General features: G+C 37.9%; 1 protein-coding gene, 2 long non-coding RNA genes and 1 pseudogene across 4 annotated transcripts; 2 read left to right on the top strand and 2 right to left on the bottom strand.

Moving 5' to 3' along the window:
* The first annotated feature begins 52390 nt into the window (after positions 1-52390).
* LOC129059179 (uncharacterized) lies at positions 52391-57663 on the top strand (annotated as a pseudogene).
* Positions 57664-57701: 38 nt separating this feature from the next.
* On the top strand, positions 57702-123496 carry LOC129059003 (uncharacterized). 2 transcript variants are annotated; one of them, XR_010139724.1, is made up of 6 exons: positions 57702-57868; positions 59494-59712; positions 72086-72142; positions 101517-101670; positions 102974-103125; positions 123032-123228. It is a non-coding gene; the product is annotated as an uncharacterized LOC129059003 (long non-coding RNA). The 2 variants fall into 2 exon arrangements; XR_010139723.1 differs by lacking the exon at positions 72086-72142 and having other exon boundaries at positions 57745-57868; positions 123032-123496.
* On the bottom strand, positions 85766-88946 carry CXCL8 (C-X-C motif chemokine ligand 8). Its single transcript, XM_009240074.4, has 4 exons — positions 88768-88946; positions 87813-87948; positions 87458-87541; positions 85766-87043 (listed from the first exon to the last, which is right to left on the bottom strand). Exons 1-4 carry the CDS (start codon positions 88829-88831, stop codon positions 87022-87024), a joined length of 306 nt encoding a protein of 101 aa, XP_009238349.1. The 5' UTR covers positions 88832-88946; the 3' UTR covers positions 85766-87021.
* On the bottom strand, positions 115010-119204 carry LOC134761351 (uncharacterized). Its single transcript, XR_010139874.1, has 3 exons — positions 119156-119204; positions 116082-116200; positions 115010-115371 (listed from the first exon to the last, which is right to left on the bottom strand). It is a non-coding gene; the product is annotated as an uncharacterized LOC134761351 (long non-coding RNA).
* Positions 123497-144179: the final 20683 nt, after the last annotated feature.

Genomic DNA, 144179 nt, shown 5'->3' with positions numbered 1-144179 from the left:
TGCTGCTACAGTTACCCATCTAGGTGGGTCTCACCATAAACCACCTTTTTCATTTTGTGTTGAAACCTATCAGAGACTTCTGATACATCTCCTGAGACACTTATTTAAAGGCATGAGAAACTGCACTGAGAAAAGATGGAGTTTTCCTATTCCTCTTCATCTATCTGGTGATATCATCTTAACTATAAAACACTAATTTTGTAACAAGCAAACAAATTCATCCTGATTGATATGGAGGTCAAAGCTACTGCTTTTATAACCAGCCTTAAATAGACAATTAAGAGTATTGTAATCAATAGACATTTACATGCTGTTTTTCAGAATTCTTTTTGAATTGGTGATATATTTGGATAATGGGAGCTTGTAATAACTTTCTTGCCCACTATTTACCAATAGTCCTATTATGCAACAGATGTCCTAATGTCACTAATCTCTAATAAAGCAATCTCCAAGACTTATTCTAACTCTTCCATGAATCACTGATTAATTTAATAATTTGTCTTGTGAATAGCCAACATTCACTTTATATAGAGAAAGTACAATAATCCTATCCATGAATGACCCTTCAATATATCCTGCTAATACATATGCAATGAAACTTTCCTCAATTAACAGCTATTTGTATTCGACTCATGAGGTCTTCTAAGAGGATATGCAAGAGGAAAAGAGATTATTATGTTATTTTTGTCCCCACCTCTAGGTTCTGGTAGCCAAGTTGATTAATTTTTCCTAGCTTACTCTTGGAATAATGTGCCAAGACCTTGGACTAGACCCACCACTGCTATTGCTGCTGTAGTTCATGTTGGGTCTCTATGAAATAGAAGACCCATATCCCTCTGTTTCTTCAATGTAACAATTTCTGCAAAGAATTTCAATCTCTTCATAATATACCCTCAGTTGAAAGGCACTAAAACTCAAATCATAAAGGTTTATTTCTGTTAATTAATCTATTAATGCATTTGTTACAAAGACATTATTGATCTCTGACTCTGTATGAGGAACAAGGATGTTCTCTCATAACATTAAGTGATGGGAGAGACAGAAAAGATCTTCAAAATTGTCCTTCCTTCTATCTTCACTTGATTTCCTAATAAAGGCTTGTCTGTTAAAAAATAAACTTTGATACTTCTGAGTCTGGTTTGTCATTAAGAGACTAAAGTCCTCTACCATTTGTGTTCCTATGTTTCTTCTCCAGTTCATAGAGGCCATTTTTCTCTTTGTTCTCATTTAAAATTTAATTTTTTAATTATTATGGGTCCATAATAGGTGTAAAGATTTATAGGGTACCTGTGATGTTTTGACACAGGCATACAATGTGTAATAATCACATCAGGATAATCAATCTATTCATCACCTCAAGCATTTTTCATTTCTTTATGTTAGTAACATTCCAATTCTACTCTTTTAATTATTTTTAAAGGTACAATAAATTATTGTTGGTTATAGTAACCTTTTTGTGTCATTAAACACTAAATCTTATTCATTTTATCTAGCTATATATTTTTACCCATAAACTACACAATTTCCCCCGACCCCTGCTACCCTTTCCACCTTCTAGTAACCATCATTCAACTATCTATCACCATGAGTTCAATCGTTTTCATTTTTAGCTCCCAAACGTAAATGAGAACATGTAAAATTTACCTTTCTGTGTCTGGTTTATTTCAGTTAACATAATGCACTCCAGTTCCATCTATGTTGCTGCAAATGGCAGGATTTCATTTTAGAGGCCATTTTCTTAGTTCCAAATGGTTGTTCCTTTGGTGAGTAACTGAATTGTTTCATGATGGTAACAGAGACCTAAGTATGTCACTGGGATGTTTGTTTTATATGGGGTAAGGATATGTGGACTCTACTTAGGAAAAGAACTCTGGCTACCCAAAACCCTCAAAGCTTTTAATGTGAGAGCCATGACCTCACCATGGTATTACAGCCACATCAGTGCCTATAGACAAGGCATGAGCTGAGGTCCCAGGGCTGACTTTTTGGTCTTCTCTTCTCCTTAAGCCTTGAATATAGTTTCCCTTTTTTTAATTGACAAAATTCCAACTGCTAACACCAAAAATTAGGGTCATGGGGTGATCTCTTAGCACTCACATAGTCCTTCATAGAAACATTTGATTGCAGCTATCATCTGTTCTCACATTTTCTAAATGAACCTCATCTGCCAGAATCTGCTCTATTATTCCTCTCTCCACTGTCCTCAGAAATAGCATTTTCAGAGTCAACACATAAGTTTTTATTTTCCCCCGTATTTTCATGGATATTTAAGAATTTAACATATGCATCCCTTTTCCTATTCATTTCCTTTCCCTTCTCTTTCCTTTTCTGCTCTTTTCTACATTGAAATGGCCATTCAATAGACTTTAATAGTAAGATCACAGTTCTAAGGTATTAAGAGTCTTTGATCATTGAACAACCTCCTGAGCAAGAATGTATCAACAGATGTTTATCAATCTCCTTTCCTTTCAACTGATCATTTCTGCTCCACTTCTCTAGCATCTTCCAAGAAAGATGTAGTCATTGAGCAACAGCTTGGTTTTTGATGCTTCAGGCATTTTATACACATTGAGATCTATCCAATCACCAGTCCTACAGGTACAGCCTGACCTTCAGAGAAGTCTTCCTTGGAAGCTAAGAAAAGCCTGAGACTTCTTGCTAGAGAAAAATTCCTCTTTTTGGTTTGTCTTTAAAATTGGTTGTGATAGGTGCTGACTTATCTATTAGTTCTCAAGTATCTTCTTCCCCTGTCACCTTGGACAGTTCCCACAACCTTCTAGGCTTTACTCTCTTTCAAGTGTTATGTATTCATCTGAGTGCTCTGTGCAAGAAGAAAGGTGTTTTAACAGCTGCCCCATCATCTCTATGTGTTATTGTGAAGACCAGCTGATATAGGAGGGGTCAATATAAATCCTTTAGTCTTTGTAGTTTGTAGAACCCCTTAGCTCACAGTTTTGTGGCAATGGGAGAAGTGCCCCTCCTGATTCTGTCTAGAAATAGTGATGTCTGAAGTGGATAAATGTTTGACTCTTCTTGTCTCCTCAATGTCTTAAAAATTAGTATCATATGACCTGGAGATCACAATGTTTAAAACACTAAACATAGCACCATTTCCCCAGGCTATATGATGTTAGGTGGACATTTGGTATGTGAGATGTTATTAAGTTAAAAAGTTAGTTATTTCCTAGAAATGACACATAAATTTATATTCTCTCACCCCTAAACAATTTTTAAGTGCTTTAATTTCCTGGTGGTTGAAACCAAGTTTCCCCAGTTATGTCTGACTCATCAGAACACAGGGCTGCACTGCCTGGAGATCACCCACTGCAGTAATGTGTTGCATGTTTGCCTCCGTCCCATCCTTTCATCACCATTCCTTGCCTCAGTGTCTAGGTCAACACTGTCTTGTGTTTAATATTAAATAGCACCAGAGACTCATATTCCTCATTTGTTCTCAGAGAAACCTCATTCATTTCATTTTTTCTCCTCTTTTTATCAATTAAAGACCTACCAGGGGAGTGGATCCACTCAGCTGCAAGTCAGGGGCTGGACCTCATCCTGCTACAGGCCTAGCTGATTGCTTGATGTTTGTATTAGTCCATTTTCATGCTGCTGATAAAGACATACCCAAGACTGGGCAATTTGCAAAAGAAAGAGGTTTAATTAGACTCACAGTTTTACATGGCTAGGGAGGCCTCACAATCATGGCGGAAGGCAAAGTGGAGCAAGTCACGTCTTATGTGGATGGTGGCAGGCAAAGAGAGCTTGTGTAGGACAACTCCCATTTTTAAAACCATCAGGTCTCATGAGACCCATTCACTATCATGAGAACAGCACAGGAAAGACCCACCCCCATAATTCAGTCATCTTCCACTGGGTCCCTCCCACAACACGTGGGAATTATGGGAGCTACAAGATGAGATGAGATTTGAGAGCCAAACCATGTAAATGGTACAAGCAACCAGCTAGGGCTGTGGCAGAAAAATGTCTGGCCCCAGACTTTTGTGTACACCACAGTTGCCCACCATAACAGGAAGTTGGATTAGGGCTTTTTCTCTGTGATGGACAAGGCGTAGAGGAGGTCTTTCTAATATAGTCACTCTACCCATTTTTTTTTCTCTTTCTGAGCAGATACTTTTCCCTAGAGTCTGGTAGCAGGTGTGATTTAAAACTTGAATTTTACAAAGAAATGTTTGCTTCATGTTCAACCATGACATTTTTGCTTCAGTGTCTGATTTAAAGATTAATTTGTTACTGGTCAACTTATCCAAAATTGAGGCTTACAAAAATCCCCTGATACTTAATGACAGAAGCAAGGATGGGCTGCATGTTGATTTAGCAGTATGAGATGTCAGAGTGCCAAATCAGAGATCTCTAGTGAAAACAATATTAATGCCAAACCACATTTTCGTGACTGAGATCAATAATTTCTAAGAGAGGTTTCACCAACCTGGTACTTTAAGCATGTTGATACCTGTGACATAAATCTTGATGTTTAACATCTTGGTAAATATTAAAATTGTAAATTGGCTCCAAATTTATTTAAACATGCTTATGAATCATAGAAACTCTAAATAATATGATTGGATGAGAGCTAATATTTAGGAGATTTACTAATCTATGTATATATATTGGGGAGGTGAGGAAAAATATAAATAACAGAAAATATATTAAAATATTTTCTAACAGTTTTTGATCTCTTCACTCTAAATATTGTGATTGGGTGTAAAAATATAATTGTATATGTACAAAATGCTATAATTCATCTATTGTGTTTCCAAATGCTTGGATTATAAAGAGACAGATTTCTCACTTGTGCTTTTCTTCATCATTTAATGGCCATGTCGACTAAAGTGGGAATTGATTGCCTCTGGCAATTATTGCTGATGTTGAATATTGTTGTTCTGAACCATCCTTATGCTGCTGAAACACACAACACTGGATGATGGCTTTAAAAGATAACAGGATGTGGTGTAACATGACACAGTAAATCCCCTGCTGAATCAGGCTTTTTGTTTTTCTCAACTGTCTTCCTCTTTTTATCTGGTACTTGATCCTCTATTCACAAAATATAAAGGTATAACTAGGTCAACACCAGAAAGATTGTGACTGTTGGTATTCTACTTACCTCTTATTGTAAATAAGCATTTTAACAGTCAAAAAAGATCTTCCTTATCTATACATTTGTGGTAGAGTAAGCCCAATGTCTTGGCTTTTCTGAACCTCTTATTTTGTCTTTATTTCATAATCTCACCCTAGCCAGCTCTACCCTATCACATAATAATAAATAACAGCTAATATTTTATGATAACTACCTTGTACCAAATGGTTTTTAATGAATTCTCTTCATTTAATCTTTTCAACAATTTTGTTTTCCATTTTTGGTAACAAAGGCTGAGAGAGGTTGAGTGACTTGGCTGAAGCCACACAGGAAAGTGAGGGAGGTGAAGTTCAAAACTGTGCCATCTGACAGCAGTGCCAATACAGTTTACCATGGCCCGCTATTCTTCCTTGCTTCTCCTAAGGTCCACTTCACATATGTACAGCTTTGCCTACCAAGAAGAGGAATGAGGAATTTGTCTTTTTCCAATGGGAAGCAGGCATGTCAGAGATCGCATTGTGCACTTTCCAGGATCATACCACCTACCTCATTCTCTTTGCCACCCCTGTTTCACCATCTCTATATGCCATTCATTTATTCATCCCTCAAATATTTATTGAGCTTCTACTAAATACCAAGCAACGCTAAAGGCACTGAGGATATAGCAATAAGCCAAGCCAAGTTTCTCTCTAAGTAGTAGTCATTTTATTATGGTTACAGTTGACAGGTAAGAAAACAAAGATAGGTGTGCCTGTGTATGTGTACATATTTATTTTATACAGGGTGATTGAAGGACTCCTACAATGATATCAGAGAAAAAATCTGAAACAAGTGAAGCAAAAATCATGCAACTCCAGGAAAAAATTATTGTCTTTAAATATTCCAAGGTAAGTAAGTAAGTCTTCAGTATTCCAAGGTAAGAGTTTTGTTGCTATATTGAAGGAGAGTGTGACTGAGCAGTATTAACAAGAAGTAGTCGGGGGTTGTAAGATTGGAAGGTTTTGTCTATAAGAACTTGGGTTTCTTTTAGGTGACCTACAAAGCCATTTGGAGAATTTTTAACAAAAGAGCAAAATAATCTCCTTTTCTTTTTAAAACTTTTTTCATATGCTGTGTCAAAAATAGAATAAAAGGAGGCAAAGAATGATGAAGTGAACTTAGTGTGAAGGCTGTTACAATAGTTCAAGTGCAAGACGATGATGCCTCAGTCTAGAATGAAAGCCATGGAACTGGAGAGAAGTTGCAGGGTTAAGGGTGTCTTTGAAAGGTATAGCTGACAGGACTCACTGGGAAACTGGATGTAAAGCATGACATAGATGGTGTAGTAAGGATGGTTCTGAGATTAGCCTGAGTAAGTGGAAGCATGAATTTGCCATCATTGAGATAGAAAACTCAAGGAAAAGAAGATTAGGTGGGAAATGGCTGGGTATTTTAAGTTTAATTTTGTTCATGTTAAGGTTAAAAATTTTTGTTACATCATCCAAGTAAATATGTAAACAGATGGATATAGGCATGTGTAATTCAAGAGAGTTTTGGGCTTGTATTATATAAATTTGAGAGTCACTATCACATGGATAGAATTTACACAAAAGAATTGGATTATGTCACTTGGGAAATAAGAATAGTAAAAAGGAAGAAAATCATCTTCTTAATAATTTCCTATTCCTCTTGCATATCAGAATCCCTATGGAGCTTTAAAATACATACATATACCAGAGCTCCACCACAGACCCATTGTATCAAAATCTTTGAGATTAGGGCCCGGGAATCAATTTCAATCAGCTTCCCTAGGTGATTACTTGTGTAGAAACTGACATGTATTTGCTAATCAACATTATAAGCCATTCTTTTGTGTTATAATAGGAATTAACTTTTAACGTTGAGAAAACACTTCTTTCCATAGCCACTGGCATATACCCAAAACTAGGGTATGGTTTTCCATTTCCTGGATTAACTCAGCAGTTTCCTACCTGTTCTACCCACATCTATCCTTACCCCTATCTTTTGCATAATTGGCTCATATCATCTTCAATGTAATCCCATTGTTTTCAAAGGCAACTCTCCTTAACATATCCAGACCCTGCCTGGCTTTAGCCATCCTGTCTCTCCATCCTCATCAGGCACGAGGCTCCTCCTTTTTCTCTGCACTGCCTCCACACACTGGCCTTCCTTCAGTCCCAAGGACACATCTTCCTCCTGTTCCCGGGTTTTGCACTTGCTGTATCCTCTAGTTTCATGTCTCTTTGTCCATTTTCTGCCTTCTTTCGCCTAATTAACCCTTACTCATCTTTTACCTCAACCCAATCATCACTTCCTTAGAGAAGTCTTCTCTCTGACTAAGGCAAATCCTCCCATGGTAATAGATTATGAAATAAATTTAGAAATTTATGACCAGAATTTTTTAAGGAAATAGAATGGAATAAAAAATGTCAGAATAGGTTACGCCTAATAAGAATAAGCATTATCTCATAAACTTTTCTTTCTGTGTGGACTAATAGGACAATGTACTCATCTTGCAATATTTTTACAGGTGCACTATTGAGTGTGTGTGTGTATGTGTGTGTGTGATTATTAGCTATTGTCTGACTCTCATTAGACTGGAAGCCCCGTGAGGACAAAGGACTGTGTCTGCTTGCTCTTCATTTGATCCATAGTTCCTGATCAAATGGCTGACCCTCATTTAAGCACACAAAGCATAGTTTGTGGAAAGGAAGAAAGAAAGAATACAGTTATAAGAATTAATATTTGGAGCAGGGTACTCCTGTACTATCCCATTATGTAGCATGACCGTAACTAGTTTGCCAATACAAAATCTGTGAACTTGTCAATCTCATATTTGAAACAATTAGATTTCTCGTGCTTATTTATTTTTAATAATTTGTAAATAAACAATTAAATGACTATTTACAAATTTTAAGTGAAATGCTAGGCTAAGGAAATCTGATATTACTCTAGATGGCATTATTTCATAAGAAGAGCTTCAGAAATCCAAGCCTTCGTGAAGACCACAGTAGAAAGAACACTTTTTTTCCCCCAGAAATTTATGAAAAATTTAGAAATAATTTTAGAACTAAAACATTGGCATTCCGTCTCTACTTGGGTGTACTTTTTTCTCCCCCTATGAAACTCTTTTACTCATTCTTATAGTTACTCTTTTCAGCCTTTCTGCTCTGTCATTATTTTTCTGATTCAAGTGTCAGAAAATCTAACCTTAACTTTGTAAGAAAGGAAATTAAATGGCTATTTAACTGATTATTGCAGTTTTAGAATTTGTTTCAAGTGGAACTGAACCCAGGACCCAATCATTGTCAATCACCAAACCCTGTTTTTTTTGGCTCACTCTCTTGACACTGGCTCCATTCTCAAGTTCCATATGCCTGCAGGATAGTGGCTGTGATCTCAGTCCCTATATTCTCTTGAGTTCATGCCAGTGATTTACCAACAAAACTCTTCTTTTGTTCCATGAAAGTCCAAATCTGTCCCTGAGTCAGCCATTGTCATCAGAGGAATGTGCTAGTGTGATTGGCTAGACCCAAGTCACGTGCCTAGAGTGAACTCAACTTTTCAGAAAGTGCATGGACTGAGAGTGGGGTCAACACGCCTCCTCACAGGTATGGCCATCAGAAGCAAAGTGCATCAAAGGCAATAGCCACAGTAACTTCTCATATGCTATACCTTTTTTAAATTATGTTCCTGCATCCATTTAGGATAATTTTATAGCTATATAAATTCTACTTTCCATACTAAGTTTTTATTACCTGGTTTTACTAAAAGTTTTGTGTGTAATCTGCCATGTCAAGTATATTCTAAGTGAACACGAGGTTATCAATTCAGTTATACTTCTAACTAGGAAGAAATTCTGATTTCACTGGTATTGGAATAAGACCTTTTGTTCAATACCCACTTTATACCTCTTTTCTTGGGAGTTGTACGGTATTTTCAATTTTAAATAAAATGTAGTTGCCTTGAACATGGGATCAAAAGGTATTTCTGGGAAGAGGGAGAATACTTAGCCCTAGAGGAGGAAGCAAGGAAAAAGTCATAAGAATAATAAGAGGAAGGAGATCTTAAATTCCCAGCAAAGATAAGTAACTCAAGTTATAGGCTCCTGTTATTATCAAAATATAATTTTCAAAACAATTTAAATTCATGGTTTTGATATATAACCTAGAGGGATGATAAAAAGCTACCTCCAGGGAAGAGACAGAGAGAGAGAGAGAGAGTGTGTGTGTGTGTGTGTGTGTGTGTGTGTTTTCATGCCCACATAAGATAGACATATATAATCAGTGGACAAAAAGAATACTGGAACAAAATTGCAATACTAGATAAAAATTGATTAGTATCCTACAGGAAAATAATTGTAACATTTGAAGTTGTCTTATCTATGGGACAGAAACAATTTGCATCACTAATAGACAAAAACAATTTGCAGTTATCAATCCTCTGCAACTTAACATCTAACTTTATAGAAGCTGGACATAAGCAATATTAAACAGAAAATTTGGATTAACCAAATTGAAAGTATAACAGCAGTGGGCCAGTTGATGTGGAAAAGAGTAGGAGTGGAGTCCTCTTAGGAGGCTGACTTTAAAACTGTATGCCTCGCCAATTGAGTGGCCTATTACTGGGGGATTGCTAAAGGTTTTCAATCCATAAACAGACATTTTAAAGAAGATGTTTCACGTACATTCTGTGGGCTACCTAGCAAATCAATTTATATTAATAAAATATACCTCTGAATGTGTCATCCACTTTCCAGGAACTTCCAAACTGAAGGTGCGATGAATCAGTAACAGGTGAATAGAAGAAAATATTCAAGATCAGGGAGAGGGGTGGAAGTTCCAGTAATTTTTAAGTTGCATGGCCAGGACACCTACTATTGCATCCATAGAGAACATCAATCTATTCTTTGTATGTCATGATTTAATAGCTTAGAAACTTTGGCACCTGTTTCTAATTGAAAAAAGAGTTATGTTCTCACTCTATCTGAGGCAGTATCAACATTCTGTCTTGGTACTTTCCATTGTCCTTTCTATTACTGCTTAAGCCTTGCCTAACTCCCTCACAAGGTTGAGAATTTCCTCCGGGCCTTATAATGATTCGACAGCAGATACAAGACTCTTTGTGTTATGGCTGGCAGTTATGGTAACCATAGCCACAGCTCAGTTGCAAAAATCACCCCTATAACCTCCATTCTCACAATACATTTCCAAAAGCATAAAAAATCTATTTAGGGCATAAAAAATCTATTATATTTGATAATATAATATATTAAATCTGATGTTCAATTAAATGTACTTTGAGTTGGGAAATTCTAATGAAAGTCTTCAGTACTTCTGGGAATATGGTAAATGCAGAACTAGCTCTTCTGTGTATCATATTGATAGTCTTCCCAGAGGAATAAATTTGGCCCTGAAATTGTGCAAATGTTCAATTTTTGTTAATTTTGTTAAAAAATAATCCAGTGTTTTTAAGCAATAGAATACTATAGACCGAAATATAAATAAGGGAACACACAAAAATGTAAGTTTCTCTAGCAAGTCTGGCATCCTGGAGTATGAGGATCTTTTCTTATTAATTCTTCTAATCTACGAGGATATCTTTTCATTTAGTCATTCTTCTTCAATTTCTTTCATCACTGTGTTATAGTTTTCCAGGTACAAATCTTACTCATTTTTGATTAAATTTATTCCCAAGTATCCTATTATTTTTGATGCTATTGTAAAAGGGTTTGTTTCCACTTTTTGTTGATAAGGTATAGAAATGCAACTAACTTCTGCGCATTGATTTTTGTATCTTGCAACTTTATTGAATTCATTTATTAATTCTAACAATTTTTGGTGGAGTATTTAGGGTTTTCTGTATAGAAGATCTTGTCTTCTGCAAGCAGAGATAAGTAAAATCTTTCCTGATTTGGATGCATTTTATTTCCACCTCCTATCTGCTTGCTCTGGATAGGATTTTGATTACTATGTTGAATAGTAGTGGCAAGAATGGTCATTGTTGTCTTAGTCCTGATCTTAGAGCTTCAGCTTTTTACTGTTGAGAATATGTTAGCTGTAAGCTTGCCATACATAGAATTTTCTATGTTGTAGTATATTTCTTCTGTACTTAACCTGAGAGTTTTTAATCATGAAGAAATGTTGAATTTTTCTTAAACACATTTTATGCATCTATTAAGATGATCATGTGACTTTTATGTTTCATTCTGTTAACATGGGGAAACACATTTATTGATTTACACATGTTGAACTATCCTTGCATCTTATGGATAAATCCCACTTGATCACAGAATATGATTCTTTTAATGTGCTGTTGAATTCAGTTTGCTAGTATCTTATTAAGGTTTTTGCACTTATGTTTATCAGGGATACTGGCTTATAATTTTCCTTTCTTATACTGTTCTTTTCTGGCTGTAGTATCAAGGTAACTCTGTCCTTATAAAATAAATTTGCAATTAGTTCTTCCCTTTCAGTTTTTTGGAAAGTTTTGAGAAGAATTGGTTTTATTCTCCTCAAAATGTTGGTACAATTCAACAATGAAGTCATGAGGTCCTGGGCTTTTCTCTGTTGAGAGATTTTTGCTTAGTGATTCATTCTCCTTACTTGTTATTTGCCCTTTCAGATTTTCTATTTCTTTATAATTCACTCTCAGTAGGTTGTATGTTTCTAGGAATTTATTTATTTATTCTAGGTTATTTAATTTGTTTGCGTATAATTGTTCATAGTAGTCTTTTGTGATTCTTTTTTTTTGTGATATCAGTGTATTGCCTCCTTCACTTACAATTTTATTTGAGCCCTCTCTCTTTTCTCCTCTTTTTTTTTCTAGATTCTCTATTTTATTTCATTTTTCTTTCCAACTTTTAGGTTCAAGGGGTACATAAGATGGTTTGTCACATGGGTAAATTGTGTGTTATGGGGGTTTTATGTAAAGATATTTTTGTCTCCCAGATTTCAGCATAATACCTAATAGGTAGTTTTTCAATCCTTACCTTCTTCCCACCCTCCACCTTAAAGAAGGCTCCGATGTCTATTGTTCCCTTCTTTGTGTCCATGTATACTCAATGTTTAGCTCCCACTTATAAGGAAGAATATGCAGTATTTAGTTTTATGTTTCTGTGTTAATTTGCTTAGGATAATGGCCTCCATCTCCACCTATGTGGCTGCAAAAGACATAATTTTGTTCTTTCTTATGGCTACATAGTATTCTATGGTGTATATGTGCCACATTTTCTTTACTCAGTCCACTCTTGAACATTTAGATTGACTCCATGTCTTTATTATTGTGAGTGGTACTGTGATGAACATACACATGCATGTGTCTTTATAGTTTTTATAGTAGAATACTTTGCAATTCCTTTGGCATATGCCCAGTAATGGGATTGCTGGGTAGAATAGTAGGTCTATTTTAAGTTCTTTGAGAAATCTTCAGACTGCTTTACACAGTGGCTGAACTAATTTAAATACCCCTAGCAGGGAATGAGTGTTCCCTTTTCCCTGCAGCTTCATCAGCATCTATTATTTTTTGGATTTTTAAAATTAGCCACTCTGACTGGTCTGAGATGGTCTCTCATTGTGGTTTTGATTTGTATTTCCCTAATGATTAATGATATTGAGCATTTCTAATATGCTTGTTTTCCACATGCATGTCTTCTTTTGTGAGGTGTCTGTTCATGTCCTTCGCCCATTTTCTTAATGGCATTGTTTATTGCTTGTTGATTTGTTTAAGTTCCTCATACATTCTGGATATTAGACCTTTGTTGGATACATTGGTTGCAAATATTTTCTTCCATTCTGTGAGTTGTCTGTTTACTCTGTTTATAGTTTCTTTTGTTGAGCAGAAGCTCCTTAGTATAAGTAGGTCCCACTTGTCAATTTTTTGTTTTTGTTGAAATTGCTTTTGGAGTCTTCATCATGAAGTCTTTGCTATGGCCAATACCCAGAATAGTATTTCTTTGGTTTTCTTCTAGGGTTTTTTAAAAATAATTTTCAGCTTTAGATTTAAGTCTTTAATCCATCTTGAGTTGATTCTTTTATATGGTAAAAGGAAGGGGTACAATTCCAATCTTATCCATATGACTAAGCCAGTTATCCCAGCACCACTTACTGAATTGGGTATTCTTTCCCCATTGATTGTTATTGGTAGCTTTGTCAAAGATCAGATGGTTGTAGGTGTGTAGCTTTATTTCTGGGTTCTCTAACCTATTCCATTGGTGTATGTGTCTGTTTTTCTACTAGAATCATGCTGTTGTAGTTATTCCAGCCTTGCAGTATAGTTTGAAGTTGGGTAGATGCTTCTGGCTTTGCTCTTTTTTTCTTAGAATTGCTTTGGCTATTTGGGTTCTGTATTGGGTCCCAAGGTATTTTAGAGTAGTTTTTTTTCCTCTATTTGAATGCCTTTTATTTTTTTTCTCTTGCCTGATTGCTCTGGCTAGGGCTTCCAGTATTATACTGAATAGGAGTGGTGAGTGTGGGGGTTCTTGTTTTGTTTCACTTCCCAAGGGGAATGCTTCCAGCTTTTGCCTGTTCAGTCTGACGTTGGCTGTGGGTTTACCCTAGATGGCTCCTATTATTTTGAGGTATGTTTCTTCAATATCTAATTTGTTGATGATTTTATTGTAAAGGGATGTTGAATTTTGTTGAAAGTCTTTATTGTGTCTATTGGAGTGATCATGTGGTTTTTGTTTTTAGTTCTGTTTATGTGATAAATCACATTTATTGATTTGTGTATGCAGAACCAATCTTGCATCCTGAAAACACAGACTACTTGATTATAATGGATTAGCTTTTTATATACTTCTGGATTTGATTTGAAAGTATTTTGTGAAGATTTTTGCATCTATGTTCCCCAGGGATATTGACCCAACATTCTCTTTTTTTTTTTCTCTTGTGTTTTGTTTTTTTTTCTTTTTCTTATTTTTGCTTGTGTCTCTATCAGGTTTTCATTTCAGACTGAGGCTGTCCTCATAGAATGAGATGGGGAGGAGCCCCTCCTGCTCAATTTTTTGGAATAGTTTCAGGAGCATTGGTACCAGCTCTTCTTTATACATCTGATTGAATTCAGCTCTAAATCCTTCTGGTCCAGGGCTTTTTCTGGTTGGTAGGTTTTTAATTATTGATTCAATTTTGGAATGCAATACTGGTCTCTTCAAGGTTCCAATTTCTTCCTGATTCAATCTTGGGAGGTTGTATGCTCCCAGAAATTTATCCATTTCTTCTAGCTTTTCTAGTTTATGTGCACAAATGTGTTCATAATAGTCTCTGAGGATTTTTGTATTTTTACTTTGTCCATGGTAATGTCCTGTTGGTCATTTTGGATTGTTTATTTAGATCTTCTCTCTTTGTTTTCATGTTAGTCTAGCTAGTGGTCTATCAATCTCATTTATTCTTTCAGTGGAACCACTTTTGGTTTTGTTGATCTTTTGCATAGTTCTACTCATCTCCATTTCATTCAGTTCAGCTCTGATTCTGTTTATTTCTTTTCTTCTGCTAACTTTGGTGTTGATTTACTCTTGTTTTTCTAGTTTCTCTAGGTATGATATTCAGTTGGTAATTTGATATCTTTCTATGTTTTTGATGTAAGCATTTAGCACTATAAACTTTCCTCTTATCACTGCTTTAGCTGTGTCCCAGAGATTCTGATGTGTTGTATTTTTGTTTACATTTGTTTCAAATAATTTCTTGATTTCTACCTTAATTTCTTTGTTTACCCAAAAATCATTCAGGAACAGATTGCTTAATTTTCATTTAATTCTATGATTTCAAATGATTTTCTTGGTATTGATTTCTATTTTTACTGTGCTGTGGACTGAGAGTGTGGTTGGTGTGATTTCAGTTTTTTTGAATTTGTTGAGAATTGCTTTATGGCCAAACATACAATCAATTTTAAAGTATGTGCCATATGAAGAGGATAAGAATGTATATTTTGTTGTTTTGGGGTGGAGAGTTCTGTAGATGTCTGTTAGGTCCACTTGATCAATATTGAGTTCAGGTCCTGAATATCTTTTTTAATTTTCTGCCTCAATGATCCATCTAATATTGTCAGTGGGGTGTTGAATTCTCCCACTATTATTGTGTAGCTACCCAAGTCTCTTCATAAGTCTCTAAGAACTTGTTTTACAAATCTTGGTGCTGCAGTGTTAGGTGTACATATACTTAGTACAGTTAAATCTGCTTGTTGAATTGAATATCATTATGCAATGCCCTACTTTGCCCTTTTTCAAAGTTGTTAGGTTAAAGTATGTTTTGTCTGAAACAAGAATGGCAACCCCTGCTCTTTTTTATTTTATTTTTGCTTGGTAGATCTTTCTCCATCCCTTTACTTTGAGCTGAAGCCTGTCCTCGCATGAGATGGGTTCCTTGAAGACAGCATACTATTGGGTCTTGTTTTTTTTTTTTTTTTCTGAGACAGAGTCTTGCTCTGTTGCCAGGCTGGAGTGCAGTGGCACGATCTCAGCTCATTGCAACCTCTGCCTCTGGGGTTCAAGCGATTCTCTTGCCCCAGCCTCCCAAGCAGCTGGGACTACAGGCGCACACCACCACACCCAGCTAATTTTTGTATTTTCAGTAGATACAAGGTTTCACCATGTTGTCCAGGATGGTCTTAATCTCTTGACCTCATGATCTGCCCACCTTGGCCTCCCAAAGTGCTAGGATCACAGGTGTGAGCCACTGCGCCCAGCCAGGTCTTGCTTTTTTACCCAACTCACTATTCTATGCCTTTTAAGTGGGGCATTTAGCTAGTTTACATTAAGGTTAATAGTGACATATGCAAATTTTGTTTTTAGCTGATTGTTACGTAGACTTGATTGTGTAGTTGCTTCACAGTGTCAATGATCTATGTACTTAAGTGTGTTTTTTTGGTGGCCAGTAACATTCTTTCCTTTCCATGTTTAGTACTCCCTTAAGGACCTCTTGTAAGGTAGATCCTGTGGTGATGAATTGCCTTAGCATTTGCTTATCTGAAAATAATTTCATTTCACCTTTACTTATAAAGTTTAGCTTGGCTGGATATGAAATTCTTAGTTGAATTTCTTTTTTTTTTTTTTGAAGATGCTGAATGTATGCTCCCAATCTCTTCTGGCTTGTAAGGTTTATGTTGAAAGTTCCACTCTTGGCCTAATGAGGTTCCCTTTGTAGATTATCTTCCTCTTTCTCTCTAGTTGCCTTTAATATTTTTTCTTTCACATTGATCTTGGGGAATCTAATGACTATGCATCTTGAGGATGGTACTATTTTATAGCATCTTGCAGGGGCTCCCAATTTTCTGAATTTGAATGTCAAACTTTCTAGTGAAGTTAGGAAAATGTTCATGGATAATAGTCTCAAACATATTTCCCAAGTTGCTTGTTCTCTCTCCCTCTCTTTCAGGGATACCAATGAGTCATAGGTTAGGTCCCTTTACATAATTCCATATTTCTCAGAGATTCTTTTTTAATTTTTAAATTATTTTTCCTTTATTTTTGTTTTACTGCATTAATTAAAATAACTTGTCTTTGAGCTCTGAGGTTCTTTCCTTAGCTTGGTCTATTTTGCTGTTAGTACTTCTGATTATGTTATGAAATTCTTGTAAAGAGTTTTTCACCTCTGTTAGACAAGTTTGACTATTTCTTTAGATGGCTATTTTGTCTTTCATCTCTTGAATTATTTTACTGGATTCCTTAGATTCCTTGGAATAGGTTTCAACTTTTTCTTGAATCTCTGTGATCTTTGTTGCCATCAGATTCTGAATTCTATGTCTGTCATTTCGGCTATTTCATTCAGGTTAAAAACCGTTGCTGGGGAGCTAGTGCAGTCATTTGAAGGTAAGGAGACACTCTGTCTTTTATAGGTGCCAGAGTTCTTGAGCTGGTTCTTTCTCATCTGTATGTGCTGATTTTCATTTAACTATGGTATAATTTGAGTATAGTCAGTTGGCTTCATTTTTGGATTTTTTTAGGTGGCTGAGGCTTTGTGTAGGGTCTTTATTTGTGGCTAAATTGTTGTCCTTTCTTTAACATGGGGATATATTAGCAAAGTATTTTTGGTGTTGAAGTTTGGCCTGTGATCCAGTAGATGGTGCCTAAGTGTAATGACTGGGATAAGCTCTTACTTAGCCACGTCACTGTTATGTATTTTCTTGTATTTGCAGCTATGCTCCCTCTCAGTGCTCTGAGAGTGTGAGCTCCTCTTCCACTCAAGTGCTGGTCTCAGATCGTGGGTTGGCATTCCCAGGCTGCACACCACAACCCTGGGGTCAGCTAAAACTTTTTGTTCTATTCTCATCTTGGGGACGGCAGGAGCAGAGACCTTGGCAATAGCATTGGTAGATAGCCATTCACTTGTCTCTCAGGGATTCACCCAAGAGAAACACAATGCCACTGCCAATCAAAACGATCAGCCAGGGGTGTAGAAGCTGCACTGTGGGCCCAAGCCAGGGGGTGCCCTGTCTGGTTACAAACAGGGGTTCTTACAGGGAAGACAGTTTGCCCTTTTCTCTGTAGGGTGGCTGTAGCATGTTGGAGGTGAAAGTGAAGCACTCAGGCTCTTTGTTTCTTCCCCAGTCTTGTGGCAGCAAGGGTGGGTACTGCTGTAGCAGCAGTGGAAAAGGGGTTGTCAGTTGCTTCTGCAAGCTGCATCCCAACAGACATAAAGCTACAGCAAAGGGAAATGTTCAGTAGGGGGTAGGGCAGCTGCACTGCCATCCCAAGACAGTGGCCTTGCCTAGTGAAGAGCAGAGGATCAGGGGCTCAAAGTGAAGAGAGGGCTCCACTCTATATGGTGTTGCATCATGCTGGAGGTGCCAGCAAAGTAATCATGGTATTTGTTCCTTAGACTAAGGGCCACAAAGGTGGTACTATTGCAGTGGCAATGGCAGAGAGCTTGTGAATTGTCTCTGAGAACTTTACCCCAGAGAAACCAGAGCCACCACTGACTGACATAATCAGGTAAGGGTAGGACAGCTATGCTGGGGGCCCAGGTCAGGAAGCCCTGCCTAGTGATGAGTAGCAGGGGCAGAAACCTATATGGAAAACAGTCTGACTGCTTTTCCATAAGGGAGGCGCAGTGTGCTGGAAGACCGCAGTTGTTCTTGGGCTCCTCACTCTCTCCCCAGCCTGAAGGCAGTAAGGTTGGGGGCTGCAACAATGGCATAAGCTATAGGCCTGTGAGTTACCTCTGGAAGCTCTGTCCCAGAGAATTGCAGAGCTGCAACCAGCCCAAATGCTAAGGCAGGAGTTGGATGGTTGCACTAGGGTCCCAGGCCAGTGGGCTTTTCCTCATGAGGTATAGTGGAGGCAAGGCCTGTGGTCTGCCCACTCCTTAGCACTATGGATGCAGCTCTTCCTTGAGGTATGTGAGAGATCCTGGCCTACCTTGTTGGTGGAGCTACATCAGCTGGTGCCAGGGTGCTCACGGGTCTAATGCCCTTGGGGCTTCATGTGGGCCTCTGTGGCAGCTCTGCCCAGACTCCATGCAGCTTTGCATATCTGGAGGCCGCAGGGATAGGGGGTCAGTGGGGATCTCCTGTGCCCAGTATTGTAAAGATCTCTGGCCAAAACGAGTCCCTGGGGCCTCTTGATCATTCATCATTTCCCCATGGTTAGGAGCCTCTTTTGGCTTTGTGCCAATCCCAGGTGGGTGGCTGTCCTGTCTCATTCCTCTCTGAGCTCCATGGGTCATATTGCTTCCTTGATGAATCCCGATATGTCCTACTGGGTGATCCAATTGAAGACCTAATGTTTACTGGCTACTCTATTTAATCTCCCTCTTTTTTTCTTAGTCTAGCTAAAAATTCGTCAATTTTGTTTATCTTTCCAAAACTCAATTCTTAATTTTATTTATTTTTCCTATTGTTTTTCTAGTCTCCAATATATTTATTTCTGCTCTAATTTTAATTCATTTTATCTGCTTTTCTTCAGCTTAGTTTGTTTTCTTTTTATAATTTCTTGAGGTATAAATTTAAATTGTTCATTTTTTTTTTCTCGAGATGGAGTTTCACTCTTGTAGCCCAGGCTGGAGTGCATTGGCATGATCTCGGCTCACTACAACCTCCGGCTCCAGGGTTCAAGTGATCCTCCTGCCTCAGGCTCCTGAGTAGCTGGGATTACAGGCCCCTGCCACTGTGCCCAGCTAATTTTTTTATTTATAGTAGAGATGGGTTTTCACCAAGTTGACCAGGCTGGTCTCAAACTCCTGACCTCAGGTGATCCACCTGCCTCGGCCTCCCAGAGTGCTGGGATTATAGGGGTGAGTCACTGCGCCCAGCCTATTTTTTTATTTTTTCCTTAATGCAGGTGTTTGTACTGTAAACTTCCTTTTTTTTTTTTTTTTTTGACAGTGTCTCACTGTGGCGCCCAGGCTGGAGTGCGATGATGTGATCTCGACTCACCACAACCTCCGCCTCCCAGGTTCAAGCAATTCTCTTGCCTCAGCCTCCAAAGTAGCTGGGATTACAGACGCCTGCAACCACACCCAGCTAATTTTTGTATTTTTAGTAGAGACGAGGTTTCACATGTTGGCTGTGCTGGTCTCGAACTCCTGACCTCAGCTGATCCACCTGCCTTGGCCTCCCAAAGTGCTGAGATTATAGGTGTGAGCCACCATGCTCAGCCTAAACGTCCCTCTTAAAACTGTTTTTGCTGCGTATTGTAAGTTTCCATTTTCATTTACTTCAAAATATTTTTTATTTCCCTTTTGATTCTTTTTTTCACCCATTTGTTGCCCAGGGCTTTAATTTTTACATATTTGTTCATGTTTTGAATTTTTTATGTTATTGATTTCTAGTTTCATTCCATTGTGGTAGAAAAGATACTTAATATTATTTAAGTCTTCTCAAATTTTTTAAAACTTATTTTTGTCTATTTTGTAATTGTTTGGTTTACTTGATGTCATACCAAAAGTCCTATAGGCTTTCTTCTTATTATTTATTTATTGTTCTTCTGATTGTAATTTCAAATGATCTGTTTTCCAGCAAAATGATTCTTTCTTCTGCTTTATCAAATCTGCTGTTAAAACTCTGTATGATATTTTTCAGTTCAGTTATTGTATTCTTTAGCTCCTGAATTTCTGTTTGGTTCTGCTTTAGTGTTTCTTTCTCTTTGTTGAGCTTTCAATGTTGTTCAAATATTGTTTTCCTGATTATGTTTAATTGTACATCTGTGTTCTCTTGTAGATCACTGAACTTGCATAAGATGATTATTTTGAATTCTTTGTTAGACGATTCATAGATCTTGATTTTTAACTTCAGTTACTTATGCTTTACCTCATTCCTATTGGTGTCATGTTTCCCTGATTATTTGTGATCATTATGGGCTTGTGTTTGTGCTTGCACATTTGAAGAAGTAGATACAACTTCCAGCTTTTATACATTGGCTCGAAAAGAAACAGCTCTTCACCAATCACTCCCACCAGATATTCTAGATAGGCCAGTTGGTGGAGTTCACAGGCAGGCATTCTGCCGTAGTCTATTGGTTGGCTTGCTAGGGTTTGGGTCCATGAGAATGAACAAGATCTTAGATTCATTCACATGGTCAATCTGGAATCTGAGCTATGAGAGTTTACCTGGTGCTGGGGCAAGTCTGAAGCTTAAGTCTTTCAGGGGAGTCTGGAGCTTGGGGCCATAGGTGGTTGTGATAGCATCAGGGTTCACTGGGATAGACCTGGTACTAGCGTCCAGGGTGAAGTAGGATACTTAGCCCACTCTCATTCCCCACACAGAGGATGTTTCTCCTGGCTCTGTGCTGCATAGGCTTAGGAGAGAGTGTCACAGGCAATATAAAACTGTCCTTTCCACCTTCTTCAATTCATTCTTTCTCATTTATGTCCAACACTCAGATGCTATAATCTCTTACCTGAAATTAAGAGCTCTTGTGAAGGATTTTTTCATGCGTGGATGATTGTTTATATTAGTGTTTCTATGAGGAGATGAGGGCTCCACCATATTGCTGATGTAATTTTCTCAATTTATGCTTTTACTTTCCAACTGGTATTTTTTTTGTCCTTCTCATAGAAAAACAGAGTAAAGTTTTAATTCTAAAGTCTCAATTTTTTCTTACCATTACAAACAGGCTTTCTATTCTCAGCTCTAAAGTAGGATTATTTGACAATTACTCTTTTTCTCTACTACCACCTCCAAAATAATTAATTTTTATTCTACTGTATCTGTACCTCTCTCTGTCTTTCTATGATGGTATATTATCCAGCTGCCTTATTTTCCCCTGAAATTTGGTATCATTTGTGGGTTACATCATTTACTTGGTGGTTGTGCATTCTTCACCAAAGGGCCATTTTTAGTTTATCTTTTATTTGTCTTATGCCTCATTTTATTATAAGCTCCTTTTGAAAAAGAACAATAGATCATCTCTGCAGTCTAAGTAACTTGTACTCTGAAGTTTTCATTGTAGTTGCCCAGTGTATCATTGTTGAATTTGAGTTAAAAAGCAATCAAGGTTATATATCTTATAAAAGACTTGTATTCAAAATATACAAGAACTCTTAAAACTTATTAGTAAAAAATTAATCTAATAAGAAGTGGGCTAAAAATCTGAATAGACACTCTAGGAAATATGCAAATGGAGAATAAGCTTATGAAAAGATGCTTAACATAATTTTTCATTAAGTAATTAAAAATTAAAACAATAATGCTATATTGCTACATATCTATTAGAATTATCATTTTTTGAACCTCTGGCTAAATGGCAAAAATCCAAAACATTGACAACCCCCAATGCTGATGAGAATATGGAATAATAAGAACTCGTGGCTGGGCATGGTGGCTCATGCCTGTAATCCCAGCATTTCGGGAGGCCGAGGCAGGTGGATCACGAGGTCAGGAGATCGAGACCATCCTGGCTAACATGGTGAAACCCTGTCTCTACTAAAAAATACAAAAAAAAATTAGCCAGGCATGGTGGTGGGCATCTGTAGTCCCAGCTACTTGGGAGGCTGAGGCAGGAGAATGGCATGAACCTGGGAGGTGGAGCTTGAAGTGAGCCAAGATCACACCACTGCACTCCAGCCTGGGCAACAGAGAGAGACTCCATCTCAAAAAAAAAAAAAAAAAAAGAACTCTCATTCATTGGAGTTGGGAATCAAAAATGGTACAGGCACTCAAGCAGTTTCTTAGAAAGTTAAACATAGTCTTATCATACTATCCAGCAATAATGCTGTGAGGTATTTACCAAAACTACAGAAAAAACTGAACAAGGATGTTTATAATACTTTATTCTTAAATGCAAAAATGGAAGCAAACCATGATGTCTCTCAATAGGTGAATAGATAAAAAAACTGGTTTACTCATAAAATGAATTAGTATTCAGCAATAAAAATAAATGAACAATTGAGGCATAAAATGACATAGATGGATTTTAAATGCATATTGCTAAGTGAAAGAAACCAGTCTGAAAAGGCTACATACTGTATTATTTCAATTATGTGATTAGTGGTTGCTAAGACTTTTGTGGGAGGTTTGAATAGGTGAAACACAAGGAATCTTTCAGGGTAATAAAACTATTCTATATGATATTGTATTGGTATATGCAGGACACTATGCATTTGTAAAAACTAACTCATTGAATTTTATAGTGTAAAGGCAGAAGAAACAGTACGTAAGATTGTTTTCTGGTTGATAATGTTGATTACCATGGAGGTACAGGATAACAAATCTAAAACCACTATATATAGAATTGAACAATTAAGTAAAAAGATAGCTGATAGTGGGAGCTAGGTTTCTCATTGTTGAAGTGAGTGGTTACATACAGAATAATTTATAGATATATGTATAAACTTTGGTTAGTATTCACACATATATTTCTTTGCATTGCCAGCTGAATATATCTAAAAGCAACAGTGTCTCAGTAGTAATGAATATATTTACTATCCAGAACTTGTTTTCTAATACCACTCCCTAGTAATAGAAACCAGGGATCCTTGAGAAAATGGTTGATTCTAAGACTATAGCATAAAACATACTACATAAGCCAGAAGTACCTTGTAGTTCCAGAAAGCATGAGCCACAGCACCGGGTGGGTGTTCAAGATTAACGTCAATTGCAATAAATCATATTGACATGATAAAGTTGACATAATATCTTTGATGTGATGTAATGAGTGTATGACTTCTTATCTCTATGTGTTTCTTCCCAAAACCCAAAAATTCTAGCCTAATTATGAGAAAAATATCAGATAAATCTTTTTTTTAACTTTAGGGAGAAAATTTTGTATTTTTAAAACTTGCATAAAGGTTATGCAAGTTTTGCCGGGAGCGGTGGCTCACGCCTGTAATCCCAGCACTTAGGGAGGCAGAAGGGGGTGGATCACGAGGTCAGGAGATCGAGACCATCCTGGATAACATGGTGAAACCCCGTTTCTACCAAAAATACAAAAAATTAGCTGGGCTTGGTGACGGGCGCCTGTAGTCCCAGCTACTCGGAAGGCTGAGGCAGGAGAATGGCGTGAACCCGGGAGGCGGAGCTTGCAGTGAGCGGAGATCGCCACTGCACTCCAGCCTGGGCGACAGAGCAAGACTGCGTCTCAAAAAAAAAAAAAAAAAAAAAAGTTATGCAAGTTTTTTTTTATTATACTTTAAGTTCTGGGATACATGTGCAGAACGTGCAGGTTTGTTACACAAGTATATAAGTGCCATGGTGGTTTGCTGCACCCATCAACCCATCATATACATTAGGTATTTTTCCTAATGCTAGCCCTCCCCTAGCTCCCCAGCCCCTCACAGGCCCTGGTGTGTGATGTTCCCCTCCCTGTGTCCATGTGTTCTCGTTATTCAACTCCCACTTATGAGTGAGAACACGCGGTGTTTGGTATTCTGTTCCTGTGTTAGTTTGCTGAGACTTATGGTTTCCAGCTTCGTCCATGTCCCTGCAAAGGACATGAACTCATCCTTTATATGGCTAAATAGTATTCCGTGGTGTATATGTGCCACATTTTCTCTATCCAGTCTATAATTGATGGGCATTTTTGTTGGTTCCAAGTCTTTGCTATTGTGAATAGTGTTTCAATAAACATATGGGTGCGTGTGTATTTATAGTAGAATGATTTATAATTCTTTGGTTATATACCTTGCTGGGTCAAATGGTATTTCTGGTTCTAGGTCCTTGAGGAATCGCCACACTGTCTTCTGCAATGGTTGAACTAATTTACACTTCCACCAACATTGTAAAAGCATTCCTATTTCTCCACATCCTCCCCAGCATCCGTTGTTTCCTGACTTTTTAATAATCACCATTCTAACTGGCATGAGTTGGTATCTCATTGCGGTTTTAATTTGCATTTCTCTAATGACCAGTGATAATGAGCTTTTTTTCATGTTTGTTGGCTGCATAAATGTCTTCTTTTGAGATGTGTCTGTTCATATCCTTCACTCACTTTTTGATGGGCTGTTTGTTTTTTTCTTGTAAGCTTGTTTAAGTTTTTGTAGATTGTGGATATTAGCCCTTTATCAGATAGATAAATTGCAAAATTTTTCTCCCATTCTGTAGGTTGCCCATTCACTCTGATGATAGTTTTTTTGCTGTGCAGAAGCTCTTTAGTTTAATTAGATCCCATTTGTCAATTTTGGCTTTTGTTGCCATTGCTTTTGTTGTTTTAGTCATGAAGTTTTTGCCCATGCCTATGTCCTGAATGGTATTGCCTAGGTTTTCTTCAAGGGTTTTTATAGTTTTAGGTCTTGCATTTAAATTTTTAATCCATCTTGAATTAATTTTTGTATAAGGTGTAAGGAAGGGGTCCAGTTTCAGTTTTCTGCCTATGGCTAGCCAGTTGTCCCAACACCATTTATAAAATAGGGAATCCTTTCCCCATTTCTTGTTTTTGTCAGGTTTGTCAAAGATCAGATGGTTGTGGATGTGTGGCATTATTTCTGAGGCCTCTGTTCTGTTTCATTGGTCTATATATATGTTTTGGTACCAGTACCATGCTGTTTTGGTTACGGTAGCCTTGTAATATAGTTTGAAGTCAGGTAGTGTGAAGCCTTCAGCTTTGTTCTTTTTTCTTAGGATTGTCATGGCTATACCGCTGCATTTTTGGTTCCGTATGAAATTTAAAGTAGTTTTTTTTTTTTTCTAATTCTGTGAAGAAAGTCAATGGCAGCTTGATGGGGATAGTACTGAATCTATAAATTACTTTGGGCAGTATGGCCATTTTCATGAGATTGATTCTTCCCATCCATGAGCATGGAATGTTTTTGAATTTTTTTGTCTTCTCTTTTATTTCCTTGAGCAGTGGTTTGTAATTCTTTTTGAAGAGGTCTTTTACATCCCTTGTAAGTTGTATACTTAGATATTTTATTCTCTTTTTAGCAATTGTGAATGGGCCTTCACTCATGATTTGGTTCTCTGTTTATCTATTATTTGTGTGTAGGAATGCTTGTGAGTTTTGCACATTGATTTTGTATCCTGAGACTTTGCTGAAGTTGCTTATCAGGTTAAGGAGATTTTAGGCTGAGATGATGGGGTTTTCTAAATATACAAGCATGTCATCTGCAAACAGAGACAATTTGACTTCCTCTCTTCCTGTTTGAATACCATTTATTTCTTTCTCTTGCCTGATTGCCCTGGCCAGAACTTCCAATACTATGTTGAATAGGAATGGTGAGAGAGGGCATCCTTGTCTTGTGTGGTTTCAAAGGGAATGCTTCCAGCTTTTGCCCATTAAGAATTATATTAGCTGTGGGTTTGTCATATATAGCTCTTATTATTTTGAGATATGTTCCATCAATACCTAGTTTATTGAGAGATTTTAGCATGAAGTGGTGTAGAATTTTATCTAAGGCATTTTCTGCATCTATTGAGATAATCATGTGGTTTTTGTCATTGGTTCTGTTTATGTGATGGATTATGTTTATTGATTTGTGTATGTTGAACCAGCCTTACATCCCAGGAATGAAGCTGACTTGATCATGGTGGATAAGTTTTTTTAATGTGCTGCTGGATTCAGTTTGCCAGGATTTTATTGAGGATTTTCACATCAATGTTCATCAAGAATGTTGGCCTGAAATTTTCTTTTCTTGTTGTCGTTGTGTCGCTGCCAAGTTTTGGTATTGGGATTATGCTGGCCTCATAAGATGAGTTAGGGAGGAGTCCTTCTATTTCTATTGTTTGGATAGTTTCACAAGGAATAGTACCAGCTCCTCTTTGTACTTTTGGAAGAATTCAGCTGTGAATCTGTCTGGTCCTGGGCTTTTTTTGGTTGGTAGGCTATTAATTACTGCCTCAATTTCAGAACTCATTATTGGTCTACTCAGGGATTTGATTTCTTTCTGGTTTAGTCTTCGGAGGGTGTATGTGTCCAGGAATTCATCCATTTCTTCTAGATTTTCTAGTTTATTTGCATAGAGGTGTTTATAGTATGCTCTGATGGTAGTTTGCATTTCTGTGGAATCAGTGGTGATATCCCCTTTATCATTTTTTATTGTGTCTGTTTGATTCTTCTCTATTTCTTCTTTATTAGTCTGGATAGCAGTCTATCTATTTTGTTAATCTTTTCAAAAAACCCACTCTTGGATTCATTGATTTTTTGAGGGGTTTTTTGTGTCTCTGTCTCCTTCAGTTCTGCTCTGATCTTAGTTATTTCTTGTCTTCTGCTAGCTTTTGAATTTGTTTGCTCTTGCTTTATTAGTTCTTTTGTGATATTAGGGTGTCAATTTTAGATCTTTCCTGCTTTCTCCTGTGGGCATTTAGTGCTATAAATTTCCATCTTAACACCACTTTAGCTGTATCCCAGAGAGTCTGGTACATTGTGTCTTTGTTCTAATTGGTTTCAAATAACTTCTTTATTTCTGCCTTAATTTCATTATTTACCCAGTAGTCACTCAGGAGCAGACTGTTTAGTTTCCATGTAGTTGAGTGAGTTTCTTAATCCTGAGTTCTAATTTGATTGCACTGTGGTCTGAGAGACTGTTTGTTGTGATTTTCATTCTTTTGCATTTGCTGAGGAGTGTTTTGCTTCCAATTACGTGGTCAATTTTAGAATAAGTGCGACGTGGCGCTGAGAAGAATGTATATTCTGTTGATTTGGGGTGGAGAGTTCTGTAGATATCTATTAGGTCTGCTTGGTCCAGAGCTGAGTTCAAGTCCTGAATATCGTTGTTAATTTTCTGTCTTGTTGGTCTGTCTAACGTTGACAGTGGGGTGTTAAAATATCCCACTATTACTGTGTGGAAGTCTACATCTCTTTGTAGATCTCAACATTCTTAAAGAAAATTATTTTCAACCCAGAATTTCATATCCAGCCAAACTAAGCTTCATAAGCGAAGGAGAAATAAAATCCTTTACAGACAAGCAAATGCTGAGAGATTTCGTCACCACCAAGCCTGCCTTACAAGAGCTCCTAAAGGAAGCACTAAATATGGAAAGGGAAAACCGGTACCAGCCACTGAAAAAACATACCAAATTGTAAACATATTCAACACTATGAAGAAACTGCATCAACTAAGGGGCAAAATAATCAGCTAGCATCATAAGGAGAGGATCAAATTCATACATAACAATATTCACCTTAAATTTAAATGGGCTAAATGCCCCAATTAAGAGACACAGAGTGGCAAATTAGATAAAGAATCAAGACCCATTGGTGTGCTGTGTTCAGGAGACCCATCTCATGTGCAAAGACACACATAGGCTTAAAATAAAGGAATGGAGGAATATTTACCAAGCATATGGAAAGCAAAAAAAAAAAAAAGCAGGGGTTGCAATCTCAGTCTCTGATAAAACAGACTTTAAACCAACAAAGATCAAAAAAGACAAAGAAGGGCATTACATAATGGTAAAGGGATCAATGCAACAAGAAGAGCTAACTATCCTAAATATATATGCACCCAATACAGAAGCACCCAGATTCATAAAGCAATTTCTCAGATAAATCTTAATTGAGATAAATGCTACAAAATGCATGACCAGTACTTTGATTTAGGGACTTTAGTTAGTCATAGTTATCAATATTGTCCTATTAATTGTGACTAAATACACCATGCCAATGTAAAATATTCTTTTAATAGGGGAAAATCAGAGGTCAGGTATATGAAAATACCCTGTATCATCTTCACAATTTTCCATAAACCTAAAACTGTTTTAAAATCAAAGCTTATAACATATTTCAAAAGGAAGAGAACTTTAAAAACCTAGTATTCTTAAAGAGATTAAGGAAGATATTTTATAATAAAAAAAGGAATGCTGTGAGGAAGGATCAACTAGGGGACAAAAATAAGTTCTTAGGAATTTTAAATATGGTAAGTGAAGTAGTGAATTTAATACAAAGTTTGAAACATAAAATAAAACAAATATCTGAGAAAGTAGAAATAAGTATAACAGATGAATAATATAAGAAAAATGAAAATAAACATGGAAAATGACACCAATTACTAATATGTTACAGAAAAAAAAATAATAGAGAAAAATAGAAAGCAAGAAATTCTCGAAGAAATAATAGAGAATTTTCCTGATTTGAAGGTTGAATTTTCAATCTGAAGCAGTTCTGCAAGTGTTCTGTAAAATCACACACACACACCCCCACACAGCTGAGTACATCATTAGAAAATTAAGAAAGTCTAGTTAAAAGTTTCCTATTGTAAAAACCAAATCACTATGAAGAATAATCATCAGACTGGGACCATCTTTGTCATCAGCAACACTTAAAAGGCAGAGGAAGCTCTGAAGTAATATAATTTTTAACCTAGAATTCTATATCCAGAAAAACTACCAATCGTGTGTTAGGGTAGAAGACAAAACCACTTTCAGATATGTAAAAGCTCAGAAAATTCTCCTTTACAATCTTCCTTAGGAAGTTCTCTGAAGATATGCATCAACAAAACAAGTGAATAAACCTATAATGAGGGAAGACACATGTTCCAGCAAATAAAAAGTTCAACCAGGGAATAAAATAGACAGAGAAAAACCTGAGTTGAGGGTCCTAGATCACTGGTCTTTGGGAAAATATAATAGTTAAATTAAAAAAAAGAAGGATAAAATAAAGTTATAATTGGAAAATTAAATTAAAACTCTAAGTAAGCCAAAACCTGTAAAAGAAGAAATATTAATATCATATAATACTCTGTCTTCAGTAAACAGTATTTTCATAGGTTAAGTAAATACAGTTAATTATTTACAAATATTTCATATCAACAAGTCCATATGACTTAATTATGATTATAGAACAGAAGTGGTAGACGAGTATAAGGGGACTGGTTTATCAGTCATTGTAGAGAAATTCTGTAGGGTTTAATTCCATATGTATGAATAATTTTTTAAAAACTTGGTTCAAACACAATATTTAGAGACATGGCATTCTCTACCAGAACAAAATAGCTAAAACCTTTAAAAATAGTTGTTGTTGAGGGACTGAATGTGGAAAGAAGTGATATGCTTTCATTATAAGATCTTCTTTAGTCTCAGTTTTTTAAATAATGTGTTTTCATGACATTAATAACATTTTAACATATTTTGATTAAAAATAAATTATATGTCAAGTTCAATTTAAATATTTCCAGATATTCCCTTTTTGCTTTCCCTAAGAATGCTATTATCTGTTTGTAAGTATTGAAGTGGTTTAAGTGTCAGCTGTAAAGGAGACCACTAATTTTACACTTAACTATTTAAAGAAATGCAGGAATCACTAAAAATCTGTGAAAGAAGTTTATTGCCAGATTTTTAAAAATCAATCAATTAATTTTATTGACACATAATAGCTGTACATATTTTTGCTGTACATATTTTTGCCATACATGTGATAATTTGATACACTCATTTAATCAATTCAGAGTAATTAGAATATCCATCACTTTAAACATTTATTTTTCTTTGCAATAGGAACATTTGAATTATTCTCTTCTAGCTATTTTGAAATGTACAATCAATTAATGTTAATCATATCATTCTACTGGTCTAAGAAACACTGGGTCTTATGTCTCCTATAAACAAGCATTCAAATAAATATAGTTCCTGAACTATTAAAACTTTGACTTCTGCACAACCATGTTCATAGCAGCATCATTCACAATAGTCAAAAGGTGGAAGCAACACAAGTGTCCATGAATAGATGAATAAATAAACAAAATGTAATATAGACATACAATGAAATATTATTTAACTGTAAAATGCAAGGAAATTCACATGCACGCTACAACATGGATAAACTTTGAGTACCTTATGCCAAATGAAATAAGTCAGTCATAAAAAGATAAATATTGTATGATCCCCCTTATATTAGGTACCTAAATTAGTCAAAATTTTAGAAACAAACGGTAAAATGGTTGTTGCCAAAGGCTGGAAGAATGGAGAATTATTGTTTAATGCACGCAAAGTTTTACTTTGGAAAGATAAAAATGTTCTGAGTGTGAGTGATGGTGATGGTTATAATAATACAACGATGTGAATGTACACAATGGCACTGAACTATACATGTGAAAATTGTTAGACTGGTAAATTTTATTTTATGCATATTTTACCACAATAAGAAAATTTTTAAACTTTGAGTTCTAAAAAAGAAGTGAAATCCATTCGTAGGTATTTAAAGAATATTACTTTAAATATCATATAGTTTTTGCCTTAAATAAAATTTAGCATGTAAAGAACCTAGTATACTGCTTGGCACATAATAGGAGCTTCATAAATGACAGTTATATGATTTGGCTACCTATTGTTGGGAGTTTTTGACATGATTATGTTGTTGCTGTATGTGTGGCTATGTGGAGGTTAATTGCTGTCTAGGGTGGGCCTACATAAAGCTACAATCTCTGTTGGTACCCATTGTCTCCTCTTATTTCTCAAACTGAGTGACAGATAACTTTGCGAGCTACTGACTGGGAAACTGTGTCTCTGCTTTTAACTATATGAAGCTGAAGTGCTTCAGAAGAAACTCCCAGATGTCAGGTGACAGGTGATACTCTTTGCCTAGAGGTGAATGTATTTTAGGAAGTACAAGATTCAAGCAAAGAGAAAGTTTTATCAGACTTTGCAAACTAAGCCGTTTCTACAACACTATTTCTTGGGTATGTCTGTTCTCTTCTTTTTATTAGATATTTTTTTAAAATATCACATGATATTTCAATTACATTAAGAAAAACCTGAGGTAGGGGGTTTTCCATGCACTTTTTATCTTCCCAAAGTAAAACTCTGTGCCCATTAAACAGCAACTCTCTATTCTTCCAGCCTTTGGCAACAACCACTTTACCTTTTGTTGCTAAAAATTGGACTAACTAGGTACTTAATTTGAAGAAGATCATACAACATTTGTCCTTTTGTGACTGACTTATTTCATTTAACATAAGATCCTCAAGGATCATCCGTGTTGTAGCATGCATCTGAATTTTCTTGTGTTTTATGGTTTTAATTTCCATGGGATCCAAACTAAAATGAAGTCCAAGAACCAATGAAGTCAGCATGACAATATGAATCAGGGCCCCAGTGAGAAAGACCTGAGAAGGGGAAACTCAGGCAGATCAGAATCAAACACTTAGAATTAGATAACCACTTTTTCATATTACCTCCTCAAATCTCTAGACTGGCCACAGAGGTTCTGTGTTCTGCTGTGTTAAGGGAAGCAAAGTTCTCCTATATGACACTTTATCTTTGCAAGAGAGAAGTTTTCAAAATGTATTGGACTCTTGTTTAAATTTTTGAGCCCATGTTTTTCAAAGAAAAAAGTAGATACTTCAAATGTCAAAAAAAGTTGTGCTGTGGCCTCTTACATACTTTGCCAAACCAAGTTTGCTTAGAGTACAGTTTCATTCTCACAGCATACACACTCTTGTCACAAGTTCAACTTTCCACTTGGCTTCAATGAAGTCCTTTGTAAAATTAGAAGTAAAACTTCCAGAATGAAAGAGAGAAATCCTAGCGTGAAAGGGACTCTGACCCTGTTGTCTCTTCTCCTTCTTCTCCTCTTCCTCCCCCTCCTTCTCCTCTTCTTCCTCCTCTTCTTCCTTCTTCTCCTCCTTCTCCTCCTCCTCCTTCTTCTTTTCCTCTTTCTCCTCCTCCTCCTTCTCCTCTTCCTCCTCCTTCTCCTCTTCCTCCTCCTTCTTCTCCTCCTTCTCCTTCTCCTCCTTCTCCTCCTCCTTTTCCTTCTTCTCCTCCTCCTTCTCCTCCTCCTCCTTCTCCTCCTCCTCCTTCTCCTCCTCCTTCTCCTCCTCCTTCTCCTCCTCATCCTCCTTCTCCTCTTCATCCTCCTTCTCCTCTTCATCCTCCTTCTTCTCTTCCTTCTCCTCCTCCTCCTTCTCCTCCTCCTTCTCCTCTTCCTCCTCCTTCTCCTCTTCGTCCTCCTTCTCCTCTTCATCCTCCTTCTTCTCTTCCTTCTCCTTCTCCTCTTTCTCCTCCTCCTCCTCTTCCTTCTCCTTCTCCTCCTTCTCTTCCTCCTCCTTCTCCTTCTCCTCCTCCTCCTCCTTCTCCTCCTCCTTCTCCTCCTCCTCATCCTCCTCCTCCTCCTTCTCATCCTCCTACTTCTCCTTCTCCTCCTTCTCCTTCTCCTCCTTCTCCTCATCCTACTCCTTCTCCTCATCCTCCTCCTTCTCCTCATCCTCCTCCTTCTCCTCATCCTCCTCCTCCACATACTCCTCCTCCACCTTCTCCTCTTCCTCCTCCTTCTCCTTCTCCTCCTCCTCCTTCTCCTCCTTCTCTTCCTCCTTCTTCTCCTTCTCCTCCTCCTCCTTCTCCTCCTCCTTCTCCTCCTCCTTCTTCTCCTCCTTCTCCTCCTCCTCATCTTCCTCCTTCTCCTCCTCCTCCTTCTTCTCCTCCTTCTCCTCCTCCTCCTTCTTCTCCTCCTCCTCCTTCTCCTTCTCCTTCTCTTCCTCCTCCTCTCCTCCTTCTCCTTCTCCTCCTCCTCCTTCTCCTCCTCCTTCTCCTCCTCCTCCTTCTCCTCATCCTCCTCCTTCTCCTCCTCCTCCTTCTTCTCCTCCTCCTTCTTCTCCTCCTTCTCCTGCTCCTCCTTCTTCTCCTCCTCCTTCTCCTTCTCTTCCTCCTCCTCCTTCTCCTCCTCCTCCTTCTCCTCCTCCTTCTCCTCCTCCTCCTTCTCCTCCTCCTCCTTCTCTTCCTCCTCCTTCTCCTCCTCCTCCTTTTCCTCCTCCTTCTCCTCCTCCTCCTTCTCCTCATCCTCCTCCTTCTCCTCCTTCTTCTTCTCCTCCTTCTCCTCCTCCTCATCTTCCTCCTTCTCCTCCTCCTCCTTCTTCTCCTCCTTCTCCTCCTCCTCCTTCTTCTCCTCCTCCTCCTTCTCCTTCTCCTTCTCTTCCTCCTCCTCTCCTCCTTCTACTTCTCCTCCTCCTCCTTCTCCTCCTCCTTCTCCTCCTCCTCCTTCTCCTCATCCTCCTCCTTCTCCTCCTCCTCCTTCTTCTCCTCCTCCTTCTTCTCCTCCTTCTCCTGCTCCTCCTTCTTCTCCTCCTCCTTCTCCTTCTCTTCCTCCTCCTCCTTCTCCTCCTCGTCCTTCTCCTCCTCCTCCTTCTCCTCCTCCTCCTTCTCTTCCTCCTCCTTCTCCTCCTTCTCCTCCTCCTCCTTTTCCTCCTCCTTCTCCTCCTCCTCCTTCTCCTCCTCCTCCTCCTTCTCCTCCTCCTTCTTCTCCTCCTTCTCCTCCTCCTCATCTTCCTCCTTCTCCTCCTCCTCCTTCTTCTCCTCCTTCTCCTCCTCCTCCTTCTTCTCCTCCTCCTCCTTCTCCTTCTCCTTCTCTTCCTCCTCCTCTCCTCCTTCTCCTTCTCCTCCTCCTCCTTCTCCTCCTCCTTCTCCTCCTCCTCCTTCTCCTCATCCTCCTCCTTCTCCTCCTCCTCCTTCTTCTCCTCCTCCTTCTTCTCCTCCTTCTCCTGCTCCTCCTTCTTCTCCTCCTCCTTCTCCTTCTCTTCCTCCTCCTCTTTCTCCTCCTCCTCCTTCTCCTCCTCCTCCTTCTCCTCCTCCTCCTTCTCCTCCTCCTCCTTCTCTTCCTCCTCCTTCTCCTCCTTCTCCTCCTCCTCCTTTTCCTCCTCCTTCTCCTCCTCCTCCTTCTCCTCATCCTCCTCCTTCTCCTCCTCCTCCTTCTACTCATCCTCCTCCTTCTCCTCATCCTCCTCCTTCTCCTCCTCCTTTTCCTCCTCCTTCTCATCCTCCTCCTTCTCCTCCTCCTTTTCCTCTTCCTCCTTCTCCTCCTTCTCCTCCTCCTCCTCCTTCTCCTCCTCCTCCTTCTCCTCCTCCTCCTCCTTCTTCTCCTCCTTCTCCTCCTCCTCCTCCTTCTCCTCCTCCTCCTTCTCCTCATCCTCCTCCTTCTTCTCCTCCTCCTCCTTCTCCTCCTCCTTCTCCTCCTCCTTCTTCTCCTCCTTCTCCTCCTCCTCATCTTCCTCCTTCTCCTCCTCCTCCTTCTTCTCCTCCTTCTCCTCCTCCTCCTTCTTCTCCTCCTCCTCCTTCTCCTTCTCCTTCTCTTCCTCCTCCTCTCCTCCTTCTCCTTCTCCTCCTCCTCCTTCTCCTCCTCCTTCTCCTCCTCCTCCTTCTCCTCATCCTCCTCCTTCTCCTCCTCCTCCTTCTTCTCCTCCTCCTTCTTCTCCTCCTTCTCCTGCTCCTCCTTCTTCTCCTCCTCCTTCTCCTTCTCTTCCTCCTCCTCCTTCTCCTCCTCCTCCTTCTCCTCCTCCTTCTCCTCCTCCTCCTTCTCCTCCTCCTCCTTCTCTTCCTCCTCCTTCTCCTCCTCCTCCTTTTCCTCCTCCTTCTCCTCCTCCTCCTTCTCCTCATCCTCCTCCTTCTCCTCCTTCTTCTTCTCCTCCTTCTCCTCCTCCTCATCTTCCTCCTTCTCCTCCTCCTCCTTCTTCTCCTCCTTCTCCTCCTCCTCCTTCTTCTCCTCCTCCTCCTTCTCCTTCTCCTTCTCTTCCTCCTCCTCTCCTCCTTCTACTTCTCCTCCTCCTCCTTCTCCTCCTCCTTCTCCTCCTCCTCCTTCTCCTCATCCTCCTCCTTCTCCTCCTCCTCCTTCTTCTCCTCCTCCTTCTTCTCCTCCTTCTCCTGCTCCTCCTTCTTCTCCTCCTCCTTCTCCTTCTCTTCCTCCTCCTCCTTCTCCTCCTCGTCCTTCTCCTCCTCCTCCTTCTCCTCCTCCTCCTTCTCTTCCTCCTCCTTCTCCTCCTTCTCCTCCTCCTCCTTTTCCTCCTCCTTCTCCTCCTCCTCCTTCTCCTCCTCCTCCTCCTTCTCCTCCTCCTTCTTCTCCTCCTTCTCCTCCTCCTCATCTTCCTCCTTCTCCTCCTCCTCCTTCTTCTCCTCCTTCTCCTCCTCCTCCTTCTTCTCCTCCTCCTCCTTCTCCTTCTCCTTCTCTTCCTCCTCCTCTCCTCCTTCTCCTTCTCCTCCTCCTCCTTCTCCTCCTCCTTCTCCTCCTCCTCCTTCTCCTCATCCTCCTCCTTCTCCTCCTCCTCCTTCTTCTCCTCCTCCTTCTTCTCCTCCTTCTCCTGCTCCTCCTTCTTCTCCTCCTCCTTCTCCTTCTCTTCCTCCTCCTCTTTCTCCTCCTCCTCCTTCTCCTCCTCCTCCTTCTCCTCCTCCTCCTTCTCCTCCTCCTCCTTCTCTTCCTCCTCCTTCTCCTCCTTCTCCTCCTCCTCCTTTTCCTCCTCCTTCTCCTCCTCCTCCTTCTCCTCATCCTCCTCCTTCTCCTCCTCCTCCTTCTACTCATCCTCCTCCTTCTCCTCATCCTCCTCCTTCTCCTCCTCCTTTTCCTCCTCCTTCTCATCCTCCTCCTTCTCCTCCTCCTTTTCCTCTTCCTCCTTCTCCTCCTTCTCCTCCTCCTCCTCCTTCTCCTCCTCCTCCTTCTCCTCATCCTCCTCCTTCTTCTCCTCCTTCTCCTCCTCCTCCTCCTTCTCCTCCTCCTCCTTCTCCTCATCCTCCTCCTTCTTCTCCTCCTCCTCCTTCTCCTCCTCCTCCTTCTCCTCATCCTCCTCCTTCTTCTCCTCCTCCTCCTTCTCCTTCTCCTCCTCCTCCTTCTCCTTCTCCTTCTCTTCCTCCTCCTCCTCCTTCTCCTTCTCCTCCTCCTCCTTCTCCTCCTCCTCCTCCTTCTCCTCCTCCTTCTCCTCCTCCTCCTTCTTCTCCTTCTCCTTCTCTTCCTCCTCCTCCTCCTTCTCCTCCTCCCCCTCCTTCTCCTCCTCCCCCTCCTTCTCCTCCTCCTTCTCCTCATCCTCCTCCTGCTTCTCCTCCTCCTTCTCCTCTTCCTCCTCCTTCTCCCCTTCCTCCTCCTTCTCCCCTTCCTCCTCATTCTCCTTCTCCTCCTCCTCCTTCTCCTCCTCCTCCTTCTCCTCCTCCTCCTTCTTCTCCTCCTCCTCCTTCTTCTCCTTCTCCTTCTCTTCCTCCTCCTCCTCTTCCTCCCCCTCCCCCTCCTTCTCCCCCTCCCCCTCCTTCTCCTCCTCCCCCTCCTTCTCCTCCTCCTTCTCCTCGTCTTCCTCCTTCGTCTCCTCCTCCTTTTCCTCTTCCTCCTCCTCCTTCTCCCCTTCCTCCTCCTCCTCTTTCTCCTCCTCCTCCTTGTCCTCCTCCTTCTTTCTTTTTTTCATGAAATTCTCTGGGATTATTTGACACTCCAGGCTTTTAGCTTTTATTTAGAAGCTCACAATCCTGAATTTAGAGGTGAGTTATCTTTATCCAAAGAATTTTAAAGTCCATACTACTTCCAAAGTAACAATAGCTATTTGCATCAATTATTAATCAATTTTATTTATTTGTTTGGAATACTTGCATATCTGAATCTACTTGGAGCTTGTTATCTTAAGCTACTAGATAATGATAACACAAAAAAAAACAGAAGAGATACATGAAATGAGTAATCAAAAATAAGTATTATATTCTGGAAATCCTAAGTGAATATTTTGAGCTTAAAATTCTTCTGCAGAAATTACAAAGAGTAGGATTTTATTCCCAAGAAGAGGTAAATAGCTTGCTTTTTTCACATGTAAGTGTATGAAAAGTCAACTCGAGGAAGTGTAAGCATTTTTCCAAAGTTGTGAAAAGGATTTGAAAGAATCATTTAAAAAATGCAGTGTACTAAGTTCCAATTAGTTATAAACAGAAAGTCAAATGACTTGGGCTCAAATCCCAGTTCTTCTACAAACCTAGATTTGTAGATTTAGAGAAGTCATATTACTGAGGGCCTTTTAACATTAGCTCTTCCCCCTTATTTCTGCATGGAATAAAATGAGTAAACTGAGGCTGGGTCACTATCCTATAAGTGGTTGAAACAGGATTTAAACTCAGATAATCAAATTCCAGTGGCTGAGTTCTTAACCAGTAACCTTTAGTACACACATAAATAGCCAATTGATCTTTTTACAAAGGTGCAAAAATAGTTCTACGTGAAAAAGACAGCCTTTCCATAGATGGTGCTGAAGCCACCAAATATCCACATGGAATAAAGTGAACCTTGATCTTTGCTTCATACCAACCACAAAATTAACTTAAAATGCATCATACACCTAAATATAAAAATTAAAATTATCAAAATTCTAAAAGAAAATAGAGAAGAAAAATTGTTGTGACTTGGATAGGTAAAGGTTATATTTAGATAAGATAGTAAAAGCACCAACTATAAATTAAAAAATTGATAATTTGTATTTTATCGAAATTGAAATCTGCTACTTTTCAAACAATGCTGTTAAGAAAATGAAAAACCAAGCCACAGACTGGGAGAAAATATGTGCAATACATTTCTCTGAGAAAATTCATAATGAATATATTTGATAATTCATGTAGCTCAATAAATTAGAAGGCAAATCAATTAAAAAATTGGGGAAAGTTTTGAGCAGCTTTCTTTATTGAAGAAAAAAATAAGTCGCCAAACAGTACATGGAAATATGCTCAACATCTTTAGTTCTAAGGGAGATGCAAATGGAAACTTTAATGAGATACCACAGGACAATAGCTAAATTTAACATATGGACAATACCAAGCACTGGAGAGGATGTAGAACAACAGAACTCTCATTCATCATTGGGGGAGGGTAAAATTTTACAAATGTTTCAGAAAAGTTTGTCATTTTTTTATATTTTAAATTTTTAGTTGATACATAATAATTGTACATGTTTATAAGATACATGTGATATTTTGATACATACATACAGTGTGTAATAATCAAATCACGGTAATTGGGATATCCATTATCTCAATCATTTATCTTTTTTCATGTTGGGACTATTCAGAATTTTCTCTTCTAGTTATTTTGAAATGTACAAAAAATTATTATTAACTCTAGCCACCTTACTGTGCTACAGAACACTATAACTTATTTCTATCTAACTGTAATTTTGTACCCATTAACCAATCCCTCCCTATCTTTGCCTCCCCTATTCTTCTTCCCAGCCTCTGGTAACCACTATTCTGCTCTCTACTTCTACGATATCAATTTTCTTAGCTTCTACATATAAGTGAGTATATGTGGTATTTGTTTTACTGTGTCTGGCTTATTTAAATTAACATACTTTTTTCCAGGCACACTTATGTTGCCGCAAGTTACAGGATTCTACTATTTTTAATGCTGAAAAATATTCCATTGTGTATATATATTACATTTTATTTAACTGTGCATCTATTGGTCAACACTAAGGTTGATTCCATATCTCAGCTATTGTGAATAGTGCTGCAATAAACATGGGAGTGCAAATATCTCTTTGACGCACTGATTTTCTTTCCTTTGGATACACACCCAGTAGTGAGATTACTGGATCATATAACATTTCTACTTCTGAGTTTTTGAGGAACCTCCATTCTGTTTTCTATGATGGCTATACTCATTTACATTCCCACCAACGGTGTATAAGGGTTCCCCTTTCTTTGCAACCCAACCTCACCAGTATTTTTTTTTTTTGGTCTTTTTTATAGTAGCCATTTTAACTGGGGTAAGATGATACCCTGTGGTTTTGATTTGCATTTTTCTCATAATTAGTGATGTTGAACATTTTTTTCATATGCTTTTGGCCATTTGTGTGTCTTCTTTTGAGAAATGGCTACTCAGGTCATTTGCTCTATTTTTTTTTTTTTTTTTTTGAGACGGAGTCACGCTCTGTCTCCCAGGCTGGAGGGCAGTAGCGCGATCTCGGCTCACTGCAAGCTCCGCCTCCCGGGTTCACACCATTCTCCTGCCTCAGCCTCCCAAGTAGCTGGGACTACAGGCACCTGCCACCAAGCCCAGCTAATTTTTTTTGTATTTTTAGTAGAGACAGGGTTTCACTGTGTTAGCCAGGATGGTCTTGAACTCCTGACCTCGTGATCTGCCTGCCTCGGCCTCCCAAAGTGCTGGGATTACAGGAGTGAGCCACCGCACCTGGCCCATTTGCTCATTTTTTAATCAGATTATTTGGTTTTCACTATTGAGTTGTTTGAGTTTCTCATATTTTCTAGATATTAATCCCTTGTCTGATGGATAGTTTGCAAATATTTTCTCCCATTCTGAAGGCTGTCTCTATGCTCTGTTGCAATCAACAGAGCTTCCTTTACAGTGTAGAAGCTTTTCAGTTTGATGTATTTCATTTGTCTATTTTTCCTTCTGCTATCTATATTTTTCAGGTCTTACCCAAAAATATTTGCCCAGACCAATGTTCTAAAGAGTTTACCATTCATTTTCTTTTAGTAGTTTTATAGTTCTTGGCCCTACATTTAAGTTTTAATCCATTTTGATCTGATTTTTATGTATGGTGAAAGATGGGGTTTAGATTCATTCTTCTGTGTTCATATAGACATTGTTTTCCCAGCACCATTTATTGAAGAGACTGTCCTTTTTCCAATGTATGTTATTGGTGCCTTTGTCAAAAATTAGTTGGCTACAAATGTGTGGATTTATTTCTAGCTCCTCTATTCTGTTCTCTGATTTCTGGGTCCTCTATTGACCTTATGTATCTATTTTTAGGACAGTATCATGCTGCTTTGGTTACTATAGCTTTGTATTATATTTTCAAGTCAGGTAATGTGATGCCTCCAGCTTTGTTCTTTGTATTCAAGATTGCTTTGGCTATTAGGGGTCTTTTCAGTTTTACATGAATTTTAGGATTTTTTTTTCTATTTTTTGGGGGAAGATTGTCATGTTATTTTGGTAGAGATTACATTCAATCTGTAGATTGTTTTGGAAACTATAGACATTTTAACAATATTAATTCTTCCAATTCATGTCCTCTTAAGTTTCTTCCATTAGTGTTTTACTGTAGATATCTTTTATCTCTTCTGGTTAAGTTTATTCTTAGGGCTTTTTATAGCTATTGCAAATAGGATTGTTTTCTTGATTTCTTTTTCAGAATGTTTGCTATTAATGTATAGAAATACCACTAAGTTTTGTATGTTGATTTTGTCCCTTGAAACTTTATTGAATTTATTTCAATTCTATTTTTTTGTCAACATCTTTAGAATTTTCTAAATATAAGATTATAACATTTCCAAATAAGGACAATTTGACTTCTTCCTTTCCCATTTGGATGCCCTTTATTTCTTTCTCTTGACTAACTGTTCTGGTTAGGACTTTTGGTACTATGTTGTTGAATAAAAGTAGTGAAAGTGGGCATTCTTGTCTTAGAGTAAAGGCTTTCAACTTTTTCTTATTCTGTATGGTAGCTGTGGGTTTGTCACATATGGCCAAAAGAATACACGTTTTGAGGTACATTCCTAATTGTTGAGAGTTTTTATTATGAAGAGATGTTGAATTCCATCAAATGCTCTTTCTGCATCTGTTAATGACCATATGATTTTTGTCCTTGATTCTGTTGATGTGATGTATCATATTTATTGATTTGCATATGTTGAATCACCTTTGCATCCCTGGAATAAATCCCACTTGATCATGGCATATAATCTTCTTGATGTGCTGTTGGAGTTGGTTTGCTAGTGTTGTGTTGAGAATTTTTGCATCTGTGTTCATCAGAAATATAGGCATATAATTTTATTTTGTGTTGCCTTCTTGTCTAGTGTTTGTAACAGAATAATGCTGGTTTCATCTAATAAGTTTGGAAGAATTCTCTTCCCTTCAGTTTTTTAGAAGAGTTTGAGAAGAATTGGTATTAATTTTTCTTTAAAAGTTTAATAAAGTTTAGCAGTGAAGTCTTTTAGTCCTGGACTTTTCTTGGTTGGAAATTTTTTTTAGTACCGATTCAATCTTGTTTCTGATTATTGGTGTTTTCAGATTTTTTATTTCTTCATTATTCAGTCTGTGTAGGTTTTATGTGCCCAGGAATGTATCCATTTTATTTAGCTGTTTCAATTTGTTGGCATATAGTTGTTCACAGTTGTCACTAAGGATCCTCTGTATTTCTGTCATATCAGCTGTAATGTTTCCTTTTTCATCTCCGATTTTATTTATTTGTATCTTCTTTTGTCTTTTGTAGTCTAGCTAAAGATTTGTTGATTTTTCTTTTCAAAAAATGAACTTTTTATTATGTTGACCTTTTCTATTATTTTAGTTTCAATTTTATTTATTTCTGTTTGGATCTTTATTATTCCTTCTCTGCTAATAATTTTTAGTTTGGTTTGTTCTTGCTTTTCTAATTCCTTGAGGTGCATTCATGAGGTTGCTTACTCAAAATTTTTCTATTTTTCTGATGAAGGCATTTGTTGCTATAAACTTCCCTCTTAGTACTAGTTTTTTCCCCAGGCTTTAAAAATAATCTTTATTTTTTAAAAGTTAACATGTACGTAATAGGAAACTAAAAAACACAAGAAGTAAAGAACAAAGCCATCCACAATCAGAAGCAGTTTACAGCTTGATATGTCCTTCTAGGTCCTGTGTGTGTATAGACACAACATCCAATTTTATGGGATTGAGATTGTACGGTATGTATCATGGTTTTTCACGATATATGCTAAATACTTACAATGAATATCATGAATATTTACCAATCAAAAGTCCCAAAGCTATAGGAGTATTTTGATAATCAAGAATACACCACACCATTCCCAGGCTCAGTGGCTCACGCCTGTAATCCCAGCACTTTGGGAGGCCGGGCAGATCACCTGAGGTCAGGAGTTTGAGAGCAGCCTGGTAAACATGGAGAAACCCCATCTCTCCTAGATATACAAAATTAGCCTGGTGTAGTTTTGGACATCTGTAATCCCAGCTACTTGGGAGACTGAGGCAGGAGAATTGCTTGAATCCAGGAGGCAGAGGCCGCAGTGAGTCGAGATTGTGCCACTGCACTTCAGCCTGGGAGACAGAGTGAGACTCCAACTCAAACAAACAAAAATAAAATACACCACACCAACTTAATCTGTCGGAAAAAAGAAAACAAAAACATAATTCTGCCTTTCTTGGGGTAAAAATTTCATAGAAGACAAAAATGACAACATGCTTATAGATAAAAGCATTGAAAGAGTTCAAATTAAAATACTGTATTCTCTTAATGCTCAATTTAAAATGAAACATAATGCAACAGAATATACTAAATATGTTTCTAAAAGAATTCATTAGCAGATCTGTACCATTAAAATATTAATAAGAATGTATGTTTCCACTGAATTAATTAATGTATTCCTATGGTACAACCACAAGAGATGCACATACCTCAATGGCTATTGTCAAAATGTAAATATGAAAACATCTGCATACATCTTTCCCTTTGTATTTGCTTCTGCCCTTCTGATGCCAACCTAATGAACAAATCCTTATACACACTACTCAGAGGCAGTTTAATAATTCTATGTCCAAGACGTATCTTTTCTATCAATTATAACAAAAAAATATATTTACAAATTGGTTAATTCACTAGCTCTACTTTTTTATCATACATTGTTACCCCAAGACGTTTATAAAGCTTAGATGTTGCAAAATAATTACATTTGTTCACAATAAACATAGGTGCTTTACTAACAATGCTCATATAGATCTACGGTTATCATCTGATATGGTTTGGCTCTGTGCCCCACCAAAATCTTACCTTGAATTGCAATCCGCATAATCTCCACATGTCAAGTGCAGGACCAGGTGGGGGTAATTGAATCATGGAGGCTGTTTCCCCCATGCTGTTCTCCTGATAATGAATGAGTCTCACAAGATCTGATGGTTTTATAATTGTCTGGCATTCCCCCTCCTTGCACTTCTTGCTGCTGCCCTGTGAAGTAAGTGCCTTGCTTCCCCTTCACCTTCCACCACGATTGTAAATTTCCTGAAGCTTTCCCAGCCATGCTGAACTGTGAGTCAATTAAACCTCTTTCCTTTATAAATTACACAGTCGTCGGTATGTTTTTATTAGCAGCATGAGAATGGACTAATACATCATCTAAAACCCTCTTCTATATGTAGAGATACTAACAAAGAGCCCTTCCCTTCACTTTTCCTCTTTTCCCTTTTCCACTATCCCGGTGACTAAGTATAGGACTACATCTAGTTCCAAGAGTTGGATTAACAAAAGTCACTCCCAGAAGACAGGCCTTCCCAAAAACCAATGAGAGGACATTTATATAGGAACTGTTTTACTACCTCTACTTTTAACATACTTTGGGGATTAGGACTTATTTATCCTTTAATACACAACAACACTAACTAAAAGGCACATATAGAGCAATGGTTAGAACACTCGACCTAATCAAACTTACAGGCACGGAACACTTCTGCATTCATACTTTTTCCTCCCCTGACTTGCTGCCACCCAATAAACACTCAGCATACTCTCCAAACATCAAGTTTAACAATTGCATTCCCAAGCACAACCACTCCTAGGAATTAACCAAAAAACTACCTCGGGGTGTTACGTTAGCCCTCTAGTTTTAACCTATGTTGTGCACTTTTAAGCATGTGAAAAGACTAGATGTTTCAAATAGGACTTAAGTTTTCCACCATAGACAGAGTAGCGTTAAATAAATGGTGCACATAACACAGGTTATAATTTGAAAGTGTCTTCTAAATAAGAACATTCTGGCCTAGAACCCTTCCCCTTCCTACCTCTGTAAACACAGTTGACAGGTATAAGCATTCGTAATGCTTAGACAAGATTTAACAATTTCACTTCTGTAAGTGTTTTTAAGAATAGTCTTTCTTATGAATTTTAAAATGAAATGTTCTCAATTTATTAGTTTGCTAACCTCTACTTTTGTCATACACTGGCAAACTCTTTAAAATTTAGAAAGACTAGACGTTGTAAATTAGGATACGTTTGCCCATTTATATATACTGTATACACAGCAAAATAAAAGAAAATGTAGATACAAGGAACAGTGGTCAATTGTGCCTCACCATAAACACACTGGTGTAAAGGCCTTTGCACTTTCTTCTCCTCCTTCCTCCCTATACCAGCACAAATAATGTGTACTGCTCAGAGGAGTGGTTTGATCACTTTCCAAGGGACAATATTTTATATAAAAAGGCTATCTATAAAATGTGTAATTTACTACCTCTACTTTTAACATATTTATGTACTTTATGTAGAAAGACTAGCTGTTTCAAATAAAGACTTAAGTTTGTTTACTATATACACAGTATTGTTGAATAAACTACACACGTGAAACAACTGTTATATCTGAAAGTATTTTCTAAATAGGAACGTTCTGGTCTAGAATCCTTTATTTCTTTCAACTCCTCTCTACGAATAACCTGGTAAATATGGGCATATGTGTCAAAGCTGAAGCTATCATTTCACTTCCTGAAGTCCTTTTCAAAATACAATCTTTTTATACATCTTAACATAAAGTGTACAAAATGTGTTAGTTTACTAACTCTCCTTTTGTCATACATTGACAATCTCTAATATCTAGTGACTAGATATTATAAAATTAGGATTCATTTGTCCAATATATACAGTATATACAGTATAGTTAAGTTAAATAAAATGCACTGTCAAGGGCATTTGGGCATAAAGGACAATGGATAAGCTGACATTTTCTAGTACACACTAGCAAAATACCTTTCGCAATTTGTTCCCTCCCATCTCCCTCAACCCAATGAACAAGTATAGAAAGTACACTGTTCACTGTTCAGAGGTGGATTAACAATTCTACTTCCAAGCACAGTATTTCTCATCAGTTTTTTGGTTTTTTTTTTTTTTTTTGGTGGGATTTCACTCTTGTTGCCCAGGCTGGAGTATAATGACGCGATCTTGGCTCACTGCAACCTCCATTTCCTGGGTTCAAGAGATTCTCTTGCCTAAGCCTCCTGAGTAGCTGGGATTACAGGCATGCACCACCACAATGGGCTAATTTTGTATTTTTAGTAGAGACAGGGTTTCTCCATGTTGGTCAGACTGGTCTCAAACTCTCAACCTCCTGACCTTAGGTGATCCGCCCACCTTGGCCTCCCAAAACGCTGGGATTACAGGCATGAGCCACCGCGCCCGGCCTCCCGTCAGTTTTTAATAGCTATTTATAAGAAGTGTTATTCTGCTACTTCTGCGTTTAAATGCATCAAGCACTTCTAAATATATAGAAAGACTAGAAATTTCATATAACTTTTCTACTATGTTAAAATTTCACATATATAATAACGGTTATAATCTGAGGTATCTTCTAAATATGACCATTTTGGCCTTGAACCATTCTCTCCTCACTTCCTTCTCTCTGCCTTCAATCCAGTGGACCAGTACAGGCACGTGTAATGTTAGAGATGTCTGAACAAATCTGTATTCAAAAGTCATTTACAGAAGACAGCTTTCCTGTGAATTTCAACACAGTATATAAAATGTGCTAATTTGGCTGGGCACAGTGGTTCACGCCTGTAATCCCACCATTTTGGGATGGTGAGGTGGGTGGGTCACCTGAGGTCAGGAGTTAGAGACGAGCCTGACCAACGTGGTGAAACCCTGTCTCTACTAAACACACACACACACACACACACACACACACAGAAATCAAATTAGCTGGGCATGGTGGCAGGTGCCTGTAATCCCAATTACTTGGGAGGCTGAGACAGGAGAAACCCTTGAACCCAGAAAGCGAAGGTTGCAGTGAGCTGAGATTGAGCCATTGCACTCCAGCCTGGGTGACAGAGAGAGACTCTGTCTCAAAAAAAAAAAAAAAAGTGCTAATTTCACTAAGTTTAGTACTTTTTAAATGTATTCCATATGTTTTGATAAATTGCATTTCCATTTTCATGTGTTTCAAAAAAAACTTTTATTTCTTTCTCAATTTCTTAACTCAATTTGTCAGTTTCTTTTAAAATTATCTATACAGGTTCATGACCCAGTAATATCAATTCTAGGTATTTAATCCAAGATAAATAAAAGCATATATGTCCAAAAAAGTATTGGACATAAGTATTCATAGCAACTTCAGTCAACAAAATAAAAAACTAAGGACAATGAATGTAGGAAAGATTGTGGTATAACCCCATAGTATGAAATACTACTCAGAGACTAAAAAGAATGAGCTGCTGCAAAAACATGAATAAATTTCACAAATATTATGCCGAGTGAAAGTCAGACAATGAGAATGCATAGTGCATTATTCTATTTCTATAAAATTCTATAGTGATAAAATTAGATCAGTGGTTATCTGGGACTGGTAGGGGGCAGAGTGACCGACTAAAAATGGGCAAGAGGAAACTTTGGGAGCATAACGTAAATATTCTATGTCTTGGTTGTGGCAGTGGCTACATGAGTTGATATCTTTAACAAAACTCATCAAACATGACACTTTAAAAGGATATGTTTTTACTTAGTAGAAGGTATACTTGGATCTTTCTTATATCCTTATTCAGATAGAATACCAGTATAGCAGCTCCTGGGATTTGTCACAAATGGAAAATGACATGTCATCTTCATTTCAAAATTACAGTTCTTAAATCTGGGGAGGAAAGCCAACACCCTTTTGGACCATGAATACTGCCCAGAGTCCATCAGCTACTCCGTTTGGAATTTCAGCGGTTTCACAGACACAGACTTCTACAGGCAATGCTGCGGCGTTCTGAGTTGATTCATTCACTCAGTAAGCCATAAAATATGAGACAATTTCTCACACTTTGCTTCATCATTTGCTGTTTTTGAGGCCAAGATGACAACAAACCCAGCTGAAGCTGTCATCCCAGCAAATGGCATGACAAATTGCAAAGATGACTAACCCACAGCCTACTCTTTTGGAAAATACAATTTAAATAAAATAATTTTAAGTGATTTTTAACCTGTTATATTTTAAAAGTACATGATACAGTTTATAAGCATTAAATTAAAAAAAGACTAACTTTAAAAAGTACTTAGTGACTTTTCATCATAATTGAAATAAAATTTTATAAATTTAAAATATGGATAAATGAAAAATATGTTAATTATTTTATGGCTTTTTCCCCTTAATCTTAAAATACGATTCAGAGGTAAAGCTGTATTTTTTTGGCTCAGCATGCATTATTTACTTCAAATTAAGTATATCCAAAAAGCAAAAGTGCATGCTTTTAATATTTCTCTAGTAACTTAAAACAGATTGTCAAAATTACTGTATTTATAATCTTTTGTTTATTTTACAATGATTTATGAGATTAATTAACTTAAAATCAACTGTATCCACCTTCTGGAGGCTTTATGTAAAACAAATTAAATAGACGTTTTAGGTATTGGACCATAATTTTCAGTAAGCATTTCTTTGGTTTACTAATGTTTAAAATAATACAGATTATACTTTTTTTAACCTCTGAAAAAAATCATACATTTTTGTGTTTAATAAAACTGCCATGGTAAGTGCTAAGGAACATTTATTCAGTACCAGTAAAGGTATTGAAGATAAGCACATAAGATAAGATCCATCATCTTTATATACGGAGACAAAGCTTTTGCTTCTCCACCCAAAAGTGCACACTTTGACACAATTATACCTTCAAAAAATATCCATTTTATAAAATATAAACGTATTAGGTAAGCCAAAAATAATAAATTAACATGCAGTGTACCATCAGTAAGCAATAGGTAGCTGACTTTCTTTGGCTTATAAACATTGAGATAGCCACACAAAGTAAGTTTAAGAACAATTTTGAGACCAAGGAAAAGCAGTGCATTAAGTATTAAGCATTTATCCAGGGACAGCAACATGCATATTTTCAGAATGTTTCTACTCAGCTCCAAAGACACCTGCACCATGTGGTAAGCACGACTGGGATCATTGCAAAGCCCACATTGTGGACACCATGAAGGATCACAGACTCAGTGACCTTTTTGGCATTTCTCCAGAAGCTGTGTCAACGTCAAAATATTTTGGCTTTTCCCTTCATCTCTGCCAGAGAAAATAATAACTTCCTTTTAGAACCTTTAGTTCAGAATCTAGGTTAATGGAATGCTTTATCTAAACCAGCCAAATTTTCTCTTTTCAGAATGAAACCGCAGGAGTAAATATGGTTTGGAGTTACTAATCTTCATAACAAGGAAGAAGGAAGTTTGGCAAATAAAAGTTTGAAGGGATTTTTGATGAAGAAACGATTTAAATCCCCTTATTTTTCCCTGCCAAAAAAAAAAGTTCCACACATATTACCCTTTTAGACCTCAATTATAAAACATTTTATTCAAAAAAGTAAAATATATGTGCATATAACCATTACCTATCTACCCACCTCTGAGATTAGCTCTATTAATATTTGATTATAAGTGATTCCAATCTTTTTTAACTAAAAAATACATAGACTCTAAAGTCCCATTTGCCAGTTCTTTTCTCTCTTCACTATTCAAATCCTGTGATGATAGTATCATTCTCTTTAGTGTTCTGAACTTTTACCGTATACATGTTTCTCTATATAATATTTAGTGCCTAACATCTACATGAATGACATTGTACTGAATAAGCATTTTGTATTCTTTTTTACTCAGAAGTATGTTTAAAGGTTTACCCTTGTTTAACCAGTAGATTGAGTAGTTTCATTTTAACTCTATATCATTGCACTGTTTATGAATTTTACTCCTGAGGGTCAATAGTTTTTGCTATTACCAACAGTGCTTCACGAACATCCTTATAGCGACTTCCTATGTACATGGTTGAAGATTTCTCTAGTGCAGACACAGAAGGGATAATGCTGGGATAAGTTCTGCATATCTTCAGCTTTCACTAGGTATTGACAGTTTCCAAAGTTATGTGCATTTATATTTACCCCGGCCATGTCTGAATTTCCATTTTCCCATATCCTCACCAAAATACAGTGTTACCAGATTTACCAGTTGTTGACCATCTGATGGATATGCGATGCTATCTCGTAGTGGTTTAAGTTTGATTTTCTTTGATAACTAATGAAACTAAGTGTCTATTAAGCTTCTGTGAATTGCCTATTCATATTCTTGTCCATTTTTCTATTGGAGTCTGAGGTTTTTTAACTGATGAGTAACGGTCATATTCTAGATACCTGTATATTCTAAATACCTATATATTCTAAATACCTACTGCAGATGAATGAAATTTTCACTGTGTTAAGATGGATGTTAGACTGTTTAGATGTGACACTTTGAATTCCACTGAATCTCAACAGAAATGTTTTACAATTTATTTTACATCTATCCTGAGTGTCAAGCCTTACTGCTCAATATTATATACATGTTCTCTTATTTCAGTATACTTTCATGTATCTTTTTACTTATTTATCTCATAGAAAGGCAAGGTAGCATAATGTTTGACAGGGAAAATCAGACTTTGTACCAGACTGACACTTTCTAGGTTTGAGTCCCAGCTCTGTAGCTTCCTGGCCATAAAATAATGAGTACATTATATAAGTTCTCTTCACTTCACCTTGTTTATCTAATATAAAAAATAATAGTAATTACCTCATAGAGTTACAATAAAGGTAGAACACTTAGAACAATGCCTGGCATAGAATAAGCACCCAGTGTTAGCTATGACGATTTGTCTATAAAATTGCAATATAATTTAGAACTTTTAAAAACTGTAGTTTTAATACAAATTATATTTAATAAAAGTATTAAAAGTAAATGCCACTAGCCTCAAAGTATTTTCTTTAAAATATTTGTTAATTATTGTTTTGATTTGAACACGTGATCACATATTCTTTAAGGTGGAACTTAATTTCCAACCCCTTGAGTGTGGAATAGACTTAGTGACTCCTTTCTAACACAGAGTATAGAAAGCCAATATAGTAACATTACAGTGAAGAAACTTGCCTGACAGCACTTTAACCACATGATCAACGTTTACATCACCAGTTAAAACATAATGTTGTTATCATGTGCACTGAGAAGGGCACTTTACCTCTGTGATAATTTTTCCTAAAATCCGTAACTGGGGGGTCAGACAAACCCAAATTGAGAGATGTTCTAGAAAATACCTGACCAATGCTCATAAAAAGTGTCAAGGTCACAATAGACTAAGGAATGAGAAATAAGCCAGGCATGGTGGGCCACACCTGTAATCCCAGTGCTTTGGGAGGCTCAGGTGGGAGGATTGCTTGAGGGCCAGGGGTTCAAGACAAGCCTGGGCAACATAATGAGACTCTATTTCACAAAAAATAAAAAATTAGCCAGGCATGGTAGTGTGCACCTGTAGTCTTATCATCCCCCAGGCAGGAGGATTGTTTTAGCCCAGGAGTTTGAGGCTGCAGTGAACAGAATCATGCCACTGCACTCCAGCCTGAGCAACGAGAGTCACCCCGTTTCTTAAAAAAAAAGAAGAGAGAAAGACAGAGAGATGATATGATATTAGTTTTGATAAATATACCATGATTATAAAAGATGTTAACATTAAACGTTAAGTGAAATGTGTATAAGTGAAGTCTGTACAATTTTTACAACTCTTCTTTAAATCTAATATTATTTTAAAATCAAAATTTAAAAAAACAAATGCCTATAATACATTATTTTACTATTGTCATAATGAAGCAAGAAATTTTATAAATAGATAAAAATACATAGATAACACACACTTAGGGAGGTTATATATCTTTATTTCCTGTATATTTGGGGGCCCAGCATATTAGGAATTAAATTTACTTGGGTATATATAATAATCCTTAACACAACATGAATTATCCAGAAAGATTTATCTACTTAAAATATATTTAGCATTTAGTTAGACTTATTCCAAGTGAAAAGATAGAAAATATAGACAATCTTAAATGCGTTCTTAACTTTTTCTATATTCTTGCTACAACCCCAATGACCCAGACACATTAAAATTACTTAATTATTGTTTATTCCTGGATGTTAGGGCACTGAAACTTCTTTCAAGTTCTCAACAAATCTCCACATAAATGCATGTGATATGTTACTTTGTGACTACGTTAGTACAAAGTCACAAAAATGAATTTAGGAACTCAGAAAATCTATCCAAATTAACAAAGTATAGACAATTCACAGTGATACAACAATAATTTTTTAAAGCCTGCATAGAAAATTCAAGTGGAATATTTTTAGAGGACCATAACATTTGCAATATTGTCTGAGATTCATTCTGAGGCACGGAGTTGAAGACTTTAACACACAAATTTAGGAATAGGGGAAAAGTTTAGCCCCCAGCATAGTCCTTGTAGTAAATTGGTGCTATTTTGAAGCTTTCTAAAAATAACATAAATTTGTAAAGTTGTACTAACTATATATATTTCCAAAGTGGAAGATGATTTTGACAAATTAGCAATAAATGCATAAGTCACTGGGGGAAAGTTTTAACAGTGTTTTACAACTGTTTCATGAAGAGTCACTCATGTGACTGTTATTCACTGAGTGATGTGTGTGGAACCAGTGAAGTCTCCTGAGTCAAAGGTCAGAGCTCTCCTCTCTGTGTTCCTGTCATACTGCTTTATTTTTATTTATCCTGAAAGAGCATGGACAACAATGATCCTACACCTTTGTAATATAGCACTTAGCACAGTGTTTAGTGTTGGTGTTCAACAAATAGCACTTCTTTACTCTCACCAGGAGTCCCTAAGAAGAATGCATGAATTAATTTGAGGCACATTAACATCAGCTATTCAGACTCCTTCTTATCACGTGGACATGTGAGGTGGTAGAGACAATAATAGCTTGCACTACTGAATTAGATAAAATATATTTTATCAACAAAATGGTACGTGCTCACCATTGTTTCTGAACATTTATTGACACACTTCTTTTTTGAGAGGAGTGGGTTCAAGATAAATTTTTTATTCTTGAAAGATAGATGATAGATAGATAATAGATCAACATAGTCAATACATATATCTCAGATACAATATATAATATTTATTATATATCTTGTCCTCTCTATGGCCATACATCCTGAACACACCCAGTCTCATCTGATCTCCAAATGTTTAAAAAGTATTGCATGCCATCATTTTGAGCAACATCCAGGTGATCTTACTGTGTCAAAAAGGGAAGAAAAGGAAATCATAATAAGGAACAGTGCAGACCTGGATTCACTAAGGTGGAGATGGCTAATGCAAGGACACAGAGAATCCATCTCATGTATATGCCACAAGTAGCAAGGATTCCCAGAAAACGCACGAAGAAATAAAACTATCCTCCCTAATAGTTCTGTCAGCCTACTCAAGAAAGCATGTCTTTTGGTAGTGAAGCAGAATATTTCCCTGACCCTTTCACAGGACTCACAACAGAGGTGCCTCATTTACTCAGTCAGCAGTTTTCAACTCTTGTGGGAGGGAGCACGCTATCAAATGAGACAGGAACTGGATTGCATGAGCCCTGGAACAAGCTGGCTGTTTTGGTGCCAGCAGGAGCAAATGCCACTCACTTGCACCTGCTGTGTTCCACCCCTTTCAGGAGGGAGTGCACAGGTGAGCGAGTGCAAGAGCTAGGGCAAGCGCTTTTAGGCACTGGCAGGAGCAAACTCCATGTGGGCTTTGCAGCAGCATCAATGGGATGGTGCCTGTGACCCCTGAAGCCCCAGAGGACATGTTACAGTACTCTTTTAGCTCTCCCATCCACAGACAGCTAAAGTGTTAACAGTTCAGTTGGCCTTCTTTCTTTTCATGTGAGGTGGCTGCCTTCTGCCAGCAAGGGAAAAGAGTCAGTATGAAGCCTTTTGTATTCACACTTGTGGCTCCCAAGCTGTTGTCAGGTGTCCACGGAAAATGATGTCGCATGAATGATTTAAAGGATGGTAAATGTGGGAGATTTTATTGCTAATGAAAGTGTCTCTCAGTGGGAAAGAGAGCTGAAAAGGGGAAGTAATCTTCCCCTGAAGTCCAGCTATGTTCAGCAGGATTCTTCTCCAAAGTTATGTGGTCAAGCCGTCTCTCTGAAGTCAAGCCACTTCTCTCCAATGTCTAGCTGTAGTCCCCAAGGTCCAGCTCTTCTCCCTCTGCTGGCTGAGTGTGGAGTCGTTATAGGCACAGGATGGGGTGGCGCAGGGTCATGGGTGACTTAGGAAAAGGCAAAGTTCGCATGGGAAAACAGTTCTCACTTTGGCCATGGTCTCAGGCTTTTCAGCTCGAGGATGGGGCTTCACCAGGGACCTGCCCTTTTTTATCTAGAATTTCTCTGCCTCCTTTCCCCATCATTTCCCCTTTCAAAGCGGAACATCTAACTGCCATTAGAATACAGACAGTAGCTACTTCCTGCTTACTGGGGACATTGTTTTGAAGAAAACAGCAGTCAGATTTCCCTCAGAGGTTTACCTAAGGGCCTCTGGTAAAAGGGAGCCATTGTCCGAGGCTCCAGTTACATGCCCCTTTGGAATTTGATCGCCTTTAGGTGAGAAGAAACAAGTTTTACAGGGATAAGTTTGCGTGGATCAAATATATGTATTATACAAAATGGGGTTAAAAGGAGATAATCTAATGACAAAGTTTACAGAAATAAGAAGTAAAATATACCATTCCCTCTGGACACAATATTGTATCCTGCGGTATAGAACAGAATAAAGGTAAAAACATCAAACATAGGCAAGACTATAAAGAGGATATCCATGGAAGTTTAAGTATTAACACTTATCTTTTGTAATTTTTAGCTTGAGATCCCCAACCTCTTCATATTGGTACTTTGAGTACTCTTTGGGTTCATCAGCTTCCCAGGCATTTACATGGGTGTAACAAATTCAAGAATCTATTCCAGTGACCTATTGTAAAACACAGGTGGCTGCTTTCAGGAGGTTGTCTAAAGTTCCCAGGGCCTGTTTCTGCAGCTTCCTCCTGATCTCAGGGGCTGCCTGAGTAATAAATTTATCCTTTAGGATTAGTTGTCCTTTAACTAAATCGGGAAGTAGAGAGTTGTGCTTTACCACGACCTCTTTTAACCTTTCCAGGAGAGCAGTGGGATTCTCATCAAATCCCTGGTCTATCATGGATAACTTAGAATAATTGAGAAGCTTAGTTCTAGTCCTACATAATCCCTCCATTATGCACACCTGAGAGTGTCTCCTCTTCCATTCTCCCATCTTGTCAGTGAGATCCCATTTAGGGTTATCCAATGGTACTGCTTCTCTTCTAGTTGGATAAAGTTTGACCCCTTCCCTGACACTGTATGTGATAGAAAGCTCATTCCCCAAATCTCTCTGTCACTTTCAGAGCAGCCTGCTTCTCAGTGTTAGTCAGGGTTTGATTCAAAAGTAACATAACATCTTTCCAGGAGAGTTCAAATACTTGAGTTAAATTCTGGAAAGCCTCTATACATTTGTCAGCATCATGTGAAAACTTGCCAAGATCCCCCTTAATTGGCCTTACGTCCTGTAGAGGGAAGGGGACCTGGATCTTACTGGGGCCAAATTCACCAGGCATCTGTTGGAGGGGCAAGAGTGGGACTGGGGCTTATCTAGGGTGAGGATTTCTAGGAGGGAGCAAACAAGAGAGATAAACTGGATAGGGAGGATGGGGTGGACCAAGAGGAGCAGGCAAGAGGGAGCTGGCTCCATTACTAGAGGGGCCTCTGGGGTTCACCTCTTGTAGCCTTTCTGTGCATTACAGAAAGGAAAATGATCAGATTATTTGGGGAATAGTGGTCACTGGCTCTTAGCTGACTTTCATTCCAGGGAACCCAAAATGCCATTGTGGTCCTCCAGTTAAAGTAGGGGCTTATGTAGGTCAGGTAATGAATGGAGTTTTAGCTAATGTCTCACTTCCAGTCAGTCCAATGGGTACCCAGACTCATCCTGTGGTCATTTCCCCAGTGCCAGAATGCATAATTCACATAGACATACTTAGCAGCTGGTAGAATCCCCACATTGGCTCCCTACTGGTAGGGTGAGGGTTATTATGGTGGAAAATGAAAGGCAGCTCAAATGGAAGCCATTGGAGCTGCCTCTACCTAAAAAAATAGTAAGTCAAAAACAATATTTCATCCCTGAAGAGATTGCAGAGATCAGTGCCACCATGAAGGATTTGAAAGACGCAGATCCCTGTTCAACTCTCCTGTTTGGCCCATACAGAAGATAGATGGATCTTGGAGAATGACAGCGGATTACTGTAATCTTAATCAAATGGTGACTTCAATTTCAGCTGCTGTACCAGATGTGGTTTCATTGCTTGAACAAATTAACACACCTCCTGGTACCTGGTATGCAACCACTGATTTGGCAAATGCCTTTTCCTCCATTCTTGTCCACAAGGACCACCAGAAGCAAATTGCCTTCAGCTTGCAAATCACCTTCAGCTGCCCTACCTCAGGGGTATATTACTCTCCAGCTTTGCGTCATAATCTTGTTTGCAGATATCTTAATCCCTTTTCCCTTCCACAAGATATCACACTGGTCCATTACATTGATGACATTAGGATGACTGGATCCAGTAGGTGATAAGTAGCAAACACACTGGACTTATTGGTGAGATATTTGCATGCCAGGGGATGGGAAATAAATCTGACTGAAATTCAGGGAACTTCTACCTCAGCAAAATTTCCAGGGGTCCAGTGGTGTGAGACCTGTTGAGATATTCCTCCTAAAGTGAAGGATAAGTTGCTGCATTTGGCCGCCCCTACAACCAATAAAGAGGCATAATGCCAGTAGGCCTATTTGGATTTTGGAGGCAACACATTCCTCATTTGAGTGTCTTACTCCAGCCATTCATTGAGTGACCTGGAAGGCTCCTAGAATTGAATGGGGTCCATAACGAGAGAAGGCTCTGCAACAAGTCTAGGCTGCTGTGCAAGCTGCTCTGCCACTTGGGCCATATGACCCAGCAGACCCAATGGTGCTTGAGGTGTCAGTGGCAGATAGGGATGCTGTTTGGAGCTTTGGCAGGCCCCTATAGGTGAATCATAGCAAAGGCCTCTAAGATTTTGGAGCAAGGACCTGCCATCTTCTGCAGATAACTACTCTTCTTTTGAGAGACAGCTTTTGGCCTGTTACTGGGCTTTGGTAGAAACTGAACATTTGACTATAGGTTATCAAGTCACCATGCGACCTGAAATGCCTATCATAAACTGGGTGCTTCCTGATCCATTTAGCCACAAAGTGAGGTATGCACAGAAGCATTCCATCATTAAATGGAAGTGGTGTATATGTGATCGGGCTTGAGCAAGTCCTGAGGTCACAAGCAAGTTACATGAAAGAGTGGCTCCAATGACCATGGTCCCCACTCCTGTCACCCTCCCTTCTGTCCTCCAGCCTTCAGCGATGGCCTCATGGGGAGTTCCCTATGATCAATTGATAGAGGAAGAGAAGACAATGTCCCTGTTTGCAGATAGCTCTCCATGATATGCAGGCACCACCTGAATGTGGACAGCTGCAGCACTACAGCCCCTTTCCAGGACATTCCTAAAGGACAATGGCAAAGGGAAATCTTCCCAGTGAGCAGAACTTCAAGCAGTGTACCTGGGTGTGCACTTTGCTTGGAAGAAGAAATGGCCAGATGTGCAAGTATATATTGGTTTATGGGCTGTAGCCAATGGTTGAGCCAGATGGTCAAGGACTTGGAAGAAGCATGATTGGAAAATTGGTGACAAAGAAATTTGGGGAAGACATATGTGTGTGGACCTCTCTGAGTGGTCAAACACTGTAAAGATATTTGTATCTCATGTGAGTGTTCACTGAAGGGTGACCTTAGCAGAGGAGCATTTTAATAATCAGGTGGCTAGGATGACTTGTTCTGTGGATACCACTCAGCCTCTTTCCCAAGCCACCCTGTCATTGCCCAATGGGCCCATGAGCAAAGTGGCCATGGTGGCAGGGATGAAGGTTACACGTGGGCTCAGTAACATAGACTTCCACTCACTAAGGCTGACACAGCTACGACTACTGTTGAGTGCCCAACTTGCCGGCATCAGAGATCAACTATGAGCCCTCAATATGGCACCATTTCTTGGGGTGTTCAGCAAGCTACTTGGTGGCAAGTTGATTATACTGGACCTCTTCCATCATGGAAAGAGCAGCAGTTTGTCCTCACTGGAATAGACACTTACTTGGGATATGGGTTTCCTATCCTACACTAATGTTTCTGCCAAGACCACCATCTGTGGACTCGCAAAATATTTTATCCACCATCATGGTATTATACACAGCATTGCCTCTGACCAAGGCACTCACTTTACAGCTAAAGAAGTGTGACAGTGGGTTCACGCTCATGGAATTCACTGGTTTTACCATGTTATCCATCATCCTGAAGCAGCTGGATTGATAGAACAGTAGAATGGCCTTTTGAAGTCACAATTACAATGCCAACTAGGTGACAATACTTTGCATGGCTGAGGCAAAGTTCTTCAGAAGGTTGTGTATGCTCTGATTTAGTGTCCAATATATGGTACAGTTTCTCCCATAGCCAGGATTCACAGGTCCAGAAATCAAGGGATGGAAGTGGAAATGGCACCACTCATCATCACCCCTAGTGACCCACTAGCAAAATTTTGCTTCCTGTTCCCATGACATTATGTTTTGCCGGCCTAGAGGTCTTAGTTCTAGAGGGAGGAATGCTGTTGCCAGGAGACACAACTATGATTTCATTAAACTGGAAGTTAAGATTGTCACCTGGCCACCTTGGGCTCCTCCTACCTCTAAGTCAACAGGCTAAGAAAAGAGTTACACTGTTGGCTGGGGTGACTGACCCAGACTATCAAGATGAAATCAGCCTACTACTCCACAATGGAGGTAAGGAAGAGTACTCATGGAATATAGGAGATCCCTTAGGGTGTCTGTTAGTATTACTATGCCCTATGATAAAGGTCAATGAGAAACTACAACAGACCAACCCAGACAGGACTACAAATGGCCCAGATCCTTCAAGAATAAAGGTTTGGGTCACTCTGCCAGGTAAAAAACCACAACCTGCTGAAGTGCTTGCTGAAGACAAAGGGAATATAGAATGGGTAGTAGAAGAAGGTAGTCATCAATACCAGATATGAACGCATGACTAGATGCAGAAATGAGGACTGTAATTGTCATAAGTATTTTCTCCTTATTTTGTTAAGAACATGTTTGTGCACGTATACACTTGTACTAAGAAAACATTTTCATTTTCTTTTTTTCTTTATCATGTGACATAAGGTTTATTGACGTCATATCTGCATCTAAGTGTTATTAACTTTATGTAATAGCATTTAGATTGGGGATTGGTGTGTTTCTGGTTGTACAAAGGATAGCTCTATTATGTAAGGCATAATTATGACCTTATTATTGTCTTTATTTGAAGATTATGTATAATTTCAGGAGATGTATATAGGTTCAAGTTGACAAGAGGTGGACTTGTGATGGTTAATATCGAGTATCAAATTTTGATTGGATTAAAGGATGTAAAGTATTGTTCCAGGGTGTGTCTGTGAGGGTGTTGCCAAACAAGATTAACATTTGAGTCAGTGGACTGGGAGAGGCAGACCAACCTTCAGTCTGGGTGGGCACTATTTAATCAGCTGCCAGCATGGCTAGGATAAAAGTTGGCAGATGAATATGGAGGGATGAGATTGGCTAAGTCTTCTGGCCTCCATCTTTCTCTCATGCTGTTTGCTTCCTGCCCTTGGACATTGGACTCTCAGCTTTTCAGCTTTTGGACTCTTGGGCTTACAACAGTGGTTTGCTGGGGGCTCTCAGGCCTTTGGCCACAGGCTGAAAATTGTACTGTTGGTTTCCTTACTTTTGAGGTTTTCAGACTTGGACTGGCTTGCAGATGGCCTACTGTGGGACTCCACCTTGTGATCGTGTGAGTCAATACTACTTAATAAACTTGGTTTCATATACACAATGTATCATATTAGTCCTGTCTCTCAGAGAACCCTGACTAGTACAGATGGAAATCACATTGTTCTGAATTGCATATCTGATGGCTGGGCCAAAAGCTCATTCTATCTAGTAAAATGTCTGCAGTTTGCAGTAAAACTCTTATTATTACGAAAATAGAGATAGGAGTCATGTCAAACTGTGAAAGAAGAAAAGGAAAGATACCATAGAAAAGTCTAGGGTCTTGGTTAATATCCTAATGGGCAGTTGGGGACTGGAGCCCCTCTAGGGGCCTTCTGACAACACTGAGTAGTGACCTTGGCCAGATGCCTACAGTTGCCCCAGGACTTTATTCTGGTCTGACACGAAGGCCAGACCCCCATGAAGGTAAACAGAGCCAACATTCCTTGCACCAGAAAGAGAGAGGTAACAGGGTTGCATCCTGTCCCCTGCAAATGGCATAGCTCAGAGGAAAGTCTGAGGACAAGAAATCTTGGAAAAGAAGTGAAGAGACAGATCCAGCTAATCCGCATTTACTCACTCTTCTTATGTATCCTGTACAGGCCCCCACATGAAGCAGGATATTTCGCTGACCCCTTCGCAGGATTCACAACAGGGGTGCCTCATTTACTCAGCCAGCAGCTCTTAACTCCTTGCAGAAGGGTGTGCATGAGTGATGAGGCGAGAACTGGATTGCAGGAGTGCTGGAAACAGCTGTCCACTTCAGTGCTGGCATGAGTGAACTCCACTTACTCAGACTTACTGCAGGAGGGAGCACACAGGTGAGCGGGCAGGATTTGGGGTGAGCACTTTTGGGTACCGACAGGGGCAAACTCTGTGCAGGCCCCACAGCAGCAGCATCTACAGGGGGGTGCCTGTGACCCTTGAAGCTTCAGAAAGCATGTTACCGTGCTCTTTTAGCTCTGCTGTCCACAGACCGCTTAAGTGTTAACAGCTCAGTGGGTCCTCTGCCTTAGACAGCCTTTTGTATCCACACTTATGGCTCCCAAGCTCTTCTTCAGCATCCAGGAAAAATGAGGTTGCACAAACGAATTGAAGGATGTTAAATGTGTGTGATTTTATTGCTGATGAAAGTGGCCTTCAGTGGGAAGAGGAGCTGAAAAGGGAACAGGGCAGGAAGATAATCTTCCTCTGAAGTCCAGCTGTCTCAGGCAGGATTCTTCTCCAAAGTTATGCCATCAAGCTGTCCCTTTGAAGTCCAGCCACTTCGCTCTGACATTTAGCCATAGTCCTCAATATCCAGCTGCTTCTCTGCTTTGCTTGCTGAGTCCAGGGTCTTTATAGGTACATGATGGGGTGGAGCAGGGCCATGGGTGGCTTAGGAAAAGGCAACATTTGAGTGGGAAAATAGGGTTATAAGTTCTCACTTTGGGCTGTGGTCTCAGGGTTTTAGGCTTGAGGTTGAAGCTTCACCAGGGATCTGCCCTTTTCTGCCCAGAATTTCTCTGCCTCCTGTCCCCATCAGTAGCTTTTAGACAATCATTTTACTTTAGGAAAAAGTAAAACATAAGACTTTCTATTGTGAACACTTTCTAAAGTTTTTGCTGTGATAAACATTGGCTTTTGTTTTGCCTGTAGAGTCAAACTTTACAAGGAGTGGTATGCTGGAGCTGGCTGATACTATGTCATGAGAGTGGATTATCAGACATTCAGAAATTTTACCAACCATTTGCAAAACCATTTTTAACTTGAAAAACAGTGTAGTGAAAATATTTACACCAAGGAAATTGTCAAATACTAAAAATCAAAGCTTTTAGTTTAGAGAGGCTTTTTACCAGCAGGCCATTGTCACAGGCTTTGTCTTCTTGTTGTGGCAGTCAAGAAAATGTACCTCTGGATCCCTGACTACAAGGAGCATAATTGACTGGTGGCTCTTACGTTATGCTTTAAAATTCATCATTACTTTTGTCCCAAGACTAAGCTTCCCAAGCATTGTTCCTAACTGATAAAGAAGCACAGCGGAATACTAACATAGACCCCCTTCCTGGGAGACGCAGGTTTCCTCTAACAGGTGACTTGGACGCTGGGATTCCCCAGTGACCTTACTGAACTTTCCCTTGACTTGGAAAAGTTCCCTTGACTTGGACTGCACTGCAGTCCAAGATGTTCCACCCAACCTACATTCACTTCCCCCTTCACTCAAGGTCAATCCCGCATCATGGTCTGATGTCTTCGTCAGCCTCTCCCAGCTGCCTGCCCATTTCCTCTCACATACACTTACTTTAATAAACTTCTTGCATGCCCAATCCTATCTTGATGTCTGCTTCTCGGAGAATCTGGACCAACTCCCACACATATGTTTTCAGCTGCACCTTAGCTTAGTGTCTCTAAATTGTGACACTGCCCTGTATTTTGTAATCCCAATGTTTTTCCACACACATTCACCCTCAATCCTATCCCCAGGTCCATGTTCCATGAAGAACTGTCTTTCCTATTTCTGCACATTCTATGCTATACCTCAGAGAATGTTTACTCATTATTTTTAAAAGATTTTTATTGAATGTAACATATAACTTAAAAGTGCACATATTTCAATCTCAGGAAGAGTTTTTACAAACTGAACTAGCTCCCATATCAAGGAACAGAATATTACCAGTACATCCTGTGTCTCTAGAGTTACCATGATTCTGATTTTTAAAAGCATACATTGTTTTTACCTGTTTTTGTTTGTTAAGAAATTGAATCATACAGTATGTGGGTTTTTGTGCCTGGCTCTTTAAACTCAACAATATGCTTGTAAGATTCATTAATATTTTTGTGTATAATTATAAATAGCTTATTCTCAATGTTTCCGCAATGCTATATAGTATTCCTTTATATGATATATCATATTTGATTTATATTTTTTATTGTTGGCAGACTTTTGGGTAATTTTCTAATCTAGGACCACCACAGAGAGTACTGCTATTAACATTCTACTATGTGTGTTTTTAGGAATATATGCGCACATTTTCTGTCGAGTTTACATAAGGGACTTACTGGGTCAAAGGTAATGTGTATGTCTGCTTTGGTAGATGCAGCCAGTTTTCCAAACTGTATTATTTACACTCCTATCAGCAAAGTCTGAGAGTTCCAGTTGCTTCACATCTTCACCAATAGTTGGAATTGTCTGGTTTTTTATTTCAGCTATTCCGATGAGTGTGCTCATTGTTCACCTGCACAGTTGAGTTGGTATTTAGGTGGTGTCTTAATTTATTTTCTGTTGATTTATAAAAACTGGGTAATTTATAAAGAAAATAAGTGAATACTTATAGTTATGAAGGCTGAGAACTCCAAGGTTGAGGGGCTGCATCTGATAAGGGCTTTGTTGCTGGTGTGGACTCCCTGCAGAGTTCCAAAGCAGCACCGGACATTACGTGGCAAGAGGGCTGAGCATGCCAGCTCTAGTCCCTCTTGCTTACCTTCTAAAGCCACCAGTCCCAGTCCTATAATAATCAATTAATCCATTAACACATTCATCAATCAATTAATTCATGAGTGGATTCATCCATTCATGAGGGCAGAACTCTCGTTACCCAATCACTTCTTTTTTTTTTTTTTTTTTTTTGAGATGGAGTCTCACTTTGTCTCCAGGCTGGAGTGCAGTGGCTTGAGTTCAGCTCACTACAACCTCCACCTCCCAGGTTCCAGCGATTCTCCTGCCTCAGACTCCCAAGTAGCTGGGACTACAGGCACGTGCCACCATGCTCGGCTAATTTTTTATTATTAGTAGAGACAGGGTTTCACCATGTTGGCCAGGCTGGTCTTGAACTCCTGACCTCAGGTGATCCTCTTGCCTCGGCTGCCCAAAGGGCTGGGATTACAGGAGTGAGCTACTGCGCCCAGCCATGTTACCCAATCACTTCTTAAAAGTCCCACTTTTCAGTATTGCCACATTGGGGATTACATTTCAACATAAGTTTCTTTTTTTTTTTTTTTTTAAAGAAGCGGTTTTGCTGTTTGTTGCCCAGGCTGGAGGCTGGAGTGCAGTGGCATGATCTCAGCTCACTGCATCCTCTGCCTCCCAGATTCAAGCAATTCTCCTGTCTCAGCCTCCCAAGTAGCTAGGATTACAGGCGCCTGCCACCATGCCTGGCTAATTTTTGTATTTTTAGTAGAGGCAGGGTTTCACCATGTTGGCCAGGCTGGTCTCAAACTCCTGACCTGAGGTGTTCCTCCCTCCTCAGCCTCCCAAAGTGCTGGGATTACAGGCATGAGCCACCATGCCTGGCCCAACATAAGTTTTAGAGAGGACAATTATTCAAACCATTGCAGATGGATTTCTAATGCCTCTGTTTCTGAACCATTATACCTTGGAAAGTGATTGTTATTGATGCTAATTTTTCTCTTTAATTAAGTTCTACCCTTTCTTTGAGTCACAAATATTATAATAGGATAAATAAATAAAGATAATAATAGTTTAGCTACCAAACACAGGGTAGCAGAAATGCTGTATTTATCCTACTCTTTTGCCCTCAGGCTTACTAAGACAAGAGAATCATCCAGGTGGTTTCCAATACTGTTGGTTTTACAAATGGTTTCTCTTTTCAATCAAGCTGCTTGAGTATTTTGCTATCAGAGTGTAAAATTAGCCAGTAAATGCATCCAGCTTTGTTTCCAAAAGGACTTAAATTCACTTTAATTTCTTAAATTGGATAGCAATAGAACCTGGAATCATGAATACTATCATCCCTTGCACTGAAATTTTATCTACAGAATTTAAAGACTTTCAGATATCAGTCTTTGATATCTCATAAAGTGTCCCAGTTCTGCTTTTTCTCAACATCCAACTGGTTTCTAATTATATATGATTTGATTTCAGATTGGCAAATGCAAATTCTGCATTTTGGCCAGAAACAGCCAAGAAAGAAAGGAAGGAAGGAAGGAAGGAATTTTTAAAAAATTTTAAAAATTGGGGAAGTGTAGGTGTTTCTCATGGCAGTACAACTTAGTTTCAAGACCCAGGGCTATAAGATATGCAATCAGTCAAATTATTACAGACTAAGCTCTGCCTTGGTCTCAACAGGTTTTTCCAAACAATTAGCTTTACTACTGGAGTAGATGCAGACTACGTGCTTGGAGAGAATTTTCACAACCATGTAGGAAGAACTATGCTATCAGTCTAACACATGTCACTCTTCCCAAGTGAGACACAAATGATTTGTAACTTTTTCAGTTCCAACTCTGTATTTTCATGATTCAGTGCTTGGCAAAATCCCAAAAAGATGCATTTGCCTGAAGTTTCCAGCAGAGAGATTAATAGATGTTTGTTGATGAATTCCTACGAAATTGATTTGAATGATTCTGGCAAGATTCTGTGGTGTAATAGAGAGGGGGCTGATTTTGGAACCAGACTTGGTGACAAAGGCATTACTACCTTTTAGAAGAGTAAATACTTACATGTACGAAAACAAGAAAAATTTATATGTAAAGCATCTTTGTCACTAGCTCTTTTCATTAATTCAGTGTTTGCATATGGTATCTGGCATTATTTACTCACTATTTTTACAGGAAAATAAAAAATAAAAAATAACTCTTGTTGCTATGAGCAGCATATACCCCCAGTGGCTGTGGCCTCCTTAGACTTTTAGAGAAATTTCCATCCTTTTAGAAGGACGAAAACCGGTCAGCAATACAGAATCTTGGGAGAATTTAAAGGTCTCATGCTGACTGGCACCGTGGAGTTAGGAAATGATACATTCCAAGCTCACTCGGAATGATAATATTTTTGAATTTTTATATAACATAAAATACTTTTTATAGCAATATTTTTAACCATACTATCCTTCTTTCCGTAACAATCCATATCCAATAATTCCTAGCAGGGGAATTTCAGGAGAGATAGGGAACTTTGCATTTCCTCGGAGGGCTTATTTAGTAACTGTGTCTTTTTCTTATGAGCTACTGGTACTTGAATCATATAACAAGCACCTATGAGCAAGGGAACAATCCCCAGATGGATCCTGGAACTCCTTGCATTTTGTTTCTCAATATTTTAATCCTCATAAAAATACATTTTCCTTAAAGTCTAGAACATAAGATAGTATAAATTCTGCAGATCATATTGGAGAAAGATCTAATATTACAAAAGTTTTAACACATATGGCACCAAAATCACACACAACAAAAAAGAAAAAAAGGGTAAATTGGACTGTATCAAAATTAAACACTTTTGTGCATCAAAGAACACTATCAACAGAGTAAATTTATATAATACTTTTGTGCATCAAAGGACACCGTCACAGCAACCTATGGAATAGAAGAAAATATTTTCAAATCATGCATCTGATAAGTGGTTATTATCCAGAATACATTAAAACTCCTACAACTTAACAACAATGAAAGCAACCCAATTTTTTAAATGGGCAAAAGACGTGGATAGATATTTCTCCAAAGAAGATATACAGATGACCAATACAAACAGTAAAGTTGTCCCAACATCATTAAACACTATGGAAATTCAAATTAAGACTACCTTGAGATAACACTTCAATATCCTTAGGAAGCCTGTTAGAAAACAAAGTAATAAACAAAACAAACAAATACAAATCCAGAAAATAACAAGTGTTGGTGACAATGTGGAGGGAGAAATTGGAACTCTTGTGCATTGCTGGTGGGAATATAAAATAATGCAGCATCTGTGGAAAAGTATGATAGTTCCTCAAAAAAAAAGAATTACCATATGAAATAGTAATTTCACTTCTAGGTGTACACCCAACATAATTGAAAGCAGAGACTCAGACATCTGGACACCAATGATCATAACAGCATTATTCACAATAGCCAAAAGGTGAAAACAACCCAAATGTTCATCGATGGATAGTTAGACAACATATGGTGTGTATATATAGATATATGTGTGTGTGTGTGTATATGTACACCATATATATGGCATATATATGTGTGTGTGTGTATATATATACATACCATATATATGGTGTATATATATATGGTGTGTGTGTGTGTATATATGGTATATATATATGGTATACCATATTTATATACACACACACACACCATATGTTGTCTAACTATTTATCCATCAATGAACATTTGGGTTGTATATATATATACACATACGGTGCAATATATACGTATATATACACACACAGTATATGTGTGTGTGCATATATGTATATGCATATATATGCATATATATATATATACAGTGCAATATTATTCAGCCTTAATAAGGCAGGAAATTCAGACACAAACTACAATATGAATAAACCTTGAAGACATTATGCAAGGTGAAATATGCCAGTCACAAAAGGACAAATATTATATGATTCCACTTTATTAAGTATCTAAAGTAGTCAAATTCATACCTACAGAGAAACAGAATGGTGGTTGTCCGGGGCTGGGAAAGAAGGGAGTAAACAGTTATTGTCTAATGGGTACAGAGTTTCAATTTGGGAAGATATAAAGGTTCTAGAGATGGTTAGTGGTGATAGTTGCACAACAACGTGAATATACTTAATGCCCACTAAACTATAAACCTAAAAATCATTAAAATCATAAATGCTGTTATGTATATTTTACTATAGTATTTTTAGAAAGTTTTAAAACAATAGGGAATGCAGGCGATGACAGATAGATAGAAAGATAGACAGATAGAGAACTTTAAAATTATATAAAAATTTTCTAACCTAGATAAAAAAGGGTAAAAACATGGATAGGGTAGGCTTGAGTTCAGGCTTTGCTCCTCAAGTTGGGAATCCACTTTAGCTTATCCAGCTTGCCTTCAATATACCTCTCCTATGTCTATTCAACATATAACCCTTCCAGAATATCTGCGACTCAGTATGCCAAGTTTCTTGTTTTTAGCGCTGAATAGAAGATCTTGAGGTTATTTTAGAAACAGACTAGAGGTCATTCTGAATAGTCAGAGGCAGACACAGTGCAAGGGACAAGTACAGCTAATAGTCAAGGAGGGGAGCCAAGGGTCAAAACCAGAAACCCAAGCCCAGTTATCACATCTAAAGAATACATCAGGGCATGTAGTTAGGAGGAAACAAGAAATAGTGAGAAGCTTGGGTTGCCAAAACAGAGTGCAAGGCAAGAAAATGTTGTAAGGTTCCAGAAGCTCAGCAGGCCACTGACTGGGTTGGTGGAACCTGGTTCTGAGGGAGTCTGATTTAGTGTTTGTCGTTTTATTTATCCTGCCGCTGTTACCTCAAGAACTTCATCAGACTCTTTTAGTTTAATTAGATCCCATTTGTCAATTTTGGCTTTTGTTGCCATTGCTTTTGGTGTTTTAGTCATGAAGTCCTTGCCCATGCCTATGTCCTGAATGGTAATGCCTAGGTTTTCTTCTAGGGTTTTTATGGTTTTAGGTCTAACGTTTAAGTCTTTAATTCATCTTGAATTAATTTTTGTATAAGGTGTAAGGAAGGGATCCAGTTTCAGCTTTCTACATATGCAAAGCAAAAGAAACTACCATCAGAGTGAACAGGCAACCTACAAAATGGGAGAAAATTTTCGCAACCTACTCATCTGACAAAGGGCTAATATCCAGAATCTACAATTAACTCAAACAAATTTACAAGAAAAAAACAAACAACCCCATCAAAAAGTGGGTGAAGGATATGAACAGACACTGCTCAAAAGAAGACATTTATGCAGCCAAAAGACACATGAAAAAATGCTCATCATCACTGGCCATCAGAGAAATGCAAATCAAAACCACAATGAGATACCATCTCATACCAGTTAGAATGGCAATCATTAAAAAGTCAGGAAACAACAGGTGCTGGAGAGGATGTAGAGAAATAGGAACACTTTTACACTGTTGGTGGGACTGTAAACTAGTTCAACCATTGTGGAAGTCAGTGTGGCGATTCCTCAGGGATCTAGAACTAGAAATACCATTTGATCCAGCCATCCCATTACTGGGTATATAAATCCAAAGGACTATAAATCGTGCTGCTATAAAGACACATGCACACATATGTTTCTTGAGGCACTATTCACAATAGCAAAGACTTGGAACCAACCCAAATGTCCAACAATGATAGACTGGATTAAGAAAATGAGGCACATATACACCATGGAATACTATGCAGCCATAAAAAACGATGAGTTCATGTCCTTTGTAGGGACATGGATGAAATTGGAAATTATCATTCTCAGTAAACTATCGCAAGGACAAGAAGCCAAACACCGCATGTTCTCACTCATAGATGGGAATTGAACAATGAGAACACATGGACACAGGAAGGGGAACATCACACTCTGGGGCCTGTTGTGGGGTTGGGGGAGTGGGGAGGGATAGCATTAGGAGATATACCTAATGCTAAATGGCGAGTTAATGGGTGCAGCACACCAGCATGGCACATGTATACATATGTAACTAACCTGCACATTGTGCACGTGTACCCTAAAACTTAAAGTATAATAATAATAATAAAAAAAAAAGAACTTCGTCAGACTCAAGCTCAGGCTTAGCCCACCTATTAAGCCAATTACAGGTAGCTGGAGGAATGTAGTAGAAATGAGGCAGTGACTAACAATTTACTCCCTTAATTTCTTTTAGTCTCTGTTTTGTTGCATTTCTTTTCAATTGGGCGTAATGTAAAATTGAAGAACAATTTAGCTTTTGAATCATATTTATTGAATAGCATTGTTGTATTTCCCAACTCTCCACCATCCCAGATATAAGAAAGCTAAAACGTGGCATATGATCATATGGTCCAACATTGATTATCCAACCCTAATTGAAGGAAAGTAGCCACAGATGGAGCAATGAACTTAATTAAAAGTCGAATACCTGTGGTGTCAGAGTTTACTATAGCAGATAAAACAAAATTCCTCTTAGGAGGATGGTGGTCCAAACTGGCATTCCACAGAATTTGGCTTGCCAAGTTCTGTGTCATAAGATATTCTGAATTATTAGGAGACAAAGCAGACCATGTGTTGTCCAGTTCACCACAATCTCTACCACCTTCTGCTGATGGTCCTGAGCTGCTACGTATTTTTTTCTAATATGCTTAGTTCCTGAATATGATTATTTATTATGGTGGATGGACCTTTGACATTTTTTAAAAAATAGATCCAGAGATTGGACAAGTTCTCAAAGACCAGCATACTCTAGTAGCAGATCTCAAGGAAGGCAAGACAAAGCTGTACCAATGTATGTGGTGATAAGTTTGGCACTGTCATTACCTAGGGCACATGCTTTCCCCACATCATCTTCATAGCCCATGTACCAGTGTTATCGTTATGGCAGAAACTTGCAAATTACTACACACTGTGATTTTTTTGTCTCATATGCCCACATAAAAAATAGACTTTTTAAAAGAACAGTTTTAGATTTACAGAAAAATTGAGAAATTATTACAGTTTCTATATATCCCCACCCAGTTTCTACTGTTAGTCACATTTACATTAGTAGGGTAAATTTGTTACAACTAATGAATCAATATTGATAAGTTATTATTAATTAAAGTCCCTACATAGATTTTCATAGTTTTACCGAATGTCTTTTTTATGGTCTATCCAGGATCAATCCAGGATGCCACATTACATTAAGTTGTCATGTCTCCTTAGGCTCCTCTTAGTTGTAACAGTTTCTCAGAATTTCCTTGTATTAGATGACCTTGACAGTTTTCAGGAGCACTACTCAGGTATTTTGTAAAATACCTCCCCATTGAAATTTATCTGTACGTACTATCAACATGGTTTATCATTTATGATGTTGACTTTGATCACATGGTCAGGCAGTATTTTTCAGGTTTCTCTACTATAAAACTAGTCTTCCTCCTTCCCTTTCCATACCATAGTCATTGGAATTAAGTCACTAGGCTCAGCCCATACTTCTGCAGTGCATAGTTATACTCTACCTCCTAAAGGGAGCATATCACAGAAATTATTTGGAATTATTTTGCATGGTAAATGAGACTGCAAATTTTAGTCTTTTCATAACAATTTATTTATTTATTCAATCATTTATTTAGATCCATTTGGACTCATGAATATTCACTTTATATTTTGGGTTATAATACTACTTCATTTTGTTCTCAAGTTGTTCCAGCTTTGGCCATCATTCTAGCTTCAGTTAGCTCCTGGTCCTCTTTGACATACCATCATCAATTTTTTAATGGGGATGGGGACACTCCCTTATTTTCTGGCACTAGAAGATGCTCATGGATCATCTTGTAGATTTCTTGCCTCAGTCCTACACTCAACTACACTCATTTCTTCAAAGGCACCACATTCATTCATTTCATTGGAAAATGATTTTAGAAACCAAGATTTGGGTTCTAGTTGTTCTTGTTGCTACTGGAGTGCTATTACTTCTAAGCCCTCTCAGATAACAAAGGAAAGAAATATATGTGTGCATACTAACCCAATTATATACACGTATCTATAAATATTTATATATGTATCCATCTGTATCTATATTAAGCTAACCATGAATTCATACTGATGTCTTCAACTCTAATTCATTACTCGAATCATTTTATCTTCCCCTCCTTGCTTATCTGAAAATGCTTAGAGTAACAATGAGAAACCTGGCTCTTACCATTAGCCATCAATTGTTCAATTAAAATGTTTAGAATACATGTATAGCAGCATCAGAATTGTGAACCCATAATACCTTTACATGCCATAGATTTTTCAGGAGTCAAATATTCAAAAGTTAAATCTTTAAAAGCTAATGTACTATGTTACATGGAAATCAAGTGCAAAAATGGCATTTATTCTATTCCAAATACATACCACATGGAGTACACCACATTTAAAATCGGAGTCATGTAGTTTTTCTCACTGTAAAGTGAGGGGTCAAAAAACCTATCACACTGTGCATGGTAAATACAACGATTTTATATATCAATTAAAAATATATGAATAAACACAAGGTTTTAAAAGATTTAGATAATAGGAAGGATATAGATGGAAACACATACAAACAGTTTGGATAGAATCTATGTGACATTACGTGTGAAAGATATAACAAATTTTACTTAGTACATATTACTACTAACGCTTCTCTCCATTTTGAGATAAGGAAAAATGAGACAATTTTAGTTCACTAGGAAATTAGAAAGATTATTTTGGGAAGAAGTTTAGTGCTAGAAAAGGGACTTAGAAGTAGAAGTCATAGTCCTTTTCATAGCTGCAAAGAAGCCTCTAAAACTAACCCACAACATAAGATGGATAAGATGGTTCAGGAAGATAGAAAAAGAAAGAAAATGCTAAGATTTTCCTCTCTCTTCAGAATAAAGCATTATATTTTACAAATGTCCTTCACCAACTCTAAGGCTCATTTAAGATTTACAAAAGGATCTTGAAATATGATATTTTTTAATATTCAGAAATTTTTCAATGAGCTCAATAATAACAAAATATTTCTTGTTTCCTGAACAAGAAAGTTTAGGAATGAGTTTTTCACAAAACATGACTAGCACATACTAAGGAAAATAAAACAATTTGGGGAGGAGGATGATTCACCTACGTCATAGCAGAGCTGCTGGAGACCTGCAGAGAGATGACTAGAAATGAGTTGTCTCTTTAATAACATGTTTCAAAATGGGATTCCTGTAAGAGGCATGGTGGATACCTTTGGAAGCATATAGAAAAAATAAATCTAGGCAGAAGTATCTACTTATAGAATACTTTCCCTACAAATGCTTCATTTGGAGGAACACTAAAAATGTAAGTGTAAAGGCAAAGTAGCGTGCAGTGAGTGGCAGATTAAATTAGGATCTGATTAGTTATCCTAATTTAGGATCGATTTAGATAGTGGACTCATATCACAACATGATTAAAATGTAAGGTAACTATCCCCTATGAAATAGAATTCCTTGATACCTTAAGTTTATTCTCACCTCTTGCACTATAATCTTTTACAAAGTTATTGGAATATTCATCCAGATACGTCTGAAACAAACTTTGGGTGGAAACTTCTGTGAATGTTTTCATATCTTTGTTTTTCATCAAGAGATACCTTGGCGTAGCTATTTAATTTAACTTTTATGGAATGCAAAGTACATAGAAATCCCTCTGTCTCCATTCATTGTAAGAGCTGGATTCTTTGACTTAAGTAATCATTTAGAGGATTCTTGATTTTCTGTTTTGAAAATCTTGTGAGATGGAATTGTCGATTTACTCTGATGCATTGGAAAAGTTTCTATTTGTTGTCTGTGTTTTCAGCAAACTCAGCTGATGGTTACCAAACATGAGACAATTGCTATCTGGACGTCTTTTAAAGTGAGTAATGGAGAAATGGCTTGTTTCTTAGACTTTTTATTGTTATTGCAGAGTTAGTACATTCTTAAGGAATTTTCACTTGCTGTATTATTATCACAAGCCAAAAGCCAAATAATTTTTTATCCTTCTCAAGTTTTGAAATATAAACTGAATGTAAAAATAGATGTATTGTAATAAAAAATAATTACTTATTTAACAAAATCTTGAAAATAAAATATTTTTGCTTAGGTACTTCAACTGATGAATCTATTTCTGGATGCATTTCTAGCAAAAAAATGGCATTTATGAAAATTCTTGATTTTGTATGTTGTATGTACAACATATGTATTATGGTATTTTTCATGTAATGCAATTTTAGGGTGAACACTTTATTAGCTTTATATATCTTTTATTTTGTGTATTTCTGTATATTTAAATTCATGCTTCTATTCAGTAAAATTAGACAAGTAATTTGAAGATCACACAAATGGATCAAAGGTATGTGATAATATCTTTCATGTAGTTTGTTTCTAAGGCTGGGTCTATACAAATAAATACATATTTGTATACATAAATATACATATACAACTCTCTATATACATCTATATACATTACTATGATCATTGAAGAAAAATAAAGCAAAAATATTAATTCAGCAAATTGCTTGACTTTTCTTTCTCTCTCACTCACATGCTCACATTCTCCCTCTCTCTTTTTCATTTTTCCTTTTTTTGGCTTATTTACATGATGGCACATTTTCAATTTGACCTACTTGATTGCCTTTTAGACGGAATACTTCACTGTCTTGTAGACAGTGACAATATAGATGAGAGAGTAAAGAAATAATCTGGCATATTTTAAAGGTGATAAAGATGGAATTGAGAGGTAGTGCTTAAAAGTATTCATTATTAAGATACACTGAATTGGTACAGATATTCCCATTTTGCTTGTAGGGTTGGATACTGATGATATTAATATGATGTTAAAACCTAACATTAAGAGGTTTTGTTTAGAGTCAGAAGAAGTTAGTTCTTTGATTCAATCTCCAAATGGTACCAAGAAGTTTCTAAGATTAAACACTTTAGGTTGCTTTTGTGGCCTCCCACTTCCATTTGGAAACACCTCGGAGGAAGAATGGCATGTAGTGTTCACAACTCAAAATGAGGCAAATTGAAACGCACTAGAAGTTTTCCATTCTAACTCTAAGCCCTTTAGAGCAATGTATTGTCTATTGTCTTAGCTTTAGCTGTTAGCACGTGTTCTGTTTCATGCCAAACTCTAGTCATACTGATATTCTTTCACTTCTTAAATCATGTCAAGCTCTTGCCTACAGATTACTTTTTCTCACTGTCTAGATTCCTTTCCTACACATCCTTCTTCCCTTTGTGTGGCTAACTCCTACTCATGCGTCAGACTCTAAACGTTCTCATGGAAGTCTAGGCTAGTTAGATTAGATAACCCCTGCTTGCCTGCTTCCGAATCTTAACCAAAGACCATGAGATCTGTAGAGGGAAAGGAGTAGAGCTTTATTTTTTATTATTTTTTCTAAATCTACAGATTGGGGAGGCATGCTTTTTAGGACAAGTGAAAGTGTGCTTTCTGGATAACAAGGAGAAGTTTCAAGATTTTATGAAATGGGAAAATGTTACATATTGCTCTTTGAGAAATTTCATTAGCACTAGTAAGATTTAAGGTTCTAGCAAACTCTGATAGGTAAGTGACAGCAGTGGGCAAAACTAGTCAGAGAGTTTCAGCAGGTTTCAGCAATTGTTAGATCAAACTGGTTTCAGGTTATAGCAGGCAGCTTTAGCTGCCCAGCTTGCAGAGAATTACATCTTTTGAGCAATGTTTTGTGCTGAGTGCTTTTACCCCACCCCGCCCCCTCCTCGGCCTCCCGACTCTGTTTTACTTGAGTGACAAAAATGATCCAATTCATATGATCAACTTTCATGGAAAGAACTTTGGTACATCTCCTAGCAATATTTTATTAAACTTACTTATTTCTACCTGTTTTATTTACTAATCAATGAGATACACAAGATGAGAAACTGAAAAATGGGAGTGGGACAAGGGATCTTGAATTTGAAGAGGAGAATATGGAAATGAAGTTTAGGCAGAACTCTGAAGAAAAAGAAGCCCACAACATAGCGAGAGAAGAAATATAGGCAGGAAAAAGTCAATTTCTAAAAGGAAACAACGAAGTTGTTTCTAAACAGTGAATACCAGGTAGAATTTTCAGTTGGTTCCTGCTGGTGGGTCACTTTTAAATCTTGCATTGATTCTATTATGCTGAATACCTATGTGTTAATATGCACTGGGAGTTATAAAAGAGACCAGAGAGATAATAGGAACTATAGGTACCCAGAGCAATTGTTAAGAAGCTAAATTACATAGGAAAAGCAGATTGCAATGTGAACTAACTAGTGAGAAAATAAGAGAAGACTTTCTTCCTCACTCTAAATGTCCTATAGCATATTTTCTAAACATGAAAGAAAGAGGGAACCCTTTGTGACTTCAGATCATCTGGAATATGCAAACCTGATTAATGAAAGTATCCCAGCCTATGTCTTCCTTGCAGTCTTTAGATGTCTTACTAATACCAGTGTTTTCACATAGATTGATTGGCTTTGAATCAATTCAATAAGCCACTTAGTCTAACTCTTTCTGTCAAGGCTAACAGCTATAATTTTCTCTAAAGGCTACTGGGAATGAGACCCCAATGCTTTAATAAGCGTGTGTCTCAACTTGTTCTTCTTCAAAGATGTCTCAGATGTTTTTGAACCTTTCACTTCAAGACAAATTTTAAAATCGTCTTGATAAGTTACATACATAGATTTTGGAAATTATATTAGAACTGCATTGGATCTGTAAATTAATTGGGAAATAAGTGACATCTGTTTTATAAGATTTATTTCCAATTCATGCAACATGTTATATTTACCTTATTTTTAGGTTTCCTTTGATGACTTTTTTGTAACTTTTATTTTAGGTTCCAGGGGACGTGGGCAGGTTTGTTACATAGGTGAACTCCTGTCACGGGGGTTTGTTATACAGATTATTTCATCACCCAGGTATTAAGCCTGGTACCTAATAATTACCTTTTCTGCTCCTCTCACTCCTCCCACCCTCCACCCTCAAGTAGACCCCATATCTGTTGTTCCCTTCGTGTTCATGGGTTCTCATAATTCAGCTTCCACGTATAAGTAAGAACCTGCAGTGTTTAGTTTCCTGTTTCTTCCTTAGTTTGCTGAGGATAATAGTTTCCAGCTCCATCCACATTCCTGCAAAAGACATAATCTTGTTCTATTTTATGGGTGCATAGTATTTTGTGGTGTACATGCATGTACCATATTTTCTTTATCAGTCTATCTTTGATGGGCATTTAGGTTGATTCCATGTCTTTGCTCTTGTGAATAGTGCTGCAATGAATATATACATGCAAGTGTCTTTATGGTAGAATGATTTATATTACTCTGGGTATATATGCAGTAATGAGATTTCTGGGTCAAATGGTAGTTCTGCTTTTATCTCTTCAAGGAATCGCCATACTGCTTTTCACAATGATTGAACTAAGCTACAGTCCCACCAACAGGATATAAGCATCATTTTTTCTCCACAATGTCATCAGCATCTGTTTTTTGATTTTTTAATAATAGCCATTCTGACTGATGTGAGATGGTATCTCATTTTGTTTGTGATTTGCATTTCTCTAATGATCAGTGATGTTGATCTTCTTTTCGTATGCTCCTTGGCCACAAGTATGTCTTCTTTTGAAAAGAATCTGTTCATGTCCTTTGCCCATTTTTTAATGGTTTTTTTTTCTCATAAATTTGTTTAAGCTCCTTATGGATACTGGATATTAGACCTTTATCAGATGCATATTTTGCAAATATTTTCTCTCATCCTGTAGGTTATCTGTGTACTCTGTTGATAATTTCTCTTGCTGCACAGAAGCTCTTAAGTTTAATTAGATATCGTTTGTCAACATTTGCTTTCGTTGAGATTGCTTTTGTTATCTTTGTCATGAAATCTTTGCCCACTCCTACGTCCAGGATGGTATTGCCTAAGTTGTCTTCTAGGGTTTTTATAGGGTGATCTCCAATCTTGGGGGTTTAATAAAGTATAATAATATTCTTTACACATTTCTTACACAGCTTTGTTAGATTTATTTCCTGTTGATTTAAATGATGATGCTAGTTTATACAGTATGCTTTAAGCTGCCTTTTCTAATTGTTCCTGGTGTACAGAGAAGCAATTTGTTTTTATAAATTGTTTTCATACCCAGCAAAATTTTTTAAAGTTAATCAATTATCTTTATATAGTCCTTTGAGTTGTACCTTTTATTTTTTTCTTTCCCAATTGTTACTTTTTAATATCTTTGTTCCTATCTTCCTGCATTGCCCAGGACTTTCAATAAAAAATTGAATGGAAGTGGTGATAATGGAAACCTGTTTTGCTTCAATTGCATATATTACTATTTTTAAATTAACTCTTAAGTCTTGAGTATGCTGTGATTTTTGTTTGTTTTATTGTAACTTTTATAGGTTTAAAGTAGTTTCCTCTCATTCCTAGAGGATTTATTTTTTTTCTTTAAAATGATTGGATGTTAAGTCATATCCCAGGTTACTTCTGAATCCATTGAGATGATCGAGTTTTTTCTCCTTTACTACCTTAATATCATTTGTCAATGTTTGTGAATTTCATTAATTGATCTTCAGTTATTTAAGTTGTATTCAGTTATTAAGTTGTATTAAGTTTGTTATGATGTATTAAAATCTTTAAATGCTTTTGTCTTAATACTGTGTTGTTTAAAAATTTTTGTAATGTGTTTTTATGAATGAGTTCTGATAAAATTGTGTGGCTTACTTATTTTTTTCTTAGTAGAAATATTTTAAAATATTGATTAATATGTCCTTGTTATTGAATTCTATAGATGTTTTTTAAAATTCTTTTATTTATTATTTTTATTATTATTATTATTATACTTTAGGCTCTATGGTACATGTGCGCAACGTGCAGGTAAGTTACATATGTATACATGTGCCACGCTGGTGCACTGCACCCACCAACTCGTCATCTAGCATTAGGTATATCTCCCAATGCTATCCCTCCCCCCTCCCCCCACCCCACAACAGTCCCCGAAGTGTGATGTTCCCCTTCCTGTGTCCATGTGTTCTCATTGTTCAATTCCCACCTATGAGTGAGAATATGTGGTGTTTGGTTTTTTGTTCTTGCGATAGTTTACTGAGAATGATGATTTCCAATTTCATCCATGTCCCTACAAAGGACATGAACTCATCATTTTTTATGGCTGCATAGTATTCCATGGTGTATATGTGCCACATTTTCTTAATCCAGTCTATTATTGTTGGACATTTGGGTTGGTTCCAAGTCTTTGCTATTGTGAATAATGCTGCAATAAACATACGTGTGCATGTGTCTTTATACCAGCATGATTTATAGTCCTTTGGGTATATACCCAGTAATGGGATGGCTGGGTCAAATGGAATTTCTAGTTCTAGATCCCTGAGGAATCGCCACACTGACTTCCACAAGGTTTGAACTAGTTTACAGTCCCACCAACAGTGTAAAAGTGTTCCTATTTCTCCACATCCTCTCCAGCACCTGTTGTTTCCTGACTTTTTAATGATTGCCATTCTAACTGGTGTGAGATGGTATCTCATTGTGGTTTTGATTTGCATTTCTCTGATGGCCAGTGATGGTGAGCATTTTTTCATGTGTTTTTTGGCTGCATAAATGTCTTCTTTTGAGAAGTGTCTGTTCATGTCCTTCGCCCACTTTTTGATGGGGTTGTTTGTTTTTTTCTTGTAAATTTGTTGGAGTTCATTGTAGATTCTGGATATTAGCCCTTTGTCAGATGAGTAGGTTGCGAAAATTTTCTCCCATTTTGTAGGTTGCCTGTTCACTCTGATGGTAGTTTCCTTTGCTGTGCAGAAGCTCTTTAGTTTAATTAGATCGCATTTGTCAATTTTGGCTTTTGTTGCCATTGCTTTTGGTGTTTTAGACATGAAGTCCTTGCCCGTGCCTATGTCCTGAATGGTAATGCCTAGATTTTCTTCTAGGGTTTGTATGGTTTTAGGTCTAACATTTAAGTCTTTAATCCATCTTGAATTGATTTTTGTATAAGGTGTAAGGAAGGGATCCAGTTTCAGGTTTCTCCATATGGCTAGCCAGTTTTCCCAGCACCATTTATTAAATAGGGAATCCTTTCCCCATTTCTTGTTTTTGTCAGGTTTGTCAAAGATCAGATAGTTGTAGATATGTGGCATTATTTCTGACGGCTCTGTTCTGTTCCATTGATCTATATCTCTGTTTTGGTACCAGTACCATGCTGTTTTGGTTACTGTAGCCTTGTAGTATAGTTTGAAGTCAGGTAGTGTGATGCCTCCAGCTTTGTTCTTTTGGCTTAGGATTGACTTGGCGATGCGGGCTCTTTTTTGGTTCCATATGAACTTTAAAGTAGTTTTTTCCAATTCTGTGAAGAAAGTCATTGGTAACTTGATGGGGATGGCATTGAATCTGTAAATTACCTTGGGAAGGATGGCCATTTTCATGATATTGATTCTTCCTACCCATGAGCATGGAATGTTCTTCCATTTGTTTGTATCCTCTTTTATTTCCTTGAGCAGTGGTTTGTAGTTCTCCTTGAAGAGGTCCTTCACATCCCTTGTAAGTTGGATTCCTAGGTATTTTATTCTCTTTGAAGCAATTGTGAATGGGAATTCACTCATGATTTAGCTCTCTGTTTGTCTGTTATTGATGTATAAGAATGCTTGTGATTTTTGTACATTGATTTTGTAACCTGAGACTTTGCTGAAGTTGCTTATCAGCTTAAGGAGATTTTGGGCTGAGACAATGGGGTTTTCTAGATATACTATCATGTCATCTGCAAACAGGGACAATTTGACTTCCTCTTTTCCTAATTGAATACCCTTGATTTCCTTCTCTTGCCTGATTGCCCTGGCCAGAACTTCCAACACTATGTTGAATAGAAGTGGTGAGAGAGGGCATCCCTGTCTTGTGCCAGTTTTCAAAGGGAATGCTTCCAGTTTTTGCCCATTCAGTATGATATTGGCTGTGGGTTTGTCATAAATAGCTCTTATTATTTTGAGATACATCCCATCAATACCTAATTTATTGAGAGATTTTAGCATGAAGGGTTGTTGAATTTTGTCAAAGGCCTGTTCTGCATCTATTGAGATAATCATGTGGTTTTTGTCTTTAGTTCTGTTTATATGCTGGATTACATTTATTGATTTGCGTATATTGAACCAGCCTTGCATCCCAGGGATGAAGCCCACTTGATCATGGTGGATAAGCTTTTTGATGTGCTGCTGGATTCTGTTTGCCAGTATTTTATTGAGGATTTTTGCATCAATGTTCATCAAGGATATTGGTCTAAAATTCTCTTTTTTTGTTGTGTCTGTGCCCGGCTTTGGTATCAGGATGACGCTGGCCTCATAAAATGAGTTAGGGAGGATTCCCTCTTTTTCTATTGATTGGAATAGTTTCAGAAAGAATGGTACCAGCTCCTCCTTGTACCTCTGGTAGAATTCGGCTGTGAACCCATCTGGTCCTGGACTTTTTTTGGTTGGTAAGCTATTGATTGTTGCCACAATTTCAGCTCCTGTTATTGGTCTATTCAGAGATTCAACTTCTTCCTGGTTTAGTCTTGGGAGGGTGTATGTGTTGAGGAATTTATCCATTTCTTCTAGATTTTCTAGTTTATTTGCGTAGAGGTGTTTGTAATATTCTCCGATGGTAGTTTGTATTTCTGTCGGATTGGTGGTGATATCCCCTTTATCATTTTTTATTGCATCTATTTGATTCTTCCCTCTTTTTTTCTTTATTAATCTTGCTAGCGGTCTATCAATTTTGTTGATCCTTTCAAAAAACCAGCTCCTGGATTCATTTATTTTTTGAAGGGTTTTTTGTGTCTCTATTTCCTTCAGTTCTGCTCTGATTTTAGTTATTTCTTGCCTTCTGCTAGCTTTTGAATGTGTTTGCTCTTGCTTTTCTAGTTCTTTTAATTGTGATGTTAGGGTGTCAATTTTGGATCTTTCCTGCTTTCTCTTGTGGGCATTTAGTGCTATAAATTTCCCTCTACACACTGCTTTGAATGCATCCCAGAGATTCTGGTATGTTGTGTCTTGGTTCTCATTGGTTTCAAAGAACATCTTCATTTCTGCCTTCATTTCATTATGTACCCAGTAGTCATTCAGGAGCAAGTTGTTCAGTTTCCATGTAGATGAGTGGTTTTGAGTGAGGTTCTTAATCCTGAGTTCTAGCTTGATTGCACTGTGATCTGAGAGATAGTTTGTTATAATTTCTGTTCTTTTACATTTATTGAGGAGAGCTTTACTTCCAAGTATATGGTCAATTTTGGAATAGGTGTGGTGTGGTGCTGAAAAAAATGTATATTCTGTTGATTTGGGGTGGAGAGTTCTGCAGATGTCTATTAGGTCCGCTTGGCGCAGAGCTGAGTTCAATTCCTGGGTATCCTTGTTGACTTTCTGTCTCGTTGATCTGTCTAATGTTGACAGTGGGGTGTTAAAGTCTCCCATTATTAATGTGTGAGAGTCTAAGTGTCATTGTAGGTCACTCAGGACTTGCTTTATGAATCTGGGTGCTCCTGTATTGGGTGCATATATATTTAGGATAGTTAGCTGTTCTTGTTGAATTAATCCCTTTACCATTATGTAATGGCCTTGTTTGTCTCTTTTGATCTTTTTTGGTTTAAAGTCTGTTTTATCAGAGACTAGGATTGCAACCCCTGCCTTTTTTTGTTTTCCATTTGCTTGGTAGATCTTCCTCCATCCTTTTATTTTGAGCCTATATGTGTCTCTGCATGTCAGATGGGTTTCCTGAATACAGCACACTGATGGGTCTTGAGTCTTTATCCAATTTGCCAGTCTGTGTCTTTTAATTGGAGCATTTAGTCCATTTACATTTAAAGTTAATATTGTTATGTGTGAATCTGATCCTGTCATTATGATGTTAGCTGGTTATTTTGCTCGTTAGTTGATGCAGTCTCTTCCTAGTCTTGATGGTCTTTACATTTCGGTATGATTTTGCAGTGGCTGGTACCGGTTGTGCCTTTCCATGTTTAGCGCTTCCTTCAGGAGCTCTTTTAGGGCAGGCCTGGTGGTGAAAAAATCTCTCAGCATTTGCTTGTCTGTAAAGGATTTTATTTCTCCTTCACTTATGAAGCTTAGTTTGGCAGGATATGAAATTCTGGGTTGAAAATTCTTCTCTTTAAGAATGTTGAATATTGGCCCCCACTCTCTTCTGGCTTGTAGGGTTTCTGCCGAGAGATCCGCTGTTAGTCTGATGGGCTTCCCTTTGATGGTAACCCGACCTTTCTCTCTGGCTGCCCTTAACATTTTTTCCTTCATTTCAACTTTGGTGAATCTGACAATTATGTGTCTTGGAGTTGCTCTTCTCAAGGAGTATCTTTGTGGCGTTCTCTGTATTTCCTAGATCTGAATGTTGGCCTGCCTTGCTAGATTGGGGACGTTCTCCTGGATAATATCCTGCAGAGTGTTTTCCAACTTGGTTCCATTCTCCCCGTCACTTTCAGGTACACCAATCAGACGTAGATTTGGTCTTTTCACATAGTCCCACATTTCTTGGAGGCTTTGCTCGTTTCTTTTTATACTTTTTTCTCTAAACTTCCCTTCTCGCTTCATTTCATTCATTTCATCTTCCAGGGCTGATACCCTTTCTTCCATTTGATCGCATCAGCTCCTGAGGCTTCTGCATTCTTCACGTAGTTCTCAAGCCTTGGTTTTCAGCTCCATCAGCTCCTTTAAGCACTTCTCTGTATTGGTTATTCTAGTTATACATTCTTCTAAATGTTTTTCAAAGTTTTCAACTTCTTTGCCTTTGGTTTGAATATCCTCCCGTAGCTCAGAGTAATTTGATCATCTGAAGCCTTCTTCTCTCAGCTCGTCAAAGTCATTCTCCGTCCAGCTTTGTTCCGTTGCTGGTGACGAACTGCGTTCCTTTGGAGGAGGAGAGGTACTCTGCTTTTTAGAGTTTCCAGTTTTTCTGCTCTGTTTTTTCCCCATCTTTGTGGTTTTATCTACTTTTGGTCTTTGATGATGGTGATGTACAGATGGGTTTTTGGTGTGGATGTCCTTTCTGTTAGTTTTCCTTCTAACAGACAGGACCCTCAGCTGCAGGTCTGTTGCAGTACCTGGCCGGCCATGTGAGGTGTCAGTCTGCCCCTGCTGGGGGGTGCCTCCCAGTTACACTGCTCGGGGGTCAGGGGTCAGGGACCCACTTGAGGAGGCAGTCAGCCCGTTCTCAGATCTCCAGTTGCGTGCTGGGAGAACCACTGCTCTCCTCAAAGCTGTCAGACAGGGACATTTAAGTCTGCAGAGGATACTGCTGTCTTTTTGTTTGTCTGTGCCCTGTCCCCAGAGGTGGAGCCTACAGAGGCAGGCAGGCCTCCTTGAGCTGTGGTGGGCTCCACCCAGTTCAAGCTTCCAGGCTGCTTTGTTTACCTAAGCGAGCCTGGGCAATGGCGGGCGCCCCTCCCCCAGCCTTGCTGCCAACTTGCTGTTTGATCTCAGACTGCTGTGCTAGCAATCAGCGAGACTCCGTGGGCGTAGGATCCTCTGAGCCAGGTGTGGGCTATACTGTCCTGGGGCACCGTTTCCTAAGCCCGTCGGAAAAGCACAGTATTCGGGTGGGAGTGGCCCGATTTTCCAGGTGCTGTCTGTCACCCCTGGAAAGGGAACTCCCTGACCCCTTGTGCTTCCCCAGTGAGGCAATGCGTCGCCCCTGCTTTGGCTGGCGCACGGTGCACTCACCCACTGACCTGCGCCCACTGTCTGGCACTCCCTAGTGAGATGAACACGGTACCTCAGATGGAAATGCAGAAATCACCCGTCTTCTGCATCACTCGCGCTGGGAGCTGTAGACCGGAGCTGTTCCTATTCGGCCATCTTGGCTCCGCCCCTTAAAATTCTTGAGTTAGATTTGGAAATACGATATTGTAGAAATATGTCCATTAATCTCTTTTCAAATTTAGTGCCGTTAATCATAGTTTGTTTTATTTGCAATTCAATTTTATCAATTTTATTAATCTTTCAAAACAACCAACTTGTGTAAATCCTCTGTTGATTTATTAATGGTTTGCTCATTTCTTTATTACTTTACTATTTTTATTATTTTACTATCCTTATTCTTTTATTCTAATATAATCATTACAGTTGTAAGTATAAAATACTTACTAGTAATATTAAATTAATTTCATTAAACAGTTTATGTTTTCTATTGCTGCTAAAGAAAGTTACCATAAACTTTGTGGCATAAAACACCACCAATTTATTATTATAAACCTTAGGATTCTGAAGGTCAGAAGTTCTCAATCCAAAGTGTAGCTATGTTATGTTCTTTCTGGTGCCTCTAGGAGAGAATCCATTTCCTTGCCTTTCCAGCTTCTAAAGGCACCTGTATTCCTTGACTCCTGGGCTTTTCCCTGTAACACTTCTTTTCCTTCCGTGATCGCATCTCTTTCTCTGTATCTGACCATCCTGCCTTCCTCTTATGAAGAACCTTGTGATTATATCAATTACATCAGGCCCACACAAATACTCCTGGATAATTTCCAATCTTGAAATCTTTAACATAATCACAGCTGCAAAGTCTCTGGCTGTGTAAGGTAACATATTCAAAGATTTCACGGGTTAGAGCATGAACATCTCTTGGAATGCCATTACTCTATCAACTGCACACACGTTTTGATATGCAGTATTTATATAATTGTATTCTAAAATTTTTGGAATTTTCATTCTGATTTTCTTTACACAGACAATGTATTTAGAAGTGTTTATTGTTTTCCAAACATACGGGCTTTTTAGTACTTATATTTTTGTGGTTGAATTCTAAATTAATTGAAAAATATTTGGATGATGTGGTCTATATAACATCAATTCTTTGAAATTTGTTGAGACTTGCTTTATGCCTCAGAATGTGATAAATTTCATAAATATTCTATGGGCAGGGTCTGCTTCATGGGTGTGTGACCTGTATACTTGTACAGGGCTCATGTTCAGAAGGGTTCCATGCATGTGTTATTGATTTGCTATCACAACTGTTACGATTACATTTTTAATAACTTTTGAACACAAGTTCCTACATTTTTATTTTCCATTACACTCTTTAAATTATGAAGCTGGTCCTGTCAATGGGGACTTACACAACAATGTATATCCTAAAGTTGTTATCCACCATGTCTTATACATATCTCTTAGGTCAGGCTTGATAATGTGCTGTTAAAATTTGCTAAGCCCATGTTGCTTTCTGTCTTCTTGGACAATCAGTTACTAAGAGTTTATTGGAAGTCTCCTATTGCGATGGTTTGTTTATGTGTTGCCTGTTCCTTCTAGTTATAAGAATGTATACCTTATATATTTTTGATATTCTTTTATTAAGTGCACAAAAGTTTACAATTGACAAATATTCTGACAAATTGAACATATGCCAGCAACAATACCTCTCAAGAACAAACTTGGAATTAAGCTTCCTTTGGACAACCAATGAGAAAACTTGTCTTCAGCAGACCATTACTAAACTAAATTCTAAGGATGTCTTTGTGGCAGAAAGAAACTGGTATAAAAGGCCTGAGACATAACATGGGAAAGAATGGAAAACAAATGAATTGATAAATATTCAGGTAAATCTACATACCTACATACAAGCAGACTTGTGGAGCTCTTAAAAAGAAGTGAATTTGAAATACCCAGCAACAATAGCATATGAGCTAGAAGGTGGATAAATGTAAAAGTTCTAAAATCCTTGTTTTTTGAGTAGGAATATAAAGGTAAATGTTGGTACACTGGATTTTTTGAAACATCGATTGTTATTTTTCATCATTTCCAGAAAGATTTTTGCCATTGTCATTTCAAATGTTGTCTCTGACCCTTTCCTCTCTCTTTTGCTTGTGACAATCCAATTAGACATCTATAAGAGCTTACACCTGTATCCTCCACGCCTTTCCACTTCTTTCTCCAAATTTCTACCTCTTTGTCTCTAAGAATTCCAAAAGTTCTTTGGTTCTGTTTTCTAGTTTTCTAATTTTATTTTCAACTGTGTTTAATTTGTTATAAAATTTATCCACTGAAATATTTTAATTAAATAATTATATTTTTACTTCTCAGAGTATTGTTTGATTTGTTTGCAAATATGCTTAGGCTTTAACCATATTTTAAACTTCTTTGCCTCACACGTATCAGTTTTACTCCTCAGTTACTGATAAGCAACTTATAATATGTACTCTCTTTCCTCTTTAAATGTCCAGCTATGCTAAAGCACACAGACATATAAATTGGTTAATCGAAATCTGAAGACAGACTTATTAGCAAGATAGTATACACTGGGGAGTTGAAAACATTTCCAACATTCTGTGGAGGACACTACTGTTTGTAACCCATTTCTGGAAAGGAGTTCTGTTTTCTAAAAATAAAAGTTTGTAATTTTCCATAAACAAAATGCTAAGGGTATAAACATAAACATAAACATAAGCATTTATGTTTTCTAAATCAAAGTATAATTTTAAATATAAACAAAGAGAATCCCAATAAGCTAAAACTAAAAAAAAAGACAAACACTTGATTACTTTGATAACAAATTATATTTTAAATGTTTCATATTTACTTTTATATTTCCTTACAATCAGAAACAGTAAAAAAAAATTTGGGGAACACATAAAAACATCTTAAAGTTAAAAATATAAAGCCTTGTATTACAAAATGCAATCATTTAAATAATATTATAAGAATGTATTTGTACATAATAAACAAGTTTCAACCAGCGAGAAATTACTAATACTGACTGTGGAGTTTTGGCTGTTTTAATAGTTCTAACTCATTATTCCGTAATTCCACACAGCACTGCCAACACAGCTGGCAATGACAAGACTGGGAGTATCAAACTAGGATTGTTAGTTCAATTAAAATTTCAGATAAACAATAATGTACTTATACTAAAAAATTATTTGTTGTTTATCTGAAATGAAAATTTAACTGGGTACCCAATTGTTTGTTTGTTTAATCTAAAAACCCTGATCGAAATTTATCTAATAAAACATCATTTAATATCTAAAATAAAATAAATTTACTGTAACATCTTTATAACTATTCAATCAATGATTCTTCATCTTCTATTTTTCCAAATTCTTGCACAAATATTTCATGCTTAAATAAATACATAAATAATAAATAGGTAAATAAGTTACACTTGAAAATAATTTATGTTATGATGAAAAAACTTAAAGTGCTTCCACATGTCCTCACAACATCACTGTGAGGTAAGATGGTGGCTAATACTTTTTCCACTTAGAAATAAAGGAGAAACCAAGGCACAGTGGAACAAGGACTTGTGGATCCTGGCTAGCAGACTAGGGTTGCCAGATTTAACAGAAAAAAATCCAGGATTTCCAGCTAAATTTGACTTTATGGGAAAATTTATTGTCCCATCATTTTTATGTGATGCTTCAAATATCACATTCTAGCAAACCCATTCAATTCCTGAAATTAAGGTTCAGATATTCTCTTGGCCCTTAGCCTCAATTTTGCTATTTGTATATTCTCCCGTGCAATATCTAGGAAAAAGCTTATATTTAAAAATTATTTGTTGTTTTTTGTAGATTCAAATAAATAATATTTTACATATAAGTATGTTCTGGATATTGCATGGTACAATGAAAAACTATTCATTGTTTACTGAAATTCAAATTTACCCAGGAATCTTGTATCGCATCTGGCAACCCTACAACAGACCCACACAATGCATGAAGTGTTGAAGTAGATTTGCTTGAAGTTTCACTGGCATCTTCACTGATTCTTGGATACCATAGAGAATGAATTTTTTTATGAATTTTGATTCTCGGCCCTAAAATAAAATTAAAAATATAAAGATGAGCTATGTTTAATAAGAAGGAAAGTAGGGTTCTTGAAAACTCAATATAGTCTTTGACATTCATGTGTTAGAAATGCTCTATATTCTCAACTATAAATAGGGAGACCAAAGAAGTTATCATCTAAAATAGGACACTACTGGGAGTGACAAGGAACTTTACTAAGAGTATAGGACACAAGCTTAAACCCAGAATTTCCTGGGCAAACTATGTATGGTCTTTCTGGTCATGAGTACAACAAACTCACTATTGATGCCATTTTTTTTTTTTAACCAAAAAGGCAGATACCTAATGATGATTTTTAGCAGCAGAAAGAAATTTATAGCCTGACTTTGGATTATATGTCTCAGGATAAATGAAGAATTTAAATTAAAAAATATATAACTTACCTCTTCAAAAACTTCTCCACAACCCTCTGCACCCAGTTTTCCTTGGGGTCCAGACAGAGCTCTCTTCCATCGGAAAGCTTTACACTGAAATAAGAAAGAAATGGTTCACATTAATATTTAGTTTTTCCATTCAAATCATGATTCCTTAAGTCAGGCATAAAGTCTAAGTCCAAAATAACATTTATAGTAGTTGCGGAAGCTACCATATTTAAATGTCATGTAGACAAATATTTTTATTTTGTTTTGTTTCATTTACTACTGTAATCCTAACACCCGGAACTTTCCTAAATATTTCCACCTTCCTTAATTTTAAGTTTGCTAAAACAAAATATCTAATCTTTTTTAAAGTACTTACATAATTTCTGTATTGGCGCAGTGTGGTCCACTCTCAATCACTCTCAGTTCTTTGATAAATTTGGGATGGAAAGGTTTGGAGTACATCTTTATGCACTGACATCTAAGTTCTTTAGCACTCCTTGGCAAAACTGCACCTGTTGGGGGAAAAAGTGATTAAGGATTGACTTTATCAACATGCATGGCTCTGCCAGCTACTTCCTTTCTAATTCCAATATGATTATTTGGAGACTGTGGAAAGCATCATATTTCTAGTAAACTCATTCCTGAATATTCTTCTAGCCCTTGACATCAGTTAGTTCTTTGTTTTAAAAAACAGTCATAACTGACAACATTGAATGACTTTCTATATAAAGAGTTAGAGTTCCTTTTGTACAATATCTGCATCTTCATGGTATTTTTATCTGGTCAATATTGCATAATCCTCTGTGATACCACATTGTCATTTATAGTAGGCAAGCTAAGACTCTCCAACATAGAAATTGCCTTCAGAAAGAATTAACAGAAATACATAAATAAGTTGTACATGCCTGGTCTATAATCAGGGTGTCTTTAAACCAGACAGGAATTAATGACAAGTCTGAGGCTTGTCAATGAAATACTACAAGGAGTAGAATTGTCTGAGTTACCTTGCTCAACTCAATATTAATACATAACAGAGGTAACCGTGGTTCTCAATAGGGCATACTGTAAATTACTTACTTATGTTAAATATATGCATGCTACATGGTATAAATTATAAAAGCAGAATGTCTATATTGATCAAACTTTATACTTTCCTAAGTGTTATATGTAGTTTTTTTTAAATCTTCAATTTAACATTAATTGACTGCTAAGATTATATTCTGTTTCTGAATAAAAAGGATGTTTGTTATCAAAGCATCAAGAATAGCTTTGCTGTCTGAGGATCACATTTAGACACAGGAAAACTCTGTAGGTCAGAAAGATGTGCTCACCTTCACACAGAGCTGCAGAAATCAGGAAGGCTGCCAAGAGAGCCACGGCCAGCTTGGAAGTCATGTTTGCACACAGTGAGATGGTTCCTTCCAGTGGTTTCTTCCTGGCTCTTGTCCTAGAAGCTTGTGCGCTCTGCTGTCTCTGAAAGTTTATGCCTTATGGAGTGCTCCGGTGGCTTTTTATATCATCGCCCCACTAGAGAACTTATGCACCCTCATCTTTTCATTATGTCAGAGGAAATTCCACGATTTGCAACTGATGGCCCATCCCCTCAGGGCAAACCTGAGTCATCACACTTCCTATTTGTTCCTTATCAAATACGCAGTATGATGAAAGTTTTCTTTGATCTTTAAAATAATTTAATTTTAATATACATCTTTTAAAATACTGAAGCTCCACAATTTGGTGAATTATCAATTGTATCCTTTTTTATTTCTAGATAACTTTATCATAGTACCACGTGACAGATATAGTACTAGAGTGGCAGGAGTTAGAACAAGATCATGGATGATTTTCTTTTAATGGCATAATTATTTTTTTTCAGTTAATTACAGATGCTATCATGATGGTGAAGATAAGCCAGCCAATCATTTTATTGGGGAGATAATTTATAATAAATCTTTTTCTAAGCATTTTAGAGAGTTTCTAGGAACTGTTACTGCTCTTAGGGGGCATACTACAACTTTTCGAAAGATTTAGTTTTCTAATGCATGTTAACAGAGTGAAGGGGCACAGGTGCTTCACATAGAAATCAGTTCCACAAACATTTATGGAGTAACTTTCTGAGTAATGTGGGGGATCTAGAAATAGATAAGACTAAGTACTTGTTCTTAAAGAGTTTGGTCTATCAGAAGAAGAAAGCAATGTAAGGACTGACTATATAGCAGAATAGACAAGTGGTACTAAGACATTAATTCCAGTGGGGGCATAACAGCAGAATCTTCCAAAGGCAGTTGGAGCAGGGCATTGAGGAATAGGAGGGCTTCAATAGAGGAAGGTGAAAGAGAACAGCACATTCCAGGTAGGAACACTATTCAAGGCCACTCAAGTTGTAAAGTTAAGGGATGTTTATGCTCCAGAAAGTGGTGCACTGGAGCTGCTTGGTTGGGGTGGGAGGGAGGTGTTATCTAATGGAAAGTTGTGTGCTTAGTGGAAAGAGCATCTGGGTTCAAACTCTGGTTCAACCACCCTTGCTTCATGCTCTTTATCCAAGGACACCAAGACTGACCTCTGAGGACCCATGATCTCTAGCAAAAGAGATGGAGTGAGAAATTTCAACGAATCATGAAAAGGTGGCTTTATGTCCTAGTGTCCTGAAGAAAAGAATCCAAGACCTTTCTTGAAAGGTCTTGGATTCCGTAGATAAACAGCACCAACGAAGGGTTCTTATGATAGTAAAAGTCTGTTCGCTTCTGGGCAAGTACACGATTTATAAATAATTCACTTTGGTGTAACAGTTCTTCATTTTCAGAAAGTACAACAGAGCAGTGAATTTGCACACACTGTGAACACACTGTGGAGGGGGAATGCCATTTTCAAATGCTTTCCAAAAAGGTTTGTCTGTTTCTGCACAATCATGTTTCTTTTTGTTGTCTTTCTCCAACCAGTCTAAGACTTGAGGATAAAGTAGTGCCTGGGTTACACTGAATTCTATAGCAAAGTAAGTGTTTATTCTATATAATGTAGCTCCTATAGTTTTCAACTCTAGTATTTCAGAAACTCCATTATTCATTTAATATGTGTTGTTTATCTGCTAATGTCACTTATTGTAGGAGATGTGAATGCTATGTAAATAGATATAGTACCTGACTTAAGGGAGTTTATTGTCTAGTGCAGAATATGGACAATTAGTTATACAAGTAAGTAAAATACAGTGATGAGTGTTACAATACAGGTAATTACAGGAAGTCCTGGAATCAAACAAACATGATCTTTGAGGCAGTTTTGATGAATGAAGGTTTTCTGAAGAAACAACTTCAAAAGTGTTACCTATATTGTTAATGAGGAGAAGAAAGACCAATGGGACTGCTTTGCTAGTACAGGACAGGAAGTACAGGACAATGAAATGTAGGCGAACATGGCCCATTTGGGTTCCTCAAACTATTTAGCATATGGAACACAGTGCGTGGAGTGACAAGAAGAGAAAGCTTGGGCCGGATATGTAAAAAAGACCTATATCTTAAAGAAAACTCCAAGTTTCTTTGCTTCAGTGATGTTGGCATGTTTAGCAAAGACACATTCTCACATGGACACAACCTGGCGTGACTGATTCAGTTCACTGTCATTAAGACTCACTCATACAGCATCACTAGGCCATTCAGAGTTCTGAGGCAGAACATGCAGAATTCAAAGAAGCAAAGACTTCTTTGCTTTTCCCTAAGGGTTGCCTTTGTTTTGTGGTGAGCCCCACTTACATAGACACCTCGTTTTCCTCCTTATTTTCATGTCACTGTATCTCCCTCTCATTCTCTTCTCATGGGCCCACCTTTATCCTGATATCATCCTTAAAGGTTGAGCTAATGAGTTCTACTTAACCTTGATGCTCACATTTTTTTTTAAGAATGAAGTCTTTCCAAGGCAAAAAGACCTCTTTTGCAACTGTTGTTCATCTCTCACAATGTAACCTTCAGTGCATTATGTCCTAGGACCCTCTCCATCAGAAGTGGGGATGGACAAAGATGAAGTGACTACAGGAGCATTGGTTCTATCTTGTCTCACTTTTGTAAAGATAACGATTTGAGGCCTTGCATAATGAGTAGAAGGACTAAATGGGCTTAGGTGGAAAAAAGCAGGACTAAGTATCCTTTTTAAGGATATTCTGCTTTAAAATAGAGTAAAGTGGGGTACAAAGTTTAACTAAAGTGCCACGCTACACATAAATACAAATGTTTTGTCATCTTCTAGAGATGAATGCAGAGTGAGTTCATGAGACTTAACTGTTTATTTACGTCCCATTCGGCTCCTGAGCCATAAGAATCATTTGATGAGCAGAGAATAGCACCTAGAAATCCTCATTAGACGTTGACGAAGTCTATCACCCAAGAAAGGGAAGAGTTCAAGAAAGAACAAAGATGGCCGGGCGTGGTGGCTCACGCCTGTAATCCCAGCACTTTGGCAGGCCGAGGCGGGCAGATCACGAGTTCAGGAGATCCGGAGATCCAGACCGTCTTGGCTAACACGGCGAAACCCCGTCTCTACTGAAAATACAAAAAATTAGCCGGGCGCGGTGGCGGGCGCCTGGAGTCCCAGCTACTCGGGAGGCGGACGCAGGAGAATGGCGTGAACCCAGGAGGCGGAGCTTGCAGTGAGCCGAGATAGCGTCACTGCAGTCCAGCCTGGGTGAAAGAGCGAGACTCCGACTCAAAACAGAAAGAACAAAGACAAAGATGGCCTCTACTTTTCCCATACTGGTACATAACTCTTCCATCATACTCCATGAAACTGGGTGTTTCTTAGCTATGCAAAATCATCTAAATCCCCTCCGACCCACGCCATGGGAATGTTAGAATTAGGACTTTTTTGTAAGCCTGAACAAAGTTGTATTCATATAACAAAGCAAAATGTGGTGGGCAAAATGTGGTATGAGCTTTGATGTGAAATGAACTTGGGTTTAAATCTTGTTCCATGGTTTATTAATCAGGAGATCTTGGGCAAGCTGATTCTATGCCCATTGTTCAACTCCTGCTGCTAAAATCTGAGATCCCTTGAGAGCTGCATTTCTCAGTCTCAGGAGACGTCTCAGCTCTCACCTGGGTTTTTTTCCCCTTTGAGGAAATTAGTCCCAGCTCAGCAATCCTCTAGGTTAAAAGAATCATAAACAGAATGCTTAACATATATTAGTGAGTTTGACTTACGATGTTGTTAGTGTTAAGAGTCATAAACATAAACATACTGCCCACCAAAATTTTAGTCAATAAAAGTCAGAGTTAGTGGAAAGATTTAAAACTTGCTCTTAGCCCTGTACTTTGTGTATGTGATAACTTGATCTTCTCTAGTACCTCAAGACCATTTCAATTCCATCTCCAAATTCAAATGTCTCCAGTTAACAGTTTGTAACAATACTGAGCAAAGTTGGTTCGTGTTGCTAAAAGTGTCCTATCTTTTAAAGAAAAATCTTGGTAATTGGAGAAGCCAAACAGCTGAACACATTGGATTTGAGCAACATCAAGTCAGAATAACTTAAATTTAAGGGTATGTATGGGTGTTGGAATAAGACAAACCTGCCTTCAAGCCCCACCCCTCCACTTATTATTAGCCAAACAATCATAGGCAGTTCTTTAATCTGACTGTGTCTCAGTTACCTCATCTGTAAAAATGAGAATAACACAGTTCCAAAGGATCACCATGAGAATTAAATGAGGAAACATAATGAAAATGCCCAGAATGGCACCTGGCACATTGGAGGTACTCAATAAATGTCTGCATCTTTTTCCTCTAGACTATCACTTCAGTCACCCTTATCTTTTCCTGGAGTTAGAGGACTACATTTCTTTTTAAAAGCTTACCACTCAAAAAGTAAAGCTGTATTAACACAATAGATCTCTTAAAGCTTATGTCTAGATGCTTTATTTTCTTCCACTATATAAGCTTTCTTTTTTAATGCCTAATAATTCCATTCGCATTCACATGTAAAAAAAAAATGTACTATAATATAACCATTAATATGAATGCCATTTCTAATACTATCCAAATCGGTGGAGTTTGGAGTTTGAAGTTTGAAGTTTAGGTTTAGGGGAAGACACCAGTTGTGTAAACAGGCATTTATTAAGGACTTAGAAAAGCTAAGATCAGCCAATCTTCAATATGAAAAAAAAAATCAAATGTAAATATTTACTTGTAGCTATTCCTTTTCTTTGTTAAATTTATTAAAAAAAAAAAAAAAAAAAAAGGGCTCGCTGTAGTGGCTATGCCTGTAATTTGGAAGGCAATTCAGGTGGAGCACTTGAGCCCAGGAGTTCAAGACCAGCCTGGGCAACATGATGAAACTCTGTCTCTACAAAAATATACAAATATTAGCCGGGCGTGGTGGTGCATGCCTGTAGTCCCAGCTACTCAGGAGGCTGAGGTGGGAAGATCACTTGAGCCAGGGAGGTCGAGGCTGCAGGGAGCTGTCATCATGCCACTGTACTCCAGCCTGGATGACAGAGAGCCTGTCTCAAGAAAAAAATAAAAGTAAAACAAAATTATGCGTAGACCTAATTTCTTAATTAGATTTATTCTAAAACATTTAGGCATTATTTACTCCAATGTTTACACAAAAAAAGGTATCTTTGACACGACAGTGATCACATTAGGTGTTACTAGGATTTCTTTCCAAAAAGATAGGATATGAGATCACTTGGCAAAAAGGGAAGTTGCTATTTTAGAAATGAGTGAACTGATGCGTGCATTTAATTGTGTCTTGTGGTAAACAAGACTCACACCAAGCAATAAGTCAAATGACTAGGGGAAAAAAGAAAAGTTTTCATGCTGGTTCAAAGGTGGTTATGATTCTATAGTGATATGTAGTGATATTTTTCTTATTTTCTCAAAAGTTTCTTTATTATTTTGATCTATTATTTTTATAAATGTAAAATTTTTAAAAGCTCAGTTGCGATAAAACTCTTAGCAACTTGAAGAAAGTGACTTAGGGAAAAAAAGCAGTTATTATGCTATAATTTCTATATTTTGTTTCTCACAACTCTCTTAAAACTTTTATTTTTAAAGTTTTTGTTTCACAGTGTGAGCTTCATCTTAACTGCATCTTTCTCCTCACTTTGGCCTTGGAGTGACTGAAGTATTTAAGACAAAGTTTAACCCACATAGACATTCCACATTGATGGATTCCATTGAAATGATGAGCTCTCCACCCATTTGTGTAACCATTTATTGATATTTGTCTCACCCACTTGACTGGAAATTCCACAAAATCAGAGACTACAGCTGCTTTGTTTAGACTGTGTTCCAGCTTCCAGATTAGTGCCTGCATGTAACAATGTTCCACAAACATTTCTTGAACGAAAGCAGAAATTTCCCAGTTCTTACAACCTATCCAAACAAGAACAATGTCAACGAAAGAAAACGAAAATGCTTATCTTTGTTTTTGTTCTCCCTTGGGGACACTTATTTTATTTTCATGAACAGAGAAGAACTTAGCACGGAAAATACAGTTTTAGTTAGTGCTCTAATTTAGCAGTGGTGGATAGATAAAGCAGTAAACCGTGCAGCCAAACAGCAGTTTCATTCTACTGGTGAATTAACCATCTGATCTCTTCTAGGCTCCTTGAAGGCAAAGGTAAGAAATAACAGGTTAGGAAACAGTAGCATAAAGGATGGTGAGCAGCATGCAGGAAGTCCTGGCAACTGAAGCCCACCACTGGGGAGGGGCTCTGCTGCTTCCTCTTTCCCATCAACTGCATTTCACAGAACTATGGAGAGTTCAGAGAGTGTTTCTGGAGGCCAGAGAGTGAATATAAATGGTGTTCCATAGGTTTTGTCTAATTAACCTTGACTGTGCTGAGACTAAACAGTTTAGCTTCCATTTTAAGTATTATCTCAATGGTTCTTAATCTTTCTTATTTTAACCATTTAAGTCTTTGAAAATATAATGAGAGTTTTATACCTTCCGCTCAGCCTCAAGGATGAATGCTGGGCATAAAGTTTCAGGGAGTTTACTGAACTCCCTTATAAACCCCTAAGGGCTAAAATCAGTAAAGGGTAAGGTGGAGGCATTACATTTGACAATAATGAGCTAATCCTATGTATACTACCTTTAAGTCACATCAGTTGAAAGAGAAGTGGCATTTTCTGACTGGTCCTTGCTCTTTCTGGATATGTCCTGGACAGAATTCAGAAAACGTTTTTTGAAGTTTTCAAAAGAGGAAATGGAGATGGATAAGGAGCAGAATGAGGAGGAGGAGAACCCTCATGGTATATAAAGTCCAGATATGAGAGACCTTTCATATTCTTGTCATCTGTAGGAGTAAGACTCAAATCCACCTAGAAAAAGATCAAAACTCAGTACTACTTTCACCTGAGGCAGCCTCCTTCACAAATCTACTGAAAAGCAGTGTCAATGGCAAAAGGAGGCTGAAGAGAAGGGTTACATTTTAGTTCTTCCATAATTCTCTTCATTTCCCCAAAATAGATATATAATTTCAAGAAAAGCTACATAATTATTTCATATAAAAAGAAAACAAAATTAAAAAATAATTCAGATTGTGTATGAGTTTTGAGATACTGGCCAATCTCTCAGCATTCCTCAAATTTATGGCAAAATAAGGACATAAAATTTCTTTATATCTTTCAGTATAATCTGGTGCCCCCAAATTATCTGATTTCCAGATTTGAGCCCTTTTCATTTTTAGGTGGCTTATTCTCTCATCTAGCATTTATCTCAAAACTCATTTAGAATGTTTTTTGACTGCATCACCTTACTTGTCTATATTAAATCACTCCATGGGGTCCCTAAACCAGGAAGGAGGAAATCACCACTCACAGATGCTACTGGAGTTTTGAAACAAAGGAAAAGCTGTCTTCTCCAAACTTGCTGGATGAACTTTTTATGCACTTCCTTTCCCCCAAGAGTGGGAGGTGGACCTGGAAAACACGACTGGCACCATCTCCTACAAAGCTGGATATAAAAGCAAAATGGGAAGGGTGGGTGGGGGAGGTAGGTAAGAAATAACACACCCAGCCAGAAAAACAGGACCATGAAAGCACATCATCAAGAGACCCAGAGATAAATGAAGCAGGTACTAGAAAGCCAAGGTTAATGAGAAAAGTTAAAAATAGCACATTTCTTTTCTACGTTTGACTTGCTTGGGCTTCAGCAATGGGTATACAAAATTCTCACTCAAGAATAATTGTACTTACAGAATCTTATTACTGAGTACTTCATGTTTTCTTTTTGTAATATTCACAATAACCCTATATTTTAGCATTAAATATCCCCATTTAAAAGAGGAGAAAACAAACTTAGGTTAAGTATTTAATAACTTGCAGAAGGTCATCCAGCAAGTAGGAAACAGAGTTAGGATTAGAACCTAAGCAGAGAGTCCAGAATTCTGTGCTGTCTCAGGGGGTTTCTCTCATGTGTCTGTAAGTCTTACAGACTTTCCTCTGAGCACATTTATCTTCTTTCTCCCCTCCTTTCCTGCCGGATTAGACTTAGAAGACTGGAGAAGAGAATCCTGATTCAGTGAGGGGAGAGGGATATCATAATCCAGTAGAAGGACCAGTCCCTCCTATCAAGACCCCAGGTTTTTCATTTGTAAAATGATGGGGTTTGCCTATACAGCTCTTCTGACTGTTTTATTATCCTGTAAGCTAAGGTATGTGAAATGGAGAACTTCCTCTGGGAAACTTGCCCACTTGTAGCAGAAGAGGACACTTACCCAACTCTCAGATTTAGCAAAACTGTAAGAGAATATGTACTCGTCCTTCAATGTGGCTAACTAAACATTGCCATTTGCAAATTTCTCTTCAACCAAGAGGAGAAGGGCATGGGTTCAATGAAGTAAGGAGCTGTAATTGGAGGCCATGGGGATGGTGTGCATTACCATCAGACTCCTATTCCCTGCCCCCAAGAACAGAAGGAAATGCTTCCTGCGCTCTTCTCTTGCCGACACCGTTTCCTCTTGCTCGATTTCCTCATGACTCTCAGACAAGTTGCAACCGTTTGACCCGTTTTGTGAAACAAGTAATGTGGTTGGAGTTGGAAAAATAACTAAGAAAAAAAAGTAAGAAAGAAGGAAATAAACCCAACTGATTTGCTCTGAAGCAAAAGCATCAAACTTAGTGAATATTGCTTGAAAATATATGTAGAGAGGCTTAACTTTCCCGTCACTCATCCATTTAACAGATATTTACAGAACACTTTCTATATCCCAAACACTTTTCTAGGCGCTTGGGAAAGGTTAATGAATATCACAAATAGAAATGCCTACCGTTAGGAAGTACCTTCGGTGAATAAATGTTATGGAAAAATAAACATAAAGCAGATGGGGGAATTAGGGGGGTCAGGTGTGTGAGGAGTGAGCAGACTGCAGCATTGGAGAGTCAGAGGAAGCCTCCTTGAGAGATTGATGCCGAGCTACAAATGGAAGAAAGTAGGAGTTGGCCCTGACTATGTGGGCGAGCATTCCAGTCAAAGGGACAGTGAGAGTTAACAGTCAGTTGGGAGCATGCCTGGCGTGTATGAGGAGCAGTAAGGAGGCCAGTGTGTCTGGAGCAGGGAGAGCTGGTGAATGGGAAAGGAGGACAGACAGCAGGTGGCCACAACAGATAAGCCTTGTGGGTCATCGCAAGGATTCCAGCTTTCACTCTGTGGGGAGAACCATTGTAGTGCCTTTGGAAAATCAGTGACATGATCTGACACTCTGACAGCTAGGGTAAAAAGGAGTATGTCAGGAGGAAGGGGAGCAAAGCAGGATAACCAGTTAGAGGGCATGATGGAAATCCAGGAGAGAGATGACAATTGTTTATATTAGACAAGCGTGGTGACTAGTGGTCAAATTCTGGATAATTTAAGGTAGAGACAGCACAAAACCCTGAAGGATTAGGTATAGGACATGAGAAAAAGACAAAAGTCACAGATGATGAGGACTTCAGGTGTAAGCATTTGGAAGGATGGAGCAACTAAACTAAAGTTGCAGAATTATTTGAATATGGGGCAACTCTTGCTTGATAGAGCTCTTCTGACCACATCCTCCGTGGATATCCTCAATTGGGCAATTAGGCCCATAGCTGTGTGACCCAGTGGCTCTGGCTGGTGGTGGAAATAATGAGGAGGCACGGAGGCAGATAGAGGGGTGGGGGCAGGGTGATATTCATTGTCTTCCAGTTCCTGTACTGGGTTCTTTATAAAAGTTAATTCATTGAATTCTCATCACAAATTTATGTGTTTGGTGCTATTATCTCCATTTTTATGTTTAAGAAAACAGGCTCGGGGAGTTAAAATTGTACACACATAGCAAGCAAGCAGCTGGACCCAAACCTGAATTTAAATCAGCACCCAGGTCTCTGGCCCCAAAGCTTGAGCTCTCTTCCCTCTGCAGAATAAAGTCCAGCCTGGGTAGAGCTCTGGCAGCCCACTTAGTGTTCATGTCCCAGTGGGCCAAGTCTTGAAAACTAATTTGACAAAACTCTTTTAAGCTTAGTAAATAAGGTTGCAAGAGCAACAGGAAAAGTTTCTGATGGGTCTGAATTTTGTGCTTAAAAGAGTGAAACATGCCCAGTGACCTCACCTCCATTAAATCTATTCAGTGACATCTGTGGTTTGTAAACAGTTCATCAAATGGGTGGGGTGGGAGGAGTATATTTGTCCAGGGCTTTGCATTCACAAAAACCCTTAAAGCTGATCTTCAGTGTTATTAACAAATAAGGTCAAGCTGCCAGCCAGAGATATTTTGATAAGATTGAAAACAGAAGACACATAATACTTAACTTTAAAATCTTATCCTGTCCTGAACATAGAATCTGAATGTACTACGAAGTGCTTATGCTTTTAATACCACAAATACATTGCAATATATTTGTGCAATCTAAACATGTTAATTTATTAAATATAGGCAGTTAATGTATTTGTAAAAGTTTTATAATTTTGTTGTGACATCTCTTCTTTCTCTTTAAAATATTGATATTATTTAAAAAGAAGAATAAGAAGAGAAAGGCGATGACTCAGGCCCATCTTGACCTTCACAGGGGCTCTGTAGTAGAAACTTAAAACACAGCAAGCCACCATCTACCTTAATAAATATACCACAGTGAGGGAAAAAGAAATTCAGAAAGAGAAAAATGACACATTTTTCTCTTTTCTGTGGTAAGTAAGTGTCCAAGTACAGGTCTTAAGCTCTGCACAAATTCCAACTTGGATGTTTTTGGAATCTTGGAGCTTGGTAAGGTAACGTGTAGTAAGCCCTTAATCATATCTAGTTGTCAATATAGAAAGATTTCTAAAAGGAAAAGGCTCAAACAAGAAATCCTTCTGATAGTCAGTATATCCCAGTATAAGCCCCACCTTGTGGTCAGAAGGCAGCACTGTCACACTCCCATCCACAGAAGAACTGCTGAAAGGTAAGGCTGGGAGAGTTTCAGGAAATGCAGCCAGAATCTTAGGCAAGCACGTTGTCCTCTATTCCTCAGTTTCTCTCATTTCTGTGGAATGGTACCAGTTCACTTGCTCATTTCCTCTGTGTATGTGTGTGTGTGTGCTTTTGTTGGATTTAAACACTGGAGCTTGTCATTTTCTGCATCCACCTCCTCCCAGTTTCATCTTCATTGGAACTTCCACGTCTCTGAAATTAGGCCTCCCAGCAGGGCCCAGTAGCTCACACCTATAATCCCAGCACTTTGGGAGGCCGAGATGGGTGGATCACCTGAGGTCATGAGTTCAAGGCCAGCTTGGCCAACTTGGCAAAATCCCATCTCTACTAAAAATACAACAATTATCTGAGCGTGGTGGCAGGCACCTGGAATCCCAGCTACTCAGGAGGCTGAGGCAGGAGAATCACTTGAACCCAGGAGCCAGAGGCTGCATTGAGCCAAGATTGCACCACTGCACTCTAGCTTGGATATCAGAGTAAGACTCCATCTCAAAGAAAAGAAAAAGACAAAAAAAAAAGAAAGAAAGAAATTAGGCCTCCCAGGTTAAAACAAACCTGTTTCTTCTTCCATTTATAGTGTTAGGATCAAGAGGACTTGATCAGAATCCCCTTAGTTTGTGAACACCATGAAGATTGAGGTGCAGCCTCAGCAACACTGGCTGGTCAGAGACACTTGTGGCTGTGGACTCCGTGTGTGTGTGTGTGCGCGTGTGTGTGTGTGTGTGTTGGGAAGGAAGGCAGTCTATCCATCTGTTCAGGGTGAGGAAAGGTGAAAGAAGGATGTGAGAAGGGACAGAAGGAGAATAATTTTTTAAAAGGTGGAGAGGGGAAGAAAAGAGACAGAAAGGAAACCTATGCTGAGGTTCCTTGAGCCACTTTACGGAGGGTATTAGGACCCTGTTTTCTTTCCCTTTAAGGGAAAGCAGGCATTTCCTTAATGTGGGGTCTATCAAAATAGTAACATCAAAATATCTTTGGAATATGTAGCAATGTAGTGTACAATGTATAGACTTTCTTTTTTAATTGTAGTGAAATATGTGCAACATAAAATTTATAATCTCATTCATTTTTGAATGTATAGTTCAGTAATATTAAGTATTCACATTGTTGTGCAACCGTCACCATCATCTGCCTCCAGAACTCTTAGTACCGAATAAAAGTCTTTATTCAAATTGAGGCTCTGACACTTATAATCACTTAGTGTTTGAGGCCCCAGTTTATCTCATGTGTAAATGCTGACTTTAATGAAAAAAACAATGGAAATGAGTTGTCGTGAGCATTAATAACAATATTTGTAAAATGCTTAGTATAGTGATAAATGATAGTAGCCATTTTATTATGATGATTTCCTGGAACTCTTTTTTTTATTATGATGATTTCCTGGAATTCTCGCTGCTTGTTTCCTCTTCATGAATAACATGATCCTAAACCTTCCCATAATCACCTAGTGAAGCTACTTCCCTCCCCATTAGATCAAACATACCCTATTACCCCATAGATTTCTTACATTATTTTTGTGTATTGTTTTTTAGAGCTGTGTATTATATCCTATGGCAGGGAAATGGGACCAGAAAAAAAAATAAGTAACTACCAAGGTAACCAAAGAGTATGTCTTTAGCACAACTGTGTTCCAACCTATGCAAATTATCAACTCATTTTCACAGCTAGAACACTGAACGCTCAGAGACTGGAGGAGGGCAGGGTCAGGGAAGCCAGTCACCGGCACAGCTTTCGTCTGACAGCCTCCAAGAAGTTAGATTCACAAGACCTTCTTCCTTGTGTACACATCCCCTTCTTGTGAAAGGAGTGGCTGGACAGGTGGGTAGTCCCTCCCTTCCGACTGCCCCAGCTCAGGCTCCTCGCATGTCCAGTGCCCCTCCTGCTACCCGCTAAATACCTCAGCTCTCTGTCACAGCCTGTCAGGCTGGATTTGTAGGAAATTTTTAAGGCAGGTTAAGTTTAAAAGGCTCCTGCAGGAATTGTAATTTCCGTCTATTTATGGAACCATTCTGACTTCCCATACATTATCCCATTCAGCTCTCAAATATAACCCTTCCTTCCTTCCTTCCTTCCTCCCTCCCTCCCTCCCTTCCTTCTTTCCTTCCTCCCTCCCTCCTTCTTTAACACTTGCAGTTCCTTATTATAATATGGTTCTCTTTTAGTGTAGCAAATTTGGAAAATAAAATATAAAGAAGGAAATAAAAATTGGCTGTAATCTCACTACCCAGAGATAAAAATTTTAATATACATCTTTCAGTATTACATGTGTATTCATGTACATACATTTTTAAATTGGCATTATATGGGGCATACCATTTTATGTTCTCTGCCTGTCTCACTTTCCAATCTCATCGGCATTTGCTGCCAGTCAGTATTCTACCTCGTGATTTTTAGCTTCTGTGATGTATTATAACATGAGGTTCTACCAACTCCCTTTTCTCAACTGTTCTCCTGTTTGGGACCCTTCCCCTTCCTAGCCCCCTGTGCTAGGTGAGTCCTGCTTTCCCTGGCCCAAGATCACCATAGAAATCTCCTAACTGCTTCAACTTTGAGCTTCCTCCCCTCCACTTTTCACTCACTTCTGCCAAGTGAGCTTTTTAAAATCTGAAATTTTTATAGATTTTCTACAAATCTGAGTGTGTCTTTCCCAGACTTTAGCCTTCAGCGTTTACCCCAGTGCCATGGTCTTCATAATACAGTTTATACTCCTGGCCCTGATAAAATTCTCTCCCCACTTGGCCCCTTCTGGCCTCTCCAGACTCCTCTCTGGGTCTATCTTCCTCCCTGTCACCCTCAGCTTTAGCTTTTCCATTCTTCTTCCCTCTGCTGGCTTTTTTTTTTCTCAAGAAACTTATTAATCCTTTAAAAGGTCTAGGCATCATCAGCTTCTCAACCTTGTCCTCAACCTTAAATAACTCCCATGTTATTTAAGGCCTCCAGAACAACTCTCTCCTCATGCCAGGAGGCTTCCTTTTAGCCCAGTGGATTCTCAGACTTTACAGTATGTCAGAATCCCCTGGAAGGGTTGCTGAAACACAGCTCACTGGATTCCACTCCCACCATGTCTGCTTCAGAATGGAAAAGGAGGCCCCCAAAATTGTCTTTTCCAACTCGCCCACAGGTGATGCTGATGATGCTTGTCCAGGCACCAGAACTTAAGAATCACCGCTTTAGTCCAATGTGCTGTATCATAAGTGATTTCTTGTGTCTCCCTTCTGGACGGTGACCTCTGTGTAACAGGGTCTGAATTGGATCTTAAAATCCTCACATATGGTGAGTACATAAAAAAAATCTCCTGAAGAGAGGAACTCTTCCAGAAGTCCTCTGGCTCAGCAAGCAAGTGGTAACTGTGACCAAGGACACTCAACTTCCTTCTCCAGGCTCCATTCAGATCTCAGATTCCAGAGAGGTGACTCCGTATAAAATCCTGTGCAATGTCTTTGGCTGACATGCCTCAGGAGTCATGGGTATGAGCCCCTTGACCACGTGTGGAATTTCCCAAGGATTTTTTAAAATCTCCCTTTGGATCCCCTTTCCTCATTGAATTTTCCCTCACAGATGCCTCAAGAATAATAATAATAAGGCATTGTTTATCTGTAGATAAGTCACAATTGCAGAAACTTCTCTCCTTAACTTTGCCATTAGGAGCCACAAAATGACATAGAGGAAGCTATATAAGGTTTACCTTAGAATTTTGGTAAACATTTTCTTCACATAAAAATTATTTGTGTTTCTGGAAGAGGGTAAGAAGGAAAAAAGGTGAAATTTTGTGTCAGCGCGAATATGGTATCACGGGAAGAAAAGTTCCTTTGAATATGACCTAATAGAAGCTCTTTTGGGGAAGAATTCTGTTCTATCCACTACCCTATTAACCACATCTGCTTTCACACACATGACATGTCCAGTCTAAACCTAAATCTACTAAATTCAGGAAAACCATTGTTCATTCAACTTCCCAGAATCACATGAAGTCAGGGAGCAATGTGCAGTTTCCCTAAAGTGCTCTTGTTTCGTTTTACATGTTAAACTTCTAGGTATTGAGACAGTCTTTCAAAATACGCTAATAATTTGTACATTAGTAACTTCATTTACAAGTGCTAACAATTTCTATAGTAACAGAAAATAAAAGAACTCATGGTGGCTCCATATTTTTTAGGAACCCTGTGAAATAAATTTTATATTTTAAGGCAAGCTTGGACTGGCTAGGCTTAGAAGACAGTTTTCCTTCCCGGTAATGAAAAAAATCAAGGCAGGCCATGGGAGCGTACTCCCTAAGTACATGTTTTTCTCTAATTTCATTGGAATTGTTACCTAGCCTTTATGAGGCCATCCAATTCTGATTGTTTTCTTCCTTTATTAACACCATGATCAACGGGGCACAATGATGGTACATGAACACATGTGCAGGGAGCTGAACTCAAAAGCGAACATTCAGTGATGTACCCCATGGATGATCAATAATTAATGGATGGCTTATAGATATTTAATCAACAAAAAAGAATCAGCCATAAGCAAGACACATTTCAGCTAGTTCTTACCTATAAACAATATTAAGTGTGGGATAAAACAAGACCTTTTTCCCCTCCCTCCTGAAATATCATGATAAGATTTATCTTGAACAATCCCAGTGACATTTTCTTGAGTTCTAGCCTCTTACTAATATTGCATATTCTACTAAGAATATGCAATAATTTAATAACCAATCAATTAAAACTCAGGCGTTCTAACCTGCCATTCTAGTAAAAAGTGGACAATTCTATGTCTCAGCCAAAAGAAACACTCTCAACATTATTCAAGTCTGTGCTGGACTTCAGAAAACCTAAAAAGCTGTACCATACAGACAGACACAAATGAAAACGTTTTCTAGTAACAGTTGGCCAAAATTACAGAATGACAAAAAACTGAATTATTTCTAGAGAACCATTTCTTTGAAGATTTTATGAATTGATCTTATAATATTAATTCACCAAAATACACCAATGATAGAAAATATCATGAATTTACCTGCAACATAATCACTGCAGTGCTTTCATTCATGTTTTTAAAAGGGATTCTGTGATTAATTTGCTTTTTGTAGTATTTCATTCATCCATTGAATTAATGTTTATTGAATGCCCATTAAGTGCTAAGCATGGTGTTGGGTACAAATAAATTCTTGTTAAAATGTGCTAACGCTGTGCAGTAACATTTTTAAATTAAAAAAAAAAAATCTAGCTGAGTGTGATGACACACACCTGTAATCCCAGCTACTTGGGAGGTTGAGCCAGGAAGATCACTTGAATCCAGGAGTTCTGGGCTATAGTGGACTATGCCAATTGGGTGTCCACGTTAAGTTTGGCATCAATATGGTGACCTCCCAGGAGCAGGGGAACCACCAGTTTGCCCAAGAAAGGATGAGCCAGCCTATGCAAATTATCAACTCATTTCCACAGCTAAAACACCGAACACTCGGAGTCAGTGAGGCTCAGACTGGAGCAGGGCAGGATCAGGGAAGCCAGTCACCGGCGCAGCTTTCGCATGACAGCTTCCAAGAAGTCAGACTCTCATGAGTCTAAGCAGGTCAAAACTCTTTTGCTGGCCAATAGTGGGATCATGCCTTTTAGTAGCCACTGCACTCCAGCCTGAGCACTATAGCAAAATTCCATTTCAAAAAAAATTATAATAATTTTTAGTATCTACTGAATTTGAAAATGTTTGTGACATCAATATTACTTTAAACAAAAAAGTTACATTCATAAAGTTAAACATAAAAAAGCCTTGAAGTACAACATATTAGTTCTGCCCAGAAATTATACAAATTTTAATGTTTTCTTTGTTGCACAAACAAAAGCGATTAGAATACTGTTAGACAAAACTCCAACTAGTTCAAAAGTGGGAAGGAAAATGAAGGGGAGTAGAGAATGCTTCAGTTTAGCTTTATTTATATCCAGAGTGGTTAAAGACTAGTATCTCCTTGTTTATGTTGCTTAGAACAGAAAAAAAAAAAAAGCCTTATTAGTGTTGTTAGTGTTATAGAATCCAAATACTACGAAACTTTAAAATAGCCTGAAAATAAAGACATTTAGATAAATCTTTCTTAAATAATTATTATTGCAAAGATTTCTGAATCTTGGATAATCTTGCATATAACAAAATATTGGACTTGAAATGGGAAAGCCAGGCCCTTACAGGCACACTTGACAATGCTAAGGTCCCTGTAGGGTTATGATCACCATGAACCTCCTACAGAGACTTAATTTTTCCCCAATCCTTTTCTCTCTCTGCCAGTTATTGATTCAAATGGTGTTGGAATGTCAGCAGGTTGTAGTTGGTGTATGGAAAAGAAAGCATAGGCCACTCTATCCCTTGCTTCCTTCCAGACTGTGAATCATAGCTTGTAATGGAATTATACAAGCAGTGGTGGGTGATGAATGAAGACATTAACACAGGAAAGGTTCTAGGTGCTAGGTTGCACACTTCCGTACACCTAAGCACCAGACTAAGTCACCCTGATTCTCAGGGTTACAAGGCATTATATCTGCTTATATAAGAAGCCACAGGATCAACGTGGCATCTCCCTGGAGCATAAATTTCCATGGTTGTAAAGCAAATTAAAATACTGATTTGATGCTCCATTAAAATAAACAAGAAAAGAAATAGATGCTTTGAAAGGAATTTCACTCTTAATATGGGCCATCAGGCTTCTTCTTCATGCTCTCTCCTATACCATTGGAGGCACTTTGCTTGCAAGGGGGAGAAGTGCTGGTCTGTCATCTCCTACTGATTTCTGCTCATTTCCATGCCTCTGCTGTGCTTAGCAATTTATTGTAGTTACATGTGCATTTATTTTGTCTGCTACTAGATTGTACACTCTGCAAGGACAGAAACTGTGTCATTTCAGTCTTCTGCCTCCTTTATTGTGCCCAGCATATGGCTTAGTGCACTGCAAAGAGTCAGACTCATTCATTCCAGGATAGATGTTGTTTTAGGAATATTGAGGTGGAAAGTTGATTACAAGGAAAATTGTGGAGAATGGGTATAATATATGTTATCTGGGTGATGGGTATGCTAAAAGCCCTGACTTCGCCACTACATAATCTATGCATATAACAAAACTACACTTATACCCTGTAAATTTATACAAATTAAAAAATGTGGGGAAATCTGCTATCAAAGTTCCCAAACCACTTCAATTGGATGCTTCACTTGTAGGGCCCGGAATCCTCATTTTCTCTTCTCCTTTCCCCTTTATCAAAATCTATCTCTTGAATTGTCTTTTACAAGATTATAGAAATGATTTTTAAAAAATTAAATTGTTATTTCTAATAGAAAAATGTGTGTTTCAACAGCCGACAACTCCTTAAACTAAAGAAAACTGCAGACATCAGTCAGTGGGTGGAAATTATTTTTGACATGGGGCATTCCCAGATCTCCTAAAGACACGACATAGACAGTTACATATTCCAATGACTTATAAGGCCAGCCCTGGAGTGACCCTGTACTGGACCACATGAGTCAAACTGAACTCATTCTTTTTTTTAAAAAAAAAAAGTTATTTTCAAAGTTCAGAATGAGCTGTCATTATACACTGTAGAATACAGTGAGATTTATCATACAGATTTATATCTATGACAAACAAAGCTGTATTCTCTGGAATATAAAAAGTGATTTGCTACTGATGAGTTTCACTTTTTCATCTTTTAAATGAGAATCCTGGCCAGGTATAGCAGAGAATATTTAACCCAGTATTTTCTATGTGCCAGGAACTATCCTTAGCACTTGCCATGTATTGAGTCATTTAATCCTCTCAATAACCCTATGAGATCAGTAGTATTATTATCCCAATTAGCTAATGAGTACATTGAGGCAGAGAGGATATGCAGCTTGTTCAAGGTCCCATAGGAGTATATGACACAGCAAGATTCAAACTTTAATATCAAATTCTAGAGCCTGCCTTCTTAACCACACTCCATGAGTTCCAAGGCTTTTCCAGAACTGAGAATCTACAAGCTTTTCTCATTTATCCATGATACACATCTGATATTGCATCATTAGCCCATGAAGCATTGTAATAAGGAAACTGCACAATATACAACACTAGCATAATGAAGAAATTATAAAGATACTGATTATCCAAGATTCAGCAATCTTCTTAATAATAATTATTTGAGAAAAATTCATCTAAATCTCTTTGTTTAAAGACTATTTTAAAGTTCTATGGTATTTGGATTCTGTAATACTAAGACCACTAATAAATAATTATTAATACTGAAAGTTTTTTCTCCCTTTTGCTGATCCTTTCTCTTTTTGCAGAATGAGTAAATTTATCACACTAATCCCATTGTACATAAGATATAGCAATTACTGAATTATTGATATGATTTGGCTGTGTCCCCACCCAAACCTCATCTTGAATTGTAACTCCCATAATTCCCACGTGTCATGGGGGGATCCTGGTGGGAGGTGATTGAATTATAGGAGCGGGTCTTTCCTGTGCCGTTCTCATGATAGTGAATGAATCTCACAAGATCTGATGGTTTTAAAAGATGGGAGTTTGCCTGCACAAGCTCTCTCTTTGCCTGCCACCATCCACGTAAGACATGACTTGCTCCTCCTTGCCTTCCACCATGTTTGTGAGGCTTCCGCGGTCACATGGAACTGTAAGTCCAATTAAAATTCTTTCTTTTGTAAATTGCCTAGTCTTGAGTATGTCTTTATCAGCAGCATGAAAATGAACTAATACAATTACTTATTGTCATACCTAGGATTTGAGAACTATAGGTGTCTTTAGAAGTCATCTCCTCCAAATCCTACATTGTAAGATTCTCATCTCCATTTTTAACTTGTACAAATGTTGTGTATTTCAAACCTAAAATATAACTACAATTTGAAGTGTTGTAAATATTTGGCCATGTTTTTATGGGCAAGAGATTTCTACTTACAAAGTGAACAAAGATTCTAAATGTCAAAAAGGACAACATTTTTAGTGGCAACAAGAACTAACCTATATGTTAAGACCTCTTTAGAGGGCTCTTATCAAGGAAACTCATATAAAATTTGGAATTTTATCTATGGACTAACCTAAACTAATCATTTGATCTTCTATTTCCCTTTGACTGAAAGATGTGGACCACATTTTTCATGGTAAACCATTTATAAAACTTGATTATTAAAATCATCTTGTTGCGTGCTTAGCAGACCAGATAAATCTCAGTTAATAGACTCTGTCCTGCAATATTAAAGGCTGATAATTAAGCATATTAATTTATTTTACATAATTTCTTCTTTCTTTAAAGCACTTCCCAAGTGTTCTAAACTGAGCAGGACTTCAGAAAATTGGGTTCTGAGCACTGGCTCCATTGCTTGCCTGCTCTGTGACCTTGAGAAAGCCACTTAATCTCTTTGGACATCAGATTCTTCATGTACTAAACTAGTGGGTGGGGTTACACTCATCCTCTTTGTCCCTTTCTGCAGCTGTCTTAGTGACAAATTTACAAATGGAATTTCAACAGTGTTGGTCTCATTTGAGGATATGTCAGAAAAAGTAAATAAGTCCTTTAAAGTTCCTCAGTCAAACACCCACAAAAAGCTGAGATTTCTCAAAGTATAGCTATGATAAGGCCATGATATGCTTTGCCTTTGCGTCATCTCTCTCAAAAAATGTGAATTTTTTTTACATTTCAGAATTTAAATTCAAATTTCTGATAGGAATATGTGCTTGTATTTAAAATAATAAAATCTTTGAGATATATGAGCTGTTACAAAACTAAGCTTGGATATGCAATTCTAAAAGATAACCATGTATTATCAAGAAAGTTTTCAATAATCTCTATGTTCAGTCTAAATATGATATTTATTTGAGCTACCCTATTAGGTCAGCTTAATGGTGTGTCATTTTGACACTTCACTTTTTAACTCAGCATACCTTGACCAGCCTTAGGAAAACATAAACAAAAAAAATGAATTTAAAAAAGAGAAAGATTACGATCTATCTAGTAAAGGTTAGCTGAATGAATCCCCAGGTTAGATATACTTTAACAAGCAAACAATCATTGTCAGCATCTTGAATTTTGAGCAACTGTTAAGAATATAACTAACATGGCTCTAGGGAAAATTTTTATGAGCAATTCATTGTTGCTCCCAAAACATGTTTTCAGAATAGATTAACATAAGCAGGCACCAAAATGTTTGAGCGTCATCTTTTAAGGGGAAAATGATCAACATGCCCCAAATAATAACCAATTTTGAAGAACATTTTTTGAAAAGGGAGGTAATGCCAGAATATTTCATGGGAGACTTGAGGTACTTCTGTTTAGCAATAACATTCTTACTTAACTTCCTCAACTCAGGTTCACTTGATCCCACTATTGGTATCTTGTGATTATCTTTGGCAAAGCAGCCACAAGTTTGCCAGACATATCATTACCCACATCTTCTTTCTACATTTTACCTATGTACTCATAATAACATTGAAATATTGTGAAATCCTGCATGCAGGGTCAGGAAGATTTTCTTCCCCAATCTGTGCAAGATATGAGTATTAAGGATGATTTCTCACATTAGCCCATTCTCACATTATATAAAATAATTGCACCATTCAATTCCACAGTTCTGATTCACCAATAAATGAGAATCTTCCCTTTGTAATCCCTTTATTAGTTCTTTGTAAATATCTGTGCTCAGAATAGTTCATACATATTATTCACTTCTCTTCCATCTTCTGGTGATTAGGCCAGGGTGTAATTCTAATGATTCTAGTCCTTCCACAGTGACTGTGTTAAAGGAGGAAATTGCCACAAACCACTGTCATTTTGTTAGAACATTAATAATACTCAAAACAATCTTTTAGATTTGAGTCAGCTTTTTTTCATGGCTCAATGACTTCACATTTTTCTCTTTAGAAACCAAAACACTTACAAGGTAATCTACTCTTTAGACTTTCAACATCACATGTTCCCTGAGACAGTAGTTTTCCTTCCTCCTGTGTTACCACTAGATCATAACAAAATGACAGAACTGAAATTATTATTCTTAAAGAGACCAATAATGGGAAAAATGGAAACAATGCTTTCAGGTATTTAAGCAACATGCAGCAATGTGCAATAAAAATAGCACAGAGTTTGGAGTTAAGTGCATTAGAAAAAAAATCCTAGACTTGCTGCCCACCATGTGACTTCGACCAAGTTATTTAAACTCTCTTCTCCCAAAGTTTCTCATATATAAATTGGGGCTGATAATTACTACTTCCCGGACTGTTTTGAGAACTGAACAAGACAGCGTAGGCAAAAATATTTAGTTAAGTGTTTGGTCTAATATATGTGGTCAGAAATATCTCAGTTTCCTCAGTCAACATAGAAATATCAAACTCTATGGAAATTAAGAGAGTCATCTGAGCAGCCTAAGGAGAGGCCCATCAATGACTGTTTCTCCCAGTTTTAGCAATCTCACTAAGAGTTTTAAAAACAAATGAAACAAACCACGTAGTTGAAGGGAGAGAGAGAAAATCGGGTTCATTGTGCAAGTTGTGTGAGGGGAAGAAAAGAGTGAACACATAAAATAAAAATATGGACATGCGCCTTTCCACACACGGCCCTAATTCGGCTCTAAAGAAAATGGTGGCAAGAGCACAGACTGTATGGTCATACAAACCCAGCTTCCAACCATGAGTCTGACACACTTACCAGTGGTGTGACCTCAGTCAATTATTTAATGATGGAGTCCATGTTTCCTTGTGTACAAAGCTGGGATAATTCTAACTCCTTTGAAGGATTAACTGATATTATTAGTGTATGTAGAGTAATCAGTATACAATATGCATTCAACAAAGAGTGCAACTATGGTCACTATCATTTACAAAGAGAATTACTCTTAGTTGCTTATTTGGAAGGCCTAAATCAAAACAAATCTCAAATCAGCTTCCAATGGGTAAAGAGCAGCAATGAGCCACTCCAAACATTCTACTTATTTGAAAGTATAAATGTTTGTAATTTTCCAGGAAGTTGCTAAGGAAGATAGCCTGACATAGAGGACAATATCCTCTTACTTCACACATTATTGGCATAACCTTTTGACAGCATTTATTCTGATGATGTAAAAAGCCTGTTCCACATGTGAGAACACAAACACTGCCATTCTGAATTGGATATGCCATCCATTCCACCTGAATTTTCTCTTAGAAAGTGTAAAAATTTGTGGCTATCTTCTTTGACATCATGAGTCTAACTTTAGAGGTTAGCAATGGGCTATAATTTTCTTAGTTCCTTTTTTAATTTTTTTTTTTTTTGAGACGGTGTCTCACCTGTTGCTCAGGAGTGCAGTGGTCCAATCACAGCTCACTGTAGCCTTGACTTCTTGGGCTCAAGAGATCCTCTTGCCTCAGCCTCCCAAGTAGATAGGACTATGGGCACATGCTACCACACCTGGGTAATTTTTTTTTTTTGGTAGAGACAGGACTTGCCCCGTGTTGTCCAGGCTGGTGTTGAACTCCTGGGCTCAAGTGATCCTCCCGCCTTAGCCTCCAAAAGTGCCTGGATTATAGGCATGAGCCACTGTGCCCGGTCTGTTCTTTTTATTTATTTATTTTTTTTTAATTTCAGCATTTACTTTAGCATCATAGGCATTTTCATGTACACTAAATTATTTCATCCTAACAACTCTGTGAAATAGACATTCATTATTACTCCCCATCACTGATGTTGGCTACTCATTGCCAGTGAGCTATCAGGGGAAGGAGGTGAGGTGCAAGGACATTTCTCCAGACAAGGACATTTCTCCTGGCAAAGTGGCAACTGTCAGCCATTATCAGCCAGCACTTCTGGTAGCTGGAGAGTGGGTGCACTGGTCTGGGAAAGGGGATGGGGATGGATGGGCACCAGCAGAATCTACTATATCCTCATTTTGCAGTGGGGAGTGGAGTGGACAACAAGGATTAGAGCATTTAAGTGACTTACCATGCTAATATAGCTGATAGTGAAAAGCCAGATTCTAAATCAGACTGCCTGATTCCAAGTCAATGCTATATCTCCCATACCATTGGTTTGCTGAAGGAAGAGGGGCAGCTGTGAATGTATATAAACCTCTTACAAAGTGGTAAGTTGGAAGAATGACTTCATTAAGAGCATTAATCACTATAAAAAGTAGTAATCTCCTTAGGTGTCTGTACGTTTAGTCATTCTCAACTTCAGCTGATGCCCTGCTCATCTCATTTTCTGAGAACTAAAAAGCAAATCCATAGGCATTCTCTCCAGGTTAGCCACACTTCATGCTCTTTGATTTTGAGTCTTTTCAGAAATTTATTTTAAACTCAAGTCCTGTCCTTTGAGCCTGATCTCACAGAGTAGTTTTTTTAATTTCTTTGGAATAATGGTCAATGCTGGGGCTTGACCAGGTGAAGCCTGATATCAAACAGGCTTGCTCTCACATGACATAGGTCCTATACCTCCAGTTTAGGTCCTGTACCTCCAGTTTAGAATGACATATATACCCAGCACTTGCACTGTGACCACTGCAAGGCCTCACAGTGGTGGAATCACCAGCACTCCAGTTCCTCTTTGACATCTTAGATCTAACATCACAGGTTAGCAGTGGCTTATACTATCTTAGGTTTTGTCCTTCCTTCCTTCCTTTCTCTCTCTGTCTCTCTCTCTCTCTGTCTCTCTCCTTATTTATTTATCAATTAGTTAGCACCTCTTATGTACCTAGTGACCTAGGCATTTTCATGTTGGAAGAAATCTACTTTCAGCTACTCCAGCTTCCTGGTTGAGAGTAGTAAGGGAATAAGACAAGGGGATAGGCAGAGGAGTAAGAAAGAGATACTAAGTGTCAATCATCAGAAGGCATTCCCTTCAGAGAGCAGAATAGTCATGATGCCCAGGCATAATGCAGCTGGAAGTCATGATTCAGGGTTCTCAAAAGGTGAAACAGGTGGAAGAGAGAGGAGTGGTAGGAAGCAGCATTTATAGAAGCCTATTAGAACCACGTGCCATGCCAGTTATTTTACTTGATTGTTATCTTCATTTAATCCTGTCATGTTACAAGTTGGTAAGTTTCCAAATGTAAAGTTTCACAGAACAAGAAGTGATTTTTTTTTTTTTGCTTGTTTTCTTGTTTTGTTTCATTTTTGTTGCAAGCATCCAAACTGAAGAGCAGCTCGGCCTGGCATTTTGACCACTTTGCGGGTCTTCACTGACCCTTCTTGAGCTCCACCTAACAATTAAGAATTACTCCCTTATGAGCTTTAAAAAATCATAAAAGTTCCAGCCTGAGCAATGGAGTGAGACCTGTCTGGGGGGAAAAATATATATATATATATATATAAAATATATATATAAAATAGTTGTATCTTTATGTAGTTGAATAGGAGACACAGCTTGATTTATGGGCTATTATTCTGTTCTTATTGGGCTATTATCCATAACTGGTTCACAAGTCTAAGAAACCATTGGTATAACAAAGTATAACCATATACAGTTCGTGAAGATGAATGAAAGCTGTTACTGATTTTACTGCTTCTTCAACATTAAGAGACCCTATCAGACCTCAGTGGGGTCACTATCAGCTCTGACTTTGTTTCTATACAAATGGACATAATTAAAGATTAAAATGTTAATTTTACAAATATAAGACTACTTTCTACAGTGAGAATTAAGATCTAGTTTAGTTTTTGATTAATCACTATGTAGAATATAATTCAATAAAGATTTGATATTTGAACATTTCAAGATATTATTTAAATGTCTGTAGTTTCACAAATCCATTCTTAAAACATTTGGTATACTCAAGATACTACTAAATAATTTTTTTAAAATTTAGAAAAATCAAATTCTGAACACAATTTATTTATATTAGCTGTCCTATTGACTCAGCAGTTTTCTATTAATTAAGAGTCTTTTGGTTTTCCTGGTTTTCTTTGAGTATAATATACCTTAAAATAATATTTCTTGGGTATCTGCTGTGTCCTGTGAGGCCATTCATTGTACAAAAATGTGAAGAAGAAAAATTCCCCACAATGGAGCTCATTGCAAGCCCCTCATGACTGTCTTTACTTCTAGCACTTAAGACTGAGTAAACCCTTTTTTGTCACTGCTGTTTAATCAAACACATTGTTTAATAAATTAGGTATTTAAAAAACCAATTATTGAACAACGGATATGGGCCAGGTACTATGAAGACTCTTGGGATTAAATATGACTGAGATAAATACATTTCCTGCCTTTACAGACTATACAGTTTAGTAGACTCAACATTCACCTCTAATTTAAGATTCTGAAGTTGAAGGCATGTGGATCTATATTTCTTAAGCAGTAATTCAGCATCTCTCTGTCCACTGATCTAAACTGGTGAAAATGAAAGGCACTACAAGCATTCTATGTGAGCAGCTCTTCAGCCTACTGTGAGATTAAGAATTGGCAGGCCTCTGGAATGAAGCAGAATACATTCCCACAGCAAATGTTTATCGTGTACCAACTCTTTACTAGATGATAGGGGTTACAATTTTGGTAGCGGTAGACATATTCTCAGCCCCTCAGAGAGTTTTGCATTCTAGAAGGAGAGATGTTTTAAAAATAAGTAATTAAAATGTCATGTAAAATAGCACAGATTTCAATAATAGGTTTTCCTCTTTTCCCCCAACATAGTGCTGTAAGCACAGCATGACACAATCACCCAATGAGATTTTACACCTGCCATGGAACCTCATTTAGTGACTGTGGCCTTGGAGAACCTTGTGCTCTATGGAAACTTGATCCACAAGTCACTAGGATTATTCAAAATGTCTATGTTCCATCTTTGTATTCAACTCCACAGGGAAAGCCTTACGGCCGTTTCTCACAAATGCTCTAGTCTTGAGAAAATCTGTAGATGACACATGATGAGTGCATTTCTTGGTAGGCTGAGTGCACCTGTTCACAGGTGTTGTGTGTGGACATCACAAGCCAAGAACAGACAGATCTGATATGCTTGGTTGTGTCTCCGGAATCATTTTCTGTCATTTGATTACGTGATTTGGCCTTGGTTATCTTCAACTAAGAAATGAGGAACTTAGGCCAGAAGACATAGGAAATTCTGATTCTGCATTTACTTATTCACATCCTTTTCAAACTTTGTTTGGAGGGGTGGCTGAAGACATTGTTTGGGACAAATTCCTATCTCCAGCCTTGGGTCACTTTCATTTTTGAGGGCAAATAAGTAATACAGTGTCTCCCTTCATATAAATTGTTTTCTCCAAATTAGCATTTGGAGAAAATACTCACATGGAAGGCATCACAGTAGCAAATATATTTGGGCTGCTCTATCTCCAGTGTTTGAGAAGAGCCATTTCCAACTTGTAGGGTCAATATGCCGACTAAAAAAGATCCACACATAAAGCTCCCTGTAGAGCGTGTCACACAGAGTAAGCATGAAAAATGTCTTGTTCTTTTCCTTTCATCATCCCTCTCTCCTTCTAGCTATCCTTTAATATATAAGATAATTTATTTCTAAAAATTTGATTATGCAACAAAATTCTATGTATTAGATCTGATTTTCTCATTATTACCTTTTATAAAATTATACATAAATTTTATAAGGAAAAATTATTATACATAAATTTTATACATAAAATTCATCCGTCTCTCCTTCTAGCTATTCTTTAATGTATAAGATGACTGATTTCTAAAAATTTGGTTATGAAACAAAATTCTATATATTAGATCTGATTTTCTCATTACTACCTTTTATAAAATTATACATAAATGTTATGAGGCAAAAAGAGTCTGTCTTAAGCTTTTATGAAATACCTCTAAGAAATATTTTATTTTCTCACATTTAAAAAGTTTCATTGTGTTTGAGAAAATGATATCCTGATATTAGCAGATAAAATGTCTTTATGAAATTATAAATGGGATTATATTTTGCTTTGAGAAGTCCAAAATATATTTTTAAATATTCATTTAAAACTTCATTGTAAAAAATGAAAACAAGCTTTACCTGCAGTGCTGTGCCAGATATTATGCTGTTTTGTACAAATAGAATTTTATTTAACTCATGCTGTAATGCTGTGAGGAAAGTAGCTTATCTACAACATTTCACGTAGAAGCTTACTTTCTCTTCCTCTTCATTTGGCTTCCAGGATACTACACATTCCTGAATTTTCTCTACCTCCCTGTTTCTGGTTTCTCTGTCATTCTGTTGCTGGTTCCTCCTAGATTTCCAAACAGTAGCCAACTCCAATCCCCTGGAACTGAGACCTCTTTCCTTCTCTACCTATCCCCACTTTTTGTGGCTATAAATATCCTCAAAACCTGACAATTTGCACATGTATATGTACAGCCTGGTCTCCTTTGCTGACTCCAGATATGACTATCCAAATGGCTCCTTGACAACTCACTTGGGCAGCAATAGAAATCTCAAGCTTAACTTGTCCAAAATTATGTACTCCTCCCAAAGAGTTTTCCATTTCGGTAAACAGTAGCTCCATCTTTCCAGTCTCTCAGCCTAAAACTGCAGTGACATCTTCAACCCCTCTGCGGTTTCTGTGCCCTCTTGATTTCCATTCAGTCTGTTTCAGCTACGTTGATTTTTTTCCCTTTATCCCACAAGGCATTGAGTCTTTGCACTAGCTCTTTCCTCTGTTGAAGACTGTTTCTGTCTGCTGAAACAGCCTTCTCTCAGATAGCTGCATGACTCCCTCTCTCTCCTGCCTTAGAATTTTTGCTTCTCTGGGAAGATTTTTTTGACTGTCCTAACTCTCACCATCTTCAGCTCCATCTTCAATTCTAACTCTCACCATCTTCAGCTCCTCATCTCTTCCTGCAGCAGATACTTCCTTTCACCTTCTCTGCAGTATTTTATTCTTTAATACTTGTAAGCATTTGACATACTATATATTTTTCCCTTTCACCAATTTAGTACCTGACTTTCCATGTTCCCCTCCTTCCTACACACACACTAGAATATAAACTTAAGAAGGGTGAAGATTTTGTCAGGTTTTTTTTTTTTTTTTTTTTTTTCACTGCTCTATGCAGTACCTAGAACAGTGCTTGGAACATTGTAGGCATTCAATATATATCTGTTGAAGGAAACCTCATTTCAAAGTTGAAGTAACTGCAGCTCAAACCTTGGTCTAGGTGACACTGGGTGTGAATAACTGCTTGAATGACAGAACCCACTTCTGTCTGTCTCAACACACATCCTGAGCCATCAGCATCATTTTGCTGTTAATATTTTCTATGTATGTATGCATTTATGTATCTATCTATCTACTCGGTATCAACTGACTCAAGAATTGAATATATCCAACTGCCAACATGACATCTCACTGGGGAAATAATAGATATCTCACATTAACCTGTCCAAAATCAAGTGTGTTAATTTTCATTAGCAGACAAACAGTTCTGAGAACTAGAGGCTACCAATGGCCCTTCTCTTAGAAGTGTTAGGATACCTGCTCTGGGAAAGGACAGGACAGGACCAGAGTTCCTTTCTCATGGCCCCAAGTGACTTAGTGTTCCCGTTGCCCTCCTGCCATGAAGCTCATGACTGTGCATGCCACATGCCTCACTTTTCCAAGAAGTCTTGTTTGCACATTCTTAATGCTTTGAAGAAACAGTATGCATATACAAATTAAATTCTAGGTAGGAACGATCTATAAACTGCAGAGTATGTTGTTAGAGGTTTCATCAGTGTCTGGAAAATCTTCCTCTTTATATGGGGCCAGTGCAGTGGCTCACACCTGTAATCCCAGGACTTTGGGAGGCGAGGCAGGAGGATCACATGAGGTCAGGAGTTCGAGACCAACCTGGCCAATATGGTGAAACCTTGTCTCTACTAAAAATACAAAAAAATTAGCTGGGCCTGGTGGTGGGAGCCTGTAATCCTAGCTACTTGGGAGGCTGAGGTGGCAGAATCGCTTGAACCCAGGAGGCAGAGGTTGTAGTGAGCCAAGATGGCACCACTGCACTCCAGCCAGGACAACAGAGGGAGAATCCATCTCAAATAAATAAATAAGACATATGGGACAGTATACATCCATTTTTTATTATAAATTAAGACTTTACAAGATAAAAATGAAAGCATAAATGTTAAAGTTGGAGGACTAATAAAAGCCTAGAATGCTTATGTTGTAACAATTTTAAAAATATGCACAGTAAATCTTTAAAAGAGCTGCACATATATTTATGTCATAATAATTAAATTTATAACTCAGAGGGACAGAGTAGAATTGTGGTTAAGAATATGGCTTTAAATCCCAATTCTACTACCTACTCCTATGTGATCTTGGACAAGTTGCTTAACCTCTCTGCATTCAGTTACTAATCCATAAAACTGAGATAAAAAGAGCACTTACCTGGAGTGTTGCTGCGAGAATTTGTATGTTAACACAGAAGAACTGTTATGAAAGTGTTGTCATTGTTATTATGGGTCTTAATCTCCACATGTATAATGTGACTGGAAAACCCGGTTCAATGACATCATAAAGGAGCTGCTTAAAACTTACAGAGTAGTGCTTAAGAACACACTCTAAAGTCGGATATTGCTAGATGAAAGACTCATTTCCAAAACTTACTGTCAATGTGGATTTGGACAACATCTTATCCTTTCTACATCTCCTTTCTCAGTCTAAGAAATGGTGCCAGTAGTATCTACCTCAAAATATGGCAAAGAATTAAGTTGACTCTTGTCAAGCCTTCAGATGGAACCTGGCACACAATTAGTGCTAAATAATTGAGAGCTCTCACTCCTACCACACAGAAACAAAAGTAAATTATCAGATGAAAATTTTAAGATGTAGCCCAAAGAATTATCTGATATATATAGTCTTACTTTCTATCCCCCTGCCAAAAAAAAGTGGGGGAAGAAAAGAAGGAAGGAAGGAAGGGAGGAAGGAAGAAAGAGAGGGAGGGAGGGAGGGAGGAAGGAACGAAGGAAGGAAGGAAGAGAGGGAGGGAGAGAGGAAGGAAGGAAAAAAGCAAGAAAGGAAGGAAGGGAAAAGTTATTTTACTAAAAAAGTGTTGCACTTTCCATTTTATACAACTCTGTTTTGTGATCTGAGGTCTAGATGAAGCCAATTGCTCAGGACACTGGTCACAATTAAAATTCAAGAACCCTTGATAGTCTGAGGTTTGTTCCTTAAACCTAGCCAGGGAACTCATATCCCTTTTTACATTGACGTCAATTCAATTCAGTGTCCTGGAAAGAAAACACCATGTTCTCACACTTGTCACTGGTCTCATAGTTATTTACCTTAAAATGAGGCTGCATATTTTGGAATAAGTTAAGCAATGGTGGAAATCAGAGAGACCAGAACTTTGTCAGAGTGAACCTGACCCTTAGCAACCTTGTCCAATCTCTCTATTCTTTTCAATAAATCAATTAAATATCAATATGTATTGATATTTATTAAATTAAATATCAATATGTATGATAGTTTTTATTATGTAAGTTGTCAGAGATTTAATCTTTTTCTTAAACGAATAATCCACCGATTTTTGCTAAACTATAATCTAAAGGAATGTAATGTTCTGAACTAAATTCTTAAATCTCCACTGGAGTTTTCTATTGTTGTTTTCTGTTTTCTAAAAGGATCACAGGCAGAACAATATTTTTTAAGAAGGTAAGTGATCCTTGTATACTTTTGTATAGTTTCAGAATGTCTCTCCTGACCAAAAATTGTCATTCTTTGTTCAGAGAAATTGCATTTTAGTGAAACAGTTACCTAGGAGATTCTCTGATGGTGTGATTTATTGTGTGGCAGCAGCCACCTAGTCCAGTTGAAAGAGCACTGGTGTAAAGTCAAATGGTTTATAAGTAGAATCCCAATTCCTCTGTTTGCTGCCTGTGTGACTCTGAATAACTGAGTCCTCATTATTTTACCTATCAAATATAACTAATACTCTCTTCTTACAAAATTGTATTAAAAATCAAATAAATAGAACCACATATAAAGCCAGTGCATGCCTAGCTTAAAGCAGATTCTTAATATATATTTGCATTTTCACCTTCATTGTAACATTTGCTTTATTATACTCTCAAAAGTCAGCAATCTAGACATCAATATGCATATTATAATCATTCACATCAGTGTAATGAGTTAGATTTTACAAATTGTTTGCATTTATGTCATTGGAAACTCAGGCTCTGGGAAATGATCTTTGCAAAGCTACTAAGACACAGAGCTGAGACAATGGGCCCAGTTCTCCCTGTGAAATTGTTTTGTGGATTGGTATCATCAGATCCCTGAAGCACCTTTATTAAAATAGATTTGGAAAGTAGCTAGTTTGGGAGCCATGTCTTTGGTTTTGAAAGCTGCAAGCTGGAAGAGCATGTGCAGGTTGATACAGGATCTGAAGATGGAACAATCACATGCCTGACATTATTCCCAAAGAAAGAGCCAGCCTGCTGGGCTGGATAAAGAAAATCCACTATAAAGTGTGTTTATCCTAAGAACAGGGACTGCCCAGCTTCCCTATAAATGCCAAGTGGAGCACCACTAATAAAGCAGCTGACATTCTTTATATGCAAGTTGTGAAACTGGCTTTAAAAGTTTATAAAGAAAATAAAAAAGAGAAAGAAATGGAAAAGAAAATTCCAACAGAAATTCTTAAGACATGATTGCAAGAGGAAGTCGTTTTTGCTTTCCTGTGCTAGTAGTTTCTTTCTCAGAGTGGTTCTTCCACCTAGTTCTGGTGACTCACATCCTTGGCTGCAGGCACTTTGCTTATCTTGAGTGCTATAAAGCAGCGGTCCCCAACTGTTTTGGCACCAGGGACCAGTTTCATGGAAGACAATCTTTCCACAGATGAGGGGTGGGGAGATAGTTTATGGGTGATTCAAGCACATTACACTTATTGTGCACTTTGTTTCTATTATTACTACATTGTAATATATAATGAGATAATACTTATAAAACTCATCATAATGTAGAGTCAGTAGATGCCCTGAGCTTGTTTTCCTGCAACTGGACAGTCCCATCTGCAGATGATGGGAGACAGTAACAGATCATCAGACATTAGATTCTCATGAGGAGCGTGCAACCGAGATCCCTCCCATGCACAGTTCACAGGAGGATTTGTGCTCCTATGAGAATCTAATGCCACAGCTGATCTGACAAAAGGTGGAGCTCAGATGGTAGTGTAAGCAATGGGGAGCAGCTGTAAACACAAATGAACCTTTTCTTGCTCACCCGCCACTCACCTCCTGCTGTGCATCCTGGTTCCTAATAGGTCACAGACTGGTCCAGGCCAGGGGATTGGGGACCCGTGCTGTAAAACATCATGAAATGTGAGCCCTCATGGGATCTATCAAAGTAAATAGCAAGCAAACATCTATACTGAGCACCTACTATATGCCACATAGTAGGTACTCAACATAGATGTCTTAATCAGATATTCTACTTAACTCAAATAGGATTCTGATTGTGACTTCTCAAAAGTCTGTAATCTAGACATCTTTATGCATATTATAATCATTCACATCAGTGTAATGAGTTAGAGTGTATAAGTTTTCTGCATTTATGTCATTGGAAACTAAGGTTCTGGACTTACTGTGGCCTTTAGTCTGATTTGCTACTAAGAATATCTGACCAGGAGTATCTATCTCATGTTGTCTCTCCATCTGGATATAAGCTACTCTAGGGCAAGGACTAGGTCTTGTCTGTGGAGGAAAGAATACTTAGCATGGCATATGTGGAATACATGGATGGATAACTTCTCTTTGACAGATTACTTTTGTCTAAATTATCAAGTCACTGTTATAGACACAGTTGCTGCCTAGAAGAATTCAGACAATTTGGTTTATATATAGTGGCATTAGTAATATTTTATTTAAAACCTTCAGAATGCCAGCGTTCTAGGCTGTAATCCAGTCAGTAGAATGTTGGTTTTTGTTTTTTGTTTTTTGTTTTTAAAAAAAGCTTGAAATCAAAAGCAAAAAAGGCAGATGGTCTGAGGGGTTATTTCACCAGGGTTAAGGCAAGGCCTTTCTACAGAGAAGCTGCCTTCCAGTGGCCACATTGCTGGAGTCTCTTCAGTGCTCCCCTCAACTCCTTTATTTTCTATTTCATGAGGTAATTAATTTTTATACAAAAAATATTTACAGAAAACTCTGATTTACTATAACTCTTTAGCAAAAAAAATATATATATAATCTAAAATATTATAAAACAAATTTTCCCAATTGGTTTTGGATAACTTTCTTCTTTGGCTTTCTCTCCGGCTTCCTCCAGTTGCTTGTTGCATGCCTTCTAAACAGCCTACCCTGCCAAGTGCCATGATTACTGTGACCACATCTTCAGAACCAGAAAACAGGATACCTGGCCCTAAGCATGCACTCATGGAGTAGAAGAGTTTTAAATTCGGAATGCCACAGAAGACAGAAGATAACATGCTTACTACACTTATAAAGCAACATGCAGCCAGCCATTTCCAGTGCAAATTATCTCATTGCATAGTGTGACAACTAAAGGTCATAACCATAATACAAATTGTGTTTTTCTTGTAATCTATCCTTCAGTTAAATGTGAACTACAGGAGAGCAAAGACTTTGTGGGTATCCCCAGCACTGACGTCTGTGACCAGCATATGTACAACTGTAGTTGTACATAAGAGAGAATCAATAACTATTTGTTGAACTGAATACATTTTATTGCAACCCTTTTCATAATATTAAGATAATAGACATCATAGTGTAACTAACAGTGCCTTAGAAGTGGATATCAGGGACTTGGCTACCACCAACAAGCAACTGTGAATGAGTAACTTCTCTGAATATCTCTTTGTTCATCAGGAAATTGAGAGAGATGGGGAAGATTTATTTTTTAGGTCCCTTCCACCCGTGAAGTGCTATTTCTCTCCACCTTCACTTATGATCATTCATTCACCAGGGCATGCAGACATTAGTCATTGCTCAGAACTCAGTGTTTCCAGTAGACATGGATTGGAAGCAATAAAAGTGGACCAAGAGCTAGTTACTGGGAATTCCTACTTGAATACAGAATGCTATAGCAGTTCAAGACATGGAAAGAGATGTCTAGCCCACGAGGAATAAATACCCGATCTTTTAATGTTTCGTTTCTAGAGCCACAGCTTGTGTTAAAAGAACCACCTTCACCAAGCAGTCCAATGAGAACAAACTCTAGGACAAATATTCTCTGCTAACAGAGCTAACTAGACGGAGAAAAAGAAAATGAATTAAATCTAGGGAAAAAAAATAGAGCCACCCAGTTCAAGACAGTGCAGGTGGAGGTGCAGTATGTTTAGACCGCATTGCAGGTGGAACTCAGAGGGACTGTAAGTGATGTCTGGAAACACTTGTTGACCAACAATGAGCTCCTATAGAACCAAGGGACTATCATGCTCCTATTGCAGAATAATTTTTCTAGATACTTTATTTTATTATAATGAAAGTTCCTTCTAATATCTTAATGACCTTAGGGAGTTGGTATTCATATCCTGTTAGTTGAGAGAAGAGAGTTTTTCCAGTGGGAACGTGAATAAATTTAAATGAGCCACCCGTCAAGTACCAAGCACCACTGTTCCCAGGTTTAGATGACAATTACTATTCCTTCAGTGAACCATGGCCACTCTGAGATTGGGGGTGGGGAGGAGAAAGGAATGGAATGCCAGTGAAACCATCTTCTATTGTCATCCTGCTCTGGGGCCTCACTCAGTTGTAGTCTTGCATCTCAGACCTTGGCCTCTTTGTGAAATAAACATTTCTTGTCCCTGTCTTGCAGGAAAATTGGAAGACTGACCCTAAAATAAGCTAATATCATCCATAGACCAGACCAAAAGAAAAGCAGGGAGCATTTGGCACAAAGGAGCTCTCTTCAAGAAATTATTTTCCATGTCATATTTGCATAAATTAGTCATGGACCCACCAATTCAATGAAAGAGGAAAAGAGAATGCATGACCCTAGTGTGCTGGCATCCTGTTGTCCTTTACAGCTAAGGTCAGACTGTTTCTCCTTTTGCCTCATGTCGTCTCCTCTTAGTTGACTAAGACTGGCAAATCTGAGGCTACAGATTGTGCTATGAGTGAGCAGCTGGAATTGCGCAACATTTTACTTGGCTAATATTTCAGTTTGTTGAGTCAGTGGCCTGACAAGTAGCTACAGCCCATGAAACAGCATTTTCTGACTCAGTGCATGTGCGAAAGAAGTAGTAGCTAAAAGTTCAGCACAGTAGACACTGTTGGCACAGGCTTCTGACTCCACAGCATTGTTCTAGGATCTAGATTCCTCTCTACTTAACCCAGTGGCATTGCTTCCTATAAATTCTATGTAAATCTCAGACCCTCAGTAACATATCCCAAGACACATGATGAGCAACACTTGGTATTCAGTTTTCTCCCTTGCTGTGAAAGAGTCCTACCAGGAAACAATAAGGCCTTTTAGCCTATTAATTCATGAGCAATTTGATGCCTCTTATGTGATAAGTGCAAGTTGAGAAATGAATTTCCTGCTGCTAAAATTCCATTGCTTTAGAAACTCTTCAGTGAACAAATAAATGTTTATTCTTTGCAATAATAATGGAAACAAAGACTTTCATAAAACCAAACAATTAAAATGTCTTGACAAATGCCTGCAGAGTTGGCTAGGTTTCTAAACTATCAAATAATGAGTTTACCTCTTCTTACAGTTTTTCAAGAATCCATTGAAGAATCAAGATAGGAAAGAGTATGATTCTTCATTTTTCCTAGTCATGCTCCTTTGCTCTATGTTATCATAAAAGGACTTTAATTAAAGTGTTATTCCATTAATTGCCCAAGAAGTCATATTTGAAAGAAATAAATGCTTATATTTGTGTGCTTACATGTCCCATCTGGAAGTCTTAACCTTTAAAACTGTACTCCAGTCCCTTCCCCAAATGTCCTTCCCCAATTCCTTATGCATTTACTGGATTCAAAGCACAACACTGTAAAAGCTGTGAGAAGAAAAAAATATAAATTGAAAGAAAACTTTTTTTCAGAAAGATAATTAAATTCAATGTAACAATAATAACTACTTGTTTTCAAAACTCAGCTCTTCAACTATTTCTCCTAGAATTTTTTTCCAAAACTCTTACTCCAAGTCTAACACTCCTTCATCTCATTTTTCTCTTTCATGTTTATGTATTTTAACTCATAGTTATAATCTTTAAGACAGGGGCTATCCCTGAGACCTATCCCACATCCTGAGAAGGGTTTGGCACTCTCCTTGTCAGATAGCCTGTTGCCTCCTCAGCCACACTGTGAGCTCCTTGATAGAAAGAATTGTGTTATCTGTGGCTTTCAGAGCCCTATTCAGATACTTTATGCTTAACAGGTGCTTGTAGAGTCGGTAAACTGAATGCATGTGGAGCCTCCAGAACTGTGTTTCCATTGAGGATGACAGGGAACAGATCAATCCTTGTCTCACATGGCCTAAATCTTAGTTTGACAAATATCTGGAAAGAATTACAAAAATATAAGGTAGGAATGACTTGGGAGTCCAGAGTGATGTCTGAACCCTAGTCACTGCCTTGGGCACACATTTCTCATACTGTTGCAATGTCACAGTTGTTGACTTTCGGTTCACTCAGTTGGTCATCTCCTTAAAGTTGGTTAAGGACCCTCATACCCCTCATGCTATTGTTTTCTTCTACCCCAAACCCTCTTTGCTCAGGACTTCCAGAGGTTCCCTCCTTTTAACCTCAGTATAAGCCCTTTATCCCTAACTCTTTGCCTGCCAAATGACATAGGAGCAAAGGATGAGAGGGAGCTGTCCTGGAGAGAAGTAGTACCTGCAAGGTAATCAGACCTTTCGTACTACTCAGATCTTGTAGCCATCTCATGTGTGATTATGTTACAAGGATGTTTGTTTCCCTTATGATTTCATGCTATATGAACTCAATCTCTGGGAGAAAAAGAAAGAATTTTCAAGGCTCATCCTGCTACTGATGAGTTTTGTTTCAGAATGTTGCCTCCGAGATGCCTAATGCCATGCAGGAGAGAAAGCTAGGCAGGCAAATTAAAACATGGGCCTCAAAGCTCCCCTGGGAGATGGGAAGTTCAGCTCTCTGTGGCTCCATAGTGAAAGAGATCAGAAGCAACACCTCTCTGGATCACCAGGACTTCAGAGTTGCTTGCTCATAACCAGACAACTTATGAAGGCTTCTGCAAAATTTTATGGTGAAAGCTGAAGAGAATAGAAGTAAAACCCTCTCTAACACTTATACACAGAGCCCTGTGACCCTGACACTTAGCATATCTTTCACAGGGTTCTCTACTGCAGTCATCTCACCTCTCACCATGGATTTCTCTATTCCATTTTTTTAATTGTAAGATATGTCACATTCACAAAAAAAAAGGGAAAAGAACACATATCTGGCTGGGCACAGTGGCTCACACCTGTAATCCCAACACTTTGGGAGGCTGAAGCAGGTGGATCATCTGAGGTCAGGAGTTCAAGACCAGCCTGGCCAACATGGTGAAACCCCGTCTCTACTAAAAATACAAAAATTAACCGGACATGGTGGCACATGCCTGTAAATCCCAGCTACTTGGGAGGCTGAGGCAGGAGAATCGCTTGAACTCGGGAGGTGGAGGTTGCAGTAAGCAGAGATCACTCCATTACACTCCAGCCTGGGCAACAAGAGCAAGACTCCATCTCAAAAAAAAAAAAAAAAGAAAAGAACACATACCTATAGTTTAAAACCATTATTATAAATGTTAAACACAAATAAATAGTAAATGTTCATATGTGTAACCACCATTCAGATGAAGAAATAACACATTACCAACATTCTCAGAACCCTCTTTCCTATTTCACCTCTTCCTGTTCCCTTTGAGTAATCACCTCCTGATTTTTTCCATAGTCATTCCTTTGCCTTTCTTTATACCTTTACTATCTGTGTATTCATTTGTAAACAATCCAACTTACGTTGCCTGCTTTTGTGCTTCACGTAAATGAAATCATACTTTTTGTATTTTTTGTGCCTTGCTTCATTTGCTCCACAATATGTTTGTGTAATTCATCCATGACATTCCATGCAGCCATAAGTGGTTTATTTTATTTGCCATTAGGGATTAAGAGCAGAGACTCTAGAGCCAGACTTCTCAGGCTTAAATCTCAGCTCTATTCTTGTTCAGATGTGTAACCTTGTGCAAATTATTTCCGTCTTTCTGTACTTTAGTTTTAATTTACCTGGAGCTGATTGTGGGGTATGGTATAAGTTAGGGGTCTTAGGTAGACCTCCCTGGGAAGATCTCTGAGACAGTGATTTGTAAACGTGGTTCATTGGAGCATGAGCATGGGAACAATACCTGAAAAAAGGTGGGGAAGGCAGATTTGGGCAGAGGAGAAACTTGAATGGTGAAGCATATGCAGTGGAGGCCTTGGCAGGTCCCATAGTAGCTTTCAGCTTGTCTCAAATTGATAGAATTTGCATCCCCACATCAGCCAGTCTCTGGATGTGAGCTGCCTTCAGGGAGGGACCACAGCCTTCAGCAAGGCAGCTCCTTTAGGCCAAGGGCAATTCCTGAGGAGTGATTCAGCTGCGACCTGTCAACCAGCAATATTGCAGCTGGAACAATTAGTGTCACCACTCTGAAGGGTAGAACTGGGAAGGGCACCACAGCATCCGATACAGGGTCCAGTTTGATTTTTTCCCATACAGATACTCAATTGTCCCAGCACCTCTTTCCACGTTATATAATGCTACCTCTTTCATATCAAGTGCTCATACAGTAGTCTATTTCTGAGGTTATTAAAAGTTATGTTTCCGGCCGGGCGTGGTGGCTCACGCCTGTAATCCCATCACTTTCGGAGGCCGAGGCGGGTGGATCACTAGGTCAGGAGATGGAGACCATCCTGGCTAACACGGTGAAACCCCGTCTCTACTAAAAATACAAAAAAAATTACCCAGACGTTGTGGTGGCCCCCGTAGTTCCAGCTACTCGGGAGGCTGAGGCAGGAGAATGGCGTGAACCCAGGAGGCGGAGCTTGCAGTGAGCTGAGATCGCGCCACTGCACTCCAGCCTGGGCGACAGAGTAAGACTCTGTCTCAAAAAAAAAAAAAAATTATGTTTCCTCGGTCAATTATCTGATTAAAACAAATTGATATCAACATGTATATAGAAAATTACCCAATGGAACAAAGAACAAAGAAAGAGGACTTGACATATTAGATATCAAGAGTTGCTGTAATGATCTCTTTTTTCACAATCTCTTTCCTTCCTTTTCTTCCACATGAAATATCCTCAACTGTCTTGTCTACCAGGGATGCAGAGTTTACTGTGCACTCTGCAAGACTAAGCTGAAACATGATTTCCCCTCGAAAGCTGCCATTGGCCTCAGCTCCTTCTTCCTCTGTCATTCTTCAGAACTTCAAGTGCTGTCTCATAAACCATGCCAGTTCAAGCCTTGAGTAACATCCTATAGCTGTATGATCTTGGACTAGTTTATTTAAACAATATATTATAGACATGCTTCACAATTTTCTGTAAAAATTCAAATTAAAGTGTTAACTATTACCACTTAGCTCTATAATGTGGCTCAAATTATTTTTATTTGCCATTACAGACAATGAGTTTCTTCGGTGCAGGGATCACGGACCATTCAGCTTTGGATCCCTATCACCTAGAATAGTTTTATCATATAGATATGACTGAGATTCAGGATGGTAAGGCTCATAATCAAGAATACAAGTAGTACATTGGCTCACTGGAAAGAATGGTCAGACATTCATATACAAGTCACTTATTTCTGGAAGTAAAGCCACAATATTGAATAATGTAGCTTCAAGCTAGGATGCTAGCAATTCTTTTCTTAATTCAAAGTTCCCATTTTCCACCTACTCTTTTCTCTAAGTAAAGGATGCCTCCACTCAGCACCTTCACTGCCCTACACAGAATCCCAGATATCCCTGTAGGCTGGGGGAAACAGATAATCTGAAGAAGAAGGAGAAGCAGGGGGAGGAGAGGAAAGAACAAGAAGACAAAGAAGGGGAAGAGGAGGGAAAAAAAGAAAAGGAGGAAAGGATGGAGAGAAGAAAAAGAAGAAAGAAAAGAAGGAGAGGGAGGAGGAAGAGTGGAGAAAAGAGGAGAGGGAGAAAACTATCGCCATATAATATTTTTGCATACCTTTCCCTTTTTAAGGTTCTAAACAGGATATTACATAATATTCCAGTCTGAAACCTTTGGAGTATTTTTCAAAACATCTAAGATTTCCTAAGGAAAAAGAATCAGTCCCAGAATTGACTTTACCTGTCTACAGGGTGTGCCACTCGAACAATGAACAAGTATGCCCCCCAAAAAAAATAAATAAATAAATCTGTGTTTACTACGGAAGCTCGGGAAGTAAGTTTTGGACAGTTTTTTGTTTTGTTTTGTTTTTTGAGATGAAGTTTTGCTCTGTCACCTAGTGACAGAGCTCAGTGATGTTAGCTCAGTGCAATCTCTGTCTCCTGGGCTCAAGCGATTCTCCTGCCTCAGCCTCCCAAGTAGCCAGGATTACAGGTGCCCACCACCATGCCTGGCTAATTTTTGTATTTTTAGTAGAGACAATTTCCCCATGTTGGCCAGGCTGGTCTTGAACTCCTGACCTCAAGTGATCCACCTTCCTCGGCCTCCCACACTGCTGGGATTACAAGTGTGAGCCACCATGCCCGGCCTTGGACAGTTTTAAAATAATTACTTGATCTTGCTTCCAAGCATTGATCATTCAGAAATACTGAGGTCTACTTTAAAAAAAAAAAAAAAAAAAAAAAGTTGATCTATTCTGCTTTCGAATTTTTATTTTAACAAACAGGAAGCTAAAACATTGGACTGCTATTATAATGAATGTGTGAACTATACTGGCTTATACTCAGGAATGGAAAACCAAACACTCTATGTTCTCACTTATAAGTGGAAGCTAAGCTATGGGTTTGCAAAGGCTTACAGAGTGATATAATGGACTTTGGAGACTCAGAGCAGGGAGGGTTAGAGGAAGGTAAGGGATAAAATAACTACAACTTGAGTAGAATGTACACTACTTGGGTGATGAGTGCACTAAAATCTCAAACTTTACCACTAGGCAATTCATCCATGTAATCAAAAGCTACTTGTACCCTAAAAGCTATTGAAATTAAAAAAATAATAAAATATATAGCCAATATCTAAAAAATATAGTACAGAGTTGGAGAAACTCAAGAGCCTATCTCTGAGTCTGTTCACAAGGTCAAAAAGAGTTTTTCCGTTTGTTGTAAGTCTTACATTGTGAGCCCCATGAATTAGGAGGTTTATTTTTCCCTGAGCCACATTTGTCTTCACTGAAAGCACCATTAAATGGAGATTATGGCTCAACTCAGTGAAGCAGAAATGTGCTTCCTCCTTTGGAGCTTGATCTCCTGAGTAGCTGTTATTGTAGGTGATCGTATGACACAGCTCAGAACCTCAGTAATTTTAGTAGGCCAGTAGGGCATTAGAGAAGTAGGTCATTCTGGCTGCAGTCCTGCCAAAACAGGCCTTTGGAATTTGCTATTGTTTTCTTCCAGGAACAAGCAATAGGGTACATTGTTAGCCCTGCTACGTGCAACTGGATGCCACAGTAAGTTTTAGTGGCAAAGCTCTAATTAGATAAGATATTACCCTACTCAGGCGAATAACAGCATTAAGAATGAGAATTTCAGAATGTGCTGCATTTGTTACTCTCCTTCAGCACATGACTAACTGAATAGCAGATAGGTCAGGGCCAAAGCTCAGATCAGCATGGAGATGGCCTTTCCAAGCTTGGGGAGTATACTTTATGGAGTCATTATTTTACTTTTCGTGCTCCCTGCCCACTTTGTACTCTCTTGCCCTAGGGGAGCTCCAAATTAATTCGGTCTAAAGCAGAATATATCTAAAGACTAGCATTTTATTTTTTGTAAAAGCCTAAAGTAATTGAGGTTATCATAGCAATTCTGGAGTGGAGAGGATAAAGAGAAGAGTATCTTTGAGCGGAAAGAGACCTGAGAAGGAAAGAGAAGGTATATTATCCAGGACTAAGAAATACATAAGGCTGGCTGTGGTGGCTCAAGCCTGTAATCCCAGCACTTTGGGAGGCCAAGGCAGGTGGATCACGAGGTCAGGAGTTCGAGACCAGCCTGACTAACACGGTGAAACACCATCTCTACTAAAAATACAAAAAAAATTAGTGTTGGCTCACGCCTGTAATCCCAGCTACTCAGGAGGCTGAAGCAGGAGACTCGCTTGAACCCGGGAGGCGGAGGTTGCAGTGAGCTGAGATCGCACCGTTGCACTCCAGCTTGGGTGACAGAGCAAGACTCCATTTCAGAAAAAAAGGAAAAAAGAAAAAAAGAAAAGAAGTACATAAACATATGACTTTCTACTGAGAATGAGGACCCTGGACCTCTCCTGTCAGGTCCCCAGAGAGGTGATAGGATTCTGGGAAAATGGTTGTATTTTATACATAGGAAAGTTAGACCCAAGATTGGAGTTTTCAACTTGGCAAAAATTTCTGAACTCCCAACTGTGGTCTCCTGATCTATGTTCTATGCTTGGGCTTTCTGTGCTCCAAACATGCAGCTCTGCAATTCAGTGGACACTGTGGGTTTGGAAAATGGGTCTTTTAGGAATAGCAAGACAAGGGGGACATCTCCAAATGTTTTTTGTGATTTAGTTTGTTTGTTTTTTTTTGTACACGTTTCCTGGGACCTTAGAAGTGTCTAGGAAGTAAGGTGATAGAAACCAAGGAGCCCATTAAAGACTGAAATGAAATAACCCATAGTTCTGGTGGAATGGGGAGTAAGGGTCAAATTTAATATCACTTGAATGTGTAAAAGGAATGTGAATTTTCCCATATACTTAAGATTTTAATGTAAAATTCATATTCATCACACAAACCTTGAAGATTCTAAAAAGGCCTTGACTCAAAAGCAACAAGTGTTTGAAAGGCAGTAGATAAAAGTTGGACTTTTTATTAAAGGCAGGTTGGGAAGCCAGAATTGTAAACTTACGGTATTAATTTTGCTATGGGTCTTGATCTTAAATACAACAGGTATACAACAGAGCTAATGATCACTTCTTATCTCATAAAAGCATCATCTGTTATTCCATGTGCTTTTGTGACTCAATAACACAAGATAAGGCAAATTGTCTGCATAACAGTGTGTCATGAAAGGGTTGCACTCCAGATACATATGTGTAAATGAAGCTCTGTGTACAATCCAAAGATTTATAAGCCTTAACAAATGACTCATTTATGTAAAATAATGTTGATGTAATTAAAATTTTATCACCAAACAAAGAATGTGAATAGTTCTTAGTAATATGTATAAATAATATTTGACCTGCAGGATTCTGAGAGTGCAAAACTGTCCTTCAAAACACAAAGCATTAAACAAGGTGCATACACATCACAAAGTTAGCAGAAACTGGAAATTTGCCATTTTTTCTAGTATTTTAAAAATTGGACAAAATTCACTTGGAGTGGATTCCTGAAAACAACCATACGGAATCCTGAAACAATGAATGCAAAAAATTAAAAATTCCCCTGCAACTGTTACAGTAAAAAAAAGAAAAAAAAAACTATTGGACCATTGATGATAGCAAGAAACACCTAGAATTTCATCTTCAAAATCTCCATGTTAAGTCATTTATTTAATAAGGTAAAAGTGTTTACAATCCATTGTTCTTCTACCTTTTCACTGTCCTTTATCTCCTCATGTTCTCGCTTTGCTCCTAACCAGCTTAGCCTCCACGGTCCTTCAGTTTAATCTTTCCCTTGCCCCTTTTCCTTTGATTAAGTTTTCTGCCAAAGTCCTAATTCTAAGTAAATTCAGCTGTCTCCTGAATATGAGTGGAGAAAAACATAAAACCATGATAACTGGTGTCTCTAAATTCGTGACCACTAATCTCAAGGAGCTCCTTGGAAAACCCTTCTACTCTCTATTACTCCAACACTGCTTTTGTACTGTCTCACACAGCCTAGAGACCTTGCTTCCTATTTCACTTAACAAAATAAGCAATCAGAAAAGAAATTTCATCCACACACCACCACCACTCTACCAATATGCCAGTATCTGAACCAACTTCTATAACTTCTGTTACAGTGAATCAACTACTATGCCCCTTTTTAAGGCCAACCCCTTCAACTCTATGGGATTTCTTTCACTTTCAGCTATTCAAGGTTATCAGCAGCAGCTGACCTTCTCTCTTCTGTTTCATTAACTTTCCTCTCTTTAGAGCTATGCTGTCCAATTCACTAGCCACTAACTCATGTGATTATTTAAATTCAAATGGCCTACAATTAAATAAAATTAAAAATTCAGTTTCTCAGTTATACTAGCCACATTTCAAGTGCTCAGTAACCACATGTGACCAGTGGCTACTCTATAGGATAGCATGGACGTGAATGATAGAACATTTCTATCTCACAGAGAGTTCTGTTTGATAGCACTCTTCTGGAAGATTATTCCCATCTATCCACAATGTTCTATAATCTCACATCTTAAAAATTCATAAATAAAAACTAAAAACTCTCTGGGCCTCTTCCTTCTCTACTACCACTTGCAGCACAATTCTTCAAAAAAGGGTCTACACTTACTGTCTTCGCTTTTGTTTCTCTTTTGAACTTACTTCATTAAGGCTTTCATCCTTGCTATCCCATAAAAACAATTCTTGTCAAAGTCACCAAAGATATGTTGCTAATGACAATTGTCAATATCAGTCTTCATCATAACCAATCAGAAATGCTGGACACAGCTGATCTAGAAGCATATATCTTCACTGGATTTCCAGAACGTCATTCTCTCTTGATTCCCTTTATACGTTTCTGCTACTCCTGCTCAGTCTCCACAAATAAATCCACTTCATCAACTTCAGGCCTTCTCCTCTTCTCTTTTCTCCTGCATTCCCTCCCTTAACAATCTCATGTCATCTCATAGTTTTAAATACCATCTTACACTGATAAATCCAAAATTTATATTTTCAGCTCAGACCTCTTTCCAAACTCCATACTTCTTTATCCAATTACCTCTTCACAATCACTATTGGAATGCCTAATTGCCATCTTAAATATGGCAAATTCAACTCCTGTTTTCTCTCCTGCACGCAGCCCTTCTTCTGCTTAAGTCTTCCATTTCAGTAAATCCTAGTCCCCTCCTCAAGTTGCTCAAGCCTCAACCTTGGTTTCAGTCATGACTCTTCCCTTTGTCCCATGACCACACACAATACACCAACAACTTCTATCTGCTCCTATTTAACATATCTAAATTTCAATCACTTATTAGTTCCTCTCCTGCTACCACTAAGGCCCAGGCCACCAGCATCTCCCACTTGCAGTATTGCTATAGTCTACTAATTGGTCAAATTGGTCTACTTACATTTTCCTTTACAGCTCTACACACTATTTTCAAATATAAATGCATTCATTTTTGAATGAATGAAATAGAAGCTCCCATAAAAATGCAATGCTTATCATGTTACTACTTAGCTCAACATTAAATTTAAGTGGCTTCCCATCTAAGATAAAAGTCAGAAGTTTATACAGTGGCTTTCAAGACACCATTTCAAGACTCCACTTCCAGTACCCCCTACACACCTCTCTGCCTCATCCTCTGCCACAACCACACTTTGTGTTGTGCTGTCTGCTGCAGACTTCTTGAGCTGGCCTCCTTGTAGTTGCTTGGCAGATGTCAACACACTTCTTCAGAGTCTTCCTCTGCTTTAGACCATCTTTTTTGCTTCTTTATGTTCTCTGTGCAAATGTTCCCTCTTGAGAGAGGCCTTCTGATCACACCATAAAAGGCAACAACCCTCCTAGCTCTTGCTATTTCATTTATATCCCCATGGAATTTGAATTACCAATGTGCTCACTCTGCCAACATTTTTTTCCAAATGAAGTAGTGAAAGCATCCAGATTAAATAACATTTTTCAAAGAAACAGCAAATAAAGCTGTCAAAGTCACCAAAGATGTGTTGAACATCTTTGGTGACTTTAACAAAAATGCCATACTAATTTTCTTCATTTCCTTTCTTTTGTCACCTACAAATCAGCCAGGTCTAATATTAATTATCCCAATTTTTTTTTAATTCTATTGTCCACACTCAGATTTCTAGGCTTTCATTTCTGTATACTTCTTATGTTGAGTGGCTCTACATGCTTCTCTCAAACGTAGACTTATTATAAAAAAGTTCAAGCATCTGTCTGCTTTGTTATGTGTTCCAGAGTGTTTATATAATAAAATAAATATTATTTAAATATAAATTGCTTTCCCTTTATTTCTACCTTATAGATAGATTATTATATTCAATTTCACTAAATTTTGTGTGCACAGAGATGATATTTCTTCTGCAGTATAATCTGGATAGTAAATAATAATATAATTATTATAATATAATACAATTCTGGATAGTAAAGAATAATGCAGAATTTTTATTATGCTAAGGAGGAGTTTGAATTGTATGGTTATAGACAACTAATCTAACGCAACTCCTTCATCTATCTGATGAGGAAATAGAAACTCCAAAGATAATAGCACTGGCAACAGAGGCAGGGCTGGTACAGGGGAGGGATGGAGTGCCTTTCATTCACTTCTCTTTTTCTACAACAGATTGCCTCAATCTGTTCAGATGCTAATAGAATTAATAGAAATACTTGTTAAATTATCCTTCTTGCCCAAGAATTTTTCTTTGAAAGGAAAAGTTTAATTCTAAATGGCTTCCCTGAAATCAGTTTAATTCTTCATCTCTTTACAGAAGTCTATAGTTTAAGAGACTTCACTTTTTATAAAAATTAAAGTGTATCAGCTCACAAATAGAACTTTTCAAAAAGCCATTGCACATTGTCATATTGTTGCACTGTTGGTTTTAGTGTTTGATTTCCACTGATTGTTTAGTGAAGTCACCCCACAGACACTCTTGTATTTCTTTGTCAAATATACTCAAAATATTTACCTGGTAGGAATGTTTCCGGTTCCCATAGAATAACTCAATACTGTAGACATGAAACCAAATATTGCAAAGAGAGATCTGCAAAATACAAGCTTTTCAAATTTTAACAGGTAAATATGACAGTGTCCAAACAGAAGTTCTAAACTCAGCCTCAGAACGTGGATTAAGATGTATTTTATTGTTGAGTCCCTGTATCAAGTGCAGCTTTGACATGGTTTGAAACAAGAATGTATCTAAGATGATCTTAAAGGTATTTTTGAGTTTCACATCATATGAATCTACGATTTTATTTGCTTATTATTAATATGAAGTAGATTGTGTATTGTGCCTGTGTTCAGATATCTGAGTGTTTCCCTGCAGATATTATCAGCAATATCTGTGCTGCTTTTACAGCATGAATCACAGTGTCTCTATTAAACTTACTTGGATATGTGCCTGGCCTCGATGCAATACTCGTACGTTCATTAAGCAAATATTTTTAAGCACCTTTTATGTACTAGGTGCTGGGAGTATAGATATAAATATGGTGGATTTTGACACTGCCTTCATGGAACTGTCTGCTTTTGAAGAAGAAAAAGCCATGCCTTTCATCTGTGTTCCTCCATATGATGGCTTAACATGGTTTTGCACAACTTGCGCTTGTAGAATCGAACAAAAGAAAATAGCAAATACAGTTAAGAAGAAAACAACACACATGCTGTTGGCAGCTGGATCCACTAGGCCTAGCATAGTCCCAGAGTGTGAGATCTGGGGTCTTTTCTGTCTTCTCTTTTTCAATTTCTTGTAATTAAAAAATGATAATAATATCCAGAATGGTAGTGAGAGATTCTACCTACCTCTCTGGAAGACATAAAAAAGGCAGGGAAATGTCCCAATTTTAAGCCATTAAACACTCTGGCTTGAATCAAATCAAAAACATTATCTAAATTGTCATACACTAAATACCCTTACTCTACTAGGGCTATTTATCACTGAAAAGCACTGGATTAGTGGTGTGTTTCTTTGCTTCCTAAGGATTATTGATGATAAGAGCATACAAGTCAGCCAGTGTAGAATGCCAGAAAGAGATACATTGCAAGTCATCTCTTTCTTTTTTTTTAAATTATATTTTTAATTATAGAAGTGATATGCAAATACATTCTCTTTTTTCTTTTTTTTATTATACTTTAAGTTCTAGGGTACATGTGCACAACATGCAGGTTTGTTACATATGTATACATGTGCCATGTTGGTGTGCTGCACCAATTAACTCGTCATTTACATTAGGTATATCTCCTAATGCTATACCTCCCCACTCCCCCCACCCCACGACAGGCCCCAGTGTGTGATGTTCACCTTACTGTGTCCGAGTGTTCTCATTGTTCAATTCCCACCTATGAGTGAGAACATGCGGTGTTTGTTTTTTTTGTCCTTGTGATAGTTTGCTGAGAATGATGGTTTCCAGCTTCATCCATGTCCCTACAAAGGACATGAACTTATCCTTTTTTATGGCTGCATAATATTCCATGGTATATATGTGCCACATTTTCTTAATCCAGTCTATCATTGATGGACATTTGGGTTGGTTCCAAATCTTTACTATTGTGAATAGTGCTGCAATAAACATACATGTGCATGTGTCTTTATAGCAGCATGATGTATAATCCTTTGGGTATATACCCAGTAATGGGATGGCTGGGTCAAATGGTATTTCTAGTTCTAGATCCTCGAGGAATCGCCACACTATCTTCCACAATGGTTGAACTAGTTTACAGTCCCACCAACAGTGTAAAAGTGTTCCTATTTCTCCACATCCTCTCAGCACCTGTTGTTTCCTGGAAAGTCATCTCTTTCTCCTCCAGAATATTATCCTTTACCTGCCTTCAATTTCATTTAAGTGTTGACGTCAGCTTTCCTCTTCAGCTCCTGCTGAGGATCACTCCCAGTTGATGAGCTAATATGCCTGTCTATCCCTTTCTCTCTACCAGCCGTGTTAATTGGCTGTAAGGGGAGTTCAGAGTTAGGAATACCCCTACACCTCCCTTGCTCCTCACTATGGAGACTGCTTTGTGCCCCGGCATCCCACCTCTGACATCTTTCCATGGCCCTTCCATTCCATACTCACGTAAGTCAGTCTCCAAATCTTACCAATAACTTTCTTCAAATAAAATATTATGTGAGATTCTCACCACATAGGCAGTGGTAATTATAATTGTTCTCAGTGTTTGAAAAACTTATGCTTCTAGAGGTATGTGAGTATTCATATTGATTAAACTAGGTAGGATGGGCATGTATACAGATCTAGTACTTCTTCTTTCCATATGACCACTCAGAACTGTTGACCCTGCTGCCTACACTCCTATTCCTGCACGTCTTTCTTCATTTGGCTTCCCTGACATTACACAATTCTGATTACACTATTCCTCTGTGGCTACAATTGTCTCAGTTTATTTTGCAGAGTCTCTTTCTCTTTCATTTTATTTTAATTGCTGTTCCTCAGGCTTCTGTCTCTGTCTTTTTCTTTATTCATTCATTCAAATTCCTTTACACAAGTAACCATTTATTTACTAATAACTCTTAGACTGCTCCTGAATTAAGAAACTGTTTCTACTGTCTCCTGGACAAATTCATTTACATGGCTTATGATTCCCCTCACTCAAGTAAATCCAAAGCCAATGCATCATCTCCCTCTTGGCTCCAGATCTCCCCTTCTCTTGTTGTGAATGAAACCACCAGCTACTTCATAATTCAAGCAAGAACACTGGGCTCTCTTCTAGAGTTGTCCCTGTCTCACCACCCAAATCCTATCAATAACCCTCCAAACCTTATTTGTGTCCACTGACATTTTACCTGTCTACATACTCATCATCCCTTGCCTGGATTACTAGAAAATCTCATTTCCTGCCTCAAGTCTTGGTACACTCCAGGCCATTCTGTATACTGTAGGCAGAGATGATCTTCCTAAAACACATATCAGATCATGTTATTTCTCATCTCCAAATTTTGGGACGGCTTTCCCGTTGCTCTTAGGATAAAGGCTAAAGTTAGGTTGGGTGTTATAAGGCCCTCCATTAATAGGCTCCTACCAAGTTCTGCCTAGACTTCTGCTACACTTACACTCTAACATTCTGTCATTCCTGCAGTTCTTAAAAGTTATGTTCTTAAAAGTGACACATTTTCTATAATTCCGTGCTTCAGTAAGCTTATCCCTTTTCTGGGAACACTCTCCCTTCACCCACACAGGAAGGCTTTCCACACACATTTTTACAATATTTATATGAGTTCTTGGATTAAAGTAGTTTAATTTTTTCTTCTTCTTTTTGCTATTGTATTTTAAATGTTTAAATGCAATGAACATGTATTATTTTTATTACTAAACAGCTAGTCATCAACATATGCGTACCCTGTGATTCCACTCTGGATATATACACAATAGAAATGAATATTTTTTCACCAAAAGACTCAATTAATTGTGAGAGAGATTTTCTCTTTTAAATTAAAGGTAAATATATTCATTTTTTAAAATACTTTTATTTTACGTTGAGGGGTACTATATGCAGGTTTGCCATATAGATAAACCAGTGTCATACGGGTTCGTTGTATAGATTATTTCATCACCCAGGTACTAAGCCTAGTACCCGATAGTTATTTTTTTAGGATCCTCTCCTCCTCCCAACCTCCACCCTCAAGTAGGCCCCAATATCTGTTGTTTGCCTCTTTGTGTTCATGCGTTCTTATCATTTAGCTCCCACTTATAAGTGAGAACATGCAGGATTTGGTTTTCTTTTCCTGCATTAGTTTCCTAAGGATAATAGCCTCCAGCTCCACCTATGTTCCTGCAAAAGACATGATCTCATTGTTTTTATGGCTGCACAGTATTCTATAATGTATATGTGCCACATTTTATTTATTCAATCTGTCATTGATGGGCATTTGGGTTGATTCCATGTCTTTGCTACTGTGAATAGCACTGTAATGAATATGTGTGTGCCTGTGTCTTTATGATAGAACAATTTCTATTCCTTTGAGTATATAATTATTATATAACCCAAGTTCTACAGTATTTCTGGGTTGAATGGTAGTTCTGTTTTTAGCTCTTTGAGGAATCACTACCCTGCTTTCCACAATAGTTGAACTAATTTATATTCCCACCAGTAATGTATAAGTGTTCCCTTTTCTCCTCAGTCTTACCAGCATCTGTTATTTTTCACTTTTTAATAATAGCTATTCTGACTGGTGTGAAATGGTATCTCATTGTGGTTTTGATTTGCACTTCTTTGATGATCAGTGATGTTGAGCTTTTTTTCATATGACTGTTGGCAGTGTGTATGTCTTCTTTTGAGAAGTATTTCTTCATGTCCCATGCCCCCCTTTTTTAATGGAGTTGTTTTTTCTTGTAAATTTGTTTAAGTTCTTTACAGATACTGGATATTACACCTTTGTTAGATGCATAGATTGCAAATATTTTCTCCCATTCTGTAGGTTGTCTGCTTATGCTGTTGATAGTTTCTTTTGCTGTGCAGAAGCTCTTTAGTTTAATTAATTAGTTTAGCTCTATTTGTCAATTTTGCCTTTCTTATAATTGCTTTTAACATCTTTATCATGAAATCTTTGCCTGTTCTTAAGTCCAGAATGGTATCGCCTAGGTTGTTTTCCAGGGTTTTTATAGCTTTGGGTTTTATATTTGTCTTTAATCCTTCCTGAGTTGATTTTTGTATATGGCATTTGGAAATGGTCCAGTTTCAATCTTCTGTATGTAGCAAGCCAGTTTCCCAGCAATATTTATTGAATAGGGAGTCCTTTCTCCATTGCTCATTTTTGGAAGCTTTTTTCAAAGATCAGATGGTTATAGGTGTATGGTCCTATTTCTGGAGGCTATATTCTGTTCCATTGGCCTATGTGTCTGTTTTTGTACCAGTACCATGCTGCTTTTGGTTATTGTAACCTTGTAGTTTAAAGTCAGGTAACATTATGCCTCCAGCTTTGTTCTTTTACTTAGGATTGCCATGGCTATTCGGGCTCCTTTTTGGTTCCATATAAATTTTAAAATGTTTTTTCTAGTTCTGTCAAGAATATCAATGGTAGTTTGATAGAAATAACATTGACTCTGTAAATTGCTTTGGGTAATATGGCCATTTTAATGATATATATTCTTCTTATCCATTAGCGTGGAATGTTTTTCCATTTGTTTGTGTTATCTCCTTCCTTTGAGCAGTGTTTTGTAATTCTCATTGTAGAGTTCTTTCACCTCCCTGGTTAGCTACATTTCTAGGTTATTTATTTATTTATTTATTTTGTGGCAATTGTGAATGGAATTGCATTTCTGATTTGGCTCTCAGTTTGGCTGTCATTAGTGTATAAGAATGCCAGAGATTTTTGTATGCTGATTTTGTATCCTAAAACTTTGCTGAAGTTGTTTATCAGCTGAAGAAGCTTTGGGCCAAGACTACAGGGCTTTCTATGTATGGAACCGTGTCATCTGCAAATAGGGACAGTTTGACTTTCTTTATTCCTATTTGGATGCCTTTATTTCTTTCTCTTGCCTGATTGTTCTGGCCTGGACTTCCAATACTGTGTTGAATAGGAGTGGCGAGAGAGGACATCCTTGTCTTGTATCAGTTTTCAAGGGGAATGCTTCCAACTTTTCTGCATTCAGTATGATGTTAGCTGTGGGTTTGCCATAGATGACTTATTATTTTGATGTTTGTCCCTTCAATACCTAGTTTACTGAGAGTTCTTAACATAAAAAGACATTGAATTTTATCAAAAGCCTTTTCTGCATCTATTGAGATAATTATGTGGTTTTTGTCTTTAGTTATATTTATGCGATGGATTACATTTATTTATTTGTGTATGTTGAACCAACCTTGCATTCCAGGGAAAAAGCCTACTTGATCATTGTGGATTAACTTTTTGATGCACTGCTGGATTTGGTTTGCAAGTAGTTTGTTAAGGATTTTTGCATTAATATTCATCAAGAATATTGCCCTGAAGTTTTCTGCTTTCATTGTGTCTCTGCCAGGTTTTGGTATCAGGATGATGCTGGCCTCTTTGAATGAGTTGGGAGGAGTCCCTCCTTCTCAATTTTTAAAGTAGAAATGACACCAGATCTTCTTTGTACATATGGTAAAATTTAGCTCTAAATCCATCTGATCCTGGGCTTTTTGGGTGGTTGGTAGGGTATTTATTATTTATTCAATTTCAGATCTCATTTTTGGTATGTTCAGGGAATCAAATTCTTCCTGGTTTAGTTTTTGGAGGTTATATTGTCCAGGAATTTATCCATCTTTTTAAGGTTTTCTAGTTTGTGTGCATAGAGGTGTTCGTAGTAGTTTCTGATGGTTATTTTTATTTCTGTGTGGTGAGTTGTAACATTTCCTTTGTTGTTTCTAATTGTGTTTATTTTGATCTTCTCTTTTCTTCTTTATTAGTTTAGCTAGCAGCCTATCTATCTCATCAATTTTTTCAAAAAACCTACTCTGGTCTCACTGATCTTTTGAATGGTTTTCCATGTCTTGATTTCCTTCAGTTCAGCTTGGATTTTGGTTATCTCTAATCTTCTGCTAGCTTTGGGGTTGGTTTGCTATTGCTTGTCTGATGCTTTCAGTTGTAATATTAGGTTGTTAATTTGAAATATTCCCTTTTGTTGTTGGTGTTTAGTGCTGTACATTTCCCTGTTAACACTCTTTCAGCTGTATCCCAGAGATTCCAGTATGTTGTATCTTTGTTCTCATTAGTTTCAAAAAACGTCTTGATTTTTGCCTTAATTTCATTATTTACTCAAAAGTCACTCAGAAGCAGGTTGTTTTATTTCCATGTAATTGTATGGTTTTGAGTAATTTTTAAAGTTTTGACTTCTCTATTTATTGCACTGTGGTCCAAGAGTGTGTTTGGTGTGATTTTGGTTCTTTTGCGTTGCTGAGGATTGTTTTATGTCTGACTGCTAGTCAATTAATACAGTATGTGCCATATAGCAATGAGAAGAATGTATATTCTCTTGTTTTGGGGTGGAGAGTTCTGTAGAGGTCTGATAATATAATTCTCTACAGATCAGATTCATTTTAACGTTGAGTTCAGGTCCAAATATCTGTTAATTTTTCACCCCAATGATCTGTCTAATATTATCAGTGGAGCGTTGCAGTCTCCCACCATTATTGTGTGGGATTCTAAATCTTTTTGTAGGTCTCTAAGAACTGGCTTTACAAATATGGGTTATCCTGTGTTGGGCATGTTATATTCAGATTTTTAAAATAGTGCCTGTTACCAGATTAAAGGTACACTGTACTCCTCTGTACTATCTTTGCTATTTCCTATGAATGTGTTCCAAAATAAAAACATAAAAAATATTATCAATATTATCTAGTAATTTAAGATAGCATTCCTCTGAAAATTAAAATTCGGTTGGCAACTGAGTACATAATAGAAAATACATCATTCATAAGATCTGTCTTCAGTGTTACTTTATGGTTTTAGAAAATACTTTAAATAAATCATTCAAG

This window comes from Pongo abelii, chromosome 3, assembly GCF_028885655.2.
Source record: "Pongo abelii isolate AG06213 chromosome 3, NHGRI_mPonAbe1-v2.0_pri, whole genome shotgun sequence".
NCBI classification, from domain to species: Eukaryota; Metazoa; Chordata; class Mammalia; order Primates; family Hominidae; genus Pongo; species Pongo abelii.
This window is presented reverse-complemented; position numbering and strand designations above follow the sequence as displayed.

Coding starts and splice junctions, on each gene's coding strand:
- CXCL8 (XM_009240074.4), bottom strand. CDS start 88,831: ATGACTTCCAAGCTGGCCGTGGCTCTCTTGGCAGCCTTCCTGATTTCT. Junction 87,949..88,767: donor TTCTGCAGCTCTGTGTGAAG/GTGAGCACATCT, acceptor TTCCCCCAACAG/GTGCAGTTTTGCCAAGGAGT. Junction 87,044..87,457: donor GTGGAGAAGTTTTTGAAGAG/GTAAGTTATATA, acceptor ATTTTATTTTAG/GGCCGAGAATCAAAATTCAT.